The 106,713-nt window shown below is 41.7% G+C and overlaps 4 protein-coding genes across 4 annotated transcripts; 3 read left to right on the top strand and 1 right to left on the bottom strand.

Annotated features, from left to right (window-relative positions):
- The first annotated feature begins 23,972 nt into the window (after nt 1-23,972).
- bcl9l (bcl9 like) lies at nt 23,973-57,706 on the top strand. The gene is made up of 9 exons (XM_030066997.1): nt 23,973-24,271; nt 48,324-48,397; nt 48,752-49,164; nt 50,573-50,695; nt 51,090-51,264; nt 52,709-52,793; nt 53,357-55,781; nt 55,891-56,145; nt 56,326-57,706. Exons 3-9 carry the CDS (start codon nt 48,840-48,842, stop codon nt 57,534-57,536), a joined length of 4,599 nt encoding a protein of 1,532 aa, XP_029922857.1. The 5' UTR covers nt 23,973-24,271; nt 48,324-48,397; nt 48,752-48,839; the 3' UTR covers nt 57,537-57,706.
- Nucleotides 57,707-58,213: 507 nt separating this feature from the next.
- cxcr5 (chemokine (C-X-C motif) receptor 5) lies at nt 58,214-62,374 on the bottom strand. The gene is made up of 2 exons (XM_030066998.1): nt 62,070-62,374; nt 58,214-59,429 (listed from the first exon to the last, which is right to left on the bottom strand). Exons 1-2 carry the CDS (start codon nt 62,109-62,111, stop codon nt 58,356-58,358), a joined length of 1,116 nt encoding a protein of 371 aa, XP_029922858.1. The 5' UTR covers nt 62,112-62,374; the 3' UTR covers nt 58,214-58,355.
- A 3,764-nt stretch (nt 62,375-66,138) lies between these two features.
- Nucleotides 66,139-79,680, top strand: ddx6 (DEAD (Asp-Glu-Ala-Asp) box helicase 6). Its single transcript, XM_030066702.1, has 14 exons — nt 66,139-66,279; nt 67,018-67,626; nt 67,863-67,926; nt 68,616-68,720; nt 69,732-69,861; nt 71,020-71,166; nt 72,053-72,147; nt 72,305-72,427; nt 72,575-72,703; nt 73,787-73,903; nt 74,017-74,080; nt 74,722-74,823; nt 74,930-75,109; nt 76,413-79,680. Exons 2-13 carry the CDS (start codon nt 67,424-67,426, stop codon nt 75,103-75,105), a joined length of 1,455 nt encoding a protein of 484 aa, XP_029922562.1. The 5' UTR covers nt 66,139-66,279; nt 67,018-67,423; the 3' UTR covers nt 75,106-75,109; nt 76,413-79,680.
- Nucleotides 79,681-79,878: 198 nt separating this feature from the next.
- Nucleotides 79,879-87,212, top strand: treh (trehalase (brush-border membrane glycoprotein)). The gene is made up of 15 exons (XM_030067045.1): nt 79,879-79,961; nt 80,630-80,730; nt 80,816-80,963; nt 81,748-81,835; nt 81,969-82,069; nt 82,241-82,333; nt 82,536-82,652; nt 82,922-83,044; nt 83,146-83,195; nt 83,598-83,798; nt 83,911-84,128; nt 84,792-84,903; nt 85,799-85,911; nt 85,997-86,050; nt 86,514-87,212. The coding sequence occupies exons 1-15, from the start codon at nt 79,879-79,881 to the stop codon at nt 86,649-86,651; spliced, it is 1,740 nt and encodes a 579-aa protein (XP_029922905.1). The 3' UTR covers nt 86,652-87,212.
- Nucleotides 87,213-106,713: the final 19,501 nt, after the last annotated feature.

Below are 106,713 nucleotides of genomic sequence, written 5' to 3'. Positions count from 1 at the left end.
GTGAGCTTAGCACAAAAGACCTCAAGTCTATTGGAGTTGTTAGCCTAGCTCCTTCAAAGTGAAAAAATAATCCAAATCCATAGCTGTCTTATTTATCCCATGTATCGTGTATTTGAAATGAAATGCCAACCATAGGAAGCAAACCACGACAGAACTCAAACATCTTGTCTCCATCTGTGTAAGTTGGAAAAAGGTTATTTAGCCCATAACTTTGGAGTTTTCCTTTATGAAAAATACAAATTGTCTCCTCAACAGCAGAGAGCAGCATGCAGAATGTCTGATTCACCAACATGAGATCTTCAGCCTCTCTCCTCCCCTCTGAATCCTCCTTGGCATAAAACATCACAGAGCAGCAGGATTTGCAAATATGAACATTCTCTTTACTGACGTCATGTGACGTGATGTTTTTGGATATTGAACTCAGGGCTAAAGGGTAAAGACACGTAATATTTGTTTTAAAAAGATATCTCTCGATGCCGTTTGCAGCCACCAGTATGCAGAGTTACTCTTTGTTACCTTTAACGCTGATCAGTCATGAGAGAATTAAAGGACCATTTCAGCTGTAATTTGACTCTCATCAATAGCTGTTATCTGTCTGTCACAAATAAGTTTATACAGAATTCGCTTTGGTAGATTACACCCCAATTCACTCTCCTTAAAAAAAAAAAAAAAAAAAAAAAAAAAAAAACTACTACTCTGTGAAACTTGAATGTTGTTGTATAGTACATAGATTTGCATTTTGTACTTGAGGGGATGCTCACTAGGAAGACCCCAAACAACCTCAAGTGTTGTGCATTTCTGCATTTGGTATAACTGCACAGGTTTCACTTGATTATAATCGAGGAAAACAGTCATTTTAACAAATGCACATGCTTGGCCCTGACTGCTACGTGACCAAAGCATGTTCTGTACACACGCAACTAAGGACAGATATGATCATAACTGTTGATTAAAAGTTCAAATAGGACCAGTACTGAGGTTTAAGGCACAGATAGAAGCATCAGAAGGAAGATGAGTTGAAATTTAAAATTCTGAATTGGGAGGGCTGTTTGTTTACTTAGTTATGCTGTTAATCTCCGTATACCCAATAATGAGGCATTGTTTGATGCCTCTGTGGTATAAAGGCCCAGTGGATAAGACGTTCCTAACACAGTTGTAACACAGCCCTCTCACTTGTCAGCATGGCACAGCCAAAGCCATTTTCTATGGGGTTTAAGCCTTCCACTGGTTTGAAGATAAGCTCCGTGGTGTGCTGGCTGACTGGAGCTGATAGGATTGCAGCGGGCAGATGACAGGGCTGACCGTGCTTCAGTGAACACGGCTGTGGCGCGGCGGCGGTTCGATGCCTGGTGCCTTTCTGCCTCTGTTGTTGCCAGTATCTGCTGCCAGTCCTCAGGCCCTGGCTTGCCTGGCATTTTCTCCTCCCCTGATGGTACATGGGATATTCCTGGCACCCGGATTTGCTTGCCTGCCGCTGAGGCGTGGTCCAGGCTCTTCCGGCTGTTATTTTTAGTCGGGATGGAGGCTGCTTTGCTGTTGAGGCTGCCGGCGTTCGGCCAATCGCCTTGTCTTGTACACAGTCCTTTCCCAGGCAGCCTGTCTCTTCCTCCACTGCAGTACATCAACCTCATAGCCCTCTGGTGCATTAGATGTACATTGATTTAAGATTTTGTTGTCGGAGGGTGTGGATCCACGCCCTCAGACGGCCCCAGACCCTCAGACAAGAGACTCAAAGCCCAGAATAATGGCAAGCACTATCCATTTTTCCCATGAACTGCACTGCAAAAAGTCAAATCTTACCAAGATTATTTGTCTTATTTCTAGTCAAAATATCTCATTACACTTAAAATAAGACATGATCAGCTCAGAAATAACTTGTCTTTTGACAATTTTCACCTGTTTCAAGTGAAAATTTACTTGAAACAAGTTAAAATTTGCTAGAAACAAGAAACATATTCTGCCAATGGAACAAGCAAATTTTTACTTGTGACACAAGTGAACAAGCAAAAAATGAGCTGATCATGTCTTATTTTAAGTGTAATGAGATATTTTGACTAGAAATAAGACATTTTTACTTGAAATAAGACAAATACTCTTGGTAAGATTTTGACTTTTTGCAGTGTGGTTACACAAAAACATAGCTTGCTTTCAGCTTCATTTAAAACATATTTATCTGTTCCCACAGTGCGTTCATCAGTGGCTCATGTGAGTGTCCATTATGGTTCCAATGCGCCGCTGTTAGGCGGAAAAAAAAGGAGCAAAACAATGGATAGGAAATGAAGCTGGAAATGAAAGAGAAATGGTCCAGGGAGAGAGAGGACACGCTGACAGATGCCGGCTGGCCTGATGAGGAGAAGATAAGGGCAGGGTTGTCTCTAAATGAGCCGCTTCTCCATCTCCCACGTCTGTCAGTCGGCACTCTCGCTCAGTCTTGCCCTGCACCCTCTGCCCACGCAGCTACACCCCTTCATTAAGGAGCCCATGGGAACAAGAAAGCTCATTGTCCACCCTGGAATTCCTGCCCCTTACTGCAGAGCCGACCTGTTAACGCCAGGCCCTCTCCCCTCCGCCCACTATTCTTCCTCCCTCCCGTCTCCAGCATGCCCTGAATGAATGCACGTCTTATGAATCGGGCAGTGTGTTGTTAACTGGCTTGATTTAGCCCTGAGCAGTTTTATCCTTGAAATGTCACAAACCGCAAGCGAGGCATGTTGTGGTTGGATGGACTCCAGCGGCGTTCCAGCGGGTCCCTGCAAAATGATGAGGTCACCGCCAATATGAAGCTAATAATTTATATTGTCCCCCCCAAAGATGCCGCCCCTCCATTTGTAATCAGGCTCTGATCTCAAGGCTGGAGGATCCGAGAACACCCACAAAAAAGCGTATCGGTACAAAGTGGATATTTAATGGGGTTTTTGTGTTGATGTAATCATAGGACTGGGAGATATGGACAAAATCAAACGGGATGATATCTTTTACCAAATACCTCAGTACTAATGGGACAGTGTAGCTAGAATTGGTGCTTTCATATGATATTTGCACACAAGAGTTTCCTGATGAACAATATCAATAGTTATGTAGATGTGATGACCAAACAGGTGGAGGCAAATAGTAGAACAGCTAGAACAGTCTAATAAGTTCAGATAAGTTCAGTATGTTTTTTTTTTTTTTTTTTAATGTAATGCAGCCTTTAAAACCAGGAAAAGATAACATTATTCCATATCGTGATACTGCAGTATGATAGCCAAAATCCCAGAAGTTACCTATTCTCATATCGTATTTTGATAAAATACCAATATGTCTCTCAGCCTTAAGCAATCGCTTTGATTTTCTATTTGTGGATTGAACTTGTTGGATAAATTGGGAGTAAAATGCTCCTTCTTTCAATAGCAAAACAGCAATACTGTCCTTATCCTCGCTGTATCCATTTCCCCGGTCAATAGAGACTGATCATATTGCAGTTGATCAACAATGAGCCTATTGATGACGAGCAGGGCCGACCTCAGGTCACCTCAGCTAACCCCACAAAGATGAAACTGGTGGAATCCACAGGTGTCAGCAGGGATTGTGGGACGCACACTTGCTAAGAAATAGATCAGTTTTATAGCCACTTCTACCCATCAGCTACCGACATGAGCAATGATATGTTTATTTTACACGCATGAATTATTTAGGAGAACATTTGTTTTATCGGTAAGGATTTCTGTCGGTTCAAAGGGATTGAAATGTTCCCTGGATTTATGCAGGAATGAGAGCTTTGGGCCTCAAGCAGTTTGCACTTTACAGTTTGAGAAGTGTCAAACTGCTCCGGATAGGCCACAGGATGACACAGCCTCTCATTTAGTTGAATGCAAACAGCGTGGCGCGACGCACTTAAAGAAAACAAGACGAGACAATGGGGTAGTATCAGAAAATAAGGGGAATCAGTCATGAAAGAATGTTTCAAGAAAAAAAAAGGATTGTCTAATGAAACTGCAACCACACATGGTTTCAATAATCAGATTAACTCCACAATGCAAGACTTTTTAAGATGTCAGTGTGCGTCAAAATCCATTTCATAGGTCTATATGGTGTCACTCTGGTTAAGTTTATATAGCGAAGACTGCAGGAGACAAAAGCAGATCTTTTTCACTGATCAAAGTGTTTCATTGCAGTCCACTCAAGCTTCAAGTCATGAGATAAGTCTTAAAAGCACACTGCAAAAACGCAAAATCTTACCAAGATTATTTGTCTTATTTCAAGTCAAAAATGTCTTATTTCTAGCCAAAATATCTCATTCCGCTTAAAATAAGACATGATCACCTCAGAAGTAAATTGTTTTTAGACAATTTTCACTTGTTTCAAGTGAAAATTTGCTTGTTTCATTGGCAAAATTTGCCAGTGGAAAAGGTGAAAATTCACTTGAAACAAGAGACAATTGTCTAAAAACAAGTTACTTCTGAGGTGATCATGTCTTATTTTAAGTGTAATGAGATATTCTGACTAGAAATAAGACATTTTTGACTTGAAATAAGACAAATAATCTCGGTAAGATTTTGAGTTTTTGCAGTGCAGGCATTAATGCAGTAAAATATGGACACTTGAAATGAAGACGGTGGTATAAAAGCTAAAAACCCGAGCACGCCAAAGCTCTCAGTCATCGTCCACGTCCAGCTTTGTGAAGTAGAAGGTGATCCTGGCTCCTTCATCCGTGTCATACAGCGCCTGGCACGTGTACGTCCCCGCTGCATCTCGTTGAAGCTCATCGATCACCAGAGCGGAGGTGTTGAAAGGGATCCGCATTTGACCCAGGCTCTCGGCTGGAGACTGGATCTTTGGGCCCTGGCCGTAGTTGTAGGCCACCGCTACGTTATTTTCAGTTCCTGATTTGGTGTAGCCCCAGATGAAGATCGTGGGCAAAGTGGAGCCACAGTCCAAGGTGACCGAGCCTCCCAGTGTCCCTTTGGCCTGGAGGCGAATGTACTCCACCTCCTCGGGGTCAAGGATCTCCAGACCTGGTGAGATAAAACAGCCGGAGCCGAGTGCTATCAATCCCCCACGGTTTGACTCAGTACGCAAAAAATAGCTACTCTGTTGTTTATGTCTTTTCTGCATAGACAAAGAATATTATTGTGTCAGCTGTTTATTATTAAGTGTCTTCATAAAGCTTTCTCGAGGCCTCACAGTTTATTAGCGATGGTGACTAAGCCAGCGCTTGAAGATGAAAAAATATGGGACGTATAATTAAATACACTCATAGTTTATCTGCTCGTGACCTATTTGGTGGAACAAAAATTTTATGACCTTCCCTCTCGCTGCGCTCAGCAATTTGACAATATAATTAAAGTAGCTTGTGATAAAGAAGGAGTCAACTCTCCTCTAAGTGACGCCGTTCTCGAAAAATTGTTGCTGTGAGAGCGAGCCAAAGTAAGCCCTTACCTTGCAGAGGAGCAGCCACTGAGCAGAGGAGCAAGCCCAAGTATGAAATCATCCTCCAAATCCCCATGGTGCTATAAAGCATCAACTGGTTCTGAGGGAAATCTGAAGACAGGAGGTTATTTAAAGCATATCGCGGCGGTGAAAGTCTGTCTCCTCTCCGGTCCACACGGCCAGACACACCGAGAGTGACTGAGTGAAGCTGGAAGGACTGACAGGGGGAATTCTTTCAAACTACACTGGATTCACTTTAAATTATTCATCAGCGCTTCCACCTCCTCCGTGTCGCTCCATTCTCCCTGTCTCTCCGGCTCTCTGCTCGTGGCCGGGGTAATGGCCGGACCTGAGAGTGGAAGGTGTAGGGTGTCAGGATGATGCTGCCGCTTCATGTATTATTGAATCAAGTGGAAGGGATAGCCTTTTCAGAAATTCCATCACTTCCACCGTGACATGAGAACCACCGAGCGGTGCAAGGTCGGGAAAATAGGCGCACGGGCTCTTGCACAAACACATATGAGTTATTATTTACCCTATAAGAGGGATGCATCCTGCAGAAAATCGCCGCCATCTCACGGCGCCTAGCGATAAAGCGGCTCTTCCCATGACACAGTCGACTGCACCGTGTCATCTCTTGGGCTTGTTTGCATAGACGAGTGTGCCTCATGGAAGTAGTGCACACAGACAGACACTGAAATATGCATGTGTTTTTACATAATTCATCTATGGATATTAGTCCCATAATCTTAAATGCTTGTTGAAGTAGGACACTTATGCAAGCTCTTTTGTACAGTGTTGTTGTTTACATGCGATTTAGGAGGAGACAAATAAAAATGAGCTGCTGAGCGTTATCAGCGGGGGGCCATGTAGCCACCCCCCCTGCACCCCCCAACGAAAACATTATTCCTCACAGCCCCTGGCTGATGTGTGGTCCTGCTCGCCGTCTCTGCAGACTGCAGCTGAGCGCTGCGGCCCTGCACGCCGCCCATAAACCTGCTCTCACTGGAGTCAGCCCCAGACGGAGGAGAAGGCTCTAATTAGCAGGGACTTAGTTAGTGTTCAGCTTTTTTGGGGAGAGGAGGACTATATTTAGAAGGCTGCTGGAAGACAAACAGATGTAATAAAAATCCAATATAAAACAACATGGTTTCTGAGGGCAGGGTGGACTGCGGGATGAAGTTCAAAGATGAAGAGAACCCTTGAAAAGCTAGTAAACACATGGCTGTCCTAAATTCCTTGACTAATCATTTCTGGCATCTCTTTTGTTTTAAACTTAAAAACATAATTATAAAATATTTTCAAAACTGGAAAAAATGATTTTTTTTTTTTTTTTTTGTTAAAACTTGTAGAGTAGTTCACAAACTAAATGCCTGAAACAAAGTGAATCCTTAATGTTATCGTCCCCTGCTGAGGAAAAGCAGGCCTACATTGTATCTGATAAGTGTCCATTAGGCCTCACAAATGCAATAAAACCGCCTTGAAAGGATGACAGTTCCGTTTTATTTGCACTTCAGAGGACACGGCCCACGCGAGGCAACACTTTCCATGCTGCTAAACAAAAGAGAGAGAATGCACAATTTGTTATTAATGGGACCGGTAAGTCTGTTAGAGGAACTGCTGATCGAATTCCTTACTGGTGAAGCACATCCCTTTTTAGAGCTGCAGTCCTGCATACAAGGGCCTGCCACATCTGCTGGCAGCCTGCCTGCCTGCCTGCCTTGCTGCCTGCGAAAAAAAAAAAAGGGAAGGAGGAAGACCAGGCAACTGGAAAATGTGAGTAGTTGAAAAACAAACTGTTTTGGATGGGGGCGAGGGGGTCTCAGAGGGGAGCGGGGGCAAAGGAGAGGTTGCATCTTATCTGGCTGGACCCTCTTAGCCCTGTAAAAGCTTTCAGGTGCAGTGCCCCATCGAGCGGATCCGGCCGAGCCAAGCTTGAGCAACTTTTTGTTCTTGGCAGCAGATGAGAGAGCCGAATCAAACCCAGATAGCTGAGAGTATGGCTGTGATGGATCTGGGTAACACATTATAGCCCCAGCCCCAGCCCCAGCCCCAGCCCCTGCCACCCCAACATGTGCCACCCGCTCTCACTGCGGTGTGTGCAAACGCTTGGCAACACTGTGCTTTATGCGAGCGCGAAGCATGGCAAAAACAGGTGGGTTCCTTGAGCGTGCCCTGTGATTAGATCAGTCATTACCACTGGCACCGTTGAGAGCAAAGCAAACCTCTCATTTCACGGGACCACCTGTACTGGAATGTGTTGCTGAGGCTTAACAGCGGATGATTCAGTCGCTGGATGTGAGGAGTAGTCTTTGTTGTCTTACAGTGAACATGTGTGTTTCCATTTAGCGTCTAATGAGATTCTGATTTTCGTTCTCTTTTATTTTCCTCATCGACAGAGAGCGCGGTGCAGCCACTGTGTTTGTTTTTGCGTCTTGGATCGAATCGCGGAGCTGTTCGGTGTCCAACGACGTCGACTTCCTTTTTCATGTGCGTTTAGTCGTCCTCTTTAACCCGCCGTCCTCAGATTTGAGTCACAAACGTCTCATGCCGGCTGCAGCTGTGAGGTCCCCTCCTCCAAGCCTTTCTTCCTCAGCTGATGGTTGTGTCATGGACCACACAGTGAGGAGCAGGAGCGGGGCTGTTGTACTACCCTGTTAGACAGGCTAACATATATTAGCCAGCCTACTGTATATTTCTGCTCCATCATCATTTACCTGCCAGACGTGCAGAGCGAAGCTGAGCAGGGGCTTGTGCTCGTAAAGCACACAGGCCCGCTCCCGTGACCTCCATTTCCCTGCTGGCTCACTTCTCATCTCGCAGCCTCAGACCTCGACATGCTGGCCTCCTCTGCAGAGGGCTCCCCGGCGGGCCCCTACCTGAATCACATCACAGAGCACAGCCACAGCTGACTGGCCTTGGGACAAGGGCAGCAGGAAGGGGCCCCTCTCCTCGACTGAGCCCCAAGAGTACAGGACAGGAATTATTGCTCTCCAGAAAAGCCATGGATAACTTCTCTCCACTTTAGCAGTCATGCACAATTTGTATTCCTAGTGAAGTAGAGCTGATACATTTAAAAAAAATGTTTTAACAAGTAATTTAGTTCCGTAATTTACTAGTAGGTCCATTGTCAGGGTGAATACTCGTCTGATTTGCTGGAGGGTGTGCATTCAAACCGTGTAAAACACACACAGTCCGGTTCAGATTTAATCTCTGGTCTAAACCCAGACGATGGCTCCAAACTTTTGAACCAACCTGTGGAACCATGACGTTAGCCTGTTAGCTGTTAGCCACCATATCCTGCCCTATTTTTAAACTGCTTCAAAACGTATGTGATTATTTTCCAGCGGTTAACACTGGCGTAACATTAACACCAACACTGGGCCGGCAGAACCATTATTGTATAAATATGTGTCATTTTATTCCATTTTGACAAATCCGTGTTGTCCACGATGCTGTGGCTCAACATGAGCTCAAACAGTTTTTGGTGTCTCTGTTGCCAGGCGGTCTGACCCGTATGAAAGTAGTGTGGGCAGAAATGTTTTTATTTTCAAACCATATTACTTCCTAAATTACTGATGTCTGACTATTTTTTTTTTTTTTATTATTATTTTTGGCAAGTGGCCATAGCATTGCGTAAGATAATCCACAACGAGGCATTGCAGGTCTTTGCATCCTCGTTGAGCATTAAAAACTCTTAAACACACACTAAGTGGATTATACCTTGCTTGGAAACATATTTTTTGTGCATGATGAAATTATTTCATTTGAATCCAATTCAGTTTTGCATATATATTTCACATATTGTTCTCATAGTGAACACTCATTGGTCTTTGGTGATAGTGAGACATGCTGCTTGACTCCAGAAAATTCTTGAATCAAAGTACTCAATGTACATATACTAGTAAACTAGTACATCTACCAGTACATATAAGATAAGATAAGATAAGATAAGATAAGATATTCCTTTATTAGTCCCACGGTGGGGAAATTTCACGCATTACAGCAGCAAAGTGGATAGCAAAATATGAAGCATAATTTACATTATAAACAGTATAAACAGATAATAAATAGCAAAAAGCAATATAAACATTATAAACAAAGAATATAGAAAAAAAAATAGAAATATGAACAATTTAAACAACAGAAGAAGATAACCTAAACTATCCTGAAACACATGCAATGCTCTTCTTTTAATTTTGATCTGCCAAAATAAAAACATCCTTGGGCGCAGTAATGAAAGCCTACTCAGTGCTCAGTGACACTGATAATTTTGTATTCACTTTATTTCAGCCCTTTGGCATATTTCATTGCTTATTTTAGTGTTATTGTAAGAATTAACATGAGAATAATTAACTCAGAAAGATGGGTATGTTTTGGTTCAGAACAAAGATACTTAGACGTTCCTGATGACGCAGAAGACTCGCCGTCTGTCATCAGACTGAAGCCACTTCTGAATGGATGAGCTTAACTGGCTTTCAAAGGCCCGTAGATACTTTTACTATTCTGCCAAGTTATAGCCACAGTAGATGGAGTTTAACAATAATGCTGACTCACACTCCAAAAAATACGCTTCACAGCCCAGTCCTTTGACCTACTGTTGAGTCTTTAGATCTTAACTTTTCTTAGATCAAATGCAAACATCAACCATTGAGGTAAGACACATTTGCTTGATTTCAGTGCAAACCAACTCGTTAAAGGATTTGCTTTAATCAAGTGTCATTTTCTTGGCACAAGTTGCCATATTTCAAGATGTTAACACTTAGAAAAACAGAAGAAAATTCCTGTAACAAGAGAAACGGAATTGGCCACTGACAGATGTCTTCATCTATTTTAAGAAAATCGAATAAGAATATTTTAAGACCAAATAAGCGGTGAGGATGGACATTTTTTACAGTGCACCGGCGTGAGTGGAGCTTGGGACATGCATGGCTGGGTATGCACACCACAATAACAGAGAGGGTGCTGGCACTCTCCCCCCCCCGGGAGGCGGAGTGCAGGTTCATGTCAGGGAACGTGTGTGAAGTCCTGGACAAGCTGACCTGGAAAGAGCCAGATGGGGATTGGGGCTTAAGCACCACAGAGGCCTTCTGCAAACAACATGTGGAAGGGCTTTGGCGTCTAATGTAGCGTGGCGTATTTATGTACTGAGCTCAGACTTGACCACTGTCCGTCAGGATCCAGCGAGCAGATTTGCCACATACAGCCATGAAACCATTGGAGCCATTTCCGTGGAGCACCTCCTCTGGTCCTTCCTGCCCCCCTAGCCTCGTCTCCCCAAGGGACCCTCACTCCGCTCCTGGTTCAGCTGTTTAGTGTACAGTAGCTCATATCCACAATCCTCTCTGAGCAGGTGGTCTGTCACAGGCCTCTTTGTTTCCACGAGTCTCCCATAGCAGCTGAGGGTGGAGAGGAGAAGCAATGTGCACCAGTCCAACGCTTTGGGCGTTTTGGTTTGGCCCTCTTTGGTTTGATTTACTCCACCAGAGTCTCATAATATCAGCCTGGGATGGTCAGCCCAGTGGTTTCCTGAATGAATATTGCATGGCCACGTCCTTGCAGGCTCCGTGACATGAAATGACCAGGCTGACACAAACAAATACTGCGCTTTAATTATAGTGCCGCATTGTAGTTTGTACCGAAGCTCCTTGATAGAGAGCAGCCTGTGGTTAGCAACTGTGCAGATCATCTAAATTACCATACATTGAGGCTTTTGACAGATGTTAACTCCAGTTTGTTTTGTTTTTGTATTTTCGTGCCAGACAGCATATTTCACTCTTGCTGTGACCCTTGTTTCCTTGTTAAAACATTTTTTTTTTTTTTAACCACAGCAGTTATGGAACAGTTTGCATTATTATCCAATTTATATCCAGATGTGCAACTAAAAAAAAATGATCAGACTGTCTTTGACAAAGACACATCGATTTGGACATACAGACACTTCAGATGTTGAACCATTTTCTGCACCCGCAAATTAGCTTAAAAAAACTTCTAACGTGACGGTGAAATTACAGATTTGGTTCCATGGGTGTAATAGAGTTGACAAAGATGGTTTAACTCTCCTCTGCTAGAAAAATATTCTGTGTTTAATTTAAGGGTGCAGCTTTCATTTGTGCACGTGGTGGCTGGTTGGCACGGCGCTCGTTGATTCAAGACTGGCAGGCATCTCATCTCACAGGAGGTTATTGTCTTTATAAGCATGAATGGCACCTATGATACTGTGACCTGTTGAAGCCAAAAAATGATCTCAGCTAATACCAAAGCTGTTCAACTAATACCAAAGCATTTAAAACCGCTTCACATCTGCCGTTCCCATCCATGGAATTATCACTACAAAGGCATCCTGTGTGACATGCCTTTGTAATGACACACAAATCCACAGACCTTTATTTTAAATTCTAGTGGAGTAGAGATCTAGCGGAGACAACACAACATTTCCTATTGAATTACAGGGGAATGTGTATAAAATGATGAACAAAACGACTAGACATTTTCTACTTGCTGTAATGGTGCAACCGTAAAACCCTGATGTGTTGGTTTTGAATATTTAACTTGGTAGTGTGATATAGCTTCAGTTAAGTGCTGCAACCAGCAGATACAAGATATGTATGCGACATTGTCACATATTATGAGTTTAAAAAAACGTTTTAACCTAACTCTAACTGTAACTTTGAAGTTACTCAAGGGGAAATTTAAGGATAAAGGAAAAAAGTTTTCTGTACCATCTAACTGAATGTGACAAAAATTCAAATCACACAATTTAGGTGCAATTTAACCATCCGTTCCATTCATTTTCCATGGGAAATCTGTTTTTCAAGTGTGTATTTTCCCCATGGCTTACTCTGGGTTATTCTCAACTGCATAAAAGACAGTGAGAGCTGAATAATTTCTTTTTGGAAACCATTAAGGCAAAGACTGATCCTACACACACTGATCGCTTGATTGCTGCCAAGCTCTGTTTTTTGCGTTATGTGTTTTTTTTTTTTTTTCCTCAGTCTTAGAAGGCAAAAAGTTCAGCGCCATTCATCTCCTGTTCTGGCCCTCTGTTGGCTCAAGCAGCCGTGCTGCAACTGGTGATCAGCTTTCATGCTGACATATTCATGAAATGCAACTGATGCCGTGAAACACGCTAATGACATCACTTTTGTGTAACAGCGGGCACAAAAACCTTTGATGTTTATCATTTGAGCTTCAGGGTTAGCTTAGCCGAGTGAAGGCACAGTTACACTCTGCTGTGTGGAGATGCAGAAAGCATTCGTGGAGGGAACAGGAGACTCTTATCAATGAAATGCCAGAGCCTTCCAACTGTTGCTGGCAATCTTGTTTATGAGTTTATGAGTAGATAGATGTACTATAAGAGAAATATGATGGAGAATGGGGTAAATTGAATCATCCTTTATACTGACTGATACTGAGGGGGAAAAAAAACTCCAATTTCCAAATGCAACTTACAATCATGCTACAATCAAACATCCCACATTTTAGAATAGTTTCATCATAGGTTTTTACTTTCTCAGTTGACTTCTCCTGTGTTTAGTTATGAGCATAGTGTGGAGTTAAATTTACCCATATTTAAATCTGATATATAAACATACATGCCACTATACCAGAGAAATGTTGTCATATATATTGCATTTATAGTCATATACTGGAAATGGTGATATGTGTGCAGACATGTAATGTTGAACCTAGAGGCTCTGTGAAACTTATGTGTGTGTGTGTATGAAAACAACCTTATATCGCCCTACACATGCACATGTACCTGCTCAACATCCTGTACATACATGACACTGGTGGCTGGCGTCTCAAAGAACTGGTAAGGATGTGTGTATTTCCAATATATGTTAGTCAGTATATGCATATTTCATATAGAAATACACTATATGGACATTACATTATACCTACACATTACACCTACAGGAGCTTTTCTGACATCCCATTCTAAACCCATAGACATCAATGTGGAGTTGGTCCCCCTTTGCAGCTAGAACAGCTTCCACTCTTCTGGGAGGCTTTCTACCAGATGTTGGAGTCTCTGTGGGAGTTTCTGCCCGTTCATCCAGAAGAGCCTTTGTGAGGTGAGACACTGATGTTGGACCAGAAGGCCCGGCTCACAGTCTCCGTTCTAGTTGATCCCAAAGGTGTTGGATGGGGTTGAGGTCGGGGCTCTGTGCGGGCCGCTCAAGTTCTTCCACACCAAACTCAGCCGGCCACGCCTTTATGGAGCTGCTCTGTGCACTGGGGCTCAGTCATGCTGGGACAGGAAAGGGCCTTCCTTCCCCAAACTGGTCCCACAGAGCTGGAAGCAGAGAGTTGTCCAAAATGTCTTGGTGAGCTGAAGCATCAAAATTTATCACTGTTAAGCACTTTGTGGTAATTGCTTGTGAAGTGCTCTGGAATTAAGAATTATTAGTTCCCACGGCTCCGGAGTCCGGCGGCGGCGTGCTTTACACCGCTCCATCCGCCGCTCGGCGTTGTGCTCGGTGATGTGAGGCCTGCGTGCAGCTGCTCAGCCATGGAAACCCATGTCATGAAGCTCCTGGTGCTCAGTTTCTGTGCTGATGCTGATGCCAGAGCAGGTTTGGAGCTCTGCAGTTACTGAGGCGGCAGAGCGTTGGCGACTTTTATGCACTATGAGCCTCAGCGCTCGGCGACTAACTTTATGTGGTCTGTCACTTGGTTGCTGTGGTTCCTAAACACTTCCTCTTGATACTCCAGCTGATGGTGGAATATCAAGGAGGGAAGAAATTTCACGAACTGACTGGTGGCATCCTATTACATTACTATTACAGTACCATGCTCAAATTCACTAAGTTCTTTATAACTTCATAAGCTATTCTTTCACAAATGTTTGTAAAGACAGTCTGCATAGCTAAGTGCTTGATCTTATACACCTGTGGCAATGGGACTGAATGAAACATCTGAATTCAGTTATTAAGAGGTGTGGCCCAATACTTTTGTCCATACAATGTACTATGTATGCCATATATGGAAATGTACACTTTGCCAAAGTTCAACTAACAACATTTTTACAACTAGAATATTTCTTTATTAAAAAAAAGCTATTAAGTTTGCATTCATTTTATGTATTCAAATGATTTCAAAGCAGTACGGGGAAAGTGACATGTCCACTGGACATGTAGAAAGAAGCTATTCAAGTTTCCCATTACTTGTGAACAGTAATATAGATTGTGTTTGGGTAGACAAAAGATTATTTACATTTAAATGAAGCTTGCATAATAGAGGAAGCAGTTGAGATAATATACCTATCACCCATAGCCCAATTATTGTGAATTTTGACTCTGCTCGACTAACTGGATGTGTTACCACATAAGTAGTGAGACAGCTAAAGGCACAAGATTTCCAGTTATAAAACAAAACCATAGATACATTTATTTTGGCCCCAGGAATGCAAAATTTGAAAATGGGGGCGTGAGACTAAAAGTGTTTTGCTATGCAAGCATAGCTCTGGCACCCAGTTTCACTGAAGGATTTTGGGTGCAAGTAAGAATAAAGCCAACCAGTATTTAAATTGCCATAGTACCTTGTGATCTTTGGGCTGTTTTAGAAAACGCTGAAATTGAAAATGGTATAGTAGGTATTTTTCTCCACCATCAGCATATCCTATGGAAAATGACATGATTTTACCCTGTTTCCCTTATTTGATTATGCACAGATGGAAAAATACTTACCAGAAATTGGCTGAGTTGAAAAAAAAAAATGCATGTCACACTTGTTGCATGGATGTGTCTTAAATGTTTTTTTTTTTTTTTTTTAAAGATGGAGTTGAGATGTAGTTATATGGTAAGCACAGACTTTATATCCACTGGAGGACTGGGTGCGTCCTGAACAATTTCTGTACAGAGCCAAAGTAATTTGGTCTAGTTTGCACAAAACATGCAGAATGAAAGAAAATTACGATAGTCAACATGCAATCTTTTTGGTATAAATGTGAAGTGAGTAATTATGTCCTAGATCATTCAATCAACAGCCCGAATTTCCCATGAAACTAGGAACCATTTGGGAAAGCTTCTCCTCCACACTACAAGCTCATATGCTCACCACAAGCCAAACCGCGACAATGTCTCTAATGTACAATGATAATATGCTTCTCTTCACACATACAGTAGTCGTGTAAACAAACAAACACAGGCAAAGATAAATAACTCATTATCCGGGTGGCCTGCGGAATCCACCCTGTAGAGTGAGGCCAGGACAGGCTGCATCACTCTGTTGGTAGTTTCTTTTTTTGTAAGGTAAAGACATTAAAGCATTACGTTTTTTTTTTTTCAAAAATAAACTTGAACCCTGGAGTGCGTTCCCCATCTGGAAGCAGTAGAGGGCTTGTCTAAAAGATAAAAACGATATGAATCGCTCCTGGCAACTCAAATGTCCAGTCTGGGATCAATTACACAGACAGGATTCAGAGCAGGGAGCAGGGAGGGGAGCTGGGGAGAGACACTAGGAACAGACTCTATAATGTGGTCTGGTCCAGCATTGGCATGTAGAGCACACACACACACACACACACACACACATGCACACACACACTAAACAAACTCTACTCTGTGACCTGCAGCTTGTGCACAGTTCTCAGTGTCTGGTTATGGATTGGCTAAGACCGCATGCTGCCATGTTCCTGCCCCACTAGCACACTGCCTTTAACAAGCAACTGATGGCAGTTCCAGATGAGGCCACTCTCACTCCGCCAGCTGCTCTGTCATGTGGTGTAGGGGCAAGGATTTTCTACCAGGATCAATGCAATAAGCCGGTTGTCTCTTTTACAGCTCTATACAGTTTCACAGTGTAAAAATTTTTCACACAGACACGTAATTATTCCGTTTTAGAGATCATTTCCCCCCTGCTTCCCGTTCAACATCTGTTTACGGCCGTGTTTGTCTAGCATTTCTGTACACAGAATTCATACGTTTCTGCCCCATGAAAACATCTGCCTAACAGCCTCGACGAACTGCATTGTGGGATGCATAAAGAGGGGGAGGACTGTAAATGGAATGAATATGAATAGCGCAAAGTAAAAACAGAGAGCAAAACCAGGAGGGGAGAATGGGAGAAAGACAAAGGGATTTAATAGGATCCAGATTGTTTGGCGCGCTCTCCGTTTCAAAGGGAGACGCTGCCATAAGTATGCTCATTGTGTTTGTTTGAGACCTGAGCGGGCAGGCCAGGCATTCACAGCTTTACAGAAGGTCACAGCAACACCTCTAGTCCCTGTAACCTTTTTAGGGTCAAGCTTAAATTCACAAATAGTGCAGGACCTCACCTCATGTGGCCCCATAAAAGTTCACAGGCACGCCCCTGCTCTGTGTCTCCCATTACCCCCACAAACTCAAATATACACAGTTACAACTGGTTGAATGTAACACATGTCTGCTCAGCGGCACTTATAACTGAGGGCTTATTACGTTTACAATAGACACTTGGTTTAGAGAAAGGTGTTGATGGACATGTTGGATGGACCGTATGTGATTTATGTACAATTATAGGTACCATTATTGTTATGACATTTGACATTTAAATCATTCAAAAAGTTTTTTCCCCCCCTTATTCACCACATTGTAATCTACCTGTACTGTGCATTTGCAAAGAAGCAGAATAGTAATATCTAACATGACAAGTTTTATACTGTTGGCTATCTCAATCATATGTTGTTATGATTTTCTGTAACTTACATGAGTTGTTTTCCAGCCTTTTCCCTGGGGACGCACGGTTTCAGAAGATATTTTGTTACCACTGTTTTATGGACTTGTGAGCAAGTCTATTCAGAGAAACTGCACTGTGCTCGGGCACTAATCCAAGAGTACAGTATTTTATGTAGTTTATATTATGCTGCAGAGGCTTGAGAATGCTATGGTAACACAGCACATAACCAATTTTCCGTGAATCATACCGGTGTTAATGCTGAGCCGAGGCTGTGGGATGGAAAAGGTGAAAGACTCTGACCATAATTAAAATGCATTAGAGTTGCTCTACTGCCATCTGCTGTCTCTTCTTGTCTTACACAATGAGAAGTGTCTGCACAAATTTGCCCCACTGCTCCCGACATGAGGACAGCAGTCTGACCAACAGTGTGGTACGGTTAATAATATGAAGCTGCATTACAAAAGCAGCAGGTGTACAAACTGCTCAAGAAGCAGAAAGTGAGGAAAACAGCAGGGCTGGACGGGGTTTTGCCCAGCACCCTCAGACTCTGCAGCGACTGCCTTGCTTCAGGATTTAGGAACATATTGAGTGTTTTGCTTCCAATGCAAAAGAACCATTTGCTTCAAGACATGCATCAATGTCCCCTTTCCAAAAATAGGAAAAAAGCAAAATCACTTGCAGACTGGTGGTACTAACCTTGGTAATAACAAAGTGCTAGAGCAGGAAGTTAGGTTCTATTTTAGCTCTATCACCGACCCATTGCTAGATTTGCTGCAGTTTAGCGTGTGGGCGATTTGGACAACATGGGCCTCCATTGACTTACATGATACACCAGGACACCTTTGAATCCTGCCTCAAGAATTCACCTTCATCCTTCTATCCATTTTCCACTTATTTCAAATCATGGTCACAGAGCAGCTCGACCAGAGCATGGAGAAACATCATGGACAGGTCGCCAGTCCATCACAGTGTTAAAGATAAACCACTCACACTTAAGGGCTACTTAGATTCTCCAGTTCACCTGACCTGCAGATCTTTGGACTGTGGGGAGAAACCTGTGCAAACACAAGGAGAAACTCAATACAGAAAAGATCGCAGCTGAGATCCAAACCCATAATCTTCTGATGCTGTGAGGCGACAGTGCTAACTACTGAGCCACCTGATTTCAGCTTGGTGTTCAACACAAACATCAGTGTGCACTCTCTGCTATCCTCCACTCCCTAAAAAACCAGTGACTGCACTTTGAGTGACATCTTGGTCAAGCTACTCCAGTTTTCACTGACACTATCTTACTGGACATAATCAAAGACAATATTGGCACCGATATTGTCATTTTGTTGTCCCAACCACCTTAAGCTTTGCACACTTAAGGAGGTGGAGAGGGGGATTGACTCCCAAAAGCACCCAGAGGCTCATCTGGCCCTGGTAATTAACAACACAACTTTGAATACACAACGGAGCTGTGCCAGTTCCTGAGGAAAACCATCTGGAACATCTTCAAATGGGATGAGAACATCTTCAATCTAATCCAGAGGAGGCTCTTTATGTTTCAAGTTAGGCAGCTCAACATGTGACAAGCAATCCTGGTCTGAATGCTACGGGCCTGTCAGTGAAAGCATCCCCTCCACATCCATCACAGTTTGCCACAGCTCTGCCTCCTCTCACTCCAAAACAAGACAGCAGTGTGTCACTTGAACAGCTGCCGGCTGCCCTCCATTATAGACCTGCATGATTTCAGTGTAAAGGCAAGGGGAAAGATGATTGCAGCCCACCCAGAAAACCACCTGTTTGAGATATGGGGTACAGCAGTGCAGCGCATCAGTGCCTGCTAAACCCGCCACTGCAACAGCAGCCTCCCAATAGCAATTACCCTCGTCACCCAGGCTTGCTAACCCCCCCGCCCGCCTCCACCTCCATGCACGCTTTATCTCTCATTCACATCATGCTCCAGCTGATGAACTGACTGAATTTTTTTAATCTACAAATGGACGCTGATGTAGTTCATCCAAAATATCTATCAGTGTAGCCGCATTTTGTATCGACTAGTCATACTTTGCCCACTGTTACTGTACCACAATGGCATGTTTTCCCCTATCGAGGCATCTCTGCATTATCAAATTGATCCCACTTTGTTGAAGGATTTTGACCATATGGTACACTGGACACCATCACTGCTGTTACCAGCTATGACAGTGCTGCACTGCTTTGAATGTATACCTATCACGTTTATGTTTGGTCTGTTGTTATAAAGTACATGCTGTCTGCACCGTGTCAGGTCCTGTTAGGTTTTGTCTTGCACCCAGTGAGAGGCAATATAACCCTTAATTGTGTTAGTGTCTTATGATGCACAAAATAATCAAGTTGCACCTTTTATACTTGGCAAGCAATTCTGATGCACCCTAGGATTATCTATGCATATGTATGAATTTGTACACAACCTTGCATGCATTGGTGAGTATCATACCATAATCGCAGTAAAGTATACAGAAAATGAAAAGCAGATTAATTTATGTGAACTTTAGCATGAGAACGTACACTATACAGCCTGAAGATGCACTTTACTTTGCACACACACACAACACAAACACACACACATACACACAGAAGCACACAAACCCGAGCACATGCTATTGTCTGTTGAGTACAAGGTGTTCTTGAATATACTGTGTTTCCACTGTGAAAGCGGCGGTACAGATTGAACAAGTATAGGTAAGTGTCTTGACTTTCTGTGCTACACACAATGGCAGGGGTAGTGTTGTCACCACGGAAACCATTAGTTTCTTGGCAACATTCATATCATCTCTAGCTGACTCTAAAATTGAATCTAATGATGGGATTCCAGCAGTTGGCTGGAAGAGAATGTTGGGGAGCAAAGCACCAGCACAGCATCAAGGTTTTGACAGTATGAAAAACAGATAGGAAAGAGGCGGAAATAATGGCGAGCGAGACAAAAGTTTTTCATGTTGGTCCCCTCTAATGGGTGCACATATACTAATGGTAGCTTTTGACAGGTGGCTTTCCAAAGAAGAAAACCAGCCTGAATCCTGTCATCTTTTGCGATACCCTTGAATGCTGAGTATAAGCAGGTCAAGATTATGCATCTCCAGCCCTGAGCTTCATCCTGTGAGAACAAAAACAGCTCCATGGTCTCTACCTCATTCACCCTAGGGATGTTACAGAACCGTAGCTGGTACAAGTATCACTGAAAATACGCAATTCTCAATACCTGATCCGATACCATGGCCAAAACAGAAATCCCATTCAGCACATACTCTGAATGCCTTTCATAGGCTAAACATTAAAAAGAAAACGGAGATGTTTTGCATTTCAAGAATATGTGTAGTTTAGTTTTGAAAATTCATGTTTTGTGACCTTCCAACCCCCAATTTTTGAAAGGAGTTGTCACATTACTCTCTCAGTATTAATCTCTTACATGAATATGCTTTACTGTGACAATGTAGTAGGACAAGGTGTTTCAATCCGGTCCTCAGGGAGCTTCACAAATTCCATATATTTGTTCAGTTCCTGAGCTGCCACACCTTAATTAGTCAACTATTCAGCAAGGCCTTAACTGTCTGAATCAGACGTGCTGGCCCAAGAACCAAACAGATATGTGAAATGTCTGGGGGTCCCTGGGGACTTGATTGAAAACCACTGTAACACGATAAATCCCTTTATACACTACTAACATGACCTTGAAGCTTTGTAGCTTTTCAGGGGTATAACAATAACAGCCATCCTGAGGATAGTGGGCTAAAATAAGTCTAAAAATGTACCAAAGGCAAATATTGACATCAATTCACATCAAGACCCCTACCCCCCAGACCCACCCTACCTAAATGTGTGACCCCTGCACCTTTCCATTGCTGAGTCCGTGCTTTCAAATACTTGAAAAAAAGAAAACACTATATTAAAATATAGACATTGAGTTACAAGTGCAACATTTACCTGTTAGCCTTCAAGTAGACAACAAAGAACAATAACACATTTTCAAATTAGAGGCAACAAATTCAATATTCTGCTGAAACAACAAATTCAATGGTATAATTATGTGCAGTTTATTCACAGTTCTTAGACTGTTCCAAATATTTAAACATACATGATAAGGCTACATTAGGATAACAACGCTGAGTTACAAAATGGGGTACCAAGTTGTATTGATACTACCAATACTAAAAAATCAGGGCTGCATTGGTTTGTTTAAAAAAAAAAAAAAAAAAAAGTCATTGACTCGGTGCCTAAATATCAATTCTTGTTGGCCCACAGTAGCTGTTTACCCACATTAGTAATTCGCCCACCCCGATCAACCACTGTGCCTCTCAGTCTTTCATTTCGTAATTAGTCACTTGTAAGTAATTGTGTTCAGCCTAAACAGATGAAATGGTCCTCCCAACTGTGGTTCATCGCCTCTACCAGCACACTGTGGTAAGCTCTGTCTAGATGCCTAGAGTCACTAAGAGGGAGACAGAGTACAGTAAGCAGCAGCATTTACAGATTCACACTGTTCTTATTATCATTACAGCAGAACACTAATTTTTGATTCAAATCACTTTATTTCCATGTAATGTTATGGAAGCTCCTCCCTTAAATACATTTCCCTGCTTATTTCTCTCCCTTTAGCTCCATCACATTCCCTAAGGGTAAACCAATTTACATTCTTGTTTTGCTCTTCAGATCCATGCCAGTTTCCATGACAACATAGTTTCACTTTCTCATCCTCTCTCACTCTCTCCCTCTATCTCTCTCCCTCCTGTTCTCTCATTCCCCACTGTTGCTTTTCTTATGTTCTCTTGACCTTCCTCCAATGTTTCATTTTCTTTCTCTCCAAATACCAGGGTCCATTCCTCCTCTCCTCTCATTTCCTCACCTAATTGAGCTCATTCCTCTGCTTGGCATATACCAGCAGAGAATAATGGACTCCAAGAAAAAAATATCTCAGGGGGAACTCTGGAATAGCATTCACAGTATCTTTTGCATTTTGATCATAATATACTAATGGAATGCATTTTCTCTGTAGGCTACCTCATTCGTACTTAAATATCTTTAGGCTGGTCTATTTGGAGGAACAGTTGCTCAGAGCTGAAAATGATGGAATAAAAATGTTAATGTGTGGCTGAATATATTCTCTGTTGATTAAAAAAAAAGCACTGTGTTGTTTGGCAATTGGTGTGTTCATACAGCAGCACATGGCAATCAGGAAGGAAGGAAGACAATGAACAACATAGCAACCATGTGTCTACCAAGTTAACCAAATTACCGTATTGTTTTCCTCCCCCAGCTGCACACTTCATAGCTTTTCAAGCACAAAACATCCCCACCCTAAACCGTTTCAGTTCATATCTGTTGTGAAATGCCACATACTGTATAATGGAATTATATATTATTCATCTCTATATAAAAAAAAACAAAAAAACAACACAAGTACAAACAACTTACTCATTGATAAAAAAAAAAAAAATATGCCAGCAGATATTCTTAGTTTATCAGTCATTCATTTTATTTCATTCTGCCTCCAAAGCCTCCACTCCTTTCTCCTTTGTCTAGAGTGAAGAGGTTATGAAGAGGATCGTTAGTTTTGTGCAAGACTTTGACCTCATCTCCAGGTCAAGGAATGGCAGTGAGGTACCTTTGTCGTTTGCGGTTATCTTTTCAATGCTCTTTCTTTAGCCTTATCCATGGCAACTTGCTGTTTCTTGCTCTCATCATTTAAATGTTCGTCGCTCCCTCCTGGGGCTTTGGCACTGATAAGTGTACCACCCTCATATCCAACTAGATGTCAGAGGGGGCTGTTCTTCGTCCTTTGAGCAGATCACATTCATTCAGTCGCCTACGAATAAGTTCTGTCGCCTACATATGCTGCAGGTGGCCTGGAGGCTTCGAGGCTGTAAGTTTGACGAGTAAGCCTGTGCCTGGAAGGTTGCCTGTTTAAAATTTTGCCTCTTTTTAGTAATCTGGACTAGAAAAATAAATACATAATAAATACATAAATAAGGAGATTCACCTCCCACAATAGTTACTGTTGATGTACCCTTAAGCAAGGCACCTAGCTCCCAACAACACAAGCAGGGCTGAGCAGTGGCCAACGGTGGAGGAGTATAGTTGTGCTAGGCAGTTTTCAAATGTGAATATATATATGTGAATGTGAAACAGAGGGTTATGCTGCTGTTAAAGAGCATATAACCCATTCAGCCTTTCCTTGATAGAGAATGTGAAAACTAATTGCTCACCACATTAATTTACAGTAAAATTTCCATCGCTATAGACTGTAAAGTACTGCAAGTACAGTATATTTCAACACATGCCCTTTTTTTGCCCAGTTCACTTGAGGGTATCTTGCCTATTCCTGCTACCCATACCACCAGAGGGAGTCCTCACCTGAGAAAAGAGTGATCAGGTTCACTGTGCAACAACTGGATCTCCAAAGTCTGAGCAACTTTATCATGCTCCCCTGCCCAAAACCCGTATGTCTGGACCTAGTTTACACTATTTTCCCCATTTCTTCTCCTTTGCCTTTGAAAATGAGATCGCAGGATTGTGCACAATGCTCCTCCTGCTGCTGCTGCTGCTGCATATAACAAAAATGATCTAAGAAGAGTGATGTACTGGAGGGGTGATTTTGGAGAGTCAAAGGAAACAGAAAATGTAACACTGATTGTATGATCGGATTGTTTTTCCATTGCTGCCTTGACTTATTGATTTGACTCTTAGTCGCAAAGATGTAATTAGGGTGTTGCCATAATCATCACTCCTGTCAAAATCAATATTAATATACTCACGCATAGAGTAAAAAAAAAAAAAAAAAAATCACCCCAGTCTCATTCAAGGCGTGACATAATCATCACAGTGACATACGGATGCCTGTGTGGCCACACTAATAATTGTCAGTGATATGCCATGTACTCGTAGTGAGAAATGCAACGTCCTGCCCTTCTACATCTTGAATAGCGGGGAGTCATGAACCGCTGCAAGGTGACGCGTCCTCCGCGTTCAGAGGAAACTTCAACCTAGAGACACCGTGTTATTTATCGCCCCGTCAACCATCGGGAAACTGCACCAGCTTTTCTCTTATTAAACCTCGGGAGCGTCTTGCGCAGTGGTACGGCGAGCGGAGCAAGCGGTGGCGGCGGCCACTCCGGGGAATGTCGACCGGCCGTCAGTCCTGACATCGGCCTCTTCTCATCTCCGACACCGACGACATGGGGTAGAGTAGACAGCATTTTCACAAACACTGTCACTGTCGAGGCACGCTAGCTAGTGGGGATGTTTCGGGGCTGTTTCCTTTTACGTGCCAACTCCATAACTTTCTGTTCTTTTTGAAGTGTTCGGGGTCGCTAGCAAGCCAATAACAAAGTTCAAATCCCGTTAGCTAGCTCTGGTTCGTTTGCAGATGTGTGCTACGGCAACGTCAGCTTACAAGCCAGTAGCATAGCGAAGACATGAATTAGCATGCCTAGTTAGCCAGTGGGTCTGACTGGCGCAGCGAGTCTCCGTCATGAGCCCTGGCCGGGGGTGATAACACGGGCATGTGTCCTCAAATCCACCTAACAATAATGCGATGCGTGTTCGGGCTGTGTGCTTTAGCGGGTTCGGCTCGCCGTGCAGCGGATTTCCATCCAGATGTGTTAACTACTACTATTAGCTTGCCAGCTAGCTAATCTGACAGACTCAGCCAAAGCCGCCTTGAATGGTTTTTCCAGCTAAGCAGCTAAAAGCCCGTTCACCAGGTGACAGGCTGCGTAACGATACCTGTCACCTGAACAGACTCAACGTGGGCATGTGAAGAAACCAACATGCACTTTAATGCCGCCGCTGCTTAACACCATCTGGCACACAGCTCCCTTTTTCACTGGTTCACTTGCGACGTCGATGTTGGTTGCAATTCTTCTTTTCTAAACTCATTTCAGGTTAGGCTCTGTCTCTGGTACATTCACTTCCACATAGAGCAGCATATCATGTTGCTGGACGTTCACTTATATTTCCTGTCAGCCTGCTAGCCACATCAAACAAACTTCTAACTGAGTAACAAGTAGCATTTTTTTTTCAGATGTCACAATTGAAAGGTCAGCTGGTAATGCTCTGTCTATATTATATACAATGCTCCATAATAATAGAAATTATACTCTAGGATTCAAGTGGTGATCTCTTGTGAAACTGGTGTGATAGCACTGTGAGCTAAGTTTTTCTCTTACAGTGTCTCACCCTTCCCTCTCTCTGTCTCTCTCTGTCCCTCTCTCTTCCTGTTTCTTTGTGCGTGTGTGTGTGTGTGTGTGTGTGTGTGTGTGTGTGTGTTCGTGTTCAGCTCAGTAATTTTGACTACCCACAGCCATGCCCTTTTTGCCAGCTCAGCCTGTTGAATATGGTTTGATATGCTGCTCTTTAGCCTGTTCACCAGTGGTGGTAATGCCTGTCTGTCAGTCAGTCAGACAGGTGTGTGTGTGTGTGTGTGTGTGTGTGTGTGTGTGTGTGTGTGTGTGCGTGCACGTGCATGCTATGTGTGCATGTCTGTGTGTGCATGATATCCTGGCGAGCTATATATAGCACCTAATAGAGTTTGCAACTTGATCTGAATTGTCTTTGAGGGCTACAGTCCACTGTGTATTGCTTTCGAGTGCAAGTGGAATATCTCCTACATCTCCTGGATCATTGCATTTCTTTCTTGTGCTGTTGTGTGAGACCAGTTCAGTGCCTACCTGCAGGCCTACATGCACGCCTACTGTTTTATTAAATCAGGGTGTGGTGCTTGATGGAGTATGTGTCCAATTTACATTTGGAAAAGGAGGCAAATTATTCACATTTCAAAATGAGATAATGCTGTTGATCCTGGCGGAGTGGAATTCAATCTGTAGCAGCACTTTAGACTGCATAGATATTTTGCTAAACAATACTTGGAATAGGTGACAGTGAAGTACTCTCATCCTTTAATGAGGAGGCGAATTATCTCTGCCAGGCGGTAGCCTTGAAGGGATATTGAATTTGGTTGTGTGTGTCCTTCTCTGTGTGTATCTGTCTGCAGCTAATCTTGCATACTACTGGGCCTATCAGCCTAACACATTTTGCGCACAGTTGTGACTGTATGGTCATGGCGCTCCTGTGGTTGCAGTCATTCAAGGCCTTTCAGAAACGAGCACAGGAGAAGGGGAGATGCGCAGGCAGAGCCTCTGTATTTTCTTTTCTCCTTCTCTTCTCCCAGTGGGTGAAAATAAAGGGGTGGTGGTAACTCTGTCCGTGTGTGCGTGTATCTGTCTGCAGCTAATCTCGCGTACTACTGGGCCTGTAGTGTGCACAGTTATGACTGTGTAATCAATGGCCTCTTGTGGTTGTGGTGATTCGGTACCTTTTGAAAACTGAGCATTGGAGAGGGTGACATATGGATGCAGTGGCTCCACATTTTCCCTTCTCCTTGTAGGCGAGTGATTTTTCGCCTGAGTCAGTAGCTAATCTCTAAAACTACTGGGCCTATCAGCCTAATATTTTTTGTGCACAGTTATGACTGTAAGGTCAAGGACCTCTCGGCTGCAATGATTCAAAACCTTTACAAAACCAGATTTATACCACAATTTAGTGCTGACCTCAACTGGTTTGTTGCTTAAGTCTGAGCACCTTAGAAGGGGAGATACACAGGCAACGCCTCTGTATTTTCTCTTCCTCTTGTAGGTGAAAAAAGAGGTGTTTTGTCAGCTAAGTCCAAGCACTGGAGAGGGAGAGATACACCTGGCGGTGATCTGCCCTCTACAGAGTGCACTCTGCTAGTTTATAATTTTATGTGTATCAAATCGTGAGGGTGCTTTGACTGCCACATCCTAGATGTGAATGAAAGTCTATTTCCTGAGCCTTTTTTTTTTCTAAAGTCCAGAATTAATTTGAATGAATAAGCACATGTCAGCCACTGCGTGCCCACACAGACTGCTCCAGTGCAAGCAGAGGCAGATTTGGTGAGCTGCTGACAAAGTGTTTCTTATCTGGTTAGGTGATCTGAGAGCTTTGGGGTGAGTTACAGGGAGCAGTGCTAAGGTGAGCTATGAAAGAATAATGTGATATTGAGAACGTTTCCACAAGGCAGAATATAGTGAGAAAGTTAAGTACTGGACGCCATAGGCCTAGTGAAAACAGCAAGGCTTCAGCTACTCTTTTAAATCCCCAGGCCTCAGTCTAATCCCTTAGTAGAAAACATTAAGGCATGTTTTGTGACACTTCAGCTCTGGTTAATTTTAATGCCCCAGTAATCCGCTGTTGTTCTGTGCCCTTCGATGTACTAATTTTTTGCATATTTTTCTAGTCTTTGTGCACAAGATATACTGTCCAGACCGCCTCTGGTGTGGTCCTCAATCTGTCAAAATGCATTTAGGGTGTTTACACACCGAGTATGTTTGGAGCAGTTTATGCAAACTCTTTAGTTCAGTCCGTCTGGGCAGGTGAGAGAAATGCCATTTGAACTTGGCTGCACACCAGATAATCATGCAGAGGCCGCCCGAATATGCAGGTCTCGTCTTCTTCTGAGCAAACCATATATTAGCAGTAGGGATTCATCAATACCGCTTTCTCAGTGCCAATAATTATACACTACCAAGTACAAAATTTTAAGAGTTGGCCAGTATACTGTATGGTAGCAGTGCAATGTATTAATGTCACTGGATGGTGTAGGCTTGAAACATTAGTCGCTGGACAAAATAATTGACAAAGCGTCCTTCTTTTTTTCCCCTCCATTTGAGAAATACAGGATCCTGTGTGCCAGAAATAGAGAACATCAAGACATTTTGCTTTTATTACTTGCCTGTTTGGGCTTTTGGTATTGGATATTAGACTTGTGTAAAACCAAAACCTCTGATACAATACTTTTAATTTTAATTTTAACCTGATATCTGCACTGCTACTGATACCAGTACTGATGCATCCCCAGTTAGAACTGAGAGAATAATCCAAGCCAGCTACGAGAAGCCACCCCAAAATACGTGCAAGATGGAAGTTCATATCTATCTAATAGTCATGCTTAGAAAGTGTAAAATAACAAAATAAGAGTCAGATAGTGCTCATATCCAGCTGATTCCTTGTATCTCTTTATCTGGCATGAACCAGTGAATGTAAATAACGACAAAAAGTGACAAAAAGTGCATCATGGAAACCTAAATTACAGGGAATGGCGTTTGGCTTTGCTTTCGTAATTTCCCATAATCTCTAACTTTGTGGTACAACAGGTTACCAAGACTCTGTCCAGAAAACAAGCTATTTGTGAGTCTGTGTGACTTTTGTTTTCAAGTTTTGTTTTTACCTCTACCTGCAGTTAGGATAGACCGATATATCAACAGACTATAGGTAACTGATATCAGCTTTAAAGAGCAATATTGGTATTGGTCCAGTGTTATTTTTTACTGTCAATATTTGGCCGATTGTGACATTGGCACTCTTGTGACCTTTTCTCAAGGGGTGTGTCACTTAAAACAGAGTAAAACTAACATGGGTTTTTTGTTTCGCCTGTGTGAAAAGCTTAATTTGTTTTGCACTTGCATTTGAGTGATGATTCTCACAAAAATGCATGTGCCACTATGGGTGGTAAGGTATTGGATGTTGATTTTGGTCTTAAAAACTATACTGGTGCACCCCTATTTTTCAGTTTGGTTTGGACCAAATGAAACAAACTGTAGGTGTGGTTGCAAACTTGGTGGCCAGTGGTCAGGAGTGGTTGGACGCATTTGGTCTCAGCTGGTCTTTGGAGCTGGCAAGAGCCCAATGGCCACTTTATCATGCAGTCCAGGCAGACTTAACCAATCATCAGAGCATTTTAACAATGTATAAACAGAGTAACAGGGCTTACAAGAGTCTACTCTGAGAGAAAATTGCCTTTGAAGCTGAGTGTTGGCCTCAGGTGTTTCATGTTTGTGATTATTTTCAATAATTTCATCCATGTTTTGTTGGGGAGGTTTTCAAATGTAGTAATTTGTTCTTTTTTGTTATCCCAAAACTTGAGGATTTGCATCACCTTTATTTAAAATGAGATGGTGGGACTGTGCAATAGCAACATGCTTTCACTTATTCATTGCTCAGTGTCTGACTCAGTTAACTGAATCATGTTCACTTGAAAATGCCCACCTCTTAACATGAAAGTGCTGTGGGACCACAGTTCGAAAATCACCAAGCTACTTCCTGGTTTGTGGACGTAGAGCACACCAGGCTCAGGTTGGCTGATGCTTGTTTGACCTGTACTGCCTTATTTACAAAAGCACCAGGCAGTACACTCCTTTATTTTCCCAAATGCATGCCTCTTAGGCCTCTGCGCCCTAAACAGTGCATGATACCGTAGTTCCCCTAAGCATTGCACATTTCAAAAAGCGTTGCACATTAATGCACAAATAAGCAAAAACCCAGAGCTCGGCTCTAACTAGGATTCTGTGCCCGGATGCTGCATCTGTCATCATCTCTATCCTCTCAGACTGTCTGTGTCTAATGCATTTATAATCAGAGCATCAGTCACAGTAAATCCCATAAATTCATAAGCCGTTTCCATTATTCTACCACACAAGTAACTTTTAGAAAACAACAGCCCTTCCAAATGATGGCGGGTACCTGCCAAAGTATCTGGTAAACTAGACAGATTTGCCAGCCACAGCCGAACATTTTGAAGTTGGAGAGAAGCTGGAGATAACCTTGTTTTTATAACTATTGTCATAATTACAGGAATGCTTGTGTTATCCAGGTGAATAAACTGATCTTCATGGCTCGGAGATTGATTCCCCTCTATTCAAATTTATTTTTGTCAAATTCAATCAAATTCTTTCTTATCAGAGTGGACATTGATAAAACGATGAGTTTGTTGTAACCTAATAGTTGTCTTTATCCTGACTTGCTACACTTACCCATTGTGGTAAATGCCTCTTCTAGATTAACCCATCTGACCTTATTCTTACTTGTTGAACTTACTAGTAAAGAGAAATCCAAGAAATCGCTGAAACAAATACTACACTGCTTACTTTTATGCTTACTTGAATACAAAAAAGATGATTTCTCAAATAACAAACAAGAAAAAAAGGTCATGCATTTTGTTATTTGTCTTAAAAAGTTCTTAAAATGCCTCGATTTAACTCTGATCTGTAACAGACACTGAGAAAGTGAGAAAGGTCTGTCATAAAAATGTACTGTCAGGTTTTCCACATCTTACAAGGCCAGACGACATGTTATCGTATCATGAGCTGTTTTTCTAGATCATGACCAGAGGGTTTCATTACACCGCTGTTTTTTTGTTGCTGATATTGTTTTTAATGATGATATTAGTTGTCCCGAGCAGACTGTGAGGTGTGTGTTCGTTCAGCGTTACACAGAATGGTCTCTGTCCATCAGCCATCTTTTTCCAACTGCTTCTGTGTCATTCTGTCTCCCTTCTGTCTGTACCGTGGCTGCAGTTTGGTCTTTTTCCTTGCTCTAGTTGGCTTTCTTCCCAGAATGTGTTGGAAAGGATACAACCCTTGACCCTCTGTACAAAATGAGCCCAGTGCTTCCCTGTCCCTGACTGCAGGCAAAACCAGGGAATAAGTGCCTGTAGTCTTCTTACCACTTAATGTTCAGTCTGTTAGGGACACGTACCTCTATCTGCTTTTGTCTTGAATATGTACACCCTCTGTAAGTTCACTTACTTCCACACAGAGAAAAGCCTCCTTGGCCAGTTAAGGAATACGTCTCAAACCGCAGCCTAATGCAGTTGGTAGTGAACTTCAGGCATTATGTAGGGTGCCACTTTGCCAAATTTGTGCCATGTTACAAAAGACATCCCCCGATGAACATCTAAACTCACCATACTCACTTACACAACAACATAACCAACATAAACATCAGCCACATCATTTATGTTTGCTTCACCAGAAACACAACCAAACTTTGTTCATAAATCTAAACAGTGTTGGGCAGTAGTGGCGTTACTAGTTTAACTACATTTCCCACTACTGTGGTCGTAACGCCGTTGTTTTCTAAATCAAATAGCTTTCAAGTAGTGACTTTTAAGCTACATTTTCCCAGGCATTTCTAAACATTAAACGTAGCGGAGCTTTTGCTGCGGTTTGAAGCGTAACTAGGAGCAGCGGGTGATGTCACCGCCACTCGCGGACCTGTAGGTGCAGCCGACAGACGCTGTGATGTGGCGTACCTGTCCTGCCGCTGACGCAGACGAGCACGCAGGTGACAAAGATGACAGAGGAGGAGGGAGATGCCAATTTTGAAAAGTTTCTGTTGTGTCACGTGAACAAGTAGCTGTGGTCAGAAAGATCAGGATGCCTGGCCTCCGCATCCACTAATAAGGAAAAAAAACTTTGGAATGCAGAGGCAGAAACTCTCTCTCTCTCTCTCTCTCTCTCTCTCTCTCTCTCTCTCTCTCTCACACACACACACACACATCACATGTCATTTTTTGCCAAGCTGTTAGTGTTCAGAGCAAGGTTTCTTCTTTTGCTCCTGTGGTTTGAGCCATCTTATTGAGTTTTAAGGTCATTTACACATTGTCCTCCAAATGTGTACATGCAAACACAGGTGTGCACACATACAGATAGACACACACACACACACACACACACACACACACACTATCATATATACACACTTCCCCCACATGAGCATATACACACCACTTGCTTTTTGTTATCATGTGAAGCATGTGTGTTTTTGTTGCCATGGTTTGTAGCAGTAAAAGCAGAGAGAGCGCAGTTTCATCAACTATTAAACTGAACATTTTTATCTGTTTGACTGGCAGGTTTATTGATCACTAAGATAGCAATGACTTGGAATGAAGCTGGTTCGATGTTAAAAAAAAAAAAAAAAAAGTAGTTTTGATGTAGTTAAGCTACATGTTGTCAATGTATTTTAGCTTGGCTTGCTACATTTCTCTGGTGAGGAGCTTCAGTGTAGTGGAGCTTCATTTAATGTAGTGTAACTGGTAGCTTAGCTCACTGCATTTTCCAAGTAGCTCGCCCAACACTGAATCTAAATATTTTTCACTTGTAAAGTCTTTTACTTTCTTCCCCCTAAACTAGCAAATCAGTGCCTGGCACAGCTATACACTGATTTTGTTACAGTTGTTCACTACACGAAACCCCGTCTAGGCATTGTATGAGGGTCATTCCATGTCATTTCAACAAATGGCTCACGCACTTGGGTCTCAAAAAACTCTGAAAAATTCACCAGTTGTTCCTTATTTATCCAATAGGCACACTGTAAAAATTTTTTGTTTGCTCGGATGGATACTTTTTGAGATACGGCCAATTTAGTGAGGGGAGTATGTGTTGATTTTGGTGTGATTTTCGCGCGTCCTTATTTTTCCTCCATTTTCAGGTGTCAATATCTCAGGAACTACACTACATAGGAAACTGAAATTTGGTAGTTCATGAAAATGTTGATGTTGTGACAAATAAATGCATTTCTGATGCAATGGTCATTATATTTTAGGTTAATAATGAACAAATAATAAACAATGAATATAAGACACAAAAGCAAGCTACAATGGTCTAATATTGAGGAATTTCAATATTTGCAAGTGGTGAAATAGCCCCATATTTGGGATCAAAAATAAAAATGAAGAACTTGCATAAAGAAAAATTGTTTTATATCCCAAGAAAGAGTAAGCTTTGAACTTTAAATTAAAACAGAGATCAGATTTTTAAGACATTCCCACATGCAGTTATGGGCCAATGAAAATCTGACACGAAAACTTTTTTTTCGGAATTGGAGAAGCTGCCATCCGGAAACCGATGCATATATCTGACTAACCATTAATGCTTTGAACAGTCCATGTATGTATCTCAAAGCTCTGAAAAAATCAAGAAGCTGGGGCAAATACAAAGCTGTTTTCTGAAGGCCCAAACATGGTCGACCACGAAACCCGTGTTATTTTTTTTCCATTTTTGAGGGGCTGGCATGCCTACCAGTTATGATGTATGACAGATGTTTTTGTATATTCTGAGAGAGTAGGTGGAGGTGTATTACCGTACCAAATGCCAGTTTCCTGTGTAGTGTAGTTCTTGAGATATTGACACCTGAAAATGGAGGAAAAATAAGGATGCGCAAAAATCGCACCAAAATCGACACATACCCCCCCCTCACTAAATTGGCCATATCTCAAAAAGTATCCATCTGAGCAAACTAAAATTTTACATTGTGCCTATTGGATAAATAAGGAACAACTGGTGAATTTGTCAGAATTTTCTGAGACCCAAGTGCGTGGGATGTCCTGAAAATTTGGTGAAATGACATGGAATGACCCATGATTCAAATCATTGGAAAAGGAGTGGTAGCACTGAGTGTTTGATTAGATCAACCGTCTGTCTGGCTGGAGTGTGACCAGATAGTTTTGTGAGTCAAAACTAATATGAACTTGCGCGATCAGCTGTCTGTGCCAGGCTAGCAAACTCCAGCCTTTCTTTAGGTCAGAGTCGTCGTAAATATGTAATAGGGTTCGCTAATGTTAACAAATGCAAGGAACATGTACAGAAGGAGGGGATAATGCGTCACTGAAAAGCGAGGAGCCCAAATTGGCACCATGTGTGATTCAAAAAGATTGTCATTGTTTTGAATGGATTTGCCACCCCCATGCAACAGATTAGTGCCCCAGCCAAGTGTTGGAATTATGAGTAATTTATCTATTGATAACTAGCTCATGTTTGATATATTAGATTGTACAATTTAAACAAGCATGCGACTAACATCAGTGCTTGGTTTTATGCAGCTGATAGACAGATTTCTCATGTTTTGAGACCAGTAGCCAAGACAACTAATGCTCATTTTGGACAAAAACACCAATTAGCATTGTGTAATGTGTGTTTTGTTTTACAGTTGAATCTGTCCTGTCAAAAGTTCAAGCGGTATAGGTATTTGGAATGCTGTTATATGACATATTGGCCCTTCCTTTTTTTTATACATTCCTTGAGCAAACGTTAACGAGTGACATTAAGCACAAAGTACCAAGTGACATGCTAACCTAGCTAATGTTGCCTAAAAGAATCATTATCATCTGTGACCGGTGGCTTGAATTGTGTTGTAATTGTAATTATAATTGTGTTGCACGAGCAGTCACTAACTCAACACTGTCCCAATGCTATGACTCTGTAGTCTAACCAGTGCCCTAATTGTTCACTACAGACTAATTTACTGTAGCTACAGAACTAGGGTGTGGTTTGAGACACTTCCTAGGTCACCCAAGATAAAAGCACTTACAACAAGCAATCAGTTAATTAATTAGTAAATTAATTAGTTTGATTGACAGGATACAAGCACCCACAACAATCAGTCAGTTAATTAATTAGCTTGATTGATTCTGAGGCAGTACATATTATTGCTGACATGCCCTTTTTCCTTCTCCGCTAAGCCCTCCACTTTTTCATATGACACACTTAATGTTTCCTTGTATGTTAAAAAGTAGTCTGCATTTCAGGTCATCTCTTTTGTCATCACAGTGTGTATGGGCTGCTAAAGGTTACATCAAAGACGGCATTTCGCTTTGAGACCTTAACAAATGTCTCAGTTTTTCTTTCTCTGTCGCCTTTCCTCTATTACAGGCCTTTCTTTCTGCATGTCTCCTACTGGTTAGCCTATATTTACTCAGCTCCATGACATGTTTTGTTGCCACAGCAACCTGCCCCAACCCCCCTCGATGAGTTGATTTCTTGGTTGTCACCTGTGTACTCTCCCACAATGCACCGCAATTTACCTCCAAAAAGTACTATGTGCAGACTTTGAGAGCTGCTGCAGAGGCGGCAGCTATGCAGATCACCGTCTAGTAAATGGAATGTGTGGATCGACTTTGAGCAGAAAGAAAGAAGATAATAGACCAAGTAGCAGCCTTATCAGAGGTTGATTATTATGGATTTTTCAACCAAATTGCGCAGGTTTTTAATGTTTCTTTAGTTCATGGTGTGTACAAATAGAAACTGACCTGCAGTAACCTCTTGTTATGCTTGCAGACTGATGCATTCCCACAACAACTGGCTGTAGAAAAACAAACTGCATGTTCGGAGAGAAGAAGAAGTGTGACTGAAGGAAATGGGGAGGGAGGGAAAAGATAAAGATTGGCATGGAAGGGGCTGTAAAGAGCAAGAACAGGGCTATAGGGCAGAATGTGGTCAATAATGCGTGATCTGGGTTTCCCCCTGCTTGTTGCAGTCTTAGCAGGCCCTCTTGGGTGGTTTTCTGACCACCAAAATGTGAACTATGCAGTATGTTTTCTGCGTTTTTTTTTTCCCTCTGCAAGACATTTGAATGAGTTCCAATTGTGCCATTTTCTTGCCTACAGCTTATGACAGGATACAAATATAGCCCTCTGTTTACTCATAAAAGTTATGAGTTTTGAATCCACTATCTCTGTGCAGAAAACAACCACACTGGCTGCATCACCACTAAATCCTGCCCACAAGACAAGACGGGCAGTAATATCTCACTTCATATCCGGGAATCAATTACAGTATTATCAGTCATGGATATCGTCGGCGTTGTCCAAAGCGACCTTTCAGTGGTCACATTTAATGGATGGTTAGAAAAGACTCATTAAGGGAGTGTTTTTTTTTTTTTTTTTTAAACCATGGAACTTTATTATTTGTCATTCAGAAAGAAGAGTACAAAAACTGACATTTTGTTTTGTGTGTGTTTGTTTTTGTAAAGCTAGAGTTGATGTAGCTTAAAGGTTAAAATACAGTGTCTTTAATGTAGTAATCACCTAAAATGCACTGGTGGCTGTCACTTGGGAGCAGTCTGACATTATTGGTCTCGGTCGGTCCTCCCTCAGTGGAAGTTGGCGAGGGCTCGATGGCTGATTGAATGTCTTTGAACTCTAGGCAGAGCTCGCCTATCATCAGTGTTTTTTTGATTTTTCTGAAGTTGCGAGGCTAGCAAATCAATTTAGCTCTGAGGACGAAATTGCAGTCTACAGAGCCATCCTTCTTTTCCCCAGAATTTTTTTTTTTTTAGTGTTTTTCTTTCAGAGATGTAGTGCAGTGAGTGCCAGGTTTTGATGGTTTGTAAAAATGTATTGTAAATGCTTTAGTGGGATTTTAATCTGGGCCCTAGTTGTGGCCCTAATGGAAATTGAACCACAGGGGACAGTGCTGTGCTCTATTCTCAGTCCACAATATGTAATCTTATGTAAATTAATCATGTTAATCAGTTAATCAATGTACTATTGTCTGATCAGGATCTCTTCCAAAGGTTCAGCTGTATCTTCTAGTTGTTCTTGGTTGCCAGAGCTTATTAGGCCTCTGTGAGTACAGCCAAGCCTCAAGCCTCAAGTTGTTGGCCTTTGGTCACCTACAAAATTGCTCCAAACTGCAATAGACTATTCTGTTTCTTAAATACTACAATTTAGAAAAAAAAATCCATAACATAATGGCCAATCAGTGACATAGAGTATATATATTTTTTTTATCAATGCTAAGGCCATGTTCATGTTTTTTTTTTTTTTTTTGAGTGAAAAAGGCACTTTTGAGCTGATTATTATTGTAATTATTATTGTTGTTGTTGTTATTATTGTTGTTGTTGTTTTAAAACATGATTGGTGACACTGTTAATACACTATAACCATAACACAGTAACACATTTTTGTATCTCATCTTCACGTCACGATTGGTCAGCTGATAAAAGGACATTTTTCCTGAAAAGGTTTTTTTGGCATCTTTTTCAGAATAGTGGCTTTTAAATGTTTAAAGGAAAAGTTCACCCAGTGATATTTTCCAGCTTCCCACTTTTGTCAAGTATTCATGTTGTTTTTTTTTTTTTTTTTGGAAAGAGCTGTTGTGATGGTTTGAGCTGCACAAAGACATACCCATCTAGCCTCACTGTATTTTGCTGGATGGATGCATTGCACTCGAGGTAAGTGAGAAAATACCATTTTTGTATGTCGGGTGAACTGCTCCCTTAACAGCCATTTAGGGTTCCATCTCTATTCCTTCCATCTCTCTATCTATTGTTGGAAGAAATTCCACCATGTTAGCTGTATTTTCTTGAATTTTATCCTGCACCTCGTACAATACATCCCAATCAAACTTCCTTCTCATAACAGGTTTGACATCGCAGCCTGGAGGTAAGCAAAGTAAAACCTCAGATTTCCGCATTATACAGCAGCATACAATTTTCAAAACTGTCAGTCTTTCATCACTTTTTTTTTTTTTTTTTTTTTTAAAGCCAGTGATGGTGCACTTTTTAATTTGTCCTAGCTAATTTGTCCGTAAGTCCACAGATGAATTCATCAGAAAAAAATGAATGAAAAGTGCACCACATAGGTCTCGATGGAAAGCGGTGTTGTTCAGGGTGACAATTTTGGGCTTGTTTGATAGTTTGGTATGTGGACATCTAGGGAGTCATTACATCAGCCACATGCTCCACATTACAGCCCCACAGTGGAACTTAAAAGCAGCCAAGCTCAAAAGCCCATCGGAGATGCAGTGTATTGTTCATTTTAGCGTCCTGTGAGAGCCCTGCTCTTACTCACAGTGCAGCGTGGCTTGTGGCTGTGCAGCTTTGTGGTTTATTGAGGCTGCTGTCAGTGGAGAAATTGGTATCTCTTTACAAATGTTCTTCCTGCGTAATTGCTGAATGTTGGTTCAAAATGGTGAGTCCTGAAAGAAGTCCTGGTCGTTTGAGTCTGAGGGACTGACACCAAAACCTGACATTTATCATCTGATGTTGTAAATAGCTGAAAATTTTTGTCCTATTGAACTCCATTGTAGCTGTGGAGCGAATATCTTCTTTTGATGTCTCTACCTTTGGCTAGTTATCCATGAGATTTAAAAGTTAAAATATTGTGTGTTGTATGAAGTAATACTGTAAATCAGAATGATGAAATTGTGGTTTTGAGAGAGAGTTCATGGATTAAAAAAAGAACTTGCTGATAAATTTGAGAGGTTTTGTAACAGCTGCCATGTGATCCAAACTCTAACAGAACTCAGTAGGCAATACAAGGACGAGTTCTATACTTCATTACTGAGTCTCATAAGACTTGTTTTGGAAACAACCATGCATGTTATGTTAGGCCTGGCCTTGTCCAGCACAAGCCAGAGGACACAGAGCAGACCTGCAGTCCTGCACATTCACCTTATTTTCCCTCTCTTAGTCCCAGTCTACATTTCAAGTGGCGCCATGCATAAATGCAGTTTGTGGAGCCAACCAGTGTCACAAAAGTCCCGACTGTATCTCTGTGTAACTGTGCGTGCTTTTGCGTCATACACATTATTCTTCATTCATCATTGCAGCTAAACACTTTAGGCTCTGTGCTCGGTGTGCTTGATCTACAAAGCAGCTCTGTGGCTTCTGTGTTTTTCCCCCTTCTGGACTTGGCTACGCATTTTCTTCTCACTTTTGCCCCTGACTTCCCAGGGCTCTCATGGTCTATAAATACCAGCTTGCTCTCTAAAAATACAGAGTACTGTGTGACCCACTGGGACTGAATAGGAGCTCAACTTCTCCCTATGCACACACACACACACACACACACACACACACACACACACACACACACACTCAGTAGTCACAAAGTCTGACATATATTATGATTGTAATACAATTGTCCAGGGGATTGTGTGGAATCCTGGAAATTACCCATGTTTTTTTTTTTTTTTTTTTTTTTTAAGAATACTTATATGAACATAAGAGATAAGAGCTGCAAAAATGCTAAATCAACTTTCTGCACAGTGAAAAGTAAATCTCCATTTATCAAAACCCTTTTGCTAATTGAGAACAGGACTTTTTGTTTGCAATGATGTTAAATGAAAGTAGGCCCTCTTGTATGTTTGTGTGTGTGTTTGTGTTTATCATTGTGGCCTAAACTAGTTGGCTTTGCAAGTAAACACCATGTGCTATGCATTTCACAGTCATTGGATTATTTCTCTAATTTGTTGGAAGCAGCGACTGGACACAATTGAACATCGTCCAACTGTCAAATTGAATTTGTTTCCCAGAAAACTTGTGAAAATGTCAGATGAGAAAAGGGAAGTACAGAACATTTCATGCTCTGACACACTAGAGATTCGGGTAAATGTAATGACTTTCAGGCATTCGTTGATTATTTAGTGGGTAGCAACACAACATTGCCTATACAGTTGACAGTCTGTTGTTTTTGACAGGTTTTGTGAATGATGCAGATGACTGATAATAGAAAAAAACTTGACTTCACCAAAGTAGCAGAAGATCAGTAAAGCCCATAATCCACACTGTCTTCATTTAACAGTATTAAGAATGACATATTTCATGGAAGGTTTAAGTATCTCACACCACCTTGGGGGAATAATGAACCTTAAAGGAAGGCAATGCTGCAAAACAACACTGACTTTGAGAACATGCACACTGGAATGTCAGTGCTTCTCATTGAAATAACAATCTTGCCCCTGTGTTTTCCAAAGTGTGGGTTTTAAGATTTATTACATCAAAATTGAGTCCTAGCACTTGAAAACCACAGCTGTTTGGTATGGTTCTTGGTTGACTCCATGCCTACGCCATCTTAGGAGCAGGGCCTGTTTTGTTACCGCCTGGCGAACACCACACCCTAGACACTAACTCTAGAGTCTGGAAAGGCTCTTTTTAACTTGTCAGGTTATTACACTGATAATGATTAGGCTATGCCTTCTAAGTTTAGGTGGAGTATGATGTTGGTAGGGTATCACCAATTTGAAACTGACACATCACAAAAATATTTATTGCTTAAGTAACCCCTTGTTGTCCCATGCAGTCAGCATCTGCCAGGCTGCTTTTGTTGTGGGAGTGCACACAGGCTGGCAAATAAACCTGTCAGCTAGCTAGTTTACTCTTGGTTCGAAAATGTGAGGTTAACTGGAGCTGAAGAGAGGAATGCCAGTAATCGATAACCACATTTTCAACCATGTTATATGGAAGTCCATACCTCAGCCATGCTTTCAAACCACAGTACACTGTTTTGCAAAGGAGGCAAGAATGAGCTGCTGTGACATGTCAAATACCAGTAGGCACCAGGGACGGGTGAATGTGCCGATACTGCAAAGTCATACCTTCAGACATCAAGAGTATATGTTGCAAGGAACGGTTGCTTAAATCCATGGCTGACCTCGAAGAACATGTATTGGGAGTTGCTTAATGTCACAGATTCAGTGCACACACTGTATGGACATTTAGAGAGATTCCTCCCCACAACCAACTGGATCAGCCAAAGAAAAAGACACCAGCTGGGCCAAGAGGGGAAATGACTAACAAGTCTGTTTAACTGGCAAAACGTAGAAAACGTGACACATATGATACACAGCATGAACAGTGTTAATAATAAGATGTTATGTATTATCTGGCCTGTTGGACTTGCATGTCTGTGTATGTGTATGTACTCTGCTGTGCTTGCTGTATGACAATCTCTTTTTTGTTGCAGCCAAGCACTGAGCAAGGAACAGGCATGTTTGATTCCTTTTTTTTTTTTTTTTTTTTTTTAAATTTACCATTCATGGTCAGCTAGCTCACTGTGCTAGCAAACAGTTTTTCTTATCTCCTCTGTTGCCTTAATTATACATGTCCCGGTTTTGAATTAGCCACAGCCTGACACAATGCCATTGGTCAAAAGGGATGTTTTGTCCGCATGCTGAAAAACATATTATCCCCACAATTTCAATAAACTGCCAACTTGGTTTTAGGGCCGCACAGTATATTAATATTATATTAATAATGTGTTATAAGACTAGATAATGTCTGAGATTTTGGATATTGTAATATTGTGATGTTTTCTTTGCTGATTTTAAAGGCTGCTTTACAGCAGAGGGATGTAATTTTCAGAGCTTATTAGACTCCTCTGGCTGCTCTGTTATTTGCTTCTACCAGTTACTTTGTATTTTAACCCTTTGATGCATGAATTATGAAAGCCTGAGTCAAGATTTTTTTCTTATGTGTTTTTACTCTTCTTAGGGCATGAACACTTTTGTGAGTCTCCATACTTCTTTAAGGATGTAGGACTGGTATTACCATGTCATGATACAAGTATTAATATGTTTTCAGCAACAAGAATTGACAGTCTCTGCATAAACCTCAATGGGGGGAGCAGCAGAGAGCACTCTAACAGCTGATATGCAATTCCACCATAGAAACCACTGCATTTAGGAGAAATGACTTTAAAACAGCTGTCCACTGTAGTGACCACTATGCGCCAAAGGGTTAATATTGTTTTCTAAGTATTAGAAACATTTATCTCACATTTACATGGATAAAACATTTTTATAAAAAATTGGGAAGCAGCCAGGTCCAAACAAATAAAGCAGAGATGTTTTTCACGGGCAGAGCAAGCACTGCATTATGTAGTTTGCCTTTTGTAGATTTTGGTAAAACACTGTCCAGGTGTAGCCACTGGCAAGGAACTTTTGCTGGAATCTTTAACTTGGGGTTTTTGTCATCCTACTTTCTCTTATAATTTCTTATTCTCTTACTTGCTGCAACATGTTTCTTCTATCAGCGCATTTAGAGATGTAAGAGACTTGTAACGAAGGTAGAAATGGCAAATAAAACCCGGACACCGAGAGAGAGAGGAACTATGCATGTTAATGTCCACTGACCCTTCTTGCATCACCTTTTAGTGTTTAAATCATACTGTATATAAGTGCCATCAGTAATTCCCCAGTAAATGCTAATTGGATTTTAGCAAAGGCATCATCCTGCTCCACCACTCCAAGCATATAGCATGCAGTTTTGCTGACTTGATGTGGATTTCCTGAACAAGGAAAGAGCAAACTGTCCCATCACCGGATTTCAGTCGATAATGGTTCATTCTTGTTTTAACTGTTCACTTGCTGTGCTGATTTACACAGTGAAATCAATCAGAGGATTAACTTGAAGAAACACTCCTAATGAATAATTCACACAACAAGAAGAAGAAGAAGAGTGGGAAAGGGCCATTTTTTAGCTGTGTGACTTGGTAGGTACTTGTCCATCAAGTCAAGAATTGGTTCAGCGGTTTGCACTCACTCCGTGTACTGATGAGCTGAGTCAGACCTCAGCCAAAACCCAGTGCAGGCACTTTGTATAGAACTACTGAGAGTTGTAGCATCAAAGCCAAAGCTTTACGTTTATGTTTTAGGCACTTGTGAATTTCCCAGTCTGGGATCAATAAAGTATACCTATCTATCTATCTATCTATCTTAGCTGCTGCGCTTATCCAGTCACTTCAAATAAGTAGGTAAGTAAAACTTCAGTACACTAAGTAAACAGGTGTCTTGCTGAGGGATACTTTGACAGCAGTTTGTGATGGGGATCAAACCGGTGACCTTTTGATTACTGGCAAATTCTAGATCAGTAATAGTCTAGATCAGTAATAGTCTTGCATTTCTAGGCTACTTCTGCTGGCATTTCAAATTGTATGTTTTTATTAGAGGGCACTTTACATACTAATGTAAATATTTCAACAAATGTGCAGGAATGTTCACCGTCATTTCCTTGCCATTGAGTTAACGTAATGTGTTGTTGATGAATGACCAAAATGACCTGTATCCTTAATGCCATCTCATGACTGTGGCCCTAATCTGCTTGCGTTTTGTCCAACTAATGGGAGACTGTAATAACTACAGTTGCCCCCACTAATGAGATCATCCGGTTTTCTTAATGTAGTCCACTATGTAAGTCGTCTAACACATCCTCTTTTGCTGCTTGCTAACATCGTCACATTCACGAATGGAAAGTTTGGCCTGATGATGGCGCTAGTGGAACGTTCATAAGGTCACCAAAATCAGTAGGATTCTTCCCCAAAGGTGCACAGGAAATTTGCAAAGATTCAAATTAACAATATCAAACTTATCACGTTTACAGCCATTATGTTCAGCCGTGGCAGTTGAGATCCATCCATGTTATTCCTGAACTGTCATTTTGTGGCTATAATATTGCACCTTGGTAATAGGAAATATATATTGGGTGTCTGGGTTATGTTATTTACCCCATCACGAATTGTCTTTTTAGATGCATGGCACCTCTATGAGCTGTATGTGACCCTCATATCACTCACAGATGATGTTTAGCTGCTGCACAGGTGAGCTCCATATGAGGCTGTGTGGCTCTTTGTGCTTCTGCCAGCATTGCGATGGTAATCCATTTACAGTTTCACCATGATTTAGCCGGAATATGTGGTGTTAGGTCAGGTTGGTGAAACCAGCATGTTCCGGGCAAGTTATGCATCTGAAATCTGCATATTGCACTACATCTGAAATACGGTTACTTTGCTAATTTGACCGCATGCACCAATGTTCAGTTATATCACTTATCTGTTCACCCAGCTTCTTATATGCCTCTACTCATTTCGCTGACAACGTTTTAATTGAAAGTTGCATCGCTCTTCCTCTGGAGCGTTGGTGCCTATCCGGACCATCTCCAAATGCAAGCAGAGAGGCTGCATTTTTGCTTTGCCGATTTGTTGAATGCAACAAATGCTCATTTATCACTTAGCGTATTCAGTGATAATCTTCCATAGGTGAAAAGCAGGGCTGCATTTTCTTGTGGCTTTGTTCTATGCAAAATTATGCCACCCATTGCCTGTCTCACAGATGCCGGTATTACAAGTAGATGATCCCTTGAGCCTTCACTAGCTGTAATGAAAAATCAAAATATACGTTGTACCTAAATGTAGTTTAATTTATTGTGTTTTCTATAACAATCTTCGTGAAAATTTTACTATTTTTAACATCTACATTTATGTTCAGTTAGCCCGCTGGTGGTCACTCAAACTATTTCAGTGTAGGCTATGAGGCATTAACTACATTAACTCTAGCTGAACATAGATGCCAATAACAAGTGGGGCTTCACATCAATGACATGGTGTGAATTTGTTGTAATTGTGCACATGTACAGAGCCATGGGATGCAGAGACACAAGACCTAAAGTCTCTCCAGTGCTCACACTTTGGTTTTTGATCACTTGGTAGGGCAGTGGACTTTGATGTGGGGCTCTAAGCACAGTATTACATTATGCCATTTGACACGGTCACTTTAAAAATAGGATTTTTATACCAAGATACCAAGAAAAATGTTATGGCCCATACCAAAGTTAATTTTATAGTCTGATAACACTGATTGATGTAGCACACAGAAACAGGCTATTCATAAACATCCGTGTTAGTGACGGTGCGGCGTCAACAAGTGCAGACCTACTTCAGCTTACCACTTTACACAAATGCCCCAATAAACATACCCTGGATCCTACAGTGTATCGTGAATTACATGCTCGTTATAATAATATTTGTAATACTACAGAGCACTTTTACAAAGCCACAGTTACCATGGGCTTTACAACAAGGTGCAAGCAATGTCTTGTGTCCTCATTTAAGTGATATTATCATTGGCATATAGGTTACTGTATTATGGAGAGGGCTGCGTATTGTTATGATTTTACAGATTTGAAGATGGTGCCATTTCGATTCTTCTTATCAGTCAGATTCTCCACTGATTCCCTAGCCCGTACAAATTTGTCAGCGTTTAAAGATTTCATTTAGGCTTTAGCGGAGTTGACTTTGCTCAGTTGCTCAGGAAAATTGCTGTGTGTTTGTCTCAGAATTATAGCTAAGGCAAGTTTGGATAATATCTTACTTGAGAAAACACAGCACAAGAACAAAGAAAATGAAGCAATTGGGTTCGCAGTTCTTGATACTTAGTCCTTGGTAGGGGGAAAAAAATAAACTCATGGGATATAAACATTTCATTTTATGACAGATGACTTATCAAGCAAGTTAGTATTTTTTAAATTTGTTGATTCAGTGTCACCACCAATTACTGATCAACTCTCAAACCTTTGTCATTTTGAGGAATTATTGACATGTTTTTTTTTTCCATGTGCTTTTCCTGTAACCGGTCAGCTGCTAGTCAATGTAGGGGACGTCAGTGCCTTGATTAGTCAGCCTCTGTATACAACACGTACCTCTGATTAGTCATAGGAGCCAATGCCCTTTATGTAACAAGATAAACTGGTGCTTGTATATTTCCAAACCGTTTGAATGTGCTCCTTTGAACAGTAGGTATTTGTCAGTGTTTGTTTCATTTATTTCATTTTCAGTTGCTAATAAGTTCAAAGGCTGCACAAGGTGTAGTCATTCAGGTCACATTTGGTCACTTAACCTCTTGACTTTTTTTTGCAAAGGGCAATGCAAACAGTCTATACACGCTTTGAGAGAGGCAACGTCTTGCCACTGAAATGCTATTATCCTATTAAAAGAAAACTACAAGAGATCCTGTTTGATTGGAAAGGTTGTAGTCTTTGAAGCCGGATGGAAATCTCCAATTTTGTCAACATGGAGACGGAACTAAACTGAAATTGCATGAAAGCTGTTAGACTGCATAAGGCGGAGGAAATGGGAGAAAGGCTCCCTCAAGGCCATTAATTTTGATTTTACAACCTTGATTTTATCCTGAATTACTTGCGTATCAGGTTGATTTAATTTAACTCATGATTCAAATGTCACCATAATTAAGTGCTAATCATTTCTCAAGCCTAGCAGTTAAATGTCTTGTTATTTTCATGTGTTGAGGTCAGAAAATAATGAATGCAGATGGCACTAATGAATTTAGTCAGCGTCAGTACTCCAGGTGTCTCTGATTAGTTAAGGGAGTCAAAGCAATGTGAGCTGGTGGCAGATTTTGCCTGTGTACGTGCTGCTGTGCATTGTTTGTGAGTCCTAGCGCAGATTGTTTAAAACAAACAAAACAAAACAAAAAAAATAGATCTGTTAAAACCCTTGGTAGTGCAAAGTATCGCCTGCACTGTCACGTGTATATTGAGAAATGAACAACAAATACAGCATTACAGTTTATGGTTTTAATTATATCCTGGTGTCTGCCGTACACTGACCCTTTACTCCAGATGCTACAACACAAACCTCTTCTTAAGCCTATTCCAAAGAAAACGAGGCCTGTAAGAAGGCATTGTAGATCGAAGATATTGGCTTGAGTTTATTTGAGACCTGTGATCACTTAATTGTTAATTTAGAAATAATGTGCTGACCAAATATCCCCACTCGTGCCAGTACTTAGGCCTATGCGATGCGTAAAAACTACTTTTTATAGCTACTGTTCAAGAAAGGTGGAAGAACACATTTGTTACCATGTACTATTTCTTAACCCTATAAAACCATTTGCATCATATATGATACACATTTTCAATACCGTTTTTTGTTTTCAGTTTAATCAATACTGGACCATACCATTGGCACTTCAAGTCCATATCATATATCATACACCAGAAAGGTCGTGGAATAACATATTTTTTTTTATTTTTCTTTTTTTATATATATTTTGTTATAGGACTAAATAAAGGGTTCAGTTTCAAAAATTTTCTGCCAATTCTTTCATAGTTCAGGTTTTATAGGGTTAAAAAGAGATAACAGCCTTAGATATGGTGAGTTGCCAACATTTTAGTCAACCAAGAAAGTCGCTCAACACAGTGCCACACATCACATTGTCTCATATGCTCCATTATAGCACCATCCAGGTAAAAATCATCCAGTTCCATGGGGCTTTAGCGGTATTAAAATCACTGCAAAGCAGTGCCTCTTTTGGTTGTTTGCTTAAATATAGGCTTCTTACCACACATGGCAAGCAGTGGGGATAATGGTGGTGGTAGGCCTAACTTCAGGTTTTCAAAGTGTTTTAGTCAGACTCAACATTTACTAGACAGGCTGATGACTTATACACCCCCTGCAATTTTGCTGGGGGTGACCTCAGTTTAGAAAATTCCACATTTCAGTCCAAGCTGCACTGCGTACAACTTCCCCAGCCCTTTCCCAACTCAGCTTCTTGATCATGTCAACTCCAACACCACTACTTGGCAGTCTCATCTCACTGTCTGGTAAGCTAGAATGCACTGTAGATAGGCCTATCTTTTCTTGACCATCCACTTGGAGGTCAGCAACTCACTATATGATTAGACTGCCTGTGCCTTGTGTTACACAAAGCAAGTGAGTCACACTTTGTCAACAGGAGTGATGGTCTGACTCTGTCCCTGTTTAAGTTAATGACTGATCAAGTCCTCAGCCAGTGAACAAGGCACTTTACTGTTCTGACTTGAGCCAGCGTTAGTTAATGACTAATTACAGCATTGTGTGTTGACCATTACCTGCCAAGGTGAGTGAGTGGTACAGATGGCTCTGTTAGAGAGGGACAGCTGACCTGACTGACTGTGCCGTGCCGTGCCGTGTGTGTTGTGATATGCTATGATATGATCAACCAAAAATGGAAAGCAGTGGAAATGTTTACATGAGTTCTGCATTATGTCAACCAGATATCTAGGCTGGATGTTTTCAGATGGCTGTGCTCTCTGTTTTGACTGACCATTGTTCAAACCAGTTCAGTTGCACTAATTTCACGTGGGTGTCTCTCTGTTTTTCCTATTCTTTGAGCAGCAGGTGTGGAAGTGTCTTGTTGAGACCTGCAAAAGTTGAATGCTCTGTACACAAGCAGTACTACCCTGTGTGAAATAGAAAACATCAAAATTGTGCACAAATTGCCGATATAGACTACACACATGTGCGCACACACAGAGCGCACACCCCTGTTGCAAAGGTTAAAATCAGAGGCTTGGGGTTATGGACACAGGCAGGTGGCGGTGTCAAGAGGGCGTCAGCTTGCAGCTATGGACTTGAACCCAGAATGAGAGGCTTGCCTGGTGCTGGGAAATTTCCTCCATTCAAAAGGTTGAGCCTGGATAGTGGATATCGCTCAGTATCAGGGCAGGTGCTTCCTTTGCATTGCTAGTCATGCTAGCAGAAGACAGCGGAGGACTGAGGTGTAGGCTGCCTCAAATGAGGTTAATTCTGATAAACCAGTGAATAATTGGTTTTGTGGTGTGTCTGAATAGGCCTTAACTAAAATCAGTAATGACTAATAGGTTTTCTGTAATTTGTACTTACACCCAGAAGGAGAATTTAAATTAAACTGCGAAACTGAGAGAATGAGTGTCTCTGAGTGAGCGAGGCAGAGACAGGTATTGCTAGAGATAGTGTTGTGGAATGTGTGGTGGAGTTTTTGTGGTTTGCAAACTGCTTGGGAGGGGGAGGAACCTAAAACACTGGAGAGCTGCTTCTGAGTTGCGGGTCCCTCCCCCAGCTCAAGCGCTCTCTTTGCTCTTTCCCTTAAAGGGACACTTACATTAGAGTTTCTCTTTGGCCTTGCTCTCTTATCAATCTTCTGGCTTCTCGAGCCCCTTTCCGTCTCTGCTCATGAAGTTGATGTTGACCCAGAGGCCGAGCACACATACCCTGAAAGACAGTATTGACAGCAAAGGTTGCTATCTTCCTCTACTGATGATATTGCTGTCTTGTTATCCCCCAGGTCTGTGTGCGGTCACTGAAGTGTCTTGGAGAACGGCATGGCACTGTGTCAGTTGAGCGTCTGGGTGAGATGAGGTGAGTGAATAGGCCGAAAAGTTTGCTTTAAAGGCCTAATCAGGTGCCCGAGTACAGCGGCATTCACTGACCCAGAGCTAGGTTTATTTAATGTTTATTTTGCCCTGAAATTCAGCCTGTGACATATTTTATGAAGCTGCATACCTGTGCTATGTGAGCTATGATCTGTTGCAATTTGTTGATCACTTATGTTCATGTTTTATATATGTTATAATTTTTTTTTTTTGTGATTGGTCAGATTCGTAGTAGTTCCAGGCCGTTTGGAGGAAATGTCCTGAATATGACCCTCAAATGTTGCCAAGTTTTTAATAGTCTGAAGTACTCATGTCAATATATTTTTCTGCTCTCCATCAGTTTTGCCTGTAAGCAGTGTGAGCTCTGCTGACAAACAGGCACAGCTATTCTCCATACCAGACCTCCACCTCGATCACCAGCCAATCAAATGCACCCAGACAATAAACTGGCCAATCATGGCAAGCAAGTGACCAGTGACAGTCGATCCCAAATACCCAATGTAAATCATCAGGCTCAGCAGCAGCAGGGAACTGCTGGCCACCTGTGTCCAAAGGGCGTTGGTGCTGGGAGCCATGGAGTCAAAACCAACCAGATTTCTCCTGGCAATCCTGGGCTGAAGGCTGTCAGCCAATCAGTGAGCAGTGTTGGAGGGATGCTGAAAACCAAATCCAAGCGGGAGAGAAGTGTCTCCATTGACTCTGGTGAACCCAGAAATGCCATTCCTCCAGCCCTGGAGCCAGATGCCAAAGGAGGTAAGGCACACAGACAAACGTATCGGCAGTGTGTTCCTGTTCTAACTATGCACAAGTTCACTTCCTTTCCCTCCCTATCAGCCAAATCTTTACCAGAAATACCAGATTATGCGCATTCACCTCCTCCAGCAGGAAGTGAATGTAAGGACTGAGAGGACAGAAGAACTTGTTTTCTCTCTCGGTGAAATGCCCTGACCTTTCTCTGAAGCGTCAGAATTTCCCCCTGGCTTTTGATAGCTGTGCCATGCCTGTGCTGCAGTGACGTCTCTCAGATGAAAAGCATCAGGGGTTTCTGTAATGCTCAGATGGAGAGACGGATCATGAGGTTGTGAAGATTTAGTAAGCCCAGAGAGGTTTTTAGTCAAGCAGTAGACAAGCGAGTGGGTGGAAGGACTGTGTTAAAGCCTAAGTTCCTTCGTGAGCGCTTCAGTAAACATTTGTGTTTGATCGTGCCTCGAGGTTTACAAGTGTTTTTAGTGCAATATGTCAGTCTAATTTGCATTTGTTTGCCCTTGTGTGTTTAAGCATTTGTATGTTCACGTGAGTGACTGACTGCAGACTCCAACAATATTATTTTGTGAAACTGAGTCATCTGGGTTACATGTAATATGTCTTGAATATACTCTTTAACAAACACTCACACACACACACACACACGTACACTCTCATTGAGAGGGAGAGGTGTGGTTCTAACATAAAGAGTAACAGATTGAAAGAAGGAAAGAATGAAAGCTAGAGTGGATCCTTTTGAAGGGAAATCTCTTCTGTCTGCCCCCTTCCTCTTACATACACACAGACACACACACATAAGCTATGTCTCTCTCCTTGTGATCTAATTTCTACCCATAGAAAAACAAAAACATATTCAAATGAAATGCATGTCAACCCCCCCACGGCCCAACCAACCCCATCCCTCCACAGTTGCAACAAATCACCTCAACAGCACACCTGGACAGGGCCAATGACAAAGGAAAGCCTAAACACGGTACCAGGCAGGGCTGAATAGGTGACTTACATGTTAACATAACCCAGTGTCTGCTACTGGCCAAAAAAAAAAAAAAAAAAAACAGATGCAGAAAACAAAAGGTCATTTCTGTACCTTGCCTGTACTTTGAAACTGCCTCCCCTTGTGTAGGTTAAGGCAGCAGTCCTCTTTCTGCTGTCACTCCTCTGTGTTGTCACACACAGCAAATCACCTTCTGCAAATTCACATACAGTCTTTTATTGGTAAAGTGGCTTATCTTATATGTTCACTGAGAGTCGGTCTAAAGTTTTAGTGATGAGTCGGTAAAACACTCATTGATTTGTCTTGTGTTAGCAGAGCTTCTGTGTGACAGTAGTAAAGGGACAGTATTAAGCCAGCTGTTAGCTGTTGTGTTGATGTGTGTCTGTGTGTGTTGTCCTGTAGAGGGTGTAATGCGCAGTAAGCGGCGCTGTGTTTTGGAGAAGAAACAGCCGTATAGCGGAGATGAATGGTGCTCTGGACCTGACACAGAGGAAGATGATGACAAGCCGCACACTGCAACCCATCGTGAGTACACTTAACTCTGTGGAGATAAAACAAAGCCCACTGCAGTCCTCTGAACACAGCACACTCCTCACAATGACACTGGTATCATTATGACACCCTCTGAGGTGTCAACATGGACTACATGCAGAAATGTCCCACTTTTCAATTTATTTTCACTGTAGACAAATATTTCAAGCCATAAGGTGTTATCAGTAGCTGTTTTTTCAACGTACATCAATAGGAGGGAGACGATCATCTTAGATTACCATGCCATTGCTTACCAATGATTTGGCTTTCTATGTGTTTTAGCTCCATCTAGTGTTTAGATATTGAAGCTGAAAGGGTCTATTGGTGGTGAAAGCTGACTTGTAGGTCTGCCCCTGAAGACAAACAACTGTACTAATTTTTCTGCCAGGGGAGAGGGGGCTGGCTGGTTCTATCCAGGGGCTCTCTGGTCGCTCATCTGCAGGGCCCATCTCTGAACCCGGAGGTCCAGCAATGGGACGTGGAGTGGGTCCAGGATTAAAAGCAGAGCCACCTCAGGCTTCCCAGCAAATGGTGTATGTTTTCACAACCAGCCTAGCCAACAGGTAAGATCTGTTTTGCAGGGCTGACAAACAGTTTTCTTTTGTAACATCGGTGTAGTATTTATACTCTGCCATCATAACTATGATAAAGATGTAGTCCACCTTGTTAAACCCCACCGGGGATGCTGGCATCCTCAGCTGACATACTGTCTTTGAAGCTGTAGCAGGCCCACTTTTAAAGATAGAATGAACAGAATGGTACCATATTAATCTAGACGACCTATGTAATTAAGTGGTACAAAATTTGGCATGCTAAGTCAGTGAGAAAGCTAAATAATGCTCCAAAGTTAGGCTAAATATTTGCAGGGGGGGAAATGGCATAGCCATCTTTAAAGGGGTTCCATGACCTCTGACCTCAAGATGCCTGAATGAAAATGAGTTCTATGGGCACCTATAGATCTCCCCTTTGCTGACATGCCCATCTTATGCTAAACCCATGCAGTGGGTTTAGAATAAGACTCCAAGACTGTTTATAGCATGGGTTAAACAGTCTTGTTGTTACCTCTGGATAAAAACAGCCTCATGAAACTTTACAAACACAAACTACAGACCTAGGACATTCAGGGGATGTTTTCCTGTGTATAATGACAATAAGGGGGAGTTTTTTTTTTTTTTTTAAAGCAATTTCCAGACAGAAGTGCTCACCATCCTATCATTGAAAAAAAATCCAGTTCTTACAGAAATCTCCAAATGTATAGGATAGGCAAAAATAAGCCTTGGTGCTTCAGCATATTCCTTTTTTCAGTCACTGATGGGGTAATTTGTTGTGTGTAATGGATCAGTGTGAACAGGTATGATAATATTTTGTTTTATATTCACACAAAGTGTTTAGTATTGTTCCTTATAATGTATTACCAAAAAAACTATTCATTCATTCAAATGTCAAAACTTTTTGATACCAGATCAAATCATACATTTTTCTCTGGTGTTCACCAAAGTCTTGGTGTCCTAATGTGACCATCTTTATCAATTCTTGAGTGGTCAAAAATGGTCGAATTTTGTACCAAATCTGCGTAATAAATGGTATCAAACCAAGAATGACCTATGAGACATTAATAGACATATACTTAAGTCAAACTGTTCTAAACCCACATACAGTGTAAAAAAATAACTTTTTATTATAGAGTTATGACTAGAAAACCTTTTTGGAGACACAGTCTCAGAAATTACTTCAAGGTTCCCAGCTTACAAATGATGAACACCACTTCTGTGACACCTACTGCTGACCTTTTATCTCCCCCTTAAGATCCTTTATCCCCCCCTAAAATGGGTCTAAAAAAATGGGGGTGCAGTGGAAGAGGCTGGAATACATTATTTTCATTTTGTGAGCTTTCATTTTCTTTTGTTTATTGATCTCCCTTTGTTTTTACTTCTCCAAAAATAATTTAATGTAACTTAGGAGTTTTGTTATTTAATTTGTAATCATGTGTTGTATTTTGTTTGACAGTGCTGCAGAGGCAGTAATGAAAGGACAGACAGATTCCATCCTTCTATTTCACCAGCAAAATGTTCCACGCACCAAGTTGGAGCAGGTCAGACATTTTCAACTCAGCAGCAAACTTAACAAATTGTCAGAGTTTCTATTAAATCACAAGGGAGTAAAAGTGTTTTTCCTCTGTGTTCACCGCAGGTGCAAAATTATGTGTTTAATTTGTTTAGCTATTTCAGTTTCACTCAGAACCTTGTTCCTGTTTTCAAAGCAGTTGCTGTGAAAGCAAAAGGATGTCTTTATTAAGTAGGGTAGATACAATATTCAGGGTGATGAAAATTTTAAAGTATAATTTTATAAGTCAAGGAATTCAAAAGCAGGTCTGTCACTGCTTTGGTCGAGAGAGGCTTGTATGCAATATCTGAAGTATAGACCAACTTTAACAAAATACAAAGTGTTAAAATACACTTTCTGTGATAACTCTAAAAACAAATTTCCTTTGGTCATAGATAAAGCTAAAAAATTTGGACAGGTCATAGAAATGTCTTCAAAAACCACGGCTAAAAAATGTATAAACTATGTAAGTATTGTTTTGCCAAAATATTTTTTTTGTTTTTTAACAGCCTCAAATTAACTTGTTAATTTCTCCACTCATGTCTGCCACAGAGTCACCCATCAGGAAAGCTTCCTACATTGTCTGAGAAGGTGAGCTCCAGCAGCTCTCCTCCCATGGGTACCCCCAAATCCCAGAGTGGGACACCACAGCCAGCTTCTGCAGCAGTGGGAGGCCATTTGCATCCTGCAGGGACACCGTCATCAGCAGGGCATTCTGATAGTGAATCATCACATACCAGACCTGGCGGAACATCAAGCAATAACATTAGTGTCATTGCCCATAAATCAGAGGGAGGGAGCACAGCCACACCTGCAGGACCCATCCCAGGATCAGGAGGTGCCGAAGGTACAGGGGTTTTGCCTCTCTCTGATGCTGGTGTGTCTCCTTCTGGTAGTCCCTCTGTCTTATCAACACACCTGCAGAGTGATCCAGGACAGAGGAGTGGCCCGGGAAACACAGATGGTCTTTCCAAAGAGCAGCTAGAACACAGAGAGCGCTCTTTGCAGACACTGAGAGACATAGAGAGGTTGTTGCTGCGCAGTGGGACTGGTGGAGGACCTAGTGAGACAGGAGGCTCCACCAACAATCCTAACAATAACTCCTCCAACCTAAACAATAACAATAACACTGACAGGAGTGGCATTCTTGAACATAATGACAATGGTACTAACAACTCTGGAAATTGCAGTAGTGGTAATATGCTATCCTCAGCTTTGCCTCCTATGGGAGGGATGAAGAAATATGAAGAACCTCTTCAGTCCATCATTACTCAAACACAGAGCCTTGGCGGGCCTGCCATTGACAGCCCTCAAATGGACTCTCACCATAACATGCCACATCCTCATCACCAGCTTTCTTCACCTGGGCTGGACATGGGTCCCTTACTTGGACCAGAGGGACTGACCCCAGAACAGGTGGCCTGGAGGAAGCTTCAAGAAGAGTACTACCAAGAGAAGAGACGGCAACAGGAAATGCAACCTCCAACACATGCACAGCACTTCAGAATGATGACAGAAATGGGTATGCATGGAGGTCCCATGATGATGAGGGGACCCCCTCCTCCCTACCACAGCAAAGCTGGAGATCAGCAGTGGGGTCCTGGCTCTATGATGGGAGGTGGGATGGGTGGAAATGCACGTATGATAGACATGCACCAAGAGGGGCCCCGTGGCCCAAGATTCATGGGACAGCTTCAGCGAGGGCCACCTGGGGGAGTTTTTCCTGGTAGTCCTGGGGGTGGTTTATCAATGGAGGGTCTGGGAGCCCAGAGGCCCCCAAGGCCAGGCATGATCTGGCTAGATGATATGCCCAATAACATGGGTGGTGGGGGTCCCTTTCATGGCTGCTACCCTGGTGGACCAGGTGGACCTCCTCAGCACTTGCAGGGTGATCCAGAACGTCTTATAACTCGCGAGGAAATGTTTCGCATTATGGAGAAGCGTCAGCTGCAGGGGATTCACAGGTTTGAGCTTGACCGATTAGCTAAACAGCAGCAACAAGGCAACCTGGGCTCAAGAAGTATGGATAATCCTGGGGGCTCAGGCTTTCCCAATTTGGGCATGGGTCGGGTCGGTCCATCCTCCCGAGGTGAACCTATGGACTTTCCTGGTTCACGTGAGATGATGGGCTCTCCTGGTGGGGCAGGGGGCCCCCAGATGAGAGACATGGTGGATTCTCCTTTGGGGAGCAACCTTAATATTAACATGACCCCTCAGATGAACAGTCAACAACATCAGCAGATGATGCTGTCTCAAAAGCTCAGAGCTGGTCCTGGTGGAGGAGGACCTTTAGGTGAAATGTTAAGCCCTGAGGAGATTTCACGAATTAGGGCTTCACAGAATGGAAGGGGAGGAAATAAGGGAATGATTGCTGGACCCGACAGTGCCCTTCAGTTTCCCAACCAAGGTCCCTTTTCTGGGGGACAAGTGGAAGGGCCATATCTCCAGCAGCCTGGCCCTGAAATGTTTGGGCCTGAGCAGCAGGGTCCTAATCAAATGGGTGAAACGTCGCGGCTTAGTCATATGCCAATGACTGGAAGCCTAAGGGGAGCAGACCTTGGCCCTCGCCACCCCTCTGATCTATCAATCAATGTTAACCCTATGGCCTCTCCTGCAATGCCGCCTCCTCACCAGCTCAAGTCTCCATCCCTAAGCCAAGAACCCTCTCCTCTGCTACCTTCCCCATCTGCTCCAGGACTCAAGTCCCCTTCACAGATCCCTGCAGGGCCTCATCCACCTCTTCCTCCTGCTTCTGGTGCTGGGACTCCTTCATCTTCTTCCATGAAGTCTCCCCAGGTAATGGGGTCTTCCACACTTGGGTTGCGCTCTCCCTCTGCCTCTCCTGGACGCCTTAAGTCCCCAACTATTCCTGTAGGCTCTCCAGGATGGGCATCTCCAAAAACAGCTCTTCCAAGCCCAGGTGGTCCAACCACTGGGAAGGGGGTGGGAAATGGAGGAACTAGCTCCACTGAGACAGGTACTGTCAGAATCAAATATGCTCACCACTTCTGTGTTTTTTCTGTGCATGCGTGTGCTGTGCCTCTGATTGCTGTTAAATTAATTAGTCTTGGTTATGCTCTTTACAGGCCCATCACTGCCCCCCAGGAGTTCCAACTCCACTCCTATCAGCCAGCCAGGCTCCATGAATCCCAGCATGCCATTTACTTCCTCTCCTGATGCCCCTCCATCCCAGAATCCTTTGTCCTTGATCATGTCTCAGATGTCCAAATATGCCATGCCTAGCTCCACTCCTCTCTACCATGACGCAATCAAAACAATTGCCACTTCTGATGATGAGATAATGCCAGATCGCCCTCTTTTACCTGGTGTCAGCATTGGAGGTAAAGTATAAAATAAATATTTGAATTCAAGCCTTCATACATCATATAAGTATTACATGAAAATATGGAGACGCCTGTATTTTTTATTTCATTGTTAAAATTTGAGAAACAGCGAGCAATCTTTGTTCAACTGGTATTTCTAGTGTGATTTTTCTCATGCTAGCTTGCTTTTCTTATCAGGAAACATGGGGAACCCCCAGACCTCCCAAATGCTTGTTTCCCAGAGCTCAATTGGACCCCACAGTGATCCTCAAAGTCCTATGGGAATGGTACTCCAAGGTCAGCAACAACTGTCTCATGATGCCTCAGGACCCATGCTGTCTTCCCCAAACCCCATGGGCATGCCTGGGATGAATTCTGCCATGATGGGAGGAGGACCACCAGATGGAATGGGGCCCTGTAGTGTTTCACCAATGTCTCAAACCCAGATGAGTGGGTTTCCTCGCATGCAGCCACCATCTCATGGGCCCATGCACTCCCCGGTTGGAGGAATGTCACAGCATTTCTCTCAGACTAATGAGGATGTTTTGCCATCTCAGCAGTTGCACCTGCTCAGCAAGGGACATCCTCACCAGCGACACTCACACCCCTCTGATTCCTTCCCCTCATTGCCCATGGGGGACGGCCCAGATCTAAGTGAAGTCATACGACCCACTCACACAGGAATCCCTGAGTTTGATCTTTCCCGTATCATTCCCTCTGATAAACCTAGTAGCACCCTTCAATACTTCCCTAAGAGTGAGCCACAGCAGAATCCACACCAGGGGCAGCCATCCCAGCAGCATACCTCGCAACAGCTCCTCAAACAACTCTCTTCCTCCGCACCCCCACATAGCAGTGGTCCATCATCGAACCCCCATATAGCCAACCTTCAGAACATGATGGCTGAACAGCAGTTGCCACCTCACCCCACACATGGTGGAATACGCCAAAGCATTGGTATGCCTCAGGGGGGCTCAAGAGGTATGGTTCCTGGTGGGGGCATGGGTCCAATGTGCCCCCCTGGACATATGATGGGAAGGACAGGCATGGTGCCCCAGCAGCAACTCCAGCAACAGCACCACCAGCAGCAGCAGCAAGCCATGATGGCCAACAGCCTTCTCCACCACCCTTCACATCCATACCCAGGCATGATGCCCCCCCAGCAGCACCCACACAGTCTGATGGCACAGCAAAACCTTATGATGATGCAGGCAAAGCAGCGAAGTATGTCAATTCCCGGGGATCCTTTTGGCCCTCAGGGTCCTCTCATGTCCCCTCAGGGTCCCATGATGGCCCCACCCCATCCACAGTCTGGTATGATGGGTCCCCAGTCTTTCAGACAGCGGGGAATGTCACTGGACAGTCCCATTGGCTATGGTCCCGGAGGTATGGCCAATATGCCATTCTAATCCGACTCATTTGAACTGTAAAAAACGTATTTCCAGTAGATTGCTTTCCCATTATGTCCAAATGTTTCATTGTTATTCTTGAAGTTGTTTTAAAAAGATAAATTGTAAAAAAAAAAAAAAAAAAAAAAGAAAGGAAAAAAAGAAATATCAGTGATAATCTTCAAATTTTGGAGTACAACTGATAGAAAAAAAGAATATTTAAAAGCACCGTCACACGGTTCAATATTAAATCTGAAGCCATTTTCTAAAATACTGTAAGATATGTATATTTCACAGATGTGTGTATTTGTTGTCGGAAAAGAGTGGCGGTCAGGAGAGGAGTGCCTCAAATTTGTATTTGTTTTAATATCATTGATTTATTTTCTCCAACTACCAAACTGTTGTGCAAAGGAAAATATATAATATATAGTTGCTGTATATAAAATGCAATTTGTGATTGTTTGCAATTGTTATGTATAACTGTGTTTTAATAGAAGTCTAAAAAATGAATAATACTGATCTATAACATTGTTTTATTCTCAGTTACTGTAGTGGAAATTTTTGTGGTTTGATAACAACGACAAGGGAATACAGTTGCTGTATAAAATGAAAACTTTTATTTCCTTCACTTAGCAATATATAATGTGCAAGCAAAGATATTTTGGTCAACAGTAAGAAGTTTGTTTTTTTTTGGCATACATTGGATATAAAAAAAAAAAACATCTTTTAAGTGCAATCAAAGAAGCAGTGGTATACATTGTACATGATTAAGTAAGTAACATGATATTGCTGAGAAACATGCTAGTTTTAATTGACTTTGTACAGCAGTTTGTCACTGCTTCAAATGGTGCTGGTGGTTGTCACTCCTTCAGAAACTGATGGCCGAGCATGACCCTGAGCTGTGATGAAAGGCAGGCACACACGCCCACAGCCCCATTTGGAAAGTAACTGCACTAGGTCATTGCGAAACCGCACCCCAACAAAGGCATACAAGAAAGGGTTCAGGCAGCAATGTGAAACACCCAGGCTCTTTGTCACCACAATGGCTTGGTCCAGTCGTTCAGCAGCTTCACAGCTTTGGTTGGAGATGACCTTTAAAGAGCCCATCGTGTCCACTGTTATGGTGATATTATATGGCAGCCAACAGAGACAAAAGACAAGTGTGACAAGCAAAGCTAGTCGAATGGCACTCTGCTTCTCCTGGCCTTTCTGACTGTGTCGCAGAGTAACTATCACTGCAGTGTAGCAGTAGCTCATGACAGCCAGAGGTAAAAAGAAGCACAACACATGAGTGAAGAAGCGACTGGTCAAAAGCCAGTTGTGTGCATTGATACCATAATTATGCAAGAAGCAGGTGCGTGGGCCTGGGTGATCTCCATTCACAGAAAGAAACACAACATTAGGTAATGATATGCCCAAACAGAACAGCCACAGAACCATGCACGTTAGGTGCACTGTTTTGGGACGCCGACTGTGCATGGCAGGAATAGCGTGAACAATAGCCAAATATCGGTCAAACCCAATGCAAGCTAGAAGGAGACTCCCACAGAGCAGGTTTAGGTCAGTCAGTAGGCCCACCAGCTTGCAGAGAAATTCTCCAAACACCCATTCTGCCAAGTTCTCTACTATAGAAAAAGGAATGGTAAAAAGGAGCAGGAGGTCAGCCAGGGCAAGGTGAAGTAGGTAGATCTCAGTGATGCGCAGACGTCCCCGACGCAGGAGCACCGTCATCATCAGTCCGTTTCCTGCCACGCCCAGGAAGAAGACTAAGCTGTAGACCAGGGGATGGAACACCTCGCGAAATATCCGCATGCTCACTGTCTCATGGCCACAGACGTAATCAACACCATCCACAACTGGAATGAAGCCTGAGCCATTTTCATAGCTGTAATTCTCCGGCTCCCCTTCACCACCCTGTTTTACAAACAGAGATGAAACAGTTAACTTCCACTGTCTTGGCACAGTAACTGATAATAGTTTATTGTACTAACCATAACAACTGCCCACTGAATTGATTTGCCCACATTTCTTACGGCTACTTTTGTTTTCTTTAAATGAATGATACATTATCACCTAAGACTGAAAAGGATGAAAACTGCTGCATTGATTTTGTTCTCAGTTCCCTATAGTTATTCACAATCAGTCCCGTATACAGGAAACACTGAATACATATTTTTCGCTTCCCTACCACATTATAAGTGGCAGCACACAAATGTGAAAACATAATATTTGGGTAGTCAGCTGTTGTGACCTGTTCCCACCAGTTTCAAAACATGAGTACCAATAAATAATAAAATTTACAGAGTTCAAGTAATTTTGCGGTGGATAACACACAATAATCTGTTAAATCTGTGACCCATAAATCATAAAAATTATGGATATATTTCATACAGGAAAAGCCTGAATGCATCTTGAGAATTTCAGTGCATTTCGGTGTGATTTGAAGATGAACTCTATGCCACATTACTTAGATTCAATGTGAATTCTATAGATGGCCAGACTGTGAGAAACTGCCAAACCACAAAGCAACCCAAATAGAGATATGCAAAATGTGGCTCAGGAAGCATCTGCAATAAATTATGCACAGAATTGTCTAACATTGACATCCTCATTTTCTGTGCAACTGTGCCACACATGTCAAATAGTTTTATTCCAAATTCAACCAAACAGCTCTCAGGTCTAACTTTGAAATGTATTGAAAGTCTCTCCCATGTACAGTCTGTTGTGGTTAAACAGACAATAATTCAATACAAGACTGAACAAGATTTCTTATACCCCTTTTCCACCAAGCCGGTTCCAGGGCTGGTTCAGAGCCAGTGCCTGACTTAGCACCAGTTTTTTGGTTTTCCACCGCCCAAGCACCGGCTAAACTGGTTCCAAACCAGTTCCAAGCTAGCACCAACGGCGAGCAGGGGCTAAACAGGAGGCAGAGAAAGAACCGATGACGCGACCCACCGCGTCATTGGTGGGCAGACTTACAGACCCAAACGGGAGCAGCTAAACAGTCACCGTTCGTTCCAACCACAAATACGACGGGTAGCCGGCAATAATTGCGTTTTTCGCCTCTGGACCGCAATGTAGGCTTGTAAACACACAAGCAGTATTTGCATCGCTACGGTGGATTGTCCATGTTTGTTATTGGCTGTGTCCGAAATCACTCCCTAATCACTATATAGTACACTATATAGTGATTACGCCATTTTGTAGGGGTTTCCGAATGTTTAGTGATTATTAATGTTCACTATATAGTCCACTGGATGTATCCCACAATCCACCGCAAAATGTAGTGGACATCCGATGGTCACTAACCAGGCAATATATCACGGCGCCGAACAACGAGCGAAGTAGTGTCCGAAACGGTCCGCTATTGAGTTCACTGTATAGTCCACTACATTGAATTCCCTATATAGTGAGTAGGGAGTAGTGAGTGAGTGAGTGATTTCGGACACAGCCATTGTGATTCTGAGCGAGCGTCTCGCACACCCACTTGATCACGTTTGATGATGACGCAATGACGTGGCTCTGACTTGGCTCCGCTTGTCTGTTGGCCGGTGGAAAAGCAAACCGGTTCTTTGTTGGCACCAGTTAAGCACTGGCTCTAGCACCAGCACCGAACTAGCACCAGGTGTTTTCTGGTGGAAAAAGGGCATTAGAGTCAGAATTCTATCATCATCATCATCATCATCCCAGCTGTCAACTTTATCACACAAAAAGCCACTTCTGACTACTACACCTTGCATTGATTTTAACTTTGTTATGCCAAAACTTTTAGCAGCATAATTTTTCTAGGACATCATTTCCTCTGTGAAATAATTAAGATTGTGAAAATGATTGAAATTCCAAATACTCTAGGTCATCAGACTGGTGGTAGGCTGCTCTGAAACACCCTCACAATTTTGTCTGGGATTAAACAATTATTTCAGTGGCATTTTTCATAAATTTTCTGACTCCGCGGTTTTTCCCATTCTGTAGGACAAACTAATTGCAAGATATTTTAAGTTCAAATAGTAACAGTAAATAAGTCACTATATTGCCGGCTTGTATAAAATGCATTTTTTGATATTTCAGACTGCGTATTTTCATATTTTGTAAGTAGGACATTTTTAGAGCACACCCTGATTACGTAACAAATCAACATCAGTCGTGGTCTCAGTGATTCAAGATAGTTCATACAACTATCTTGGCTCAACTTTGTAACAATTTTAGCAACTTGTGGTAGACTCTATCATAGTAACTATACCTTGTTCACAACTTTTAGTCTGTTGTGTCTAAATTCAAGAGGCTGCAACGCAGGCTTGATATAAAATATTGAAGAGCTATACCATTTTCTCTCTAGCCAATAATTACACCATCCTATATTAAAAATATAGGACTTTCCCCCCTAAATCATCCATAGTTTGAATTTCAGAAATCAAACCCAGAAATCTACAAGAGACTGTGACTCGGTATAAATGCTGAATAAAAGCCCCTCTGATGGACAATAACACTACACAATATATCTTACTGTAAACAGCACTTCATTATTGTCTTAAGCAAATTTTCATCATATCTCACCAAATCACCCAGGTATATTGTCCCGTAAAATGTGGCATCCATGGTGGTAAATCTTGCTCACTTGACTTACAGCTCACACAGCTGGAGTGAGGTCTGCACAGATTTCCTGTAACAGCTGCTGCTTCTAATCGCTTTGTTGATTTTTCGATGGGGGTGTGAAGGTGTCAAACGTACAGTAATAACATGTAAGCAGACAGCGCTCCATCGCCCATTGGTTTCTGAAAGGTAGTTTTGAAGCCAAGGCACGATGTTTGTGGGCGCTGCCCCGCCGTCACATTTTGTAGTCAGAATTTCCACAGACTAGAGTACAGAGCTGGATGCATTTCGGTGATGTCCCGGTTTACTGATCAAAAACATAACTTCACACAAGATTGTTTGTATTAAAAATACAATAGAAAAGAAAGTCCCGCGAACTGCACCCTACATTCTGAAAGAGCTCATCACAAAAGCAGTGATAATTTTCACAAACAAGTGATAATATGGCCACGTTAGTGAGAGTGGGTTTGTCCAAACTTGTCCAAAGTTTGGTAAGTATGTCCCAAGTCCAGACTTAAGAGGTGCCGAGAGCCCCGCAGTCGCCCTGCAGTCTGCAGCCAAGTTTGCAGTCTGACTAGTTTGCAGTCTGACTAGTGCATCGTTAACAGGCTACATGGCTAATCAGGAACATTTTCTCATGGCTCTATCAAAGCTAAAGATAGCAAGGAGTTACCCACTAGCAGCCAGTGGCATATAAAGCTAACGCTAACTCGGTTTGTTTTGCTAAAGTTGTGGAACTGGGTCTCGAATTACCTCCCTTCCCCTCCCCTTAAAAAACCCGCTGTGATGGTCAGTGCAATTCTTCAAAAACACATATGGAGAGTTCATTTGCAAAAACAGATAAAAGCCATTCTTATAATGAATACACCTTTTTCACTGATACTGCTTGGAATACACACACACACAGACACACACACACACACACACACACACACAAAGCATGATTTAGGATAATAAACATTATGCCAGGCTAAATAAACATATAAAAAATAGAAATAAATATAAAGTAAATTTTAATAAAATTCAAAAAAGTTTAAAAAGGTTTAATAAATTCAAATGGAGATATCTGTTTTTGCAAATGAACTCTTAATATTTACTGTAACGTACACGTGAAGTCAACCACGACAAAAGAACCCTGAAACAAATGAGTATGTCCAAAGTCCAGACTTAAAATGTTTGATGCGTCAATACGTGTAAAGTTGTTGACTTTCAACTCAACCAAAACTTAATATGGAGGATACACAGGATAATGTCTTCATCTCGACGATGTGTGCAGAAATGGGGGCGTTATGCATTATAAAGTGCGAGAGCCGGCGATTCGCGAAAACCTGAGAAAATTAGGTGTCAGTACATCGCGGTTAAAGCACCAAGAGGCGTCCAAATGGGGAAAAAAGTCCCGCGGTGCGCAGCTGTGCAGCGCTCAGGTGCTCACACATGTGCAGACGCTTTAACCGCTCGCTTCCGGCTTCACACTCGCGTGTGTGCATGGCACGCGACGGCGCACCACAGTGGGACCGCGGATGGTTTGTGTCCCGGCGGCTGGGGGCAGAGGGTCACCGACACTGCCTGGCTCAATGGCTGCCCGTTCGCAGTGGTACCACGGTGGAAAGACTACGCATTTTAGGGCTATGTTCATACTAGAGTTTGGATAGCCGACCCGAGCCCATAGGCTGTTTCAGGCGGTAAATGTAACCTGGCGATGGAGGACAAGCAGATTCTCGGGCTCGGGTCCGGTTCGGGTCGGGCTCGGTTACAATGCTCCCATCTCGGACACAACATGTGGCCCGATGTGTACACTAAAAAGTGGTCTACATCTGATTTTTTCCCCCTAAATGTGAAACATTTCATTTTTCATGCCAGTGTGGATGGCAAATAAAAAACACTGAATCTGGAAGTTTCTATTTTGATTTTGGGCCAGTGGTCCTAAGTCAGACACATATCTAATTCCTGCTGATGTGACAGCTGTGTGAATGCTCAGAAAACAATCAACGTGTTTTTTTTTCTCCCACTGAGCACCGTCACATCACTTTCAGAGCGTCATTATTCATTGACTGTCAGCAGTGGTGAATAAAACGAAATATGGGGGATTCCAGTAACAATGACAGGAAGAGAAGAGGTTGCAAATTTAAGAGATATGGGAATATTCTTCAGTTCGTTCAAAGCCGTTTTTTGCCTTCTTGCCCTCAGCCTCAGCTGATGGACTGCCATCACACTGCTGTTGTCGCAGCAAACAAATCAAGAGATGAATGCCTGCACCACTATTTTATTAATTGTGATAACGGAGTGTCATGCAAATTACATTTTTTGTTGTTGTTCAGCAGCATTTGTGTTGTAAATGTGGGGTTACTGTACAGATGTGTTCACACTGATGTCAGATACAAAAATGAACAGTCAAGGCAAAAAGACCATATCTAAGAAAAGAAAAACAAACAAACAAACACACAAATAAACAAACAAAATAGAATTGGGTTCCTTCAGCCGCTGTGTGAACGTAGCCACTGTCAGGAAGATGCTCCAAATATTTACAAGTTTACAACCGGAACATGGATTATCTTATGCCTTTGCTTTAGCACATTCTATAGGTTTTTGCACCCATGAAAGGCTTCTGTAAATCTGGGCCTCGGTTAATTATGGGATTACTGTAATTCTTCATGTACTCCTCCTCTCTCATAAGGGTATAAGACAAGCAATGCAACTGCGATAATGTGTAAGTGGTAAAATCATAAACTAATATGACCTCCATTGTGGATGACACAGGATGACGCCCTCACTGAGTAGACAAAGGGGGGTTTCTGAATGCACACTAACAGTTCACACCACTGGGTTTTAATTCGACATGTTTATATTAATCTTAGTAAATGCAGGCAGCGTGACGGTGAACAGGGAAATAGCTGAACTCGCGTGAGGAGAGGGGCCGAGATTATTTCCAAATTTTATTATAACAGAGCATCAGTGACATTGGACACAATATGTAGGGGAGAGTGGGGTAATTTATGCCAAGGGGCAAGTAGTGCCACCCCTGTTATCTAGAAAACTACAGAAGAAGTTGGTCATGTGACCACATATTTTTGAAGAGGCATCCATTTCACTCATCCTGTAAAGAAGGGAGACACATGGCTTGAGAGGTAAGCACATTTAAGTTCAAAAAACATTTTTTTGCCCTCCAGAGTAAAATTTCTATGATCAAGGTTTTTTGATTGCTGTGTTTGAACAATTATAGAAAATGTTAAAAACAGTTCACACAGGTTTTAGTACTTTAGTAAGCTACACCATGAGTCTATACAGTTAGCATGATGTTAGCTCAAAACAGCTGGGGGATGCATTTTTTTCAAAATGGTGGGCTTGGGGTGCCAAAGGGCCTAGGGTAAATTGTGCCAGTGGCACAACTTGTGATTATATACTATATATTACTTTCTTATATTTTATTGTTATTGTACATTGTCTTCTTACCTTTGATCACTAAAACTATTCAGATTAAGATGAAGATAATTTGCAGGTGCTCATTTTTGAATTTTTATTTTGTTCTGGGTATGTGTTCAAGTGGCGCTAGGCCTTGTTATAGAAAAGTGGCCTGTGATCTTGTTAAAATAATGAATAAATGTTAAATAAATAATTTTGTATTGAATTTGTTTTGCTTTTATATAGCATTATCATTTGTGAGATTAAAATGATCTGTTTTACTTCAGTTATCAATGGCACAATTTACCCCAGTGTATTCTCTCTAATGGCACAATTTACCCCGCACCGGGGGCAAGTTGTGCCACAAAACCACTTTTTTTTCGAAAGCTATATTTCTCAAACAGTTTAAATAAGATCCAAAGTGATTGTTCCCAGGGATGCTCAACATCCTAAACTATATGTGCATATTTTAGTTGGAGGCATTACTGTAATCCCCTCGCTTTAAAGGCACTTTAAGTAAAAATTGGCACTATTTACCCCACTCTCCCCTACAAAGGTTTCTCTGAAAACATTTTGATCATGGGGAAGCTTCGGGGTGCCACACTAGTTGATTTGAAATGAAATCAGCTGATTAGTGAGATGTAGGCGGGTTCAAATATGAGTGGAGGCCATCTTGAACGCTCGGTTTAGTCCGACAGACCCCCTCGTAGTCAGCTAAAAATTGATTCCACCTCTCAAACATCACAAAGTGAACCGGTTATCTCAGTCATCCGAGGTAAACGCACCTACATCTCATCCGCAAGCTAGACATCGCATCCACCTTCAGCTAACTAACCTTCATTTGTGTTACCTCGCAGTGAATGTTGTGATTAACTGTTAACCTCAGTTCGCTAGCATTAGCCACGTTAGCAGCCAACAGCAAGGCTACCTATTAAACTCACCGCGGTGCTAGCTAGCTCACACGTCAGCGATGGATGTCTAGTTTTATTAGCGAGATAACGTTGACGAAGGTGGACTTCACGTGTACGTTACAGTAAATATGTGTTTTTGATGAATTGCACTGAACACCACAGCTGTTTTTTTAGGGGGGAGGGGAAGGGAAGGGTTCCACAACGTTAGCTAAACAAACCGAGTTAGCGTTAGCTTTATGGGTTGCTATCTTTAGCTTGATGGAGCCGTGAGAAAATGCTCCTGATTAGCCGTGTAGCTTGCTAACGATGCACTGGTCAAGACTGCAAACTTGGCGCAAGTTTCAGCATGGGGCCTAAAATACTCTGACGTGTTTATATTGAGTTTCTTAAGATGTTGACTGTACATGAGTTGGCTAACTTTTGTCGTCAGGCCAGCCCGACTAGCGTTTAAAATCTACATGAGCCAGACATCCAGTGAGCTAAATATCGACTCTGTAATGCTTTCCATTCCCCACATCTTGTCTCCTGTCCTTCGTCACTAACCACTATCTAACGTCTCAAGGTAGTTTGCTAACTCTAACATTGTTTCTTATTTGTTTCAGGGTTGGAAAAAAAAACCTCAGAAAGGACGAAACGGCTGAGTTGAGCCAAACAAGATGGCTAGCTGAGCGCTCTTGGTGCATGGTTTCCCACAAAACAAAGGCATATTACATTTATGCTAAGCCCAAATTTGCTGAAGGAATACATGCTTAGCCATTTTTTTTTCTTGAGCTCGCAAAGAAGCTTTTCTCTCTTGACTCTTGGTGAAATGTTCCACAAAGAACTATACTGTTGAGGAACCTGCTGAGACAAAGATTTGAATAAATTACATTTGGATAATTACTGTAATCTAAAAGAGGGAAGGACAATCCTCAAGTTCCACATTTTCCCAGTGGAGGGGACTTGCTTTCTCCAGACACAGTAAAACATTTCACTGTTATAGGGACAGAAAGGTAAAGTCAGGTAGACATGAGCACCGCCAGGACAGAGAACCCAGTGATTTTGGGCTTGTCAAACCAGAATGGACAGCTCAGAGGCTCGGTGAAGCCTGCTGGAGGACCAGGTGGAGGCGGAGGAGGCCCCCAACAACAGCATATTAGCCAGATGAAAGGCTCCAGCACAGTTAACAATGGTAACCCCCAGCCAGCACCCACATCTAACACTGTCATCAAGTAAGTTGTAAATGGCAATATCAAATAACTTGATCTATTGTTTCCCTTTTTATCTCTTTGCCTCGTTTAGGAACTAATGTCTAGACATAATTGATGTTAGCTGAATGTCAACTTGTCTGCTGATTACAAGCAGGAAATGTCTTAATTCTGTTTTTTTTTCTTGCATGACAGATTTCATAATATAGAATCTACTGATTATAGGCTTCTTGCTTACAAGACTTTTTTCCCCTTTGCAGGCCTGGAGATGACTGGAAGAAAAATTTGAAATTACCCCCAAAGGATATGAGGATGAAGACTTCGGTAGGTATATGCAAAAAATCACCTTGTTAAAAAGGAAAGCAATAAAAATGTGAATCGCATTCATTTGTGTAAAAGAAAAAAAATCTGCACTCTGAAGTCTTTTTAAAGTAAAAAAAAAAAAAAAAAAATGATAATCCTATTTGCAAGAGACACTCTACCTGTGTATGTTTGTGGTGCCTACTTGCCTGATGTCTCATTTTCAGTCAGTTATTTTGAATCTATTCAGTTAAGCCCAATTAACGGTGTAAAGCCAATCTAGAATATATGTTACACAGTGCTCAGATCCAGCAAGTAATGTGATTACTTCTAAGCTTTCCGTTCTCTGAGCCTAAGCCTTTTTCTGTTTTTATGTCCAGTGCTTTGATGGGAATGCTTTACATCATATGCACATTGATATCTGTGAATGTGGTAACTGTCATGGTTCTAATATGAAAGGGGTGGACTATAATATGATTATTGGTAGTTAGTAGCAGTTCATAGTGCATATATACTGTATATAGTTGCTTCATAGCCATAGATGCCCCACTGATCTACATAAATTTGTGGTAATAAACATCTTCTTGTATCTTGTAGTCTTCTATTGTTGTATCAGTTTAACGATCTATTATCTGTTTTATTTTGGAAAGTGAACATTTATTCATTCTGTGAGATTTTTTGTAATTTAATTTTATTTGTATTGCTAATCACAGGATGTGACTGCAACTAAAGGCAATGAGTTTGAAGATTATTGCCTAAAGAGGGAGCTTCTCATGGGAATCTTTGAGATGGGCTGGGAAAAGCCATCCCCAATCCAGGTAAATTCAGATATTATACATCAGACAGCTGAAAAAAAGTCACTTTCTTATTTTAAAAGATATCATTGCTATTACTAATAATAATGCACATGCTTTATTTGTATAGACTTTTTACAAAAAAAGTGCTTTACAAGATTAAAAGCAATACAACAAAAATAATACCCAGAGATTAGAGAGGAAGACATAGGCACATATATAACAGATATATGTAAAATAAAATGGGCAAGAGATTGAAAGCACAAGTGCTAAGCAATAAAGCAATACAAAATCAGACAAAGGCTATTCTGGGGAAAAAAAAGGCTTTGTTGGTAAAGTCATTTTCTGCATTTAAACCTCATTAAATCAATCTCTTCAGTTAGGTTGTTCCAGAGTTTAGGGACCTGGCAGCAAAAACTTTGGTGAGGTGCTGGTTGTGGTGATGATAGGGTTGGGTAAATTTTCTGTACGTATCTTATTAGGCGACCTTCAAGTTGATTATGGTACCAAACTGACACCTTATTCAGTATCCATGTTGATTAAAATCTTTTGTTGTAATATCATAAGTAATGACTGGCCAGTATTTTTAAAATGTATATTGGCTGTTAGTTTAAATGTGTCTTAGCAGGAAAAACTAATTGTGAAATTTTAGTATTGATTTCTTGATGACAAACAGCATAAAACAAGCCCTTATGAACACCTAAGTGTTTGTTCAAGATGTACAAAAAAGTGTATAAAAAATTACACTTGGTTTGATGAACATTCAAAATCTTATACCTAATAAAACACACTGTGCATCATTGCTCTTAGTTTTGGAAAGACTTAGCTTAGTGTGAGCAAAGGGACATACTGATAACTGAATGCTGCATCAAATGTCAGATGGTTTTTCTGTAAAGCCCTTTGAGACAAATTTGTATTTGTGATTCTGGGCTATACAAATAAATAAAATTGAATTGAATTGAATTGTACCCTCTCCCCCATAATGGTATAATGACATTATTACTACCAGAAATATTGATTTAATTTCTTCTATAGGAGGAGAGCATTCCCATTGCACTGTCAGGAAGGGACATCTTGGCCAGAGCCAAGAATGGCACGGGAAAGAGTGGAGCCTACCTCATTCCCTTACTTGAACGCATTGACCTGAAGAAGGACTGCATACAAGGTGAGGAATCTATTTTTCTGAAACATTATATCCAGGAGAGATCGCAGAAAGGTGAGCGACCTGACCTCTCTGACTTGGTTAAAGCCCCCAATCAAAGTCATTCCTAAATATGGGGATGAAAGTGACAGACTTGAATATCCCTACAGTTAGTGTATTCATAGCAGTTTTTTTTTTTTTTTTTTTTTAAATTACCAGCTAATGCAAACATTTGATGGCTGGTCTTTTTTGTGTAAAACTGCATCTCCTTTTTTTTTTTTTTCCTCACATGTTGAATTTACTCTGCCCCTTTGAACTGTTCAGGCATGATGTCAGTTGCTGTTGGATAGTGAATAATAATTAAAATTTTACAGTCTGCTGAATGTAGAGGTAGCAAGAAAGTAAGTTGACCAGGCTAACTTTATGTAGAAGAGCAAAAATCCACAAAGCCTTGTAAACTTTAAACTTAAATAATAATAATAACAATAATAATAACGGTAAGTTCCCAGTTTGGGATCAATAAAGCAAATCTATCTATCTATCTAAACTTGATTCATGGATGACCCTGAAACTCATTGTTGCTCCTGCCTTGCCTTTTGTGTATCTGTTTATTTTCCTATTGTGGGTTGGGGAAAATATTAATTACAGAATAATATGGTTAATATTTAACACTGACAGTATTGTATCACCTCATTCACACCCACTTCTGTGATGGTTTATTAATCAAACTTAAAGGAATATCTTCCATTTTAGGTTTATTCAAACAGTGTCATTAAGATTGATAAAATGGTCACTTGAGGACTGTTGTATCTTAAAGCACAGTTTTTATGTAAGAATTGAATGATGGCTTTTCACTCAGGCATAATTGATTTTGACATATTAATCATTTTACTATGGTCACGTGTGTGGGTAAAAATGGAGTGATAAATTGGCTTATTAAATAATACTTAACACATAGCGCAACATTAATCATACCAAGGTGTCTTGGTAATACTGTGACAGGAGCTGCCTGGCAGTTCCTTTCCCTTGTTGTCTTGGTTGCCTTCTTTTAAAGAGTTGAAAGAGTCTTGTACGTTTTCACAAATCAGGATAGAGCTTGCAAAGGTTACAGAAATGTGTGAACTTTATACAATGTGTTTTTCATTTTTTAAAATTGACTTCTTGACTTGTTTGTTTGACCAGCACTGGGCATTGTGCCCACCAGAGAGCTGGCTCTGCAAGTGAGCCAAATCTGTATCCAGGTCAGCAAACACATGGGTGGGGTGAAGGTTATGGCCACCACTGGTGGAACCAACCTGCGTGATGACATCATGAGACTTGATGAAACAGGTAAATTTTTCAGATTACACGGTCAACTTCCCATTGTTTTGACAGACCTGCTTTTTTCTTTTCTTTAGGTTAAATCACTCTAACAAAAGTATTACAGATCAGATGGAAATTGGATATTGCAAAAGAAAATTACACAAGCAGATGGTTTTGACAATCTCATTTCAAGTTGAGGTTCTTAAATCCAAGTAGTTATTTTTAGAAATCACTGAATTTTTGTTAGTGTTTTTTTTAATACTTGTAAAACATTTACAGAGAACACCAATATCATTGCTTTGCTGGTCTTAAACCTTTACGACCTTTAAGTAGCCCATGTGTTAAACACTTGGCTCAAATGGAACCTGATGGGCTGTAAAAGATAAATGATGGTACTTAACTCGGGTCTTCAACCATTCTTTTCAATGTCTACATATCTTTTGGCTTTTTAAAACATAATTATTTTTTATTGAACTTGAATAGTTGAGATATAGGCACCAGAGGATGGCATGCCTAATTGGCATCTTTGGCCAGTGTGGATATTTGGGGGTGTGACAAATTGGATTTTTTTAGGATCAGATGGCAGATCAGTGGCTCCAACACTGGAATGCTCTTCACTGAGAGAGAAATGATCTGCTGTCTCTGAAGCTTTTAAAAAGCACCTAAAGACTTGTTTATTCAAAGTGGTCGTTGTCCCACCTCATGGTATCTTGTGTTTGTAATTTTGTAATTTTGTTTTTCTTAACATTGTACTCATGTGAAAGACTTGTGGCATTTGCTCTGTGAAAAGTGCTATACCAAATAAACTTGACTTACTAGGTAGTGGTTGTCATAGACAAGACTCTACATACAGGTAGGTTGAGCTGTAGATGGTTGCCTACTTTTTCACTGAAGTAAATGTTGTTATTTTTAGTACATGTGGTCATTGCCACTCCTGGGAGGATTTTAGACCTCATCAAGAAAGGAGTGGCCAAAGTCAATCAAGTGCAGATGATCGTTCTGGATGAGGTGAGTTTCATTATTTTTTTATTTATTTATTTATTTATTTTTTAGCTCTGTGTTTGGCCCATGCTGCTGTACCTAAACTGGTCTGGTTTTCAAATTTTAAGGAGTTGCTGTCGAGGAGTCTGAATAAACCTTTTTCCCATATCCTTGTGCTCAACAGGCTGACAAACTCCTGTCTCAGGACTTTGTAGTTATGATGGAGGAGATACTGGGCTTCCTGCCTAAACAGAGGCAGATTTTGCTTTACTCTGCAACCTTCCCGCTCAGCGTTCAGAAATTTATGGTACATTTTCTAACACTTACATTTACTTCAGAAAGTTTTATCAACTGGCGCTTATTTCTTATCATTTCATTTTGGCTGTCAGTGCCCTCATAACCAGCACCTCAAGATAAATGAAGTATAACTTTTGTCTTGACCTTCTTTTTGTAGAATTCTCACTTGCAGAAGCCCTATGAGATCAACCTGATGGAGGAGCTTACCCTGAAGGGGGTGACTCAATATTATGCCTATGTGACTGAAAGGCAAAAGGTCCATTGCCTTAACACGTTGTTCTCCAGGGTAGGTTTTGCTTATCTGCTCTTTTCCTGATGGATTTGCTTTAAACTGTCACCAAAAAAGTATTCTGAAAGGTCTTTACATGACCAACATTGTTGCAAGCTATTGATTTGGTTCCTGTCTATTAATTTAATAATTGTTTGCTGGCTTTGATTAGGGGTCGTATAGGTTAGCAAAGGGGTGGGAAATTGCTGTAAAATTTACGGAAACTTTCCGGAAATTTTCCATGGGACGTTAAGCTGGGGAATTGGGGAAATTTTGTTTTGTCATAAGCAGATATTCTTGCAAAGTAATACAAATTTTCAAAACGACATTTTTAACTTGGATTTATTTTAAGTAGAACTTTAATCGATTCTTGCATCAATCAACAAAAAATATTGAATGTTGAATAAAAAAGAACATCTATTTGCATTAAATCTGTTTTTTTTTTTTTTTTTTTTTTAAACCAAGATTGTGCTGGAAGATGCTCCAAGTACTTTTAAGTTTCCCCTTATAGGCTAACCTGCAATTTTGCAAATTTCCAGTTCATTATTGTAAATTCCCGTTAATTCCCATGGAAAATTTCCAACTTTGAAAATTCCTGGAATTTTGCAACCCAAGTGTAGGAAGTAGAATAATTGCCTGATGTTGTCAAATGCCTGATGATATTGTTTAACACACATGATATTGTTTAACAACTTGTATTGGGCATGGACTCTTGATCATAACCTCTAAACTTGCAATGCTTTAAATGTTGCAAAATATTAATTGGGTTTTTACTGCCCTTGGGTTCTTTTGAAAGAAATGATTTTGCGTAGATTTTCAGCTCAGTGATTAACGTAGACATGCACCAACTGAGTACCAAGGAACTGGCATTATGCAGACGTTGGCATAGGCCACTGTATCAAATATCCAAGTGTTTTTTTAAATATCAGATCGATTAACATAAATGGCTTCAGCTGGAAACATTACCACAAAAGTACAGCCAAAATAAAGATCTCAGATATACATGGCAAAAATTTGGTGTTTTGCTGGCTGTTTGTTTGTGTGTTTGTTTTGTAGTAGCACTAAATGTTTGTTGGCACTGGTGATCTTGTTTTTCCTCAGCTCCAGATCAATCAGTCAATAATCTTCTGCAACTCCTCTCAAAGAGTGGAGCTACTGGCCAAGAAGATCTCCCAGCTTGGCTACTCATGTTTCTACATCCATGCCAAGATGAGACAGGTCAGGTCAAAGTACTGCGTCAGTGGCTGCTTGTTTACCAGCTTTATGACAAGTCAGTGCCTCGTTATGAGCGATATGTCGTGTCTAAATAGTTTACTCTCATTACTCTCCAGGAGCATCGTAACCGTGTGTTTCATGACTTCAGAAATGGCCTGTGCCGGAATCTAGTCTGCACTGGTGAGTGGAGAACCTGAGTACAGTTACCTTGGTTGGATTTCAACCAAGGTAACTATTGAGACAATAGTTTTATAACTGCAAATATTCATCTGTAATTTAAAATACACAGCAGACAAATCTAACAGCTGCAGTAAGCTGTTTCTGATCACTAGAGGGTGTTGAGAGCTTGAACTCTGGTCTGTATGTCTTCAGAGTTCACAGCTGCTTGGTTGTAACAAAGCTGAAAGTTAATGTGGAAATAAGGCATTTTTGGGATAGAAATGAGGGATACGTTTCACACTCACAAGGCACTTGTTGTATGACTTGTATTGTATTACTCTGTTTTTTTTTGTAGGTATTCTAACCTTGAGTCAATTTTAGCAAAATGGTGGCTATGCATTAAACAGGTTTTTGACTGGTTTTCTGTTTTTCCTCATTCTACACATAGATCTGAACCTCACTGAACTTGTAAATTGTTATATGCAAAATACATACAGGAAATATAGGGAGAATTACTTTTGACCCAGCCCATTTGCACAAACATGTTGCCAAATCTTAACTAAGGCATTTGTTCCTAAACCTCAAGCTGTTTTGAAGCTGATTGGCATGTTGCTCCAACAATATGAAAAGATTTTGCTCTGTCTTTTTCTGTTTCATCCTAGACCTCTTCACAAGAGGAATTGACATTCAAGCTGTGAATGTTGTGATCAACTTTGACTTTCCCAAGCTGGGAGAAACATACCTTCATCGCATTGGTCGATCTGGTAAGAACCCAAGCGGGCTACACAATGATGTGGAGATGATACTTGGTGTGACAGGATTATTTCTGAGTGTTAAGTGTTTTGACCTTCTCCTCACCTTCGCATTCAGGCCGTTTCGGACACTTGGGTCTTGCCATCAACCTGATCACTTATGATGACCGCTTCAACCTGAAAGGCATTGAGGAGCAGCTTGGAACAGAGATCAAGCCAATTCCCGGCATCATTGACAAGAGCCTATATGTGGCAGAATACCACAGTGAAAGTGGAGAAGAAGTCAAGCTGTGAGCAAGTGAGTATACAAACATTTGACACCCTGTAGCCACATACGCTGACTGAAACAGCTGTCAGTACCGAGAAACACCTCAGACCCTTATTACAGTGTATGAAGGTCACACTTGAAGCATGAATTCTAGACCTAGTATGAATTTATAATCAGTGAACAGCAGGGTGGTGTAGTGAGGATGGAGGCCTTGTTTGAACTGGAAAGACTGGTTTCAGCACAAACACTGATTTGAAGTGTCCCAGGACCAGATATTAAATCCCTACCGGCTCTTACCCAGTTTGAAAAGACAAACTATTGGCTGGGTCTAAAAAAATATAAATCTTACTAGCTGTGTGGATTGTGGTGGATCGTTGTTGGGACATGTACACAATTTAGGCTGTCAGTCGTAGTTTTTGTCTTCTGACACTTGGCCTGATATTTTGCACTTGAGTTTTACTAACTACCTTTTTTTTTCTTTTTTACATTGTCATACCTTGAGTTTCACACTAGCTGGGTTTCCATCCACCTATTTTTATTCACATTTTCAGAAATTGCGAAAAAAAAAAAAAAAAAAAACTTGAATGGAAACGCCAGAAATTCGAAAAACGGCCGAAAATTCGCAAAAAAGTTTTTACGCTTGGAGGGGGTGGATTTCTCAGCATATCCATAAAAGAAAATGCGACTTTTTGCTGTGGAAACAGGTTTTGCGAATAAACGATTAGTAGACTGGATACCACGTCACACTTCTACGCTACAGTCTTATTATTAGTTATTATTATTATTATTATTATTAGTCTCTTATTCCTTATTTAGGATAGTTTAGTACGAAGTTAGCGCTGCCAAAATAGTAAGCAGACTTCTCCCAAGAGCCGACAAGTTCAGCAGGAATCTGTCCCTGATCAGCTGTTGAGTGTCAGCTGAGTGTGTGTTGTTGTTCAGTCGACACACAGACGCTATCTTATGACATCATCTCACGGCGCACTCTCCTCAATAATCGCAAAACAAAACTAATGGAAACAGGCATAAATTCGCATTTTCTTTAGCGCATTTTGACAAAATTCACTCAAAAATTTCGATATATTTGGATGGAAACCCAGCTACTGACTCAGTTGCAGGAAGGTTGCATAGGATTAATATCAATGCACTTTTACAGGGCTGCACATTACCATCGTGGAGTCACATGATCACCCATCTGCAGCTGCAAACAGCACTGATTATTTTAGTCTCCATAAGGGCAATAATTGGTGTCGACGTTAACGGTACATGTCTTTCATGGTAAATCTGATTAGAAACAGACGTGTAACTCTTCTTCATTCTTCTCTCTTTACAGATCAGTCCATCCTCCATACCCTTTCCCCTCTCCCCCTACCGTGTCTTGGACTCTTCTTTCTTTATTTTTTTTCTTTTCCTTTTCTGTTTATGTACAGCTTCCGTCTGTCTTCCTTTTTCGGACGCCACCATAAGGAATGTGTATTTTGATGGATACGTTTTGGGAAGAACTCATGTCCCTTTTTATTGGGCTCTCTGCTGCACCGCCACACCCTGAAGACAAGCACTGGAAGGAAAGCAGGGGACCAAGTTGAAAATATATCAATGCACATCCTGACGATTCATATCCACCACCGACGCGATGCCAGCACCAACAGACCCTTATCTTGTGCCCTCCATTCTCCACTTTTTTATTTTGAAACTTTTCAGCAATTTGTATCAAGTGCCTTAACAAGCAGTTTAACTTGTTCTAAAGTAATAACCCTTTGTCCTACATCATCTTGCTCACTTCGTACCACAAAATCACATTCACCTAATTGAAAATTTCTTTCACTAATTTAATGTCCAGCCGCATAGGTGAATTCATAACTGCTTTTAGGTTGGGTCATCCAATTGTTGGGAATAGAGATAATTAGGACGGGGCTGGTCTGAATTATCTTTTTGCTGGCCTCGCTGCACATGAGTCTGGCTGCTGTGTGAGGACTAACTTGGATATTCCATGGACAGAGATGCTGGATTTTTTTCCAAGAGACAGCCAGAGACTGTCCGGTTGCTCGTGAAGAAGCATATGCTTCTAAAAGACCCAGATCCTTTCCTCCTCCGTCTTCAGTATTGGAACACTAAAAATTAATAAGCACTCTGCAGCCTCTCAACATCTTGAGTCATGAGGATTCCTGCTTTGGAGCATAAGGGGAGGGAAAGCTATGTTTGTTTGTTTGTTGTTTTTTTTTTTTTTAATCTTTTTTTTCCCCCCTTGTCTTCTGTCGTTTTCACCTTCCTATGGATGGCCATACTTTATTCTGCGAGATGTGCAGCCAACGTGTGGCGCACTGTACACCTTGTATATACCTTCATTTTAAGATTGTTTTAAACAAGTTTGAAAGGCTGGCTGACAAAGTGAAAAGCTTTTTTTTTTCTGGTAAGCACTGGAGACCGTTTCCTTAACTGCCAGAGTATCTTTGGAATCTGCAATATTGGCCTGTGAATTTATTTATAATTTTAGAAATTGCAGACATTAGGATCTACAATATTTGAATTTACTATGTGCATGAAATGTTTTTTTGAGACAGTTCATCACATGTTTTAGCCCATCCAAATTTGATGGTGAGTGCAATCATTTAAAGCTGCACTTGTACTAAGATTGCCGATTGTTTAAATTATTGCCCTCAATTATTCTCCTTTGTTACCAGTGTTATCAAGTTTCCATTCTAGACAGATGGCTTTGTCAAGCTTGTGCATTTGAATAATGAATTTTCTGTTGTCACCAGCCTTAACTTGTTAAACTGACTCATGAGACACTCACCAGGATCTCCAGTCAAAGTGAGTGTCAATGTTGAAAGAGAAAATAATGTTCTATCATGTAGTAGTACTACTCGCTGCAGTGCAGCTGAATTGGCAGAGAGGATTTCTGTTTTCTGGGGAGGTGTTAGCTGTTACGTTGATCTTTGTGCTCTTTAAGCACTGGTACATTACTTTGCAAATGTTTGGGAGGAAGATGTCCCCCACCTCCCCCTTTTGAAGAATGTTGGCCTAATGTATCAAAATGAACCATCTGACCTAAAATGTAGCAGGAATTCATTCTCTGTGCATTGCAAGTTAGCCGGCTTTACTAAAAACCGGTTGACAAAAGATGCTGCACAAAATTAAGACTTTAGCAGGGTGGGCTGCACTTACGTGAAGTACAGAGATATGGGTTCAGGCAATAACACTGACTGCACTGCTTTTTGTACACTCAAATAGCCCAAATGGGAGAGAAGTGTATGGTGGTGTGGAACATAATGTTGGGAGGGATGGGGAACAGGCATGAAGATTACAAAATTGCCGTTAGTGGGACTGCATGTAAAACCAGACATTTGGTACCTCGAACTTCTGAGAGTATGGCTTACACTTATGCCCTGTATTGCATAGATATTTGGGGGGGTTGGGATACAATGGCCTGTGGTATTATTATATAAAATAATTAAAGTCTCCATTTTGCAAGAAGGTTCTTTGACCATTTGGTCAGCTAGAGCGTTTTTGCAAGTTAAATTTCCTGTAACCACGATGGTGAGATGCTCTTTCTTGACTTGGTTCTAATCATTGAGAAATACCGTAACATGTATGGATTGGTTAGTTAATATTTATCACTGAGTTTCTCAATGGTTAGGACAATGATCCCTGTTCTCTCTATTCTATTGTAGTCCCCACACACATACTTCAAGTTGGCTGTTTTTTTGTTTTTGGGAGGGGGGTGGGAGGGCAATAATTAATGCTGAAGTAAGAAATTATGCATTAGATGAGCGAACAGGGGTCAAATTGCAGGCACTTGGCAGCTGTCTGTTCCTTGTCAGGCCACTGGTTGTGATAGCCATAGCTTATGTTTTCAGTGCTGGAATCTGATCCTTCAGGATTTGGTTTTGTTATGCTCTTTGTGAAGGGATACTGCTTCACCTCCAGTGGCCTGTGTTTTGAGTATCTTGAAGACTGAGACGAGAGCATCTTGCCCCAGATTGGGTGACTCTAATTGGATTTGTTTTTTGCAAATAAATTGTCTCACTCTTTAAGGTTTATCTTTTTTTTTTTTTTTTTTTTTCAATTTGTGGGTGGGATAACTTGTATTTGCTGCCCTGATGCAGATATTTATCCTGTTGTGATGTTTTGCAACACATTGCACACAACAGTTGTGCACAATTTGGCATGTCCCATCACTCGCCTATCAAGGAGGATTTGAGAGTTGTCCTTTTGGGATTCCTTTCAAAATTGATGCATCAGTAAAATGTCATGCGGAGGGGTTGTTGGGCAGTTCTAAGCAGGAGAACATGGTCTAAGAATCCAAAAGTAAGGTTCTGGGTATGAAAAAGTTTCAAAAAGCTCCCCTGATATTTGGATGCTTTTTTTTTCTTTTGTTTAAAATAATGTGGTTTCAGAAGAATAGACCTTGCTTAAAAACAACTCCAAATTTAAGAGAAGCAAAACCTTTTATGTTTTGTTCCAATAGCAATTTGGCTGTTATAGAATTGGCAATTTTTCAGTGAAGCAAGTTTTACAATGAACTTATGTTTCAAAGATGTTATGGTTATTATTGGACATGATTGAAAGTTTTTGTTGAAAATAAAGCTCACTGAAATTCATTGTCTTGAGTTTTTTTTCCCCCGAACTTCACCAGTTTAGTATGGAAGTGTGTACCATGTAGGAATAGGCTGCGGTCAGATTGTCAGCTAGGTGGTAGTGTTTTACTACAGTAAGACATTTATCTTTGAACTATGACCAGGAAGTGACACACACTTCTCATTTGGCCCTTTGTTAGTTTGGGAGTTTTAGAAGTGGAGATGAACAACTTTATGCTGTTCTGCTGTTCATCAGTGGTGCTCTTCACATGTGCACAAAGAACTCTTCCACCACCATGTGACAGGTAAGACTGAGAACAGAAAATGTATGATTGATGCAAATTAACAGCTTTTGTTACAAATTTGCAAATATGAATTGCAAAGTTTGGATTTGGAAATGACTGACTGACTTCCCGAAAAGCTGATTTGACCTGTGACTTTCATGAGTTCAGCTCCATGGAAGGTTATAAAATTAACCGCCTAATCTAAAACCATGTGTTGTCAACAGCTGGGACCACCGTAAATCTTTGGACTTGTCCTGTAAAAGCTAAGACTCGTAAGTTTAGATATCACCGTGCCTAGTGAGGCTGTGGACTTGGTCAGAATTTGTATTTGACTCCTTGAGCGGTTTTTGGTCAGACTGATTTTGTCATGCAGAATGTCTCCACGTGAACGTGTTAGCTGCTTCAGCTGGTACCGTTTCGTGCCGATCCTCTGGAGGAATCACTTTCTGAACGTTTTGAAACCACCAGCCACTGTAGCCAGCAAACGGAAGAAAGCTTACCACAGTGAAAGTGGAATTATCTCATTTAACTTCCGTTGTTTGTCAGGTGACCTTTGCCCTTATTTGTTGTTCCAGCTGATGGTGCTATAGTTTTATTGCTTACATGCAGGGTTCTTGACTTAATTGCACTACTATCAATGTGTCCTTAGTAATGACTGTGAAATAATCCACAATTTGTTCATGTTTCAGTGAAATATACTGCGCAGGGGATATCCTGCATCAAGTACAAACAGCCAAACTGTTTGATGATGACAAGTATTTTGTTGACATGAAGCTGAGAGCAAACCCTGGTGAGTCCAGTTAGTTATTAATGTCATGATTTGAGACTGAATTCCATGTTGTGGTTGCTTATCGCTTCCCTGTCTTTTTCTGCAGACATTGTTTTGTCAGCTTTCCATAATCTCTCAAGTGTATCACCCAACATGACAGTCCCATCCACCAAACTGCAAGAGTTCCTTGATACATACTTTGAAAAACCAGGGAAGGAATTTGAGTCCTGGACACCACCAGACTGGCATGACAAGTGAGACGTAATTTTCAAATATTCTCCTCCAAAAAAAGAAACTTGTCAAGAATTGTCAAAAAGAAAGAAACCCGATGCAGGTTTTATGGGTTTATTGACTGAGAGACATTACAGTGCGGCTCAAATGCTGCAACGGGATCACCTGTGAGTCTCTCGGTTAAGCCACACAACCTATGACAAGTTTCTTTACTTTTTGGAGGTGAATGTAATGCAGACTCATCATTAACCATACAGTGGTGGAAAAAAGTTTTCGGAAATATTGCATTAACAAATCACTCTTAGGTCTTCAAGTGCAATTTCTTTCAGTACAGTCACAAACAAACAAATCCTAAAAAAGCCATTAAAAACTTCAAATTGATTGGTTCCATAAAAATACATAAGAAATTTTTGAGTATTGGGTCATTTTGGTACCAGTGATGAAGGTCGTTCTTTTTTATTAAAAGACACAATTTTTGTTGCCAAGCTTGGTGTCTATATAAAGCCAGCACATTTGAAAGTTCTTCAGACACAAAAATGGCTAAAACAAGGAACCTAACGCAGGAAACACGCCTGAAGATAAAGATTACACTGTCAACAATTTAGTTTGGTTAGTTTTTCTTGTAAACAATAAACAAAAAAAACCTTTTGAAACACAAAAAAAGATTTTTCCACAAACATTTCATGATGATATTTGAGATTGTGAGATTGTGTAAAATTTTAAGGGTGTCCGAAAACTTTTTTCCACCACTGTATTATGAAGTTTGATTGACGTGTCTTTATTGATGCATGGTTGATGTGACCACAGGCCCAAGTTTCTGGCAAAAATAGCCGACCAAGAATTGCACACCTGGGCTGAAAAGATCCATCATCTGTGGAAGTCTCTGGGCAGAAAGGTGATGATATGATCGTGCACCAGTGGGAAGTTCATCATGAGGTTTTTCACACTCGCTGTCGTGCTGAAATGCTCTTGCTCAAGCATCCATCAAGGTTGAGCCCTAATCAAAATTCAAAATGGTGTATCCCCAGATTCGTGCCGATGTTAAAGACCACCCACAGCTATACTCACAGATATATACCCCATATCCTGTCATTGTGCCTGGGGGGCGCTTCAGGGAGCTCTACTATTGGTGAGTGAGTGATGCCGCCTGTCTTCACAGCTGTCTGTCTGAAAGCTAGCGTAGAGCCTCACCCGGTCAGAGCCTGGAGTCATCACAGCCAGACCCAGCCGGAGGTCTGTGTGCTGGGAGGCCCGGTCTGCTGCCGTGCAGATTTAAACATGAGCGGCTCTGTGCCCACAGGGACTCCTACTGGGTCATCAACGGGCTGCTCCTGTCAGAGATGACAGACACAGCCCACGGAATGATTCAGAACTTCCTCTACCTCGTCAACAGGTGAGCCTCGGCTCTCTTTTAAAAGCACCTTTCATCTCCCTGAGCTCGCACCACGGCTGGCTTACCAACACGTTCGTCAGCAGACTCATCTTGAATATTAAGTCATTTAGCGGCCCGCACTGTATACCTTGGAAATCAAGCTGTACAGGGATTTCAAGATTTTGAGAAAGCAGTTTTTTTTTTTTCTATCGCACTCCTACAGACATGGCTTTATTCCAAATGGCGGGCGGATTTACTATGAGAGGCGCAGTCAGCCCCCATTCCTCACTCTAATGGTGGAGAGCTACTACGAAGCGACCAAGGATAAAGAGTTCCTCAGGTGATATTTAGGCCTATGCTGATGCCACTCCAGACACATTACCGTTCTTCGGCTGCCACAAATCTTTTCCGGAATGTAATAGGCCTAATTTAACGTTAAAGTTTCGTGCCTGTGCCCCGAGCATTTCGCTTTGCAGATACCTCATCTGCTTAATTTGAATGTGACTCCTCAAGTTTTATGTATAATGACATTACGAACTGTGGGAGGGCATTTTGAATTGAAATGTCGCCCCTGCTGTTGTTTTATCGTCAAAAACTGAAATGCTTTAGAACAGCTTTGCCCGTCCTGGAGCAGGAGTACCAGTTTTGGATGCAGAACCGTTCTGTCAGAGTACAAGCAAACGGAAAAGAGCATATCCTGAACTGGTACAACGTGCAGGTGGGCCTTCCCAGGTATGTCTCTCTGAGTCTTTTACTGAATGATGCAAACAGTAAATCATGCATGTGCACCGTGAATTTATCACAAACTAGCCGTGTTTTCTATTCTCCTCAAGGCCTGAATCCTACACAGATGATCTGGAGTTAGCTGAGGGCCTCTCAGAAGGTAATGACACATCCTCACTGACATGTTGGTGGCTGACTGTTAGCATGAGAACTCAGCCTGGCCTCGTCAGTTTCCTTTTTGCAAAATATGAAAAGCAGGTATGGAATGGATGTAGTTTTTAAATGTGTCTCAGGGAAAATAGGGGTGTTTTCCTTTTAATTAAAGGCTCATTGATGCAAAACGAATAGATTCTTAAAGCATCTCTCAGTACCATGTGGTAATGAATATTTAGTATTGCACACATAATCGTTCTTCACACTGCTGCTGAACAATTTGACCACACATTTTAAGAGAGATCTTTTTTTTTTTTTTTAAGGAAACAAAACTCCAGTTTTTATGATTTTTAAAATTGAATTTTTTTTTTTTTGCTCCGCTATGTGTTGTGTTACGCCCTGCCTCCAGACCGCAGGGAGCAGCTGTGGGCAGATCTGAAGGCGGGTGCAGAGTCCGGTTGGGACTTTTCATCCCGCTGGTATGTGGACGGCGAAGGCTCCAACAATGGCTCCCTCAGAGACACCCGCACCAGTCACATCCTGCCCACCGACCTCAACTCTCTGCTGTGTCGCAACGAGAAGAAACTCGCCTCCTTCCACAGGATCCTGGGTGAGCATTTGAGCAGAGCCGCAGCCTTTGACCTTGAGCTAACTTTGGTCTGCGCTCCACTTTTAGCTCCCTAACTGGTGTTACATAACTGTGATATGCTGTTTTCTGACAGGTGATGGTGATTCAGCTGCACTTTATGACCAGGCTGCAGCCCGCAGACTGGAGGCGATAGAGGCTGTGCTGTGGGATGCTGAGAGGGGCGCCTGGTTTGACTACAACCTGGTGACGCATTCCAGCCACTTTGAATTTTACCCTTCCAACCTGGCACCCATTTGGGCAGAGTGCTTTTCACAGCCTGCGATGGGAGAGAAGGCGGTACAGTATCTGAAGGTTGGTATAAACTCCAGGCTTTGCTGCGGTCTCAATACACAAACGACTGTGCCAGATTACACTGGGCTGTTTATTTAACCTTTATTTACCCAGTGAGGGTTGACTGAGCATGCATGCTTTTTCACAAATGTTAGTACACGCATCCATGCCTGGAAGCGGCCCAGTACAACCACAGTCTTGTACTACTGGCCGCTGAGAGGCTCCATTTGAGCAGCTGAGGGTTTAAATGCTATGCTGGAGGCCTCCTTGATGGCAGCTATTGTTGAGGGAAGGGAGAACAATGCTCATTTGCTCCCCCCCCCCCACTAGATTGCACCCTAGAGTTTACTGTGTGACTGAGCGGTCAACCCTCGGGTTACTATTGCAAATGGCAGGAAGTGACAGATATTGCACGCAGTAAGAAGTGCACTAATAACTAGATTCACTGTTCTTACAGGTTTTTTAAAAATTGTGGAATAGATTAAAATTTGACAATATAATGTAACCAGCGTGAACATACACTGCGTGCTAAATTACGGCTCTGAAGCACCAGTCATTTGTAGGACGAGACCAGCAGCGTTTTATGAGCAGTGCTCTGTAGCTCCAGCAGATGGCGCACACACACTGTAGAAATTTCCTCCCGTGCAAGCTCTCGTGTTGTGTTTCCTTGTCCTCCTCACACAGGACAGCGGTGCTCTCCGCTTCCCCAACGGAGTGCCGACGTCTCTGAGAGAGAGCGGGCAGCAGTGGGACTATCCCAACGCGTGGCCCCCCCTGCAGCACATGCTCATCGACGGTAGTCATCCACGTTTAAGGCTTTATTTGCCACTGCGCTCATATTTTTCTCTTTTCTTTTTTTTTCTCTGCTGTTTAAACTGTTTATATTTCTATTTTTTATATATTCCTTGTTTATAGTGTATATATTGCTTGCTGCTATTTATCATCTGTTTATACTGTAAATTTGCACATTGCCCACATCTATGCACATTGTATACATCGATGCACACTGTTTTTTTTTTTTTTTTGGTTTTTTGCACATTGTTTTTTGCACATTGGGTACTTAGATCTTTAGATCTCGAGTGTCATCTTTTATTCTTTATTTTTTGTATTCTTTATTTTTTATTATTCTTTATTTTTTATTATTCTTTATTTTTTATTTACTTAATCTTGTATTCTGTGGATACTGCTGAAAACTGTGAATTTCCTTCGGGATGAATAAAGTATCTATCTATCTATCTATTCAATCTTAAAATCTCATTTTTCATCAAGCAAGTGAGAGAGGACGACATGAAGCCACTTGTTTGCAGTACAGTTTTGGTTGTTTTGAGATTTTTTTAATTTTTTTTTTTTGGAACAAGTATAAATATGTTGAAACAAAGCAGAATAAGGCAGATCAGCCCACCGGTATAAAACAGACGACTGAGGAAACAGTTTTATTATTTTATTATTTTATTTGGCTGAATATGTGACTAAAAGACTTGTTGAAGTGGAGTTTTTTTGCAGTGTGTGAGAGTTTGTAGTGGAAAGGCAGCCGCTCAGTGGTGATTCCTCCATTGTTCAACAATTTGCCATGTTGTTTTTTTTTGAATCGTGATTTATTAAAGTGTAGTTTTGAGCAGACACATGTATTAAAAAGTCATCTTTCGGGCGTTGGTTTAGGAGTGGTGATTGATATCCTCTTGTATTTTCAGGTTTATCAAGACTGCCTTCAGAGAATGCCAAACAAGTCGCGTTCGATTTGGCCCAGAGGTGGATCAAGACAAATTGGATGGCGTACGTCAAGTATGAGGCGATGTTTGAAAAAGTGAGTCGTAGGTTTTTGGCGTCGCTTGTGTTGCACAGCAGAAATGCAGCGTGCTCCGAATTCATGATTTTCCTCTCTCTGTCAGTATGATGTGAACGGAGATGGCAGACCTGGAGGTGGAGGAGAATATGAAGTTCAGGTATTTCCTTTTTATGTTGATAGCTTCATAATAATAATGATAATACTAATGTGCTGATACAAAAAACATTAGCAATTCTTTCCCCCTCACACCTTTCCTGCTTCTCCTCTTGAACATATTGGCATGCTATAACACCCTCACTGACACACACACCCTCCACCTCACTCACATATCATTTTCTGCATCCCGTTTTGGTGCCGTTTTTGGCATTGCCACCCTGATGACTCCTCTTGTCATTTAGATTTTGTTATCCAATTCAGCTGACAAATTTTTCTAAGCCACTTTGGTTGTCTTTTAATCTCATCAGCGCTGCACTCGCACGCTTAATTTCTTTGTGTAGACTCTTGTGTTTTAAATCGCTGTGTTTTATCACTTTGCTTTGGTGTTTAATTGCTATGCAGAACACAATTTGAAGACACACTGGAGAGAAACTCAGTGTTTTATTGTGTTGACTGTGCTGCAGCTGGGCTTCGGCTGGACCAATGGTGTGGCCCTACAGCTTCTGGACCAGTATGGGGGGAGTCTCACCTCAGGAAGTAGCGGCGTGTCCTCTGGCTTCCTGTTGGTTGTGGTCTTCTCCGCCTGTCTCCTGTCCCCGTGAAACCGAAGGGGGTGAATTTCATTATAACAAGCTCCACTGTACCACATCCCATCCTATATCTCTCATTTTAGGAATGCCATCCCGCTTACAGACTTCAATCAAAGACAAACTGTCGTTAGATTTAAGATTAAATTGCAAGTTCTGTCAAAATGTCTCATATTTTTACCTCACCTAACAGGATCAGGATTTTCATCTTTATTTGCAGAATGGAACAGGATATGAATTAACCTGACTGAGAACTCCTTTGATGAATATTTCAGCGCTAATGCTCAGAGGTAGATGATTTGCGGCGATGTCAGGAGATACAGATCATTTAGGCAATCTTGGTTTCGCCCTCACTAATGCAGCCTGTGAGAGCTCCATGTTGCTTAAATCACAACATTAACTTGGGGCTGATATTGAACTGACATCACAAACAGTAATTCACTTAATTCAATTATGGAGTTTATTGCTGCGGCTTAACTTACAGTGAGTCTTTTCATTTGCATACAAACTGGAGATTGAATCTAAAAGCTTGTGATAGAATGTAAATGTGCAACGACTGCATTAAAGATGCTTGAATCACAGCAGCCCTGATTTTTGTGCGGACCTTCGTTTTTTAGTCTTTTTGTGGGTCACCCAAGGAGCTTATCAGAAAGCACTGCTGGCATATTCCAGTATAGTAATATGCCAGTATCATTAGTAAGTAATTTATAAGACATTAGTTAATGACGAACAAGTCATAAACAAAAACAAAACATTAATACTCCTTTGTAAATGATAAGTTAATACTAAATTGTATGGACAAAAGTATTGGGCCACCTACACATCACACCTACAGGAGCTTTTATGACATCCCATTCTACATCCAGAGGCATTAATGTGGAGTTGGTCCTTTGCAGCAGAACAGCTTCCACTCTTCTGAGAGGCTTTCTACCAGATGTTGGAGTGTCTGTGGGAGTTTCTGCCCGTTCATCCAGAAGAGCCTTTGTGAGCTCAGACTCTGATGTTGGACCAGAGGGCCCGGCTCACAGTCTCTGTTCTAGTTGATCCCAAAGGTGTTGGATGGGGTTGAGGTCGGGGCTCTGTGCGGGCCGCTCAACTTCTTCCACCCCAAACTCAGCCGGCCACGCCTTTATGGAGCTGCTCTGTGCACTGGGGCTCAGTCCTGCTGGGACAGGAAAGGGCCTTCCTTCCCCAAACTGGTCCCACAGAGCTGGAAGCAGAGAGTTGAATCCCAGACTCGTCCATCAGACCGCCACATAGAGAAGCCTGATTGGTCGCTCCATTGAACATGTTTCCGCCGCTCCAGAGTCCGGCAGCAGCGTGCTTTACACCGCTCTGTCCGGCGTCGTGCTCGGTGATGTGAGGCTTGCGTGCGGCTGCTCAGCCATGGAAACCCATGTCATGAAGCTCCTGGCGCTCAGTTTCTGTGCTGATGTTGATGCCAGAGGAGGTTTGGAGCTCTGCAGGTACTGAGGCAGCAGAGCGTCGGACACTTTTACGCACTATGAGCCTCGGCGACCCCGCTCTGTAACTTTACGTGGTGCTGCCCCCTGGTGGCTGAGTCGCTGTGGTTCCTAAACACTTTCACTTTGCAATAATCCCACTTCCAGCTGATGGTGGAATATCTAGGAGGGAAGAAACTTGAGCAGCTGACTTGTTGCAGCGGTGGCTTCCTGTTCCATCACTATTCCAGCAGCACCTGGAACTCAGTGAGCTCTTTAGAACCAGACGTTCTGTCACTGATGTTTGTAAAGGCAGACTGCAGGGCTGCTGCTGGAGTTTATACACCTGACTGAATGAAACACCTGAATGCAATAAGAGGTGTGTCCCAATGCTTTTGTCAATATAGTGTATGTTAACACAAATGTTATAAGGCATCTACAGATTATTAGTTAATTAACACATATTCATGAAAAAATCATTAGTATATATTTAGCTAATGAATTGTAATATGATGGCACTTGATTATGCATCAGGTGTGCTCCTCATCTGTTATAAATAATGTCTGAATGTATTACTGAATCATTTATCAAGTGTTGTTGCATCCCCTAATCTACAGTTAATAAAAAAAAAAAAAAAAAATCAGTTGACCAAATGCTGCACTGTGGTTCACTGTGATGTTAAAATGGTATAGCAATCATTCACAAAGGTTTATTAATGTTTTGTTCATTTGTTCATTATTAACTAATGTCTTATAAATGGCTTAACGATCGTTACTAAGTCAGAATATATCAGCAATTCATTAAGTTATCATTTACTATTGCTATTTATTGACTTGTTCATGAATATTTCATCGTTAACCAATCATTTATAGATGACTTACAACATATCTGTGATATGTTCACATAATATTAACTAATCATTTGAAAAGGTGTATTCATGATTTGCTCAGAATTTGTTCAATATTAACTGATTTCTTATAAATGTCTCACTAATGATCGTTATTATAAAGTGTTACAGTTTTATTTTATGAATCTGGCACTGAGCCATGGTAACTTTGGTGTTTTGTGCATTCAGAAAGTCTTCATTCCTGACTTTCTCTGGTGTTTGTGTTGTTACAGCCAGAATTACAAATGGATTAAAGGAACCAATGAAGTTTTCCTTGTAAACACACTTGATTTTGTTTACATTCAAAATTATCAGCCAAACCCAGTGTGCATCCTTGAGTCTTAATGAGCATGTTGAATCCATTTCCTTCATCAAAAGAAACAATTTCAAAACTGTTGGGTGAATTCATTAGAGTACGGTGTGCTCCATCGTTAGGAAATGGAAAACAAATACGGAATTATGCAGACTTCCTCTAGATCTTGCCGTAGAACAACAATGAGCAACTTGGCAAGAAGTGCCTTGGTGAGGGAAGGGACTGGTACATCAAGGACTAACCTAGAAGCACCTCTCACATCTTGCTGGGGGGATAACATGAAGTGTTGTGCTTGATGTTGTGTGACAGGCCAGAGGAAGCCACTTGGAGCACATCTGGTGCTTCCAGAAAGGCATGCACATGACTAAGAATATGAAGCAAAAGATTCAAAGATGCGATGAAAATTGAACTCTGAAAGCTATATGTGAGAAGAAAAAAAAAAAACATGCTGCATTGATTGCTCGTATAAAATGTGCTACATATGTGGCACCCTGGACATTTTAGGGGTAAATGTTCATTGCAAAAGTTCATAGTTTGTGTTATTGACTTAATGTAATGTTAATGTAGCCATACAGTCACGTTAGTGGCGGGACGTTATTGTTTTGAATGTCGACATTACTGTTTTGAATGTCATGTTCAGAGGATGTAATGATACAGAATTCCAGTAAAATACTGTGTTTCACTTTGATTAATATTTTGTTAGTGAACACAGTGCCCATTTTATATTGCTTATCCTTGCCAGGCGAATTTATTTTTATTTCTTTACCTTGTTTATTAAATGGATCTGAGTCGTATCTATGGTACAAGCCTGAAGTAGCCTAGTCATAATGGGTTTATTGGATTAAACTGAGTCTCGGTAGAAGCCGGAAGTAGACTAGTCATAACAAAAACGGCTGTGAAGACAACAGCTACGAAAGCCATTACTAAAACTGTGTTTTTGATGTGATTGCAGAAGAATAAAATCATCTGGCACCTGGATGTCATGAATCCCTCATTCATTGTGTAACACATACAGAAATGGCCGATTGCTTGTTTCAGTTGTGATGCAAAACATGATGTGTGGTGGAAACCAGAGCCGGCTCTCACTGACAGTCTATCCCTACAGTACAGTGCGGCTGTGGCAAGTGGCGTGATGCGTTGGGGTTTTTCAGTGGCAGGGACTGAAAGTCTTGCAAGATTAGAGGAAACAATGAATGGAGCCAAAAACAGAAAGTTATTGAGGCAAACCTGCTTCCGAGTGCCAAGGCCCTTAGACTGGGGTGATGATTTATATTCCAGCAGGACAACTGTTCCAAGCGTGCAGCCAAATCAACGCCGGAATGGCTGACAAGAGGAACGGCAGTGTGGACGTTTTTGAATGGCCGAGCTGAAGTGCACACTTGAATCCCACTGAAAATCTGTGGAATGGCTTGGAGATAGATGTGATGCTCCCCATCCGGCTTGGCCATGCCTGAGAGAATCTGCAAGGAAGAATATGTGAAAATCCCAAAAAATCCAGATATGCCTAGCCCAAACCCATGGATCCAAGAAGGCTGAAGTTATTGCCAGAGGTGCTCCTTCAAAGTATTGACTCATGGCTTGAGTTACTTCACTGAGATTTCTGTTTTTCATTTTCTGTGTACTCGAGAGAAAAATCTATGTTTTACCTTCTCATTGCGGCATTTTGTAGATGATTTGGCCGAAAACATCTCAGGTTTTAATTGCTGACTTGTACAAACAGCATGCAATTTAGAAGAATCCTGTTTGACAAGATGGGTTGGGCTACTGTGTTTAGAGACGCAACAATCCCAACCATTTTAAATTCAAGCAGTGACGCCACAGCAGAAAAAAATCAAGGGAGATGAATACTCTGAAGGCACCGTGAAGGTTTGATCGTAACTTAAACTAACTATTTATTTGAAGAGTAACATTTCTTTCTTTCTTTTTTCTTTTTTTTCTTTTTGCAATTCCTGAGTGTTCCATGGAAGCCATTCTCTTTTTGCCATTTCTAGTTATATCTATGGTAAAATGCAGGTCAAGCATGAAATTAAGCCCATATAGATATTCAAATGGTTGTCAAAAACAAAGTAATGAGGAATTTGGTCCTTAAAGAGAAATTGCATCCTTCATGGCCTTGAAGATAGGAGACACACACAAGGACATCACGGCAGCTCACTCCTTAGCATGAGTGCACAGAGCAGATTGACTGTGCAGCCGCGGTGGGCAAGGGGCCAATAGGTGCAGTGGTCCGTGCAAGCCCAAAGAGCACATGCTTGTAATGTGGTATTGTGAGCCTCCGTCTACAATCCATATCGCTGGCATTTTTTTCCCTCCACACGTACGAGTGTGGCAGCCATGGAGTAACTAACAGCAGTGTTTATTATGCTGTGTTGTGAGGGCTTTAAGCAGCGGGGAGCAGTCATTATGTTTTCAGCGCTCGTTGACAGCATTAACTCAAGTAGAACCTGCTCATTTTGATAACTCGCGCATTACCATGCCATTTTCGCAGATATGTGTTGTGTTCGGTTAATGAGATCAGGCTGTAAAGTGTGGAAGAGCTTGTCCAGCGGTTAAATGGTGATGAGGTGAAGTGTATGTGCGCGCACGTGCATGTGCATTGAATTATATAAATGTGATGGCATTACTCCGGGAAGCATGTTTCATGGGCGGTCCATGAATAGTAAAGCAGCGATGACAAGTGCATTACATGTTGAGGATGTAAAGGTCAGGGTCTGTTGTCCTCACCAGCCATCCAGGATCTACCAACGCATACAAACTAGGTCGCACATGCCAACCTTGTTCTAACAAGCTAGCAGACGGCGCTTAGCACACTTCCACTTGACTTTTTTCTCCTACAGAATCCCAGAGTCTTGAAATATATTGTTCTTTATTTAAAAAAACAAAAAGGGAAAAAAATACTTTCACACTTGGCAATTTCACACCTCAACAGAACAGATATGTTTGAAGTGATGTGATAAAAGACATCAGTGTGTTCTTTATTCACTTCCAGGTTTCATTTCTTCATTTGCCTTTAAAATTCTTCACGTATCCCTAAAAGTCCTCTCCGTGTCCCTCTGGCCTTATGGGAGAAAGATACACTTCTACTGCAAACACGGTCCCTGATTTCCATAATGAGAAAGCGATGTGTGGGATGATGGGCTGAAATATGTGAATCCCTATCAAACGGCATCATAAGTGTAAAAAGTGGGAGTGCAGGACAATAGAAGTGGATCCATATCTCAGAGTGTCTGTGGCTGCATGGCTTTAGACCGAGGCCTACGCTTCATTAGTGTTCCCTGGCTCAGCCTTCACTGGCCCCTGCAGCACACATCACAAAGGCTGCTCATTATCCACTGAGTCCTTGTGGCGCGCGCGCCCCGCTCTGTGCCGCAGGAACCCTGCTCTGCGCTGCCAAGATAATCCCCTCTTGTCCCCGCAGTCTGCGAAGACCCACGGTGGGGATCTGCAGAGACGCTGACTGTCTGTCCTCAGATGGTGGATCAGAGAGGGAGATGGTACCTGAGCCTGCACCAATTCCCATTCCTCTCCTTTCAGCCTGGCCTAAATCAATACCTCTTATTAAAGGATCATGCCTGTTTGCCTGCTCTGTGTAATGCATTTCCCTAAACATGACCTTCGCATCCTGCAAAAAAAATTCTCCTGCTCGCAGTTGAATTGTTTGGAGAGTGGGCCGACTCCTTGACCTCTAAACTGGAAAGATTGGATAACTGGGGGTATTATACAGACAGATATGAGATGGCTTAGCGATATCGATTTTGCACCGTCCAGAGATATCAGGCCTTTTTATAATCAATAACTTTTGAGGAATCATACAATATACAATTTCTCCTGCTTAAAAGGAGATTTTAGAATCCAATTTAATGGAAGAAGAGCTATCAGTGAGAGAAAATTGAATATTGTCTCAGCTGATCTGCAGCCTCGAACTCGGCGCTGCGAGAAATCTGAGAAGAAAAAAAATGGTTATCAAAACAATTCACCTTGCTTATGCGATTTAGGGTTTCCGTGCCTCTTTGTGGGGCTCCTCGTTTCCTCTTACATATTTCCCCGCGACATTCTCAAGTGCACCTGTGGACACACACGCCCACACACACGCCCGGCTTTGTTTATGTTTTGAATAATTTGGTTGATTTTTTTTTTTTTTTTTTTTTTTTGCCCTTAAACTGACACACTGCACTTCGGATTCAAAGAGCTCCCTCTCCGTCAGTCAGTGGCAGGGCTCAATCATCCCTTATCAGCGGGCTCCAGGTTTCATGTCGGGCTGCTCTGCGATTCAAGTGTGCCTCCCTTAATCAAACGAATCCTTTTTTGTTGAAAATGTTCAATGCTATTTCAAAAACATGAGCACATGTGAGGGCTGAGCCTGCCTCCAGCTGGCCACGTTTAGGACGGCTGCCCAACTGGACCACTGTGAGGCGGTAGAGTGCTTCGTGCCCTCCAGTCATGCTATTTTGCCCAGGTGAGCACAACATCAATATGGACACCAGAGGAGCCTATCCTTTTTTTTTTTTTTTTTTTTGCAGTTTGGCAAAATGCCCTGGCCCTGCTGTAACATGTGCAAGGCTTTTACTGTTTCTCAGCCCCTCACAGGGTTGGACACAAACTAATCACATACTCAGATAGTTTTTTCTCCGAAGATGTTTTTGTTATTGCGGCTGAACTATAAATGAGGAGAATCACACAACATTTCACACTGATTTTTTTGCACTCTCCAGCTGAGTGGGACGTCTGTGATGACAGGCTCGGATCAATAGTCCGCTGTCAGCGAGGATTTGAATCGTTCGCTCTTCGCTATTCCCCCGTGAGAGGGAGAGGGTTTTGCTTTGTTTGAATAACCGGGAGTGATCGTGCGTCTCGTCCACGCCACAGTGTGAGCACGTGTAGCGCTTTTACTCTCAATAATATCCTTTCATTGAGAGATAAAAATAGCGTCATGTTAACTGGTGTGGCTTGCTGGGTAATGGCGGGACGTGGCGTGATGCAAACGCCTGAGCCATTTGCACAAACTGAATCCGACTGCACTGTAGCTCCATGGCGGGACACAAACAAGTCAGTCAACCACCGAGGCGGGGGGAGGCCATGCCTGGAGAGGGGGATGAGCCAGAATCAGGAGGGAAGAGAAAGCAAGGGAGTGAAAGAGAGCACATGAGGAGCCCTGCTTATTACAGCTGCACAGATGGTGCAGCAGATGAGATGGGAGGGTTAGATGGATAGATAAGGAGTGAGCGTCAGGCACAGAAAGAGAGAAATGGCATGAGAGCACGTGTGTGACAGTGTACATAAGGAGCGGTGTGTTGGAGGACTTCCAAGGGAAACACTTTAATATTTATTGTTCCGAGGCCGGTCGGAAACTTTCTTTGCACCTCCAATTCGTCAGTAAGAGAAATGGCCGAGGAGCCGCCTGTGAAATATTAATTCCGTCGCGCAGAGGCTCGACGCTGAAGGTGGGAAGGATGGAGCGGCATATGGCGGCGGCTCCTGAGGGAAGGAACTCGAGGTTCACCGCTCCACAGACGAGAGGGCTGGAGTTGTGCGGACGCGTGAGGAGGAGTCGGGAAAAAGAAGGAGGGAAATTAAATTATTGGGAGGAGAGTTCACTGGTGCTTATGAGACTTAGCATGAGACTAGCCCAAAATGTGTTGCTTTGGAAGCTCTTATTTAAGGTCTAGCCAGTGTTCATGTAGTCTTTTTTACCAGGGACACAAACAGTGGCAAGATGAAACTGACCTTCCACACTAATGAAAACCAGAAGAACACCAAAAGCTGCACAGCACTGCTCTATAATTTAAGGACATGTTTGGCAATCGGCACTGTTCACTGCAAAAACGCAAAATCTTACCAAGATTATTTGTCTTATTTCAAGTCAAAAATGTCTTATTCCTAGTCAAAATATCTCATTACACTTAAAATAAGACATGATCACCTCAGAAGTAACTTGTTTTTAGACACTTTTCACTTGTTTCAAGTGAAAATTCACTTGAAACAAGTGAAAATTTGCTTGTTTCATTGGCAAAATTTGCCAGTGGAAAAAGTGAAAATTCACTTGAAATAAGTGAAAATTAGCTAGAAACAAGAAACAAATTTTGCCAATGAAACAAGCAAATTTTCACTTGAAACAAGAGACAACTGTCTAAAAACAAGTTACTTCTGAGGTGATCATGTCTTATTTTAAGTGTAATGAGATATTTTGACTAGAAATAAGACATTTTTGACTTGAAATAAGACAAATAATCTTGGTAAGATTTTGAGTTTTTGCAGTGTTGCGGTGTGTCTTGTCAGCATTTAGCTTGTAAATACAGCTCCTTCACATTTTCAGTGTCAAATTCGCAGGTTTCAGATTATGAATTGCACTTTCCTGGTGTCTCATTCACGTTTCCGACCGACCGAGTGCTCATGAGCCTCCTGCTCCTGGTAGCTTGCAGCACACCTGTACGAACACAGAGCTCTATCACATTTCTATATCGCGGGGAAAGAAATAAATCAATGTGCATTATAAGACGAATGATTTCTATTCCACTTGAGGCAATCGATAGGCAATCAGCGCTCTGTCTTTGTGTGACTGTTCATGCAAAAAGTCACTTCTCTCAGGGAACCTGCAGTTCAGTGTTCAAGTGCAGGGTGCATCATCCTGTTATTAACATGCACACCCTTGCGAAATCTTTATTTGACGATGAGGATAATGCGTTCTCTTGCCGAAGGACAACAGAGGATATGCTGAGGTGATCTCTCTCTTATTCTTCCTCTGCCTTTCTGCCCCTCATTAACAATGCACATCATCTCCCGAGTGTTTACTAAGGTGAGGTCAAGCCCACCTTTGTCCATCGTGGACCTGTTGGGTCCCTGAAGATTAGAATAATAGAGAACGACGTTTCCTCTTTTGTTACAGATACGTGAACCAAGAAATCAGCGAATCCATGCCAAAACAGCCTCGGAGAGAAAACAAAGGGGGATTTTATTTGAAAGCAACACGGCAGCCTCACTCCTGATTTACTGCCTTTGATTGCCATTTATTCTAAATAAAAAGTTCCCGGGTCTTAAGAGCCGTTACACTCTAACAGATGAAGTTGCTGATAAGAGGTAATTTAAAGAGAAACAGCCTCCTCCTCCAATTGTGACAAATCAGCCAAAGCTCCCGTTAATGCACTTCCTTTGTAAATGTTGCACGGGCCACAGGAAAATAGTTTCTAGTTCTTTGCAGACCTTTTTTTTTTATGTGTTTAATCAAGAATGGTCCTTGAGTGCAAGCTCTCTTTTTTGAGGACACCCTGGATACATAGAGCATTACATAATCTAAAACAATAAAATGTAACAAAAAACAGTAAAAAGGCCATAAAAAGGTACCAAGCAATACAATAGTATCAAATAAAAATAACAATAGTTACATAAAACAATAAAAACACTGTAAAATTATTTTACAGTTTTATTTATTTATTTATTTATTGCCACTAGCACATCAGAGTTCACACAGAGGCCAATAAACAAATAAATAAATAAATACATAAAATAAAGACAATACAGGAGAGTTACTGGTGGGGGTGGGGGGTTGGGGGGGCATGCATCTCTGTTTCGTCTCACTATCACCTTTACTCACAGCTGTGGAAAACAGTGCAAAAGAGGTGCATGAAACCGGATTTTAAGAATTAACAAGTCATGACGATGAAAGAATTATTTATTAGTGTTACTGGGCGAGAGCTTCTCTGCTGGAGAGGGCTGGAGAATCAGTGAAAAACGCCCTCCCAGGTGTTGCTCCACCAGATGGGCTCGGGATGCAGTGGTAATATATTCCCCAAGCGTTGGCTCTGCCTTTGAAAAATGCTGGTGCTGGGAGAAGATGGCCTTGCTCTGTTTGAAAGGCAAGCCGCAGGGGGGACAGATGCTCTGATATTCCAGCAGGGGTATAGCTGCAGGGCCTCAAGGCTGTTCTCTGCCTAGCAGGGGGAAATGCAGTTGAGCCACGCCTCCGCAGCTCAGCGGGGGAAACTGGGGAATGGCAAGCAGTGAGCGGTGCCACGCTCCTCAGGTCACATTGCTGCATTTACCAACGGGGGGTGAGCGGAAAAATCTGATCATAGACGGTGCTAATTTTCAGAGTGTCAGGAAGTCGCTTTCTTGCTCATTGCTATGCTAATGTCTCAAATGAACCCTGAAAAGTAACGCCTCATATTTTTGCCTCCGTCGCTGACAAAACATCAGCAACAACATCACCAAAGTCACTGGAGCTGTGTGATTCTTACATTTGAATAGCCAGTCCACTGATGTGAAATAAGAGACTAAAGCACAAACAGAAAATGTGCTCTTTTTTAAAAAAAAAAATGCTTTTTGATATTTTGCAAGCCAGCTGGTAAATTTGCACTCTGTTCATGTATGAAGTATTTAGGAATATCCATTGAACAGATCTTTGAGCAAATGAGGCTGACCTGGTAAAACCAGCCATTCCCAGTGAGATTTTCTCACATCTCGTCATTAGACTAAGAACAAAGATATTTCAAAGTCTCTCCTCATGTAACACTTACATCATATTGGTCCCAGTTCATTCCCTCGTCTTCTCTGAAGCATCAAGTTACATTTCCATCATGTTAGATAAAGTTTGCAGAGTTTGAATAATACCTAAAACATGATCACAACTTGACTGAGATCTATAAAAGAAGGTATTCAGTATCATTAAAGATGATTTTGCTCGTCTGCATGGTTTCCAACATCTGGTATCGTTAAAGAGCAGTTTCTTCAGGCTTGTAAATCTCGTTCTCAGAGGACGATGGCTAATTGTGGTTTTGGACTGTCTTGCATGAAGCTGTTTAACCAGAACATGAGCCATAGAGAGTGATTAACATTTTTCTGAGGCAGCAGCTGAGTAAATGACCAGTGGAGGCATAAACATTCCCCGAAATACTCTGATTACATTACAACACGTCCTTAACCCAGTGTTAAGGAAACAGTACTATTTGTTTTGTTCAGTTCAAGGTGAAGGAACAGCAATTACGATGGCGTTCAATTGGTTTCCAAGAGCAAACAGAAGTGGCACTTTGAGAAGACGTGTCCCTGTGCCATTCCTCCCCTGGCCTTGTTGAATTGTGGAGAGGCCTTGGAAGCGACGACTGAGTTTATCACTCTTAATGAGAGACTCTGCAGTAGGCCACACTCCATTACGCATGAGCCAGATGATAAATTACATTGCCTTCCATGACTCCCTGACCCCAAGGGATGTTTAATTAATCAGAGGCTGGACATGGCCACCATTAGTCGAGGCTACAGCGGCCAGGGCTGCCCTGGACCCGCGCTCACTCCCACACGGAGTCATTTGACTATCTCTCCAGCTCTCACCTTGGCAGCCAGGTGTGAATATATAGATGCAGAACATGGAGGGAGACATCTCTGAGACCCCATGGGGGCTGTTACCAACACTAACTGCTATTTGAATATGAAGCAACCACAGCTCTTAATCAGGTTAGGATATGAATAATTGAATCTAATAGATTAGTGGAGAGGAGGGGGCAGAGAGGGCGACGTGTTCGGTACAGTAGAGCAGTGGTTCTCAAAGTGGGGTCTGGGGACCTCCAGGAGGGGTCGCTGAGTGTTTCAACGGATACCTGGTAAAATGAAGAACAGTCTAATTTCACTAAAATTAGAAATGACCCCCCCAAATTACGTGGCACAACAGCAGTGGTGACAGAAAGCAGCTGTGGTGGCGCTGATGGAAACTGGCAGTCGTTACCGTTTGAGTTTATTCACATTCATGCTCACGGTTTACAACTGAATAGAAGCAGAATGTATAGAAAAACGGAATAGAATAGAAAAGTATGTGTGAAAAGAAGATATTTTGAATTCTTGAGGGACACGTCGTCTGGCACGGCCGCGCGATACAAGCCGGTCTCAATACGGTCCCGTGAGCGACGCCATTCAAGGCTCAGACTACATTCAGGTACCTGTTTGATCTGTCACAGTGACATGTTTAACCGTGGATGAAAGCTGCACACAAAACGTTAAATCAGGCTTTCGAAGAAGGCAAAAAGTAAACTATAAAAAAGACTGGATGAATGTGGAAAAAACTTCTTTTTTTTTTATTGTGGCCTTAAAATACACACATTTCAGAACTATTTTGGCTTGCACATAGCGGTGACGTCCCTCCCAATCAAATTTTATAGTTTTCTTGTTCAATATTAACGTATTTGCAGGGTAGAGAAGGTGACTTTTATTACAGAATACTGAATACATGGTCCAAAATGTAATAAGATAAGATAAGATAAGATATTCCTTTATTAGTCCCACAGAGGGGAAATTTCAAGCGTTACAGCAGCAAAGTGGATAGCAAAATTTGAAGCATAATTTACATTATAAACAATACAACCAGATAATAAATAGCAAAAAGCAATATAAACACTATAAACAAGGAATATAGAAAAATCTGTAACATATTCCGTGACATTACTCAAAGTCAGCAACGTAATCTAAATTCTTGTACATTTAGAAAACTATGTTTTTCATAAATTTTAGAGTTAGCACTTTTCACAAAGGGGCTGAATAAAGTAAAACTAATTTTCTTAATTTGTATTTTTGCATTTGTTTTGTGTTCATTTCCAGATTACCTGCAGTTTACCTAATCAGTGCTGGGAACAACCATGAATGAACGGGACAATTCCAGCAGAAATGGATTGTCCAACTAATTAATTAAACATTAATGAAAACCTCTAATAAATAAGTGATAAAAAAGTTGTTTTGCCATTGCAGTAATGTGACATCTCTTAAGGTTAATAGATGATTATATTTAGGAACAGTTGCAGTTGTGGTAAGATATTTTAACCAGTAGGAGGATACATGATGTTGTGCTTGTTATGTATCTGCAGATTTTTAGTACCGGTTTCTGTGCACATAGGTAAGTCAAAGAATTAGGTTTAGTCTCGCAAATTTTAAATATATAAGGAACACAATGGCTTTTAATGCTGCTAAATTATATGTGAATGCCATGATCATGTCGCATCTAACATACTGCCTCACAAGCTGGGGACAAACCAATGGCTCAACCTTGAAGCCACTGGAAACCCTCTATAAGCAAACCCTCAAAGTGCTGGACCAGAAACCGAACAGCTCACATCATTGCACCATCTTACACAAACATAAGCTTCTGAGCTGGGAAGATGTCATAAAATATAGGAACATCTGTCTGGTCTTTAAAATCCTGCATGGTTTAGCTCCTCCTCCACTGAACTCATTCATAGTCCAACGCAATAACGCTGGTCAGATCACTAGAAGCAGCACACGTGGTGACTTATCAGTCCCATTCAGGAAAAGTACATTTGGTCAGTTATCATTTCCCAATACAAAACTGGAACTCACTTCCCATCCATATCAAAGACATACATACATACTGCACTTTTACAGCCAAATTAAAAACATGGCTTGTCAACAATCATACTTGCACACACTAACATATGGCTGGGTGTTATTTGCGTCATGATCATGCTGCCTGTCCATACGTGATTTCTGTCTGTATCCCTGAATGTGTTGTATGTGCTGATGTATTGTGTGATTACTGGTATGTTGTATGTGCTGCTTTTGTATGTTTTCATGTGCTGCCTTTGCATGTTTCACTGTCCTCTCTCATCTTTACTGATTTATCTTGTCTCTTAGCTGTCTTAACCCTCTCTTTTTAATCAGTGTGTTGTAATATATTGTTGTTGTTTTTGGTTGTTTTTTAGGGTGCCTATTGTCATCTGGCCGGGGACTACAGCAGGATATTAGCCATGTTGGCTAAAGCTGCCCTTTTTAATGTCATTGAATTGCAGTTAATTAATTGGGACTGTCCACAACATAATAAACTAATAAACTAAACTAAACTAAACTGCTGTATTTTCACTGGAGTGGTACAAATTTGAACCGTTCAAGGCAGTGAGAAAATGTTGGTCACACAATGTCCTTTACTGGCATTATAGGCAGATCATTGACAATGGCTAGACAGGCTGGCGCTGCTCCCAGTGGCATCAGAAGTTGAATGGAAGTTGAACTGTGCCCCCTGGCCTCACCGGTGACCCACCCAGCCATGTGACCCACCCAGCCATGTGACCCACCCAGCCATGTGACGTCAGGATCCATCATGGACGCAGACAGGTATCACAAGTAGAACAGCCAAACGACAAGTTCCCCTGTGGGAGCTCACCAGAGGAACATCAAAAGAGCCTGAACTGCTGTGTCTTGTGCCCCGCAAGATGCCTTTTTACCCTGAAACTTTGACTTCTTATGAAGCGTACTGGAGCCTAAACGCTGCCAACTCTAAAATTTTTTTTTTCTAAAAGTGCCCTGTTTCGTGCTGAAGACTAGCGAGAAGCCGCGGCAGTTCCTGGAGCTTGCGGTGAAGCTATGTTAATTAAATGATGGATATCAACGTTTCACTATGGGCTGGGTTTGCGAAAATATCAACCCTATCCTTTAATTAATCCATAAATTCCTATCTGGGATTTATTGCACCAGGCCAGGAATCGAAATATGAAGTCACATAGCTATGGGATAGATGGGAAGCATAGAACCTGCATTCTTTTTGCGTTTGTTGTGATGGTGAAAGGAATTTAACTAGTCTTCACTGTCATAGAGATCCTAACGGGCGGCCGCGCTGACCCCATCCGGGTCCCAGGACCAGGTTTTATTAAGCACACAGCGGCCGAGTCGCACATAATGCCTGGCTCTGCTGCTTGTGACAAGAATCCCGTGGTGCCTGCGGACTCAGTTCTTACACCTTCTGTTATTTACACTAGAGATGGAAGCGTCTTTCAACATCACTCTGAAGAGTAATTTATGGCCTCTGCGTGCTTTAAGATACCGGGTAAGTTTACAATAAAGCCGTCCTTGGCTGGCCGATGCATGTAATGACTGTAGCTTTATGACTGCCTGGCAGATCATGGTCTCTTTTATCCGTCTTTTGATGCATTTTGGGTAGTACACACCGCACACAGAATGGAACTTGTGACAAGGAAAATTTTCCTTCAAATAATTTTTAAGATTCCTGTCGACACCTCTCTTTGCGCACATCAAAGCAGCGCCTTCTATTACATGTAGATTGTGATCTGCCAGCCTCCAACGCTGCACTAAAAATTCATCAGACGCAAACAACTTGAGTGTTGTGTTCAACAACTTAGAGTGACATGTTTTCCCCTTTCTGCCTGCAGACCCTCAGCGTCTCCTGACGCCGCTCTCTCAGACTGCCTGTCTTTATTCTTGCGCTTACACTATACAATCGTCTGCACCAAACACTGAGCTGCACTCCCACGACTCAAGAACACTCTGCTGTGATTTGACGTTGATAGGGGCAAATGGCTGCATGTGTACTCCTCTATTGCATTTATATTATAACTGGCAGAGACACTGAACTGCGGAGGGAGAGAGGGGAGGCATGAACTGTGCCGCAGAGTTTCACTTCCATTCTGCAAAGCGGACTTGCTTATCACTGAAATTTAAATGTAAATTCTGCTGATAAAGGTCACAAAGACATGACTGAAATATGGGAGCTGCAGGCGATCAGCTGGTGCCGAATTTCAAATGGGGGTCCATTAGGAGCTAAGGAGCGGCGTTCGTTCCACACTCGCTGGAGCACACACCAGCGTCTTGGATTTGAGAACATGGTGACACACAGGCTTTTCTGCATTTTAACGCTCTATTCCTCAGCATCACTTGGACCACTCAACCCTGATGGCCGGCTTCCTTGCATGATTAGAATGTAGTCAGATATTTAATGTTTAATTTCTCTGTGATGTAAGAATCAGAATAAGGTGCATTTTTTTTCCTTTCGGTGCTGAGTGCAGTGCTCACAGGTTTATTTTGCTGTATATTCTGACAGAGGTGTGAGCTGCAGCCTCTGTGTGGCAGTGTGTGTACACCGAGTCCCTCTCAGACAGGGAAGGCTTAGCCAGCTCTGCATGCACAGCCCTCCTGGCTCCTCTGGTTTGTCTCATCTGCTCTCTGCATGCTGAGCATCTTCCAATCTGGCTGCAAGCGATGGAGTGACTGGCGCTCTCGGTGTCAGCTCTCCTCAGGATTGTCAGAAGTCCTCCGTCAAATCCCGCTACTGGCTGGCCCTGGAGGCTCCAAGGAAATTAACCAGGAGGACAGACTGGGGAGGAGCTGACACTGACAGACACTTTTTTTCCTGTTTTTTTTTTTTTTTTGCTCCTGTTTATGCTGCAACAGTGTAACTCTTTCACAAAAGACATCCTCCATGATCCCCGCCAGTGGTCATTTCATTTGAGGGGGTTTCAGGGCAGCTGAGTAACACAAAAATGAAATGGCTTTTTCTGGGTGGCTGGCCGCCGACCAGCAGCTCTCTTTGTTTCTCAGCCCTAATTCTCTGTGCACTTTCCTCCGAGCACTCAAACATGAACCTGGCATGACCTCCTCTCTGCAAGACAGGGACATTATCATTTTTCTTAACTTGTTTTTTTTTTTTTTTTTTTTTTTTTTGCTCACCAGTCATAGTGGCATGTAGGGGTGTATAGCCATTGCACTATTTGTATTCGGGTTCGGATTCGGGCTTTTAAAAAAAACTTCGGATTCGTTATTCGGATTCGGGAAGAAACCGGAAGTGGGCGCATTAGAGACTTCCGCCGAGGCAGCCGGCTAACTTCCAGTTTAGCTCTCGGCTAAATAGAACGGGAATAAAATACCATATTCATCCGAATATAAAACGATATTTTTTCCATTGAAAATGCCCTGAAAAAACGCCCTCGTCTAATATTGGGGGTCTAAGCAAATACACATGTATTGTTGCATATGTAAACCAGTAGGTAGGGTCGCCTGATGCCGCGATTACCGGCGAATGGCCGCATTGCACAGTCAGTAATCAACCATGTTGTCTGTGTCATTGTCCGTTGTGCTGCTGCAGCCGCGTATGAACAAAAGTTGATTTATAATGAAAGGTATATATGGCAGTATGTGTGCGCCGCTCACCTGTCAGATCCGGCAGACCTGACCGGGTGGGCGCGGCACCGGCCGGTGCAGCGGCTGGCCCGCCTTGATGCTGACTGGTACCGCGGCCAGCATCGGGCGGCAGTCATTTCACGGGGGTTGTGACACTCATGTATCCACCGTTTTATAGCCGCTTCTTTTCCCGTTATTGTCTATGAGAAAATGCTTTTTGTGTTGCTGCAGTGCTGCCTGCTCGTTTTCTGTGCTGCTGCTCCTCTGTGAGGACGTACGGGACTGAACACCAAAACTAAAGTGTGGCAGTGTCTCAGATGGATGTGATTGACTGAAAACACGCACCAACATGTTTTTTGTTACGTTTTGTTTTAATCTCTTGTAATTGGCTCAAAATCACGCTCAAAACACGCATCCAAACGTTTTTTTTTTCTTTAGAAAAAAGCTCCCGAATAATGAGGAGAAACTTCGGACAGAAAAACTATTCGGGATCAAAGCATTATTTGTGTACTTCCGAATATCGTATTCGGGTTCGGGTACATCCCTAGTGGCATGTAGATTTCAAAATCAAACAGCTGCGTGTGATTTTTGGGTTAGAAAGGAATCTCCAAAACCAGAACTGGTTACCGGCCAAAGGGGCTGCTGGCTAAAAAAACAAAAAACAAAAAAAAACAAAAACCAAAACAAATCATCACAATTATCACAACGGAAATACCTTCAGTACCACTGCAGTTGTTAGATTTGTGCAATTTTAAAAGGAAAATACTACTGTGTTTTTTTTTCTGTCCTCTGATTTCTGAGAATTAGATGTCACTGATTCTTGAGAATTTGGATAAATCATGTCCCACTAAGAAAAATCCTATTTCTGCTGGAAATTTACAACATTTTAATGAATAAAAAGAATCAAGGGCACAATCAGGGGGTCCTTTGCACATTTGTGAGGTTCTTTTATAGGTTTATTTTTAATTTGTATTAATTTAATGATTATATGTTGGCCCATGGCCTACAAAACCAGTTGTCCTCGGATAGGAGATAATCATTTCAACTTGATTAAAACAACAAAAAGTAATAATTTCATTGAATAATATCTTTACCACATGAAAGAGTACATCATAATATGTATTAAAAACTACAAACGATGGGTTTTGAACAATATTTACTATTATTTTGTGGTTGCTCAAAATGTGTCCTACATATTCGTCACCACCGTCAGATTAGTGTCACCACCGTCAGAGGCAGTTAAATTGGTTTTAAATGAATATGCTTACAATATGTTTCTTTGGTGCTGTTGAGTTATTAAAGTAATAGTCTCTTTAATACAAAAATATGCTTTTCAAATAAAAAAAAAACATTACGGTGACGGTGTTGACAAAAACAAAGTAGCCTAATAACTGGAAAAACCTATTTTATGAAAAAAATACAAAATGAGGAGGTTGCACCGGTACATTGCTGAACAGCCAAGACCTTGGCCTATAATGATATACCTTCAGATTTTGTAATTTAACGCACTTTTTTTTTTCAAAATTAAAACCTGTTTTATCCAAATTCCCAAGAATCAGTGATGTATATTTTGGTGTGAGGTCACTTTCATTTGCACAGCTGAAACATCATATCCAGAATAGTTCATGGTTGTTGGCGTCCACAGCTATTTTTTTTTTTTTTTTTTGCTTGGGAAAAAAAAAGTGTTGAATTGTTAAATTAATGTTAAAAGCAATCAACAGCAGCATCAGTTCTTATGTAAACTACCTTGTTACCGCAGCACACGGGGATTCAAACCTGCTGTTTGTAATTACAGGAAGCGAAGAAAAGAGCCATTTGCCCAAACAAAAAACAATACATCTTATCCAGAATGACAAATTGACTTTAGATTAATATGGCTGAACGTGAGTGGAATATTCCATTTTTATGGAGCTGCAAAATGAAACTTGAAGGTGATGTCGATTTGATATTGCATACTTTCTGTAAGGGAGTGAAATTACAATGACAGAGATTGTCTACAAGATTATTACTGTGACAGCATAAGATCTGTAACTTATGATAATAAGCCTTTTTCCTCCAGACTATTTACTGCATAACAAAAGCGGTTATGTGGGTGTCGCTAATGCATTTGCACAAGGCTTTCTCTTGCTCAGAAATAGAGGAAATGGCGACGTGCAGATGAGAGTGAATCAGCACCTGCTGCGCCTCGCGACGTTCCCCCGCGCCCCCCCGTGACTTCGGTATGAATTCTGAGTAGACGTCTGTCCATATGGTTCTCAAGCAAGACTCTCATTTCCAGCTGTTAAGAGATTCTCTCTCACTGATTATAATGAAGAGGAATTTCGATAAGGACGATGAGGAGAGAGAGACGGAGGGGCAGGAGAAATGGGTTTGATCTTCAAGCTGGGAAAAGGCGTAGGAGTCTGCGGGGCCTCGGCTTCTTAAAAGGTGCTTGTAGCCTCCAGGGAAGACGCGCTCTGTCTCGTTCTCCCTGCTTTTCTCTCTCTCTCTCTCTCTTGTTCTCCACACTTGTCCTCTCTCCATGTCTTCATCCTCAGCTCC

The sequence above is a fragment of the Myripristis murdjan genome, chromosome 13 (assembly GCF_902150065.1).
Source record: "Myripristis murdjan chromosome 13, fMyrMur1.1, whole genome shotgun sequence".
NCBI lineage: Eukaryota > Metazoa > Chordata > Actinopteri > Holocentriformes > Holocentridae > Myripristis > Myripristis murdjan.
Note: the sequence above shows the minus strand (reverse complement) of the source record. Positions and strands in the feature narration are given on the sequence as shown.

What these genes read in the sequence shown, in the direction of transcription:
- bcl9l (XM_030066997.1), top strand. Translation starts at nt 48,840, where the DNA reads ATGCACCCAGACAATAAACTGGCCAATCATGGCAAGCAAGTGACCAGT. An exon ending in GGAGCCAGATGCCAAAGGAG is followed by an intron (nt 49,165 to 50,572) that starts GTAAGGCACACA and finishes GTTGTCCTGTAG; the next exon opens with AGGGTGTAATGCGCAGTAAG. An exon ending in CACGCACCAAGTTGGAGCAG is followed by an intron (nt 52,794 to 53,356) that starts GTCAGACATTTT and finishes TGTCTGCCACAG; the next exon opens with AGTCACCCATCAGGAAAGCT.
- cxcr5 (XM_030066998.1), bottom strand. Translation starts at nt 62,111, where the DNA reads ATGGATGCCACATTTTACGGGACAATATACCTGGGTGATTTG. An exon ending in CAATATACCTGGGTGATTTG is followed by an intron (nt 59,430 to 62,069) that starts GTGAGATATGAT and finishes TTTGTAAAACAG; the next exon opens with GGTGGTGAAGGGGAGCCGGA.
- ddx6 (XM_030066702.1), top strand. Translation starts at nt 67,424, where the DNA reads ATGAGCACCGCCAGGACAGAGAACCCAGTGATTTTGGGCTTGTCAAAC. An exon ending in ATATGAGGATGAAGACTTCG is followed by an intron (nt 67,927 to 68,615) that starts GTAGGTATATGC and finishes TGCTAATCACAG; the next exon opens with GATGTGACTGCAACTAAAGG. An exon ending in TCAGCGTTCAGAAATTTATG is followed by an intron (nt 72,428 to 72,574) that starts GTACATTTTCTA and finishes TTCTTTTTGTAG; the next exon opens with AATTCTCACTTGCAGAAGCC.
- treh (XM_030067045.1), top strand. Translation starts at nt 79,879, where the DNA reads ATGAACAACTTTATGCTGTTCTGCTGTTCATCAGTGGTGCTCTTCACA. An exon ending in CCACCAGACTGGCATGACAA is followed by an intron (nt 80,964 to 81,747) that starts GTGAGACGTAAT and finishes ATGTGACCACAG; the next exon opens with GCCCAAGTTTCTGGCAAAAA. An exon ending in TTCAGGGAGCTCTACTATTG is followed by an intron (nt 82,070 to 82,240) that starts GTGAGTGAGTGA and finishes CTGTGCCCACAG; the next exon opens with GGACTCCTACTGGGTCATCA.